Source organism: Triplophysa dalaica, chromosome 10 (assembly GCF_015846415.1).
Source record: "Triplophysa dalaica isolate WHDGS20190420 chromosome 10, ASM1584641v1, whole genome shotgun sequence".
Lineage (NCBI taxonomy): Eukaryota > Metazoa > Chordata > Actinopteri > Cypriniformes > Nemacheilidae > Triplophysa > Triplophysa dalaica.
Window position 1 is genome coordinate 7868304 of NC_079551.1, and position 140192 is coordinate 8008495.

Sequence of the window (140192 nt, forward strand, 5' to 3'; positions counted from 1 at the left end):
AAAAACTTTTGGATATATTGAGACAGAACTGGTTATTTCACATTTAACATGCATTATAGAAAAGAACATTTCACAATATTAGCTGTAAAGAATTGCAACAATCATATGAACCGCCTTTTATATTAAGCTGATGCCATCCACCATGTTAATAAAGAAATGAATGATGCCTCCCTTCTGTATCATCCACCAGTTGTAAAAAGAAGAGTGATATCTAGTGGATAATATTTGCAATAACATTCACGTTAATCAATGTTCAGTGCTTGCATAAATATGAAAGAAAAAAAATATATTGTTATCTTTTGAGAATATATAATGAGTTGATCCGTTTAAAACAATGATTAATCCATTTTTAGTTTTTTTTTGTCTAGCCCTACATAGGACCTGCCTCCTTAAATTGTCCCAATCAAAGTAAAGGCTGGTTTCATGATTGACTAGTATATGCTTAAAAAAGTGATTAAAAACCAGCATAGGCACTATCTCTATTATCTTTTTTGTATGACTATGATATCATAAGTGGCTCGGTCTGAACAGCGCATGCATGAACTTAAAACATACCTAAGAAGCCACAAACTGAACCTTATGCTGAGAGAGATCAGACTGCTTAAGTTTGATTCAAAGCAGTCACATCACACTGTGCTTTTGTGCATATTGTAAAGTACAGTATGAGCACACAGGATAGCGGAACACTGAGTATAATAGAAGTTACAGTGTTTTCTTGACAAATGAAGCCACTTCAGAATAGTGATCAACCTCATGTGAAAGCGAGACACATATCTTCTCTTTAAAGGGAGTACATTTTAAAATGCCCCCAACCTAATAACAAAAGCATGTAAAACAAATCAACCAATCATTATTAAGGACGGGAAGTCTATTTTATTTATTTTTAAGAAATAAGCTTCAGTAATTATTTACATTCCAATTTAATGTCTAAATATTCTATTAAAACAACTTCGCTCTTTTAAAGAGTGTAGATTCATTATAATATAATCATTACAACCGCCAGTGGCAGCACAACTAATTTGTTTCAGCATTTGCGACAGAGACATCAGGCTGAATGAACAAAATTAAGAGATGAAAACAACACAGTCAGACATCCGAAGACGACAGATCCACCTCGAAATGCACAACGTCAGGTTTCATTAGCGGCATCATTTTCCAACGCTAAAAAGTCCCACCGATGGCAAGAAATAACAAATGCTGTGGCTTTTCATATCGCAAAGGACATGTTTCCCATCCACACCGTGGAAAAACAAGGGTTCATAAAGATACTACACGCCGTTGATCCAACACTCTAAAAAATGCTGGGTTATTTCTGTAAACACATTTTTGGGTTATTTGTGCTGGGTCATAATTTTGGGTTGTTTGAGGTACTGTAAACACACAGTTGGGTTGCTCATGCTGGGTCAAATGGACTGTAGGGGTTATTTCACCACTGAACAGCTGGGTTGGGTTATTTTGACCCAACCGGTTTGTTCATTTTTCCACTTCATCGAACCTTCTGGATCCTTCGTCTCATTGTCAGACGGAAACGCACATCACAGCAAGCTGATTTTATAAGGTAAATTAATATGATAATATGATTATTTTTAATAACTTGTGGTAAGTGCACACTGATTTTACTGTTTAATGCAGTACTTGATCTGTCTCTGTGCGGAGGAAGTGTTTTATTCTGTGATTGATTAACGTTAAGTAATTTAGCAGTTTAGCATGCTTATTGTTATACAAAAAAGTCCTTAACAATCGCTTTATCGTTATGTTATATATATATGTGTGTACGTGTGCATATTTTTACTTTAAAAGGTTTTTATCCTTCACGTTAAATCCTCATGGAAATGTATGAACTAGCCTTAGGTCAGAAATACATGGTATAGTTCGGTTACTGTTTGCCTACTGTATGGCTTTGTAATGTTTAGTCAGAATTAGATAATTTCATACAAAACTTAATCTAAGGGGATATTTTTTCAAGTGTCTGTGACGTGCCGGATCCAACCAACTAGCATTAATTTAAAATTTAGCATTTTCACGCTTTTTTTTCCTCAGGTAACGTTACCGTTAGCTGCATTAGCTAAAAGCTCAGCCTCTTAATCTCACTAATTAAAACAACAAATGACAAGAATAATGTTTGGAAAATTAAACAGAAATTTCCTTCTGACACACGACAGCAAACGATAGAAATAACTGACTTTTAGACCATTTTCCTGCTGGTAAAAATACTAGTGTTCTAATAGTTTTGGCCATCACTGTGTGATATATGTTTATCCTCAGAAGTAAATGATATACTGTATGAATGTAGTGAATGAAGTAAATTACTAAAAGTGAAGTTTGAAGTTTTCTTCTAAAATTAGCATTTTTATAAGGCCTCTGTGTTTGATCATTAAATGCATTTTAACTTAAATTTTAGTTATGTTTTAAGAATAACTGTCATATATTTAACAGGCGGGGACTGTCATGGTGGAATACTTGCAAAACGCTGAGACCAGTGATGTAATCTGCACATTTTGTGCCTTTGGGACGAGGCAGCAACGACATCCCAGACCTTCACCATTGTTTCGGGACACGCCATTGAAACTGACTTGTTGCTAAGTTGATCTGTTTCAAGTCCTTTTCTGTGCTTGATGTTAACTAAGCAGTCTCTTCCTACTTAGGAATTTCTCCAGCATGCAGTTTATCGTATTGATGGACATGAGTCTTAATGTGGGAAGTTTTTGAGGACAACAGTTTTTTCTGGACACATGTAACATGCTTTAAGTTGTCACATGTATTGTCTGTTGTTTGGAGTCTTTGTTTGGCTTAGTTTTAATGGCACACTGTTTGGACTGATTCGCATGTGCCAATAATATATTTTTGAGTGTTCTAATGCTGCAATGTTGACATATAGTATAGGAATCTACAGTGCCTAATTCACCTAGTTTTGTGTTTTTAAAGAAACTGATCTACAAAAACTTGTTTTTATGTGTCTGTAGCAGGTGTTGGATGAAATGTATGACAATTGCACCCATTCAATAAATGTAAAGAAATAAATTTAATAAAAATGCATATTTACAATTGCATTTGTTTTGTGTAATTGTATTACAGAAAAATTATAATAATTTTACATTCCCTTGAGAATATTTATTTTTATTGGTAAATATAAAAGTAGCAAGGCAATGAGACAACATATAACCCAATGTTTAGGTTATGTTAACCCAGAAACACAGTTAACCCGACCCCCTAGTTGGGTCAAACAAACAACCCAGCATTTTGGGTCAAATGGTTCAACCCAGCACTTGGGTCAAAATAACCCAGCGCGTGTTCTGTCCCATAGTTACCCAGCAGCTGGGTTAAGGTTGGGTTATTTTCTAACCCAGCAATTCTTAGTGTGAAGATACAAGTTACCAAGCCGAAAACATTTTACAGAAGCCGCAAATCTCAAGAAAGGCTGTATTTGAGCATGTATAAACCTCAGCCCATTAAAGCAGATTAAAAAAAACCTCATCTGTGTCGACTTCTCGTTTTAATAAATTAAAATTACCGTTCACTACACTGTTACTGTCATACACTTAAGATCTATTGACGTCATTCGCGCATTGAATTTCGTCTCAGATACAAATTCAGACGTTACAGCGGTACACTACAAAGTCACATGTATATAATTAATTTTCTAATATAGAAAATATATCACCCTAATATAAATAACGGTGAATTCATTACAATTTACTTTGTGAACTATTTTTTAAAACGTGAATGTGATATTAACAATAGAGGAGAAAAACACGTGACGCAGTCCACCATTACTATACCTTCTGAGCATCTGCGAAAACTTGAACTACTAACATTAACATGCCGTAAAGAAAAAAACTGCAAATTTCGTTCCTAAACTGCAAATCACGACTATAACAATCCAACACAATCCTGAAAGACAATCGTACGAGCAGTTTTGCTGCTATGCTATATTTAGGCCTACTTTTTGTCAGCGTGATAAATTTGAGCAGCGCTTGTGAACACGTGCGTCAGGTCTTGTGAACACGTGCGTCTCACGATTGCTAGTTGGAAACTTCTCTTTATCACCAGCACTTCTGTAATCATTTAACGGAGAAATAAGGCAAAAGTACTCTGTAAAGAGTGCTTGTGACGCTGTTTCATATCTTCTGATGATAACCGATTAATCAGATGAACAAGACAATCAAACATGTAGATCGATAGAAACATTATTTTCAAAAGTCATCCCCAATACATACAAACACTTAACAACTTACAATGTACTAAAACCATTCTAAATTACTAACATGAAACCATCGATATTTAATATTATAACACAGCTACTTAATCGCGTGGCTTACCTTGAAAGGAAGTACAGAAAATGAACTTCTGTTCCGGGCGAAACCGGAAGACGTTCTCTGTTACAACAAAAGAAACGCCACCTAGTGCTTAAAACCTGAAAATATTGCACCAATAATAAGGTTTATTACGAATCACATGTAAGCTGTATTATTTAAAACGTATAAGTTATTATTATAGTTTGTATAATAGTGAGCGTGAAATATTGAGTGGACATGTAAAGAACGTCTACGAATTGCACATCCACAAGGTGTTAATTTACTTTTTAATATTATATTTGTTTTCCCCTTTTCACACATGAGTATTAAAACATTTCTCAACTCCCTTCTTTTAATGAAATAAGCAGACAGCGAAAATAGGATGGATGAAAAAAGGAAACGTTTATTGAACAATTTTTTAAAACTATGTACAAGGGAAAAACATTAATCAAGCAAACGGCAACATATCAGCTGTTCACATTAACGCATGAACGACCCTTCTTCAAGCCAACGGACCAGCAGCCGCCGTGCCGCCTTGCCCCGCCTGGTCTTCCTTTAACGGCAGCGCGTCCTCTGCCTCGTCGACGTCCCACAGCTCTGCCGTGCCTGAACCGCCACTCTCGTCCGCAGGATGGATGGATACAAGAAAGCCGTCGACACTGACCTTCAGGTCAAACGCCGACTGGAGAAAGTGGTCCTCTATTGCGTCCGCGCGTTGAAGATGCCGCCGAGTCCGGCGGCGCGCAGGTACGAGGACAGCACCGAGCTGGTCAGCGTCACGCTGTGTTCCGCGCCGGCAGTCGATAAGACGGCCTTTCCCGCAAAAGACGGGCAAAACGACAGGGCCCCCTGCTTGAGCCTGCAACCCTCGCACCTGTGCGTCACGGACCGCTCCACGAACTGCCTCTGAACGAAGCGGCAGCTCGAGCACTTCCGAACGATCCTGACCTCGATGCCCTTTACGGTGGCGCTGAAAAGCGCCGTTGAGGTGTCGCTCTTGTCGCCCCCTCCTTCCTCCGGGACGGCCAAGTTTGCGATTTCCTCGATGGAGCTCGTCGGACCGGTGCATAAGCTAATGAAGCCCTCTCTGTCCCGTGTAGAAAGGTTCGTGAATGCGTAGGACAAGCCTTCCTCGACCTGGCCGACGAAGCTGTCCCAGAGCGTCACCTTGACCTCACCCGTCCCGTCGGAGATCCTCACCTCCCTCAGCTCGCAGTCTGCCTGGTTGACCTGAACCACTCTGCTGGCGGCGCCGCCGAGACGCACTTGTCCGCGAACCTCTCCCACCTACGGAAAACAAGCACACAAGTCAGTTCTCCGTTCACCGCAAGCACACAGGAAAATCGTCCGCAACGAGTGAGCCGCGACTCGCACCTTCTGCTTGGGACCTAGCGCCTTCACCTCCGCAACGGTCATTCGTCGGCAGCTCGCCGGCGTGCTCCGCAAAAACGGCAGCGTGGTCACGTCCACCTTAGTCCCCCGAGAGCAGAGCACGTCGAAGCCGTCGGGATCGGCAAAGCCTAAAAGAACACGCAGACGTCCGTCATTCAGGACGGTGCCACCTGAGATCAGCAATTATGAGAAAATCAGTTGGCTGCCATACTTATGCTCCGCCGGACGTTCCGCAGCCGGACCGCGTTGCCGTTCTTCTCGGCCTGGGTGAACGTCGCTTGCTGATCCATCGAGAATACGACAACTCGGTGGAAGGACTGCCGGTCGCTCTGCAGGACCGCCGTGAAATACGGCGAGTTGTTCTTGGACTGCCTTCTGGGCGACACGTTGTGGATAAACCCCTCGACAGCGTCTTCCCCCTCTTTCCGCATTTTCGCTGGACTGGCCATGTCTTCTTCTTGGTGAACTCGGACGAGTAAACCGTATATGCGACCTCGGGGCCATACTTATACCCCCCATATGCAAATCAGGTGTAGGCGGGCAACTGTGCATTTGCGCGGGCACTTTGAAAAAAAAAAAACATCTCGGCCAATCACAAAAATCAAACAACTTCCGAGTTTAAAAATACCAAGTAGGAGATGGACGGAACGTGAACAAAGTGTCGGAAAAGCATGTACCCTGGCCCTTGTCTGGACTTTCCGAGATTTCTGTGCTGCGCAAAAAATCCTTTAAAAGAGTATTTTAAACAGTTTTAAGCGCCGTCTTAAACACAGTGCAAAAAGACAAAAGAATCTGTAGACAAACATGCCTCACATGCGTTTTTAAGGAGGTGTCTTGTGTGCTTATGTGCCGAAATGGTACAAAAATGGTACAAAAAAAATATGAAGGCTTTAAACGGGCAAAGCTCTGTGGTTTCTGTGTTCCGCAACAATTCTTTGTGCTTGAGAAGCCTATTTTAAACCGTCTCAAACGCCGTCTTAAACTTGACAAAAGAATCCGTTGACAAATATGATTCACATTTTTAAGAAGGCGTATAGGGCATTTGCAGTGATACAGCCTATTGTAGGCTATTTTAATGAATAACACAATAGTTTTCTTTACTGCTAATACAATGTTAGCTTTTTTACTTGAGAAACCTTTACATACGGTAAACTCAATTATTCAATAACAGTTTGTCTTTTCTAAACGTTTGTCTAAAAGAGAGAAACATAAGCCTATGCTACCGTCTAGTGGTCATTTCACAAAACAGCAACATACATAAAGCTATCCGCTCACGATTTTTCGAACTGCTTACACACGTTATTAAAACTACACCTTTTATCAAAACTCTACACACAATTCCCAAAACTGTTCACACAAAATGCAAAATAACTCTCCTTGAAAATGTAACACTGTATTCAAAATGCCATAAATATATGTCGTTATGAAGCATTTGCATCAAATGGCAAACACTTCTTTCATAATAGTAAATGTTTGGATATACCATGTAGACCCTGTTGTTCTAAATCTAAAGCTCTTTTAGTCTTTCATAGGCTTATATCTGCATTTCAATACAATGTTCTATAGTGAAAGTAATCTGCTGAGAGTGGTATAAAGTACACTGTAAACACCAATGCAATGTAGAAACAGAAGATATTTATTAGACCAAACATTACTGTTGCATACAGTAGCAAACAAAAACAACAATAAACATTTGTTGCCGTTGGAAAAAACTGTAAATAAAGACATCAGAATATGTAGATCAATTTATGGACAATCTAATAGCCTGACTAGTTGAAAATTTAATATATTGTAGAAATGCATAAATTCAATCATGACATGTTGAAGGTTCTTCACTCTGTCACAGTTCCTTTCACACTGTGTATAGTTGAGGGACTGACTGCATTTATATTTGCAAAATTATTGCATCATTTGGTCGCGTATTTCACGAATTACGAAATGCTATTTTGAAAGCATTGTTGGCCAAAACCAAATTCACAATAGCCGTCTTTTGCTCTTCTGTGAACATGTGACCCTGCCAGCCATGAAACCTTCACCTTTCCACTCTGTAGAAGATTCAGGAACAGTGTCTGTGTGTACCATAAACTGTAAAATAATATAATTTTTACGCATACAATATGGTCACAATTTCTTACAGTTTGATGTACTTTTGTACTGTTTGATACCTCACCAGACTGTGACCAATGTGTACCAAACATATTTGTTATAGCCTACTGTTTGAATTATACATGCCACTGTAAATTTACTCAAATTAGGCTGGACTCTCTGCCAAGCCTCTCTCTTTGTTAAACCGTGGTTTATCACACGATCAATTAGTGTAGACAAAAAAATTTCATTCAAGACCACTCTTATTGTTCCTCTTCTGACTCGTCCTCTTCCAACTAGTCCTCTTCCTCTGCCTCCTACTCCCCTTACTCTGTTTGCATTGTTCCCATCCATTGTTCAAAACCAATTACTTGACATTTGACCTATTTATAGGCCTCCTCTAAAATCATGATTTGGTTGGGGTTGAGTAAATTCAATTCAATTCAAGTTTATTTATATAGCGCTTTTCACAATGTGTATTGTTTCAAAGCAGCTTTACAGGCGTAAACAGGAAAAACTAGAAAAAGTAAAACACAGCACAGTGCATGGTATTATACAACGAGTAAGATCATTCTAATAAATAATATCTAATTTCTAAATAAATGAACAAATGCAGTCTCCCGGTGACCAGGCCAACACTGGCCTGCGGAGCAGATCCCCTCTGATGTGTCATAGCTGCACTCAAACTGCTGACATGTGATTTAATTTTAGCATTTAATACCAAATATTGTAACTTCAGCATTAATAAGACAAATAGTCCATCTTTGCTCTTGGTTGGGGATGTAGTGGTCTGAGCTGGGATGGTCCGATGGTCATATTTCTCTTGGCTGGTGGTGGAATTGCCTTAGATGGAGCTGGGATGGTCAGTCAGTCTGCAGCTGTAGCTGGTGTAATCTCTAGGTGGAGATGGGCATCTGTCCGTCGTCTGCACATGGTGGAACTTCTTCCTACCTCGGGATGGACTAACTAACGTTAGTGTGATGTACTGATGACTTAGTGCAGCATTTTGATAAGTTATGTTTGAAAAAGGAAATCAATATAGTCAAAAGTCGAAAATTACTGTTTTTCTCGATTGCTTAAACACATTTGCCCACTCTGACATCACATTTTCAAAACAGTTAACACACAAGATAAAACTGAAGCTCAATGGCCAAAATGACTCATTTTGTTAGCAAAATGCTCTAACACTCACAAAACATTAAAAACATGTAACAGAAGCAAATATTTCCGTCAAACACCATAACTTGGTCAAATGCATTTATTCTTTCAATCAAGCATTACACGATGGACAACAAAATACAGCCATCAATATGACATATGATACTTCAAAAACTCAAATGGAAAAAAAAAGCTACCAAAGGCAACTTATGGGTGGAAATACCTTTAAAAAAAAAAATGTATATATATAAATTTTATCTTTCACATTTAGTCCATTCGTTCTTGACGATTATGCCACAGGTTCTCATCAACATCGCATTGAATGTTTTCCCTTGCAATGCACCAAGGGAAATACCTCCTTGCATGGCGTATCCATCCCTGGCAGTCCTCTGCACCCACTGCCAGGCAACCAGCATTCATTGCCTCCAGGAGGGGCATCTGCTCATATGGCCGGTGATCATACACCTTCCACCTCCAAGATTTCACGCAGTCTGATTGCATTGTTTGCCACTACCATATCTACAATGGCAGACTCCTGTTCAATATCAAATATCCTTCCTCTGCCACCAGTGTGTGGATTCTATAAAGTGAAAGCAAAAAGCTTGTCAAAATTGACTTTACTGTATGACATTCACATAAATGGGATGGATAAAACATCTGCATTACTGTAGACACGGTTTGTTCTGCTAACAGGGCAATGCAGTAAAGCTGAAATACACAGTGGTATACATTACAGTAACACTGTGAATTACCTGTTCTCATTCCGAAAAAGCCTGACAATAGATGCCACAGTGCTCCGACTCAGAATGGGCTGGACCCTTTGTCCAGCCTCTCTAAAGGACAAGCCATGATTGATGACATGGTCAATAATTGTTGCCCGAATTTCATTTGAAACTTGAGCTCGATTTTGTCCTCTTGCTGCTGCAGCTCCCCACCGCGCACACGAGCTTCTCTTCCTTCAGCCCCTCTGCCATGGCCTCTTACTCTCTTTCCGTGCCTATGGCCTCTTTGATCCATGCTTGAAAATAGCAATACAGAGGTGGCATCTTTTGTAGAGGGATGAGGATTGATTGATGATTGAAGAGTTGTGCAAACAAGTTTCACACAGGTGCATTGGAGATTCATAATTATGCAAGTAACTTCTATCAGCTGTGAATGGATGTTTTCCTTTTGTTCAACACAGTGAATCAAGTGGAGTTTGGGATCTTTCAATGAGATCTGTGGTGACTGTTTTGACAAAGGGTGTGAAAAATGTGTGAAACAAATGAAAAAGTGTTAAGGCATTTGAAAGAGAAGACTTCTGCTGTGCTAAGAATGTGATGATGAAGATCAAGTGGATCCCAGTTTCACTGAGCGTGTCTTAGCAAATGAGAAAAACTCTAGCGTATGGTTTTGCCGATTGGGTGTGTGGTACTGGTATTTGAATGTCAGGTTTCAGAAATTGTGTGACAAGTAAACATTTTGTGTTTAGCAATTGAAAAAACTGTAAACTAAAACAGAAGGTTAACATCAATAATCATTTTAGTAAACAGTGTTTCCTTTTTTTTACCAACATAGCCTACTCAGGCGCATATGCAAAAAGAAACATATATGAAGCTAATCTACAATGCTTGATAAATAAAGAGCATCATCTATTTTTCTCCACAATATTAATTTACTGTTTAGGCATTCAATCGCGAACCAACCTTAGAATCTGATTTACAATGTTCTTACTATTATCCAAATTATTTTCATCTTTATTATAAGAAGGTGGTTGCACTGTGTACTTTTGAGTATCATGTGTGAATGGCTTCTTCAAGCAAACATGAATGTGAATCAATGTATCCATTCAAAATTGATTCTTCAGAACACAAAAAAGCTATTTTAAAGAATGTGCATTGTATTAACTAAAAAAACTCACTGCAATAGAATGTATTAATAAAATAATATCTCTGCAATAGAATGTGATAAAGACACAGGACTTGCTTTTTTACTAATGGCTTCGTTTATTATCATTAACAGCTGCCAAGCCACGCCCATAGCAACCAAACAGATTATTTTAGCAACCTTCAAACAAACCAACGCTGATGAATTCTATGGAGTGTGAATGTGAATAATTATCGAACAAAAGTTGAAATTTCGATTCATGGTTGCAAGGAGGCGCAAATACATCAACCCGGAAGTAGCATTTTTTTATGAAATAGCCATATCTCGAGAACCATTTGAAATATGTTCGTGGGGCGTGGAATATATGTGTAGAACATAACACCGAGATCACATTTAAAAGTTGGCGGCGTTTGGACACTAGGTGCCGCTATAACAGTAAAAATGGCGAATTGACATGTTTTGGCAATTGACAAAATTTTGTATCACGTGACATTTGACATTTACGCAAACTATTGATATCGTATGATAGCTCTCCTCATTTCAAACAACTTTGTTCCTACAAACAATGCTTTCAATAAAATAAATAAAAAAACGGAGTTTTCTCATTTTGGAATTAAACTCTTCATACATACAATTGTAAATCATTGTATTGTCACTAAACACATATACGCAACAATAGCTGTAAACTCAATCATTGTTCATCATGGATTATTTAATAATTCAAAATAACTCAAGTTTGACTTTTATTTTAAAACTGGCGCTTGTTTGACGTCACTGATTTGAGATGGACGTTTGCCGGGAAGCAGGTGATTTCGTTCAGCAAAGCGGATTAAAAGGCAAATATAACTACCATCCTTGTTTAAAGTGCATGAATGATGTATAATCTAAAGTTGTAACACTTGTGTAAAAGTTATCTGGATAATTTTATCGTGATGGTTGATGATATTGAAGCGGGTGATGTGTGTTTGACGTTGTGAAATCTGACGTGCTGGATTGATTCTGTGTTGAAACTCCTCGGGTTTGCTCAGTTTATTACTTTCATCTTTTTGATGATTAAGTATTAACACATTGTATTGATGTTCGAGTTGTTTTATATAAATTGCATGTGTTTAGTGTTCAGAAGAAATGTGCAATGTATGGAAACTGTGAGCATAGTTTTCTGAAGATGCCTGTCATCAATTATGTAAATGCTTCTTAATATATTGAGTTACAAAACTGATCAAAGTAGTATTTTCGTTCCGTTTAAGTTGATGTAAAAATATTTGTCCTGCTTGATTGTGATTAAATGTCTTTTTTCTGTTGAACGCAAAATAAAAAAATTTGAGGAATGTAGGAAAGTAAACAGCTCTGGGGCACTTTTGAGTACCATTGTCATTTTTCTTCTATGGTCAATTGTGGCCAACAACTGTTTGGTTACAAGCATTCTTGCAAATATATTTCCTTGTGTTTATAAGATTAAAGAAATGTAGACGGACTTTAAACAACTCTAAGGTGAGTAATTGATGTCAGAATTTACATTTTTGGGTGAACTTTTCCATTAAAGCTATTGATTTTAAGTATATACTGTATAGCAAAAGTGCAACATAGAAACATTTCTCACCTTGATCATCTCTTCTTAAGTCAGGATCAGGATGTTGTATTTGTCCAGAGATCCATCCTTTGATGTGATCAAACCAACATCCACCGACCGCTACAAACCAAACAGAACATAACTTATGCTGCTTGTGTTTTAGTTTGCGAATGCTTTCACCCCATAGTATACATTTATTTCCCCAGATTTGTGTTGTAATGACATTTACATCTGAAATTAGAGGTTATTGGTTTAGTAATGTTCTCTCACTCCATCCTGTGAGAAACTTTTCCAGCATCTCGTCTAAGTTCTGGGAAGAATCCAGGGTCTTCATGTTTTTGGAAAAATGAAAATAGGACACCATGACATCCTTAGGGTTTCTCATAACGTAGATGATCTTAAATGAAGAAAAGGAAGTAAATTATGACAGAGATTTCATTGGTGAATTATATCTGTAACGCATACACACTTTTCATTTTTGTTGCAGTCCATTAGGCACCAAGTGCTCTTGTAAATGGGAGGAGAAGAGTCTCGGTGATGGACGTGCATTGTAATCTTTCCCCTTTTGGAGAAGCTCCAGCCAGGGCATCTGCTCGTACGTGGTTTCGCCTTCTTTTCCAGACAAATCATTCTCATACGATAAAGTATGAGATTCTATGGCTCCATATTGTTTCTGAAAGAGCATAATACAGGCAAACACAACATACATTTGGGACAGAACTACTCTTTAAAGAAAGTATGGATCACATAGAAATTAAAATATAGTCGTCATTAAATTAGAATGCAAGAATGTTTTATTAGGACTAAAGTTTAACATTTTTAAAAGTATGATAAAGAGATTTGCGAGTGGGACTAAAGCAAGTTTAAAATGACTGTTTTTTGTGGAAAAGGGAAAGAGTGAGATTTGGAGGCACTGATCCTTCTAAACACATTTATTGTCTGAAATTTTATCGATTCAGTCAAATTAGATTTTTGCTATAAGTAAAACGAAACAAAACATTTAAAGATTGCTACATCAAACAACATCTTAAAGACATTTTTCTTTTGCCTGTTTTGTCTTGCGTTCTTTGTTTTATTTTGTAAGGTTATTTTGTAGAGTTTAAAATTAACAAAATTTATTTGAGATTTCCTAAGACCATTGTGCATATTTGGCCTATTCTTGAACCTAATCTTTTGACTTCTAAGTAAAGCCTACATGGCCTGTACTTGTGTCAATTTTTTTAGGTTGAGTAGCCTATTAAATACATTTTTCTCAAAGTTAGTAGTGCTCTTCTTATTATTCACTTGTTTTTCTGGACAAAACTTTGGTGCATATGTCAGCGGCCGATAGCTATTAATACAATCTATATTTCAATAAAACTTTTGTTGTAGCCGACTACGCCACCTAGAGTTGAAACGGAGACCCCAGGAACTCACTATCAAAAACAGGTTCTTTATCGGGGAATGGAACAGTGGAAAACAACACCCAGAAATAGCAGTAGGAACTATTTTATTTCAATAAAATTGTTGGAGGTAAGCGATTTAAAAAATATATAAAATAAAAGGCAAAAACAAGTCCAAAGTCCAAAAATCCGAGTTCAGGGGACAGTCAAAGTTCAACTCAGTCTCTGCTGGGCATCTGAATTGCAGCTGACGTCCATATACTCTCAGTCCTGCAGAGAGGCGAATATCCACTCGAGACTCCTTATGTTGGCTGATTCAAAGTCACTCATCAAGTAGAATTATTGCAAAGCAAGCTCGATCTCCTCCGTTACCGGCAATAACTAGATTTAAAAGGCACACACGTGTTTCGTCTCGCTCTTGCTGTGTTGATTTCAGTTACAGACACACAGCGCTGCCACCCCGTCTCTCAGTCACAGTTGTTGCACTTTTATAGGGAAACATTCACAGCTGATCAACCACAAAGTTGATCGCTTATTAGTTAATTGAATGATAGGAGATAGAGGCGTGGCTTGGGAATACTGCTTGCAACAAAAAACACAGCAATCAATACAAAGCAAAACACAGCAATTCACACAAGAGAAAACACAGCAATAAAATGTGAACATGCATATATATAAAATACATTGTGCAACACCTTTGATCCACAACACATAACTTGTCTCGCCTTTGCAACATCATGGCAACCACCTAAAAACAGTTAAGCAAATGTGTGCCAAGTTTTGTCACAGAGAGTTAAGTTTATTTTCTTCAGAGTTTTACAGACTTCATAGTCTTCTCATGTCTTATAATTAATTTACAGTTGAAAGAAAAAGTATGTGAACCCTTTGGGCTTACTTGGATTTCTTCATAAATTGGTCTTAAAATGTGTTCTGATCTTCATCTAAGTCACAACAATAGAGAAACACAGTCTGCTTAAACTAATACTGCACAAACATTATACGTTTTCATGTTTTTATTGAACACAACATGTAAACATTCATAGTGCAGGGTGGAAAAAGTACGTGAACCTTTGGGTTTAATAACTGGTTGACCCTCCTTTGGCAGCAATAACCTCAACCAAACGTTTCCTATAGTTGCAGATCATACCTGCACAACGGTCAGGAGAAATTTTGGACCATTCCTCTTTACAAAAGTGTTTCAGTTCAGCAATATTCTTGGGATGTCTGTTGTGAATCGCTCTCTTGAGGTCATGCCACAGCATCTCAATCGGGGTGAGGTCAAGACTCTGACTGGGCCACTCCAGAAGGCGTATTTTCTTCTGTTGAAGCCATTCTGTTGTTGATTTACTTCTATGCTTTGGGTCGTTGTCCTGTTGCATCGTCCATCCTCTGTTAAGCTTCAGTTGGCGGACAGATGGTCTTAAGTTTTCCTGCAAAATGTCTTGATAAACTTTGGAATTCATTTTTCCATCGATGACAGTAATCCGTCCAGGGCCTGAGGCAGCAAAGCAGCCCCAAACCATGATGCCCCCTCCACCATATTTCACAGTTGGGATGAGGTTTTGATGTTGGTGTGCTGTGCCTTTTGTTCTCCACACATAGCGTTGTGTGTTCTTTCCAAACAACTCAATTTTGGTTTCATCTGTCCACAGAATGTTTTGCCAGTAGTGCTGTGGAACATCCAAACTTCAAACGTGCTGCAATGTTTTTTTTGGACAGCAGTGGCTTCCTTTGTGGTGTCCTCCCATGAAGTCCATTCTTGTTTAATGTTTTCCTTATTGTAGATTTGTCAACAAAAATGTTAGCATGTGCCAGAGATTTCTGTAAGTGTTTAGCTGACACTCTAGGATTCTTCTTCACCTCATTGAGCATTCTGCGCTGTGGTCTTGCAGTCATCTTTACAGGACGACCACGCCTAGGGAGTGTAGCAACAGTGCTGAACTTTCTCCATTTGTAGACAATCTGTCTTACCGTGGACACATGGACATCAAGGCTTTTAGATATACTTTTGTAGCCCTTTCCAGCTTTATGTAAGTCAACAATTCTTGATCGTAGGTCTTCTGAGAGCTCTTTTGTGCGAGGCATGGTTCACATCAGACAACGCTTCTTCAGAACAGCAAACTCAAAACTGGTGTGTGTTTTTTATTGGACAGGCCAGCTTTAATCAACACATGCAATCTCATCACATTGATTGAACCCCAGGTTGGCTGACTCCTGGCTCCAATTAGCTCTTGGAGAAGTCATTAGCCTAGGGTTTCACATACTTTTGCCACCCTGCACTATGAATGTTTACATGTTGTGTTCAATAAAAACATGAAAACGTATAATGTTTGTGCGGTATTAGTTTAAGCAGACTGTGTTTCTCAATTGTTGTGACTTAGATGAAGATCAGAACACATTTTATGACCAATTTATGAAGAAATCCAAGTAAACCCAAAGGGTTCACATACTTTTTCTTTCAACTGTATATGAATATTTCTCTTTGTATTCACTATATGGCATTAATAAAAGCAACAACAACAACAACAACAACAACAAAAAAACATTCATTGGCTTCTGTTCTTTCCAAGTTTGCAGCTGTTTAGCAGTAATTTCTGACGCGACAACAGTTTGCATCATGTTTATAAGACATGTTTCTTAACTGGATTAAAGGTTTATTTCATCAGGTAAGTTAGGTTAAGATATTTGTTTTTACAGCCAAGCTATAGTTTACCTCACACAGATCGTGAGCTTTCTGTTTACAATGCAGGCTACATTACGATGGACAATTTGTCGTGCAGTATGATGTGCTGTATTCATCCAAAACTACTGAAAATGAAAAAAAGAAAAATGTTTGTGACAATATATGACAACAATATATATTCGTAGATGTAAGTTTTAAAACCATTCCAAAAGACGTACGCATATCTGATCTGATCATCCGGTCTTGAAAAGTTTATGCAATGAATGTCAAGGGAAGACATCTTTAATTCACAATGTGTTTGTTTGTTGAGTAAATGCTTGTTTTCTGTCCACGTCACAGTTTTTATAATGCAGACACTTACATTAGATGATTTACACTTTGAAGATAAACCTCAGTAGAATGGTGAAGTCATCTGGCTTTATGTCAATAACAGATCTGCCTACATCAATATACATAATCAAAAGAAAAAAAATCAAACAATGTTGTTAGACACAGTATACATTGGACATTTTCCAGATAATACAAGATCACAATCTATCATGTATTTCTATTATTAAAGCAGATATTTTTAAACCTTTCTTGTTTTTAGTGTTTGTGGCAAGTGACTCAAAGCTTGACATTTATGCAAAAATAAAAAGCTAAAAGGGGGTGTCATAGATATTATCTTAGCTTTATGCAGATGACATTTCACAAGAAGTATCATTTATTACAGTGTTTTGTCGTGAAGATCCAGTGTTAAAGTCCAAGACAATAATCATAGGATCATCTTTGACCATGAAATCTTGTGAAAACTACAACTGCAGAAGAAATGTGTAAGTGTTTCAGGTTTAAGTTTAAAATTAACTTAATGGTCAGACGTCCTTTTTAAACTTATTAATGAAAGCATTACATGGATAATATCTGTGCAATGTCTTAAAATTAATTTCCTTTACCTTATTGGGCAATACGAAACTATTACATTCTCACCATATTTTCTCAATAAAAGAGATGTGAAAAAATGGGCTTCCGTTTCACAAGTGCATTTGGACAGAAACAAACATTTTGGATGAGACACTTTCTAATAGGAAAATTGTTACATTTTCTATCCATAATATGTTCACCTCCAATAACAATATTTGCGATCTCTTTGCCAATCGCGTCATAAAGATGTGTTTTTAACAAGATGAAGCAATCTTATACTCTCCGTTTAGCTATCCATCACCGTTCCACACTCCAGCCCAGTATGTGAAGGGAATGCACCAAATATCTGTTTGCAAACCACCATAAATCTCTAAAAGAAGAAGCCGCTGTTATCGCGATATCTTGTTGTGAAGAAAAGGCGGATACGTTGAGAGGCAGGTTACCCAGGCAACAACCGCACGAACTGTAAACATTCATCAGCTTCTGTTCTTGTTCAATTTGAAGCAGGTTAGCAGATATTTCCAGACACAACTTTTAAGGTTTGTTTCATCTGGTAGCTTTTGGTATGTAATAGTTTACCTCACACAGATCGTAAACCGCCTTGAAGCTTTCCGTGTACGATCACGATTCTGGCTGCATTACGATGGTAAATTGGTCGTGCAGTACGAGGGGCTGTATTCATCCAAAACTGAAGAAAGAACTTTAAAAAATGCAGGACAATTTATCACTACAATATACACTGTATATATATATATACATATTAGATGAACATTTTATAACCATCCCTAGAAACGTATGTAAAAAATGTTCCGTGAACTGTTAGACGTGTGAATGTGTAATATCGCAGTTATCCACTGGGAGGCGTCATAGGTCTCGGCTGAAGAAAAGGGGAAATCTGATCTGGGCTTGAAAGGTTTATGGAGTAAATTTTAAGGGAAGACATCTTTTATTCACATTTCTTTTGGTTTGTTGAGTGTATGCTCCTTTTGTGTGCAGGTCACAGATTTATCATGCAGACACCAGATTATTTGGAGATAGACCTCAGTAGATTGGTGATCCACAACGAGAAGTTCCTGAATATTCTGGAAGAAGTGATGAAACTCAACTGGCTTCATGAAAGAACCCAGCCGGTATGTTTAGTTGTACAGTAATTGTGAGCTCTGTCAGTGCTGTACATGCACATTTTTTATATAGTCTGCCCTACACTTTACAATCAAATTTGTAGTTTTTTCGACGCAGATTTTCACATTTTAATTTCAGTTTACAAATACATTTTTGAGAGTTAGATCAGCACTGTGATCGACAGTTATTTTTTTATTAAATCTTTTTCAAATATTTCTTAGGGGAAGTTACAATTGATGGCAAAGACTCTTAGTTCCCTTGCCTCTCGTGCTGTGGAGAACAATCATTTCATCGATCTTCAAGTCCTCCTAGAACATGTAATCAACTAACTGTTACAATGTTTATGTAAAAATATGCTGTAACCAACACAGCAAACAGTGAAATTCATAATTGGAAAATCTTTTTCATTTTTGATAATCACTTGAAGGTGGATGTCAATTCTGAAGACTATATGGGATATACACCTCTCCATACAGCCTGTCAGTTGGGAAATGGAGAAATGGTTATGTTCCTACTGGACAATGGTGCAGTGAACCGCTCTAAACATTGCCCATTACACTTGGCCATTAAGAACAGGTAATCTCAAGCATGTATGTAATTTAATCAGGCTGTGAACTCAATGAGCTCCAATGATTTGTTTGTTAAGCTGCATTGATATTCAACTACTAAAGAGCCATTCATTAATTTATGTTGCCCCATCTTACCTTGGAAGAATCCCATAGTTTCAGGCCAAATTAATAGTTCAGTTTCTTGACAAGCATCAGGCGTAACACCAGACCTATTGAATGGGGGTGTTTCCATCTCTTCATGAACAAAAACTATTCAACTGTTCATTGTCAATTTCAAAAACAGTTTTCAAAGGTGGCTTATCACAATTTCACATGTTGAATTAGAGATGCTCAGTTGCACATACATGTAACTGTGATGGACTGGCAACCTGAAAGTGTGTATGGAAATAAATCTTTAAATTGCTCAAATAGTTCTTCTAGTATGAACTGCTCCCATATTTTTAGCATATAGACTGCTGTGTCTTGTAGGAATTTTCTAGTTATCGAGCTCCTGAGGTGGAAAGGGTTCACTGTTAAACTACACCCAGTGAGAATTGGCGTGGAATTGATCCAGTAAGCACTAATTTAGTCAATTCTTTCATTTTTACTAATAGAGTGGATCTAAAAAGTCTACACACCCTTGATCAGATTGCAAGGTTAAAACCTGGTTATTGCAAAAACATTATTTTCATTTAAATGATTTTTTTTGTTATTCACTTAAATATATAGGTTGCAATTTTACAGTTAAGGTGGAACATGTTCCGACATGATTCTTCTTGATTTCCTTTTTTACATGACAAAAAAACAGCAATTTTAACAAAAGTGTGTAGACTTTTTAGATCCACATATAACTGTATATAGGAAACAAGAAGCATTTTTTCTTAGATTACACACATTTTCTAAAATATATTATTTAACATATCTTTATGCCACAAATGGTTTTGTTTCAACTGTCCCTCTACAGAACAGTACGAAAGAGAGATCATGCGCTACTGCATGCCTGGTTTCTCTCAGGGGTGGACATGGACACCTCTGACTACAATGGGTGGACAGCAATGAAGGAGGCTGTTCGCTTGGGGGAAAACACCATGATAACCAAGCTAGTGCACTACAGAAGCACGCCACTGGTATAAAAAAACTTTCTTATTGAACAATATTAGAAGTGGACATTATAAAATGATCTTCATGCTATTTTCTATAGTACAAATAAAAAAGCTGTTCAATCTTTTTTCTCTGATAATTACAACTGTATTCTTTTCTTATGTGATAATTACTGCAGAGCCTCGGCAGTTTGTTATGTATATGTTACTTTGTGCAAAATATTTATATTTTAAAACTGTTTGTGTTTAATTAAAGAAAGAAAGTTATAAGGATGTGTAAATGAGGAAAGACATTTTGTTTCATTTTGTTGTGAACTTTTTCTTAACTCATTCACACTTTTCCTTTCTCTTGCAGTCCTCTGTGCCCGTGTACAGGAGGAGAAGAGTCTCGCTTTAATCTTTCCCCTTCTGCAGACTCTCTGCCCTGTACTGTAGATAAACTTGTAAATAGTTCTGTTCTTTTTCTTTTTGTGTTCTTTTGTCAATAAGATTGGTGTTTTATCTGCGTTATAAATGTGTTTGAATAAACTTTATAAACTAACATGCAATATCATTTTGTCTTGCATTCTCATCATCGTTTTATACTTCATAGTTTTATTGCTTACTGTCGACTACAGCAGGAGTCATTATGCTTGTAAAAAAAGACTTTGTAAGTTATAAACTTACCAGACGTCAGCAAGGTAATGAAAAATCAACAAAGACGTGTCATCATCCCTTATTTCAAAATCCCTCAAACTATTCTTTGGAAACGATGTGTTTGGTATTTTTCACAGAGCACCTTTTATATTGAGTTCTGACTAAACTTGATTGACATGAAATGGTTTTTTATCGTATGCTTGTTAATAAGATGGGAGTTAATAGATCAACAAGAATCCTTCTCATGATCAAAATAAAACCAGGCAATATGCAAGACGTGGAAAAGGGCTTTTTATTGCTATAAATATGGAAGGCCATGATACAACACGGACAACCATAAGGTGATTAAACCAAAACGGACTGACACAGGACAAGAGAAACACGGGTTTATAAGGGAATTCAAACAGTGAGATAACGAGGAACAGCCAAAGAAAAGAGCTGAAAATCAGAAACCCCAGGTGAAACATGGAAACTGTACTGAAAGAATTAACAAGGTAACAAGAGGGGCGGGTTCAACACGGACTCCAGACACATGGCGAGCTGTCACAACAAAGCCATGTGCCCGACACAAACTGAGGACAGAGACAAAAAACCCATAGGTGCTAGACCAGACAGAAGCTTTATGTTATTATTGTCTTAGAATGAGCAATTTCTATCTACATACACCGCAGGTCCCCTCACATAGAATTCGTCATGCTCATTTCTTTTGGACTTCAGTGTTTGGAGACGTGAATTGACGTAAAGCTTGGCGAACAGTGGATAGTTTTTTATTGATAATAAAGTAAAAGAAGTGTCCATTAAAATTATGCATAGGATATAAACAGCTAAACATGTGCTGGAAAGTTTAAAACTGAATATTTACTACCATTGTTGTTCTTGTCATATTGAAAAAGAAACCATTTATTTTTTATTTTTCCATTGCATTCACACAAAATTGCTTTGGGTTGATATGAAACGGTTTATTATGAAGAGTTAAACTTTGCTTTACAGCTGACGGGATTGGACATATTACTATACTTCAATGATCAAGGATTGGATAAAGATGTAATATATCTTATACATTTGTTAATTTCACTGTGAGATTTTGCATTCATTAAATGAAACGGTCTGACTCCAAACCAACATGTTCTCATCCAAAACTGAAGAAAGAACTTAAAAAAATGCAGGACAATTTATCACTACAATATACACTGTATATATATATATATATATGTAACAGAGTTTAAATAATGTTGTTAAATTCATGCATTAATTGGGAAAACTCGACGTTGGCTGTTGCGTAACCTGCATTAGCATGCGTGATATTAAGGGCGGAGCTACGTCAACACCAGCAGAGTTTCACATCTCTGGCAGTTGCGTTTTCTCTCTTAATATCTCACTTATACAAAATATGTAAAAGATGGTTACTTAAGTTTATAATTTCTCTGCATTTATGTGATTTGATGAGAACAGAGAAAGTGATTTTATATTTTATTTCTTTAATGTATGTTTTATCCACTATATGTTATGTATATTCAGCAGAGTTTCACATCTCTCGCTGTTGACTTTATGCAACGTTGATGCGCTGTCCTTTAACCAGCTTTTGGTCGTGTTTGTCCCAGATTCCAATAAAGAGATCTTGAGTGACCATCCACCTGCTCTCAGTGTGATTCCATCCACGCAAAAGAAGACCGTCACATTGGTGCCGTGACCCGGATTTGGAGTGAGGTTTAGAGGGGTGAATGTAACAGAGTCAAGCCGGTGAAGTGCTGAGCAAGTATGTAAACCTCACTCATCTGCCTCAACGACTCTCTAGCGACAGACGCTAGAGGCTGCGGTCGTTAGCCTCCTCGCTAGTTCGCGTGACTCCCATGCAGAACCGACCCGGTTCGAAGCCCGCCTGGAGCAGGTGTGGTCCGTTCCGTCACATATATACATATGTAACCCCAACATCTAATTAGGGATTAGGAGTACTCAACAAAGCACAAACCACAGTCTGTTTCTCTGCACAAATGTATTTATTCAACAATAATAAGAATAACTCAAGGATAAATGTAATGGGCAAAGAAACTGAGTTAAACAAAAACGACAAGACACTTTTGAACACCTACAGAGCATGGGGCCCACCAGTTATATCACATAGAGAATACTCCACCAATAAGTGCACACTCACACTACATCACAAGAGAAAGCAAAGGTTCACTTCAAATTCCAGACAACGGTAATCACCCAAAATCAAAATCACAACACCTATATACCTTCACCTTGGCGGAGTAATTCACATGGCATACACAAGCGAGAACCCCACAGTTCGTGGGTCCACAATGGATAGAAAACAAACAAACAAAACAAAACAAACAAAGTAAGAAAGTAAAGATACAAAAATAACTCAAATCACGTTGCCATAAAGGACCCGGTTTAACATTTGGATCATACCAAGATAACCATTAAGCCATCATAATTTCTGGTAAAGAAAACAAGAAAAGTAAAAGTAAACGGCAATCATGCATTCTCTGCAAAAGAAGAAACACAAAGTATAATTGCCATATAAAAAGTTACTATAATTAAAAGCATTTACAATCAAGTATAAAACAAATTAAACTATCAAACGTTTAAACTTAATCCACGAATTTAGTACGGATTAATACCTGCATTTACATGCTTAAATCTCTGAGGCACCCAAAGTATGCTGATCCAAACAGGCACTAAAACAAGAGGCAGATATAAATATTAAAACCAAGCAAACTCGCAATAGCAAAAAGGATTGGACTAAAATTACCATTGATGCTCTAAAATAGGTCTGCTTTATTCTTTGAAGCAACAAACAACATTTTCTGATGGGGCACTCACCAATTCAGTTCTGTTAATCAATGATTTTATCATCAGCTCTTACACAGCCTTAAGTACCCACACCACATGGTGCTTCAAAGAGGAAGTCCCTAAAATTGGACTTCCTTTTATAATAATCTGACCTGTGGGATTTGTAGTTCATCTCATTTGTAGTCCCTATATCTTTTACCCCATTACACATATTAGATGAACATTTTATAACCATCCCTAAAAACGAATGCAAAAAATGTTCCGTAAACCTTTTAGACGTGTGAATGTGTAATACTGCAGTTATCCACTGGGGCGTCATAGGTCTCGGCTGAAGAAAAGTTGAAGGCTACAGAACATAGACATCTGATCAGGTGCCAGTTGCATAATCTGCTTGACTAGTCGTCTGTTTTTTTTCTTCAAGACTGGTCATAACTTCAAGTCAGTTACATAAAAATGCAAATTGGTCTCATTGAAATATGAAACACAAGACCGATTAGTCCTAACTAATTGCTAGTCCGTGAGAATAGTTGTTGAGACTTTTTAGCTATACAACTGGTCCCGATCATCACTCGGGCTTGAAACGTTTTTAGAGTGAATTTAAAGGGAATATTACTTTCATTCAAATTTGTGTTTTTGTTTGTTGAGTGTATTCTTCTTTTCTGTCCACTTCACAGTTTTATAATGCAGACACCAGGTGCTTTAAAGATAGACCTCCATAAGAGTGTTGTGTTGTGTGATGGACCACCCCTGCACATGTTGGAGGAAGTGATGCAACTCAACTGGCTTGATATCAGAAGCCAGCAGGTATGTTTAGTTGTGAGCCGTGTCAGATGTGCTTTACGTTCACATTTTTTATATATTCACTATACAATTCAATTTGTATTGTTTTTAGACGCAGCCTTACACATTTAAGTCTAGTTTGTGAATTCATTTTTGAGAGTTATATCAATGCTTTGGTCGTCTGTTAATTTGATTAAAACATCTATTTCCCAGGGGAAGCATATATTGATTGAAAGAACCCTTCCCTCGCTTTCGTCTAATGCTGTGAAGAACAATGATTTCAACTCTCTTCTAGTCCTCCTAGAACACGTAATCTAACTCATTGTTACAATTTTTCATGTGAGAATATATCTGAACCAACACAGCAAATAGTGAAATGTGTAATTGGCAAAATTTTGCCTTTTCTTCTACATTTCTGACAATCGTTTGAAGGTGGATGTCAATTCAGGAGACTATAATGGACATACACCTCTCCATACAGCCTGTGAATTGGGCAACTTGGACATGGCAATGTTCCTGCTGGGAAAAGGGGCTTCACCTGAATTCACCAACAGCTTTGGACAACGGCCATTCCACTTGGCTATTAAGAACAGGTAAAAAAAGCCTTTTTGGAATTTAAACAGGCTGTGAACTCAATGGGGTGGTTTCCCGGACAGGGTTTAAGTCTAGACTTAAAAAAAATGTAAGAGCTGTCTAAACTAAAATTGCACTGACATATGTTAAAATACATCAGTGGAGTTGTTTTGTTTTAAAAAGCACACAAGTCATGTTTTTAAAAACTACCTTAATGTCCTAAATTACCTAAGGCCTATAGTCCCGGTTTAAAATAACCCCTATCTGGGAAACCAGCCCAAGAAGTTTTTTTAGCTAAATTGACATTCACTAGCCATTCATTCATTTATTGCCATGTTCAAATAGAGATGCTCAATTGACCTTATATGTAACTGTGATGGACTGGCAACCTGAACAGGTGCATGGAGATAAAAAGTTAAACTACTAAAAATAGTTCTTCTATGACATGCTCCCGGATTTATCACGTATAGACTGCTGTGTCTTGTAGGCATTTTAGAGTTATCAAGCTTCTGCGGTTGAGAGGGTTCACTTTGAAACTACACCCAGTGAGAATTGACATTGAAATGATCCAGTAAGCAGTAATTTTGTCAATTCTTTCATTTTTTTCACTTACATATGTATATAAGCAATAAGCATTTTTCCCCAAATTGCACACATTTTCTATAACACATACATATCTATGAGTCATAAATGGTTTTGTTTCAACTGTCCCTCTACAGAACAGTACGAAAGAGAGATCATGCGCTACTGCATGCCTGGTTTCTGTCAGGGGTGGACATGGACACCACTGACTACAATGGGTGGACAGCAATGGAGGCGGCTGTTCATTTGGGGGACAAAACCATGATCACCAAGCTAGTGCACTACAGAACCACGCCACTGGTATAAAAAAAACTTTCTTATTGAACAATATTAGAAGTGGACATTTAAAAAAATCTTCATGCTATTTTCTATAGTACAAATAAAGAAGCTGTTCAATCTTTTTTCTCTGATAATTACAACTGTATTCTTTTCTTATGTGATAATTACTGCAGAGCCTCGGCAGTTTGTTATGTATATGTTACTTTGTGCAAAAAATATATATATATTAAACTGTTTGTGTTCAATTTTCTTGTGTTCAAGAAAGTTCTAAGGATGTGTAAATGATGAAAGGCATTTTGTTGTGAACTTTTTCTTAACTCATTCACACTTTTCCTTTCTCTTGCAGTCCTCTGTGCCCGTGTAAAGGAGGAGAAGAGTCTCGCTGTAATCTTTCCCCTTCTGCAGACTCTCTGCCCTGTACTGTATATAAACATGTAAATAGTTCTGTTCTGTTCTTTTTTCTTTTGTCAATAAGATTTGTGTTTTATCAGCGTTATAAATGTGTTTTAATAAACTAACATTGAATATAATTTTGTCTTGCACTTCATCATCATTTTATACTTCATAGTTGTATTGCTTACTGTCGACTACTGCAAGACTCATTATGCACGTAAAAAACGACTTTGTAAGATATATACTTACCAGACATCAGCAAGGTAATGACAAATCAACAAAGAAATGTCGTCATCCCTTATTTCAAAATCCCTCAAACTGTCTTAAACATGGTAACACCATTCCTTTGTGTGTGAGGAGTTTTTCACCGAGCACCTTGTATTCTTGTCGAGCGATGTCTGAGCTCTGACTAAACTAGATTCACATGAAATGGGATTGTATCGTATATGCTTGTTAATGTCTAAAATTGAGAGAAAATAGATCAACATGAATCCTTCTCATGATCAATATAAAACCAGGCAAATATGCAAGAAGTGGAAAAGTGCATGTTATTGCTATGAATATGGAAGGCCATTATAATATACAGATTCATATTTATTTATACTTTAACCTGTATATGCAGAGAAGAGCTCAAATGTGTATCTTAGATTTTGAAGCAAAATGCTTTATTATTAAGTGGTGTAACTAATGTCCCAGATGAAGTTAAGAGGAAGGCCCTTCTAACTTCCGGGTAGACGCGGTCAAATCCTTCATTCAACGCTACAGTCAGAGTTCTTCCAATCTCCAACTGTTCCTGTATGTTAAGAGGGTTACGTTAATACAACATTACACATTTAAACCTAAATACGTCTTAAAGACGAACTTGTTAATAATCAAACTACTTTTGTTATCTCTTCATTTATTTCTTTAACTGAAAAACAGTTGAATGAGTCGCAAATTGCAAGTCGCAAACTCACCCCTAGATGCCGCTAAATGTCATACACTGGACTTTAAAATCTTTTAACTTGCAATGGATGAGAATGATTATACGATTTTGTCTGACTTTAGCGAACAAATAGTCCTTTTGAAAAGACTGTGACCACATCAGGAAGGAATTCGTAGTTGGCTTTGGGGTCTTTCTTCATGTTGCTGAAAGTGGCTGTTTCCACAACTTCATCAATCGTATGACAAATTCATACGACAAATTCTCCACCACAAACTCACAGATTTTCACAACGACGGCAAAAGAATCAGTAGATGTAGCTGAAAACGTTACATGTAAATTTGTTGTGTTAAAGGGACCGTTTAGGGAAAAAAATAATTTTGTCTTCATTTCCTCACGCTTGAATTGTTTCAAATCTGTATTCATTTCTTTGCTCTGTTGAACACAAAATAAAATATTTTGAAGAATGAAGAAAAGCAAACAGATCTGAGGGAAATTTATTGTAATTCTTCCTACGGTAGTAAATGGTGGCCAACAACTTTTTGGTTACAAGTAGTCTTCCAAATATTATGTATACAGGCTTTAAACAACTCGAGGGTGAGTACATGATGACAGAATGTTCTTTTTGGGTGAACTGCTCCATTAAAGCCATTGATTTGAAGTATATATAGCAAAAGTGCCATACAACTACAAAAGAAATTACCTAGAACATATCTTTGTAAGTCAGGATGTTGTATTTGTCTTTATTTGAGATCCATGTGATGAGATTTTTATGCTTTATAATCTTTCCCCATCTGCAGAAATCCAGGGCATCTGCTCGTCCTTGATAGTCCAATGATAAATTAACAATAATTAATACAGCTGTATTAATACTTCGTGTATTTACCACTTAACATTTTATTTAAACAACGAAACAAATAGTTTTTAATTTCCTGTCATGTCACGTACTATCACCAGGGGTCTCTTAAAGTAGGCTACCACAGCGGTACGAGCACCAAAGTTTGAGTACCACTGTCCTACAGTATCACAAATGCTGACACTGCGATTTTTGTTACATGTCATGTGAATGGGAACTGTGGCGTATGGGATTGCAATCACATGAGGGTAATTATAATGATGACAGTATTTTAACATTTAGGTAAACCATCCCTGTAAATATTGATCTTCTGAATATCATATACCAAAAATCAATGCTCTGTTCTTCTCATTGCTTCACTTTCAAACTTCTTCCAATGCTAAACTGTATGTGTGTGTGTGTGTGTATGTTCGATTAGTAAGTGTCTAGTCAAGCTAATAAAGTCCTGTTTTATTTTACACGTGATGTTATTTGTAGTTCATGTTTATAATCTGAAGTCTGTAAACATGCAGATTCTTGCTACCTGCTCAAAATGCTAAGTGATTTCCCCACATCATGAACTTTTATCCAGATAAGTATAATTGATCATATTCAACTGAATTCATCCCAATTTGGGCTGATCTTTGTTTCCCTTACAGAGGGTGGTGGAAAATATATTGCTTATAATTGTGATCAAAGCTCATGATAATTCTTATAAATTTGGTGAAGAATAGTGTTTAAATAATACTGTTCTTCATTGATCACTCTACACCTTCATCATTACCCTTCAGCTTCAACTTTATTTTACTGTATTTCATATACAGTTTAAGGATCTCTCCTCTTGTTACCTTACTGTAGGATGTTACATATACCATCATGTATTGTGAATCGATGAATGTTAGGGGATATGAAGTCAATGTACAACAGCTTTTTCCCCCAGGCTGTGAGAGCCCTGAACTCACATCACACCGCCCCTCCTTGAAACCCCTAACAACCCCCCCCACATACACCTTACCACATCTCAGGAAAAACGCTTAACTTTTATTTCTGTGCAATTCAGGTGAGCGGGCCTGCACAAGCCACCTGTAGCAACACACTCTCCTCTGCATGCACTAGACACTTTCACACACCATTGTGTTTCCAAATCCCACAAAAAACTGATTGTAATATATGACTGTACTGTAGGTATGCTTACTGGCTCATGCACCACAAACCACCTTACACTGTTCCCCAGCCAGCTGCTTGAATGTCTCTCTCTCTTTGCACATGTACAGTATTTGAAGCCATTTGCACAGATGTACAGTTTGTATTTTATATTTTATTTTTATTTGTTAGTTTATGTATATATAACCACTTTTATATATAGCATATGTATAGTCAAAGCTGACAGTAGGCCAGTTGTGTATAGGTTTATACTGTTTTACTTCGTGTTGTATATCTGTATTTATGTAGCACCGTGGTCCTGTGAGGCCCGACATCTCGTCCTGCTATATGTCCAACATGTAGTGCAATGACAATAAAGCTCAACTTGAACTTGAATGTAGCAATTTGAACTCATGCTCCTTTTTCAACAATAGTTTGATGTTTAACGTTCAAGAAACTGTCACATCGAAATGTGTGTCCAGTGGCATAGCACGGGAGCTTTTAAAATGTGCCCACATTAACAGTCTGTTTGTCTGTTAGTACATGACATCTCCTAAACACCTCCAGTTTCTTTGAGGGTGCTGCTTTGCAATCTAATGTCATTGCTTTAAAAAGATAATGAAAATATGTGATTACATATGTTCACAATATTCAAATTTGCTGTAGGAAATGATATTGACATATTCTTTCTATTCTGATTCTGCACTCTGACACAAATATAATGGAATGGTAATGTTCTGTGATGGCGAAGTTATGGCCTTTTTTTGTGTGGGTGTGTGATTTTTCATAGAAAGAGTTTTAATAAATTGTAGATTTGAGAAATTGTTCACAGACTAATGATTTCATAGGTAAATAGAATACTAAGATATGCGATGCTGCACAGACAACCATATAATCTCTGCATGGTTAAACTCTTTGCTGTTCTGTGTTAGAGCCAGAATAATCTTTTAGGATTTATGATCCTTTAGACAAGTCAAACATTGAATCGGTGGGTGATGGAGCCTGTTTCTCAAGCCTGGTCACAGTTTTAAGCCCCAGTGTTTGCTACACTTTTGCTACAATTTGGTCAAACTCTTCCTGTGATACTTATAACAAACACAACTATTATCAGAAGGGTTTAATAAGTATATTTAATGGACTGCTGAGGACTGGGGCAAAGTCATATTCTCCGATGAAGCCCCTTTCCGATTGTTTGGGGCATCTGGAAAAGGCTTGTCCGGAGAAGAAAAGGTCATCGCTACCATCAGTCCTGTGTCATGCCAACAGTAAAGCATCCTAACTCCAAACATGTGTGGGGTTGCTTCTCATCCAAGGGAGTGGGCTCACTCACAATTCTGCCCAAAAACACAGCCATGAATAAAGAATGGTACCAAAACACCCTCCAACAGCAACTTCTTCCAACAATCCAACAACAGTTTGGTGAAGAACAATGCATTTTCTAGCACGATGGAGCACCGTGCCATAAGGCAAAAGTGATAACTAAGTGGCTCTGGGACCAGAATGTTGAAATTTTGGGTCCATGGCCTGGAAACTCCCCAGATCTTAATCCCATTGAGAACTTGTGGTCAATCCTCAAGAGGCGGGTGGACAAACAAAAACCCACTAATTCTGACAAACTCCAAGAAGTTATTATGAAAGAATGGGTTGCTATCAGTCAAGATTTGGCCCAGAAGTTGATTGAGAGCAGGCCCAGTCGAATTGCAGAGGTCCCGAAAAAGAAGGGCCAACACTGCAAATACTGACTCTTTGCATAAATGACATGTAATTGTCGATAAAAGCCTTTGAAACGTACGAAGTGCTTGTAATTATATTTCAGTACATCACAGAAACAACTGAAACAAAGATCTAAAAGCAGTTTAGCAGCAAACTTTTTGAAAACTAATATTTATGTAATTCTCAAAACTTTTGGCCATGACTGTATATAGTGTATGCGCTTTCTTTACTTTTCTTTCTTTCAGATAAAACGTTTTATCAGGCCATTTATTTTTTATTCAGATACCCACAATTTGTAGCCACTCGTGCTAAAGCGAAGTCCTACAGTAAAAGTGTCCATTAATTTACCTGATCTTGGTGTCTGCAGGTCTCTATATCCGACGCGTGTGCAGCATTTACGGAGCAGAAAGGGTTAAAATGAAATGCGTTTGGCACTAAATGAAGATATTAAAGATATCGGCGAAATATAGTTAACATAAATTTCCCTGAGTGCGTGTGATGTGTACAGCTCATGTATGTAGACGCGCTGCTCAATTTAAACTACAAAAATTGTCTGATGATGTAAATGGTTCATTATGTCCCGCGGTCCGAATGGAACGAAGCCAAGATGGACGAAAACCTGTCATCCAGTGATGACTGGACTGTTGCTGCTTGTCAGGGGCAGGGCGTGCGTCCTTCCTTTACTTTTTCACCACCCTGGGAGCGTTTTAAAACGCAAATATTTTTATCTGCTTGCTTTTCCGGCGTGTGACTCGAAATATTGTCGGACACACGCTCTCTGTCCACTGGTCGGAGTGTGCTTACCTGTGTTTGAGCGGAGCGCACGTGTCTGTGTGTGCGCACGCATCGGACTGGAACTCGATACGGAGAACAAAGGAGAATTGTAAACGTAGAGACTGAAATGACATGCCGCCGTATAAATAAGATAAAGACCATAATGCTATTTAGTTTGTTTAATAAAATAAGAAGGTATAGACATGTTCTGTAGGAAAGGTAACCTTAAACGCTCTTCTCTACTCCTGTGATATCCTCAACCCCGTGATGTTACCCCTACAATATTATGATTTGTCACTGGTACAGAGTTCTTTCTGTAAGAACCAACACCAAAAACCTAACTATTTACTCTAAACTATTCTAACACAACAATTTTGACTAGTGAATTTGCAGTGTACAGTGTACATTTCAACTCCTTCAAGATTGGAGTTGAAATGCTGACCTGAAATGGGCTGTATACAGCAAAACCCTGAGTCAGTATCTTATCTCTTTAGTAACCACTGTGATTTGATTTTGGAACCCATAAAGAACATTGAGTTTGAAAGGTCTGTGTCTAAAATGGGATGTTTTCTTAAGGCCCTGTGGAGTATTTTGGTTGCACCCTACTGGCCATAGTTGTAAATTAAACTCCACATTTATAAGTTTACATTTTTCATCAAAACAGGTATGTATCATAAATTTGGAGAACCACTATCTGTAAACTTTTTATTAAACAAATTTTAGTGTTTTTTAGTATAAGAAAACTAAAGTGTGATAAATGGTTTTACAGTCAGAATGTTTACTTATGTGCAAAATTGGCTTTTTATCTTAAGAAATATAACTTTCACTAATAAATAACTACACAATAAAAGGACAAATAAACAGGAGGATCTTTAATGGTGGAAGCATGTTGCCTATGAGCGCCAGGCAACCCCCCAGGTTTACAGAAATGGTTTGACCCAATTCTTATGCAGACAAACATGCGTCGTTTAAAACCTGTGCATTGACTAATATTTTTCTGATGTTGAAACTCTATTAACTAGCGTTTACCGAAATAAGGTTCAGTAAAATGGTAGCAAATACATTCTCTGAGCATTTTAATGTCATATCCATGTGAGATGTTCTGACAGATAGGCTACAAGAGATTTGAATAGATTATGACATTATCTGTGGGAAAAATATATATACTTTTGACCCTAAATGTTCTTGTACTCCATTTGAAGCACTGGCTAGAGGGCAACAGTTCACAAGGATTGTGGCCTAACTCTTATGGTTATAGAGTTTGGAGTGGGTGCAGACTTTTTTTTATGCATTTTTTTGTCAAAATCTGTTCAAGTGAGATGATGGAACCCAGTGACCCGAAGGACTTCAAAGCAAACAATTACAAAATAATATGTGTCTTGGGCCATATAATAGGGATAAGATATGCATTGTCTCTTCTTCTTCTCACTGGAAGCTGCTCTCTCTCTGTGAGCTCTTCTCTTGAGTTCTGCCCTTACTTCATTCTCATCTTTTTTACTTCAGCGTTGGGGTTGGGGTAAAAATAACGATATTGCTAAGACAACGCGGTTATGCCGTTTATATGCAGTTATATGGCTTATTTAGCATTAGAAAGGTTAGACCATATCTCACTGAGAATCCAGCACAACTACCAGGCCCTGGTAATCTCAGAGCCATCAGACTTTCACACCCTCATACACTTCTACACCCCATCAAGATCTCTGCGTTCAGCAAACCACCAGCATCTTGTATTGCCTTCCCATAAGATAGTAAATCGCTTTCCTGCTCAGTCTCCTTCATGGTGGAACATTCTTCCTAACTCGGTCCGGTCAACCACATCTCTCACAACATTCAAGAAACTACTTAAAACCCATCTCTTCTGTGAACACTTGACAGACAACTGAAAAATAAAAAAACGTACTCTTTCTCTCAACAGGCAGTGGTCTAGCTTTTGTTGAAACCAGTAACTTTGTATTAGCACCTATTGTATTATTGCTCCTGTATGAAATTTCGTTTATGGCTCCCTGAACTCTTTGTAAGTCGCTTTGGAAAAAAGCGTCTGCTGAATGACTATATGTAAATACTTTTTCTCCCTTACGAAAATTATCCTTGGTAAAATTTCAAAACGTCAAATTAATGGAGAACAATACTTTAATAACCAAAATATTTAATATATTACCAACTCGCTGGGAATAGGCTATTTAGCACAGTGGGTGAGCACATGCCCTTCCGGTCCGTCCATTGGCTACTGCGCTGCAGTTTTCAGATACAACTCTCGAGGTTCCCAAACTGCGCACTGCGCTGCGGTACATTTCACTTAAGAAGGATTTTTTATTTTGAATGTGTAAAAAGTTGATCTGTTGAGACTATACAACAGTAATCAAGTATTTCAGGAGCAGAATGTTTATATGAAGAATAAAGATCGCATTTGCCTGACAGACAGTTAAATTTTTTAAACCATAAGCCTATTTAAAATGTAAATTTAATCAGTAATATTATCGCAATTACAATATCACGGGGAATGATATAAACAATAATGATGCCTTAATCGTGCAGCCCTAACATAAGGTATATTAATATAGCAAGAAAACGTATTTGGAACGTAAGGGAACGTGATAAAAAAATATTTTGAGACAGATTGCCTATTGGTGGGTCCTGAACTGAAAACATTTGAAGCCCATGTTTAGATTTATAAAGTATGTAGGGGAAACAGATTTAAAAGAAAAAAATCCTATTTTCACTTTTTATTACTTCAGTCATCTATATTGCCAGATAATGTCTTTTTTTCCAGCTACGCTAAACACTAAAAACCAGCAACGCTTAACACTAAAAACCAGCAACGCTTAAAACTAAAAACCAGCAACGCTTAACACTATAAACCAGCTACGCTAAACACTAAAAACCAGCAACGCTTAACACTAAAAACCAGCAACGCTTAACACTAAAAACCAGCAACGCTTAACACTAAAAACCAACAACGCTTAACACTAAAAACCAGCAACGCTTAACACTAAAAACCAGCAACGCTTAACACTAAAAACCAGCAACGCTTAACACTAAAAACCAGCAACGCTTAACACTATAAACCAGCTACGCTAAACACTAAAAACCAGCAACGCTTAACACTAAAAACCAGCTACGCTAAACACTAAAAACCAGCAACGCTTAACACTAAAAACCAGCAACGCTTAACACTATAAACCAGCTACGCTAAACACTAAAAACCAGCAATGCTTAACACTAAAAACCAGCAACGCTTAACACTATAAACCAGCTACGCTAAACACTAAAAACCAGCAACGCTTAACACTAAAAACCAGCTACGCTAAACACTAAAAACCAGCAACGCTTAACACTAAAAACCAGCAACGCTTAACACTAAAAACCAGCAACGCTTAACACTATAAACCAGCTACGCTAAACACTAAAAACCAGCAACTCTTAACACTAAAAACCAGCAACGCTTAAAACTAAAAACCAGCAACGCTTAACACTATAAACCAGCTACGCTAAACACTAAAAACCAGCAACGCTTAACACTAAAAACCAGCAACGCTTAACACTAAAAACCAGCAACGCTTAACACTAAAAACCAGCAACGCTTAACACTATAAACCAGCTACGCTAAACACTAAAAACCAGCAACGCTTAACACTAAAAACCAGCAACGCTTAACACTAAAAACCAGCAACGCTTAAAACTAAAAACCAGCAACGCTTAACACTATAAACCAGCTACGCTAAACACTAAAAACCAGCAACGCTTAACACTAAAAACCAGCAACGCTTAACACTAAAAACCAGCAACGCTTAACACTAAAAACCAACAACGCTTAACACTAAAAACCAGCAACGCTTAACACTAAAAACCAGCAACGCTTAACACTAAAAACCAGCAACGCTTAACACTAAAAACCAGCAACGCTTAACACTATAAACCAGCTACGCTAAACACTAAAAACCAGCAACGCTTAACACTAAAAACCAGCTACGCTAAACAGTAAAAACCAGCAACGCTTAACACTAAAAACCAGCAACGCTTAACACTATAAACCAGCTACGCTAAACACTAAAAACCAGCAATGCTTAACACTAAAAACCAGCAACGCTTAACACTATAAACCAGCTACGCTAAACACTAAAAACCAGCAACGCTTAACACTAAAAACCAGCTACGCTAAACACTAAAAACCAGCAACGCTTAACACTAAAAACCAGCAACGCTTAACACTAAAAACCAGCAACGCTTAACACTATAAACCAGCTACGCTAAACACTAAAAACCAGCAACTCTTAACACTAAAAACCAGCAACGCTTAAAACTAAAAACCAGCAACGCTTAACACTATAAACCAGCTACGCTAAACACTAAAAACCAGCAACGCTTAACACTAAAAACCAGCAACGCTTAACACTAAAAACCAGCAACGCTTAACACTAAAAACCAGCAACGCTTAACACTATAAACCAGCTACGCTAAACACTAAAAACCAGCAACGCTTAACACTAAAAACCAGCAACGCTTAACACTAAAAACCAGCAACGCTTAACACTAAAAACCAGCAACGCTTAACACTATAAACCAGCTACGCTAAACACTAAAAACCAGCAACGCTTAACACTAAAAACCAGCAACGCTTAACACTAAAAACCAGCAACGCTTAACACTAAAAACCAGCAACGCTTAACACTATAAACCAGCTACGCTAAACACTAAAAACCAGCAACGCTTAACACTAAAAACCAGCAACGCTTAACACTAAAAACCAGCAACGCTTAACACTAAAAACCAGCTACGCTAAACACAAAAAACCAGCTACACTAAACAGTAAAAACCAGCAACGCAAAACAGTAAAAATGTCTTTGTTACGTATGTAACCTCGGCTCCATGATGGAGGGAACGAGACGTTGTGTCGAGAACGACAGATGGGGTTGCCCCTGGAAAACGCCACAACGCTGTATCGCGTCACAATCTCTAGCGAAGCAACGGTAAAAGGCCTGGGCGTGTCAGCTTGAAGCTTTCGCGAAACTGTAACCTTCCAGTGTGGTGGTCAGGGGTTCCAGAGCTTTCTTGGAGAAAGATGGGAACAGCCCTGACCGGTAACCTTTCACGGACGGAGGCCTTAGCTCTCTACTGGCGAGAGGCCGTCCGGCTCGGGTTTACACCGGGTAAGCGCAACTTCCTTAATTAGGGATGCGCTGCAGAGGCCACCTCCTACCCGTGGGGAGGAAAAATGGTGGATATAGGTATGGTCTCGACCTTGGAGGAGAACGCATGGAACGTGCGGACTGAGTAGTTAACCGCGAGGTGGAGGTCCACCTGGGGAAGTTCATGGGTTACCAGGAGTGGGAACCATTCTCATGAGGATACATCAGACGGAACAACCCACGGAGGGGGTGTTACAGACGTCCGGTAGCACTAGGTCCGGTTAGAGCTATCTGTGATAGTTCATATGGTATCCCGGCCTAAGGGGGAAGGCTGCTCTGTCCAGCCAACCCCCAGGGGGTGCTTGCTTAGTGATGGATGGAATGCCTGTTCCTAACCAGTATCTGGGTAAGAAGGGAGGTTGGTAGTAACGGCATCCACGACCCAGTGCGCCAGCCTCGGCTTGGAGACAGCCTTCCCCTTCTGCTGTCCTCCAATACAGACACGGAGCTGGTCAGAGCTTAGAGCTCTGCGTGCGGTCCGGGTAAAGGTGCAATACATGCGCTGGACACAACACAAATCGGATTGGGTCTTCCTCCCCAGGAGCGCCGTCCTACTCAGGCGAGGAAGATCGGAACCTCCGAGGGGCTCATGAGGGACCCAGAAGCCCCCCAGTACCACTTTAGGGTCCCAAGAGAGTATTGGGCGGAGATGAGGCGGATTCAGCGCTCTCACGCCCCTTAGGAACCTGATGATAAGGTCATGTTGCCCTAGAAACTTCCCATCAACTGAGACGTGATGAGTGGCGATAGCGACTACATACACTTTCAGCGGGGAGGGGAGATGCTAGTCTCCAGTCTCATAAGGACAACACAATCCTGATCGAGCACCTCAGTGGGTCTTTCTCGTTGAGAGAGAGACACCAGGACGGGAAGAGGCGCCATCTAGAGGCGTGTAACCGCCTAGTAGACGGGGCCCTAGCCTGGGTGATGGTCTCATCCGTAAATGCGGAGTAGCCATCTCAGGATCTTCTCGTCCCGTCCAGAGACCAGACATGGGAATTCCAGAGTTCCAGAACGTGTCCTTTCACTGAGAGAACAGGTCTTCTGTCAGGGGAATGGGTTAGGGGGATCGCGGGATCCCCGGCCGGATGGTTGGTTCCTCCCTTATACCTGCCTGGCGGGACAATGGCACACACTGTCAGTTGAGAGTGGTGACAGCTGTCGTATATATACATTCGCTGACCAGTGGAGTGTGCAATCGGCTGCAAGTACACCCGGGGAGAACGGAAAAACTCTGGGAGTAAGTGGGCGCCAGGCCATGAAAAGGTAACGAGGCAGGAATCGTCCCGTACCGACCGGTCAGAGCCGTGGCTGTGAAGGTCGGGCCCGATATCGTTCTCCCTGGGGTCTTCCCATCAGTGTCACCTCCCTCGAGAAGATTGCTGACGGGGTGGAGGTTTCCACTTCGACCTCCGTGCCTGGGGTGCTGTCTGTGGGGACAAAGGAACCGGAGCCGATGTCGAAGGGGTCCTGTGCTGCCGGGAAGCATACATCACGCAAGATCTCTGAGGCCTCTGGGCGGTTGAGTCGCAGCGTGGTAAAATGTGGCTATCCACCACTGTCTGCTTCTTTACCGTCAAAAAAGACAGTCCATGACGATGTTACCAACAACCCCACTGCGAGACAGACGCACCAAGAAAGTTGACTTTCTCGGTGTCATACGTCTACACAAGGTTCAGCCAGGGGTGTCTCTCCTGGACCACTACCGTGGACATCGTCCGACCCAGAGCCCGTGCCGCCACATTGGTCGCCCGTAGAGCGCCATCAGTGGTAGCACGGAGATCCTGCATTATACCCAGGTCGGCCTTACCCCCGTGGAGCTCTCCTAACGCCCTGGCCTGCAGGATGGCCATGGCATAGAGAGAGGAGGCAGCCTGGCCCGCGGCAGCGCAAGGCCTCGGCACCAGTGATGCCGAAGTCCTACATGCCTTGGATGGTAGGCGTGGCCAATTCCCCACAGGAGGTAGCCGCCCGCGGCACAGGTGCAGCGCAGGCGCCGTTCCCCCCGGGTAATCTCGACGTAGCCTCCGGCTGCCCCCACCAACGAGGGAAGTAAGGGAGCCGGAGCTGGTTTCACTGGAACGGTCCGTGAGTGGAGCATTCCAAGTTTTACACAGCTCCTCATGCACCTCCGGGGAAAAACATGGCACCTGGGGTTGGCGCGGTCTTCACCGCGCTCCGACCCCAGGAACCACGCTTTCCCGGGTTAGCATGGTTGACATCACTTCTGCTTCATCCTGAGCTCGACCCCACGGGGGGGAGCTCGGATTCGCCAGAGTTGGATGCCAGTCTCCCTCCGATGCTGCGAGCGACATCTCATCTACGTCACGCATCGTTTCCGAGTGCGTGCCTGAGGGTCCGGACGGTATGCCACCGCCGGTTGGGGAATGTTCAAAAGAGCGAACATCACTAACGCTGCTAACACAGGCGGACTTCGGGGCCATAGCCACCGTTGTCACGGCCCGGGTAGCAAACGAAATGGTGGCTGTTTCCCGTAGGAAGACAGCCACCCGTGACCGCAACTTCTGAAAGACAATCTGCCCGCAGTGCGGGTAAGATGTGTCAGCGAACGCTGCTTCAGCGTGCTGGACGCCCAGACGCCTAATGCAGCGATCGTGTCCATCCCCCTCCTCGATGAGGGTGCCTCACCCAAGAGAACAGCGGGACATGCCGCGCTGGAGAATGCTCAGTCAGTCCTGAGAACTTGAAGGTGCTTTGTTCAGGGCACGCAGACCTATGGTGCGACCCGCCGTCTTTCTTGGGAACGATGAAGTGCGAGTCGTGACCCACAAAACATCTTGGTTTTAAGGGACGAACTCGATACCTATTTTGACAGAAAGGTGGCGACCTCTTCCCGTCAGTGTCACCTCCCTCGAGAAGATTGCTGACGGGGTGGAGGTTTCCCCTTCGACCTCCGCGCCCGGTGTGCCGTCTGTGGGGTCAAAGGAACTGGAGCCGATGTCGAAGGGGTCCTGTGCTGCCGGGAAGCATACATCGCGCAAGATCTCTGAGGCCTCTGGGCGGTTGAGTCGCAGCGTGGTAAAATGTGGCTATCCACCACTGTCTGCTTCTTTACCGTCAAAAAAGACAGTCCATGACGATGTTACCAACAACCCCACTGCGAGACAGACGCACCAAGAAAGTTGACTTTCTCGGTGTCATACGTCTACACAAGGTTCAGCCGGGGGTGTCTCTCCTGGACCACTACCGTGGACATCGTCCGACCCAGAGCCCGTGCCGCCACATTGGTCGCCCGTAGAGCGCCATCAGTGGTAGCACGGAGATCCTGCATTATACCCAGGTCGGCCTTACCCCCGTGGAGCTCTCCTAACGCCCTGGCCTGCAGGATGGCCATGGCATAGAGAGAGGAGGCAGCCTGGCCCGCGGCAGCGCAAGGCCTCGGCACCAGTGATGCCGAAGTCCTACATGCCTTGGACGGTAGGCGTGGCCAATTCCCCACAGGAGGTAGCCGCCCGCGGCACAGGTGCAGCGCAGGCGCCGTTCCCCCCCGGGTAATCTCGACGTAGCCTCCGGCTGCCCCCACCAACGAGGGAAGTAAGGGAGCCGGAGCTGGTTTCACTGGAACGGTCCGTGAGTGGAGCGTTCCAAGTTTTACACAGCTCCTCATGCACCTCCGGGGAAAAAACATGGCACCTGGGGTTGGCGCGGTCTTCACCGCGCTCCGACCCCAGGAACCACGCTTTCCCGGGTTAGCATGGTTGACATCACTTCTGCTTCATCCTGAGCTCGACCCCACGGGGGGGAGCTCGGATTCGCCAGAGTTGGATGCCAGTCTCCCTCCGATGCTGCGAGCGACATCTCATCTACGTCACGCATCGTTTCCGAGTGCGTGCCTGAGGGTCCGGACGGTATGCCACCGCCGGTTGGGGAATGTTCAAAAGAGCGAACATCACTAACGCTGCTAACACAGGCGGACTTCGGGGCCATAGCCACCGTTGTCACGGCCCGGGTAGCAAACGAAATGGTGGCTGTTTCCCGTAGGAAGACAGCCACCCGTGACCGCAACTTCTGAATGACAATCTGCCCGCAGTGCGGGTAAGATGCGTCAACGAACGCTGCTTCAGCGTGCTGAACGCCCAGACGCCTAACGCAGCGATCGTGTCCATCCCCCTCCTCGATGAGGGTGCCGCACCCAAGAGAACAGCGGGACATGCCGCGCTGGAGAATGCTCAGTCAGTCCTGAAAAGGACTTTTAGAAAAATCTCTAACACCTCCGGAACTGCCAAGACGCCCAGGGGAAAGTTGCTGCAGGTAGGGACGATCCGCTGCTCATCGTCGTAGATCCTGCTTTGTTTTTCTTTTCTGTGTTTTACAAACAAATTCAATAAAGTAAATTTCCATCTATGAATCGGAGTCCCCTGGGCACCGTGTGAATGTGCGTTTTAACGCCTTCCACTTTTTTTTGAAGAAGGCCTTGATGGCCTTTCTTCTCCTTTTCTTTTTCGGCTCTTCACTGATATGAAGCTGACACTCGCTTGTTTGGGTACTCCGAGAGATCATCTTGGACAAGAATACAAGAGAATATTGAATATGAGAATATTGTAGAAAGGAAATACTCTTGTACACCTGCATTGATTCATGTAACGTGTTACAGTTACTTAGCGTCTGAGATCATGCATATAATACAATACAAAGTATGATTTATACAGTGAGTGCCAGAACACGTTTCCAAAGTCAATAAATGTAAATTAAAATGCTTTCTGTTCAGATGCAAGCTATACATTTGAAGTATCCATATTTTTAAATGAATTAGAAATATAAAACATGTCTTACCCTGGGAGGGTCTAAATTAATGTATACTGGTGGGCGGATGTAACATCCTGGCCACTAATCCATAAAGAAAACCAAATTGTTAATACAATGAACAATGACTGTGCAGTACATATAAAAATTATTCACATCTCACATTCCTGATGTTATTACTTTTGCAATAATCTATTCATCTGACTTGGGTGGGTAAGATTGTTGTGACTGTTTTGATTTTTTTCAAATCATTTTACTAAAGTCTTTATGTATAGTGATAAAACTGAAAATTCTTAAATGTTGGCATGAGTAAAAATACAATAACATTTAAGCGTTAATTTTAAAATTTAGGAAATTAAATACACGTACCTCCACAGCACATTGTCTGTTCGGTTCCCGGCTTATTTTTTCTATAAATGTAATAATAAAAATCAAAGATGATTAAGGGACAAAGTTCTTACTGTTTATATATTATACATTACTATGCAGAATTGACATTTGCCACATGTAAAGATGATTCTCACCTGTTGCAAACACCTCATCTATTGACCCCGACTCATTTTTCAGCGATTCGATGTTTTGATGTGCTATAGATATGAAAAAGAAACATGGCTTATGTATATTGGTCTGTATCGGACAGTGCCACAGTGAAAATTTTTTTACCTGTGTCAAATACGTCACAGTCTAAAGACACCTTCTCGATGTCTGCTAATCATTGTTGTGCAAAATTGACATTAGACACATATTGAAAAACGTCTCTGTTTAAATATATTATACATTTCTCTGCAGAATTGACATTAGCCATTTATAAAGATTAGCCTCACCTGCTACAAAAATATCATCTGGAGAAACATCCTGGTCGAACAAAGATTCAAGGCTTTCGCGTGCTACAGATTTGAAAAAAGAGACCCTTATACATTGCAGAATGACTGACATTAGCCACATATTGAAAAACGTCTCTGTTTAAATATATCATACATTTCTCTGCAGAATTGACATAATCCATATATAAAGATTAGCCTCACCTGTTACAAAAATATCATCTGGAGAAACATCCTGGTCGAACAAAGATTCAAGGCTTTCGCGTGCTACAGATTTGAAAAAAGAGACCCTTATACATTGCTGTATGACTGACATTAGCCACATATTGAAAAACATCTCTGTTTAAATATATCATACATTTCTCTGCAGAATTGACATAATCCATATATAAAGATTAGCCTCACCTGTTACAAAAATATCATCTGAAGAAATCTCCTGGTCGAACAAAGATTCAACGCTTTCGTGTGCTACAGATTTGAAAAAAGAGACCATTATGCATTTGGTATACATAATACATAATATTGATGAAAATATTAACTGAAAAAAAGGATAAACACACATCGTTGTTAAGATGCATTATACATAGCCGTGCAGAGCTGGCATTTGCCACATACAGTATAACGTATAAATTGTGTTTATTTACCTTTGACGAAGACGTCATCGTTTGAAGACACATTCTTGATGTTTTTGTGGGGTCCCCAAACTTCAGCTATAGAAATATTAAGGCAAGTAGAAAACATACTAATTGGACGCCGTTGTTTATATTTATTATACGATACATTGCAGTGTATAACTGAAATTAACCAACAACAAAACTTCACCGCAAAAACGTAATTTTACGAGGTGGCTTATTTTCTTTAACCCTCCTGTTACCCTAAAATCTGTTAACATATTTTACCCACTGGGGTCAATTTGACCCCAGCAATTTAAACCTACAGAATGGGACTTTTTTCTAAAAGGTTTGTGTCAGGTAATATATATCTTTGGTGAGTCCTTAAAAAGACCTTTAAATAAACCCGCAACACCTCACCGCCACCACTCCGCACCCCTTGTACATCCAAAATACCTATTGCAAGTAGTGTAACATGCATTATGTTTGTGGTCAATTTATTATTTCTAAAACAGAACATCATTAATATTATCACATAATTAAGGAACACATAATAATTCATTAACAAGGGAGAATGAATGAACATATAAAACACATAAAAAAAAAGTACATTTGAGCATTGTGTCAGTAATTGTTTTATGCAAACGTATTTGCTTTTTGGTATGAATATATGAGTTTGACAGCATACAAAAATCTTATGCACAGCATTTGAACACCAATATGGACAGCCCACCCGCCGGAACATTTTAGCCATTTATCATTTGCACATGATGTGCATAAAGTTTGTCCTTGCAGACGTATTTTTTGCATTTCTCACAAGTGTTGCTGGTCTTGGAATCATTTCTGTTAGGACAGAAATGAACCAGAGATGAACCAGACATTCATCCACAGTGATGTGGGGGCCTGGATTATAAAGAAAGGGTAATCGATTGACCCACTTGCCCCATACATCCCGTATTGCTGCGAGTTTGTCACGCTCTCATCGGCCTTGTCTTGTTTCTTTGTCATCAAAGCGTATAACACGGGAGAACGCATGGAATGTATTTAGGGACATTGTGGTTGGAAATATTGACCTTCCAGTGTCGGCGTTCCAAAGGCTTGTTGTTGATACTCCTTTTGAATTGTACACTCCTGCCAAAATGAGCAACCCAATGTAGGCTTGCAAGTCAGTCACATCAAGCTCTTTCCAGCTGTCCCCATACACCTTCCTTCTCTCCAAGTTTGTCATTTCAAGTATATCCCTTTCATTTGATGGTGTAATGAACAGCTCAAATGCTGATTTTATATCTTGTATATGGCTGACAGCCTATCTGGTGGGCCCTGAAACCATATTGATGAGTCTACACTGACGTCCAAGTGGGGAGCGGGATCATAATAACTTTCCATTTTTGGAAGGTAATGTGTCTGAAGGTGGTTCAGAGACAACTGGAGGGTCAACACTAGGAGTCTCATTCTCATCTAAGGAGGATGACTCATGATCAGGGTCCTCCTCAACATTATCATCAATCTCAGACACATTCTCCTCTATGTCACTTTCACTGCCAAAAACCTGTGACCAAACCTCATTGACAGAATACCTTTGCTTAGAGGCCATATTTGAATTGAGTGCATAAAGAGAGTATCCACAGAGCACAAAAACAAATGGTTTAGAAGTCTTCTGTCCAAGCTTTTATATGTATTCCCCTGCCCCATACCACAGGAAATGTAAACGTTCTCGCAATAATTTAGTTTTTCACCCACTCATGGCACAGGAAATATCATAGTTCTCGCAATAATTTAGTTTTCCCTCGCCCATGGCACGCAAAATATCAAAGTTCTCGCGAAAATTCAGATTCCACTAGGAAAAGTCATTAATTCTCAAGCAAAAAAAAAGAGATTTCAACTATGTGTTTAGAAACGTTAAACATTGAATGGGGTCAAATTGACCCCTAGGATAATAGGAGGGTTAACGTTATAACTATATCAACTAAATATGTTTTACCTGCTCGTTGCAAAAACAAGGAGTCGTCTGGAATGTGTGGATATTCCCTTTGCGATATAATTGGGACTTGAAGCGAGCAACACTTGGATAGTGCCCGTGTCGTTTCCAAGAACTCGTTTAAGAAACGATGATCTTTCTTTTTTCGCCAACGACTCATTGCTTTAAAGTAAATCTTCTATCACAGGGTAAAGTAAATCTTCTATCACAGGGTAAAGTAAATCTTCTATCACAGGGTAAAGTAAATCTTCTATCACAGGGCAAAGCAAACTGAAAATGAAATGCCTGCAGACAAACAAAAGAGGCTTCAAAAGGCTTCCGGCGAATTACGTCACAATCACATGCAACGAAATAGGACGCCTGACCTTCAAGCTAAATTTAAAGGGACAGTTCACTCAAAAATAAAATACTATTATCTGAACACATCAGGTCGCTTAACTAACAGTTTATGTCTGTAATTTGTTTCTGTACACGATTTCCTCATAAAAAATAACCAGATTTCTGCAATAAATAAAAACAAACACGACTTCTTTAGTTAATGGTAACCTTGATAACCAGGTGTTAGGCTAAACGTTATAACGTTACTTGCGTCTGAAAATTTTTAAGTTTTATTATTTTTATGCAATTACAGTTTTAAACAATCAAGTTGAAAATTTTTAGTCATTGGTAAAACATTTTTTTGCATTATTAAAACATCACTGAAACACTATAAACTAAGTGAATAAAATACACAAACAACAGATGACAACTAAAACTTTAACATCCGCAACATTTTATTTCTATTTATCTCAACAATCATAAGTATTGACCATGTAAATATTAAAAAAAATTGTAAAGTATACAGACTTACATAGACACTCTTTTACCCAGCAGGTCTTAATTTCACACGACATTCTTTACATTAGCCTATCTAAGATGATCTATGTAAAAAAACTATAGACAACAGACCATTATCTAAAGAGTTGCAAACACCACAAAGGTTTGTTTTAAGTTCGTGTTACATTAAAATAACACTGTTGCATTCAGCATCCCTCACTAAACATGTGTGGGTGGGATGTTAGTCCCTGTAATGACTTGTTAGACTTACACGCAGACTCCTCCAATTGCAAATGAACCGTCACAGAGATACTACAGAGATGGATCAGTTCTTAAAAACAAAGAAACATTTATCTTAAGCATCATCTGAATTTTTCTAACATCTCTTATTTGTCCTTGATGCCCCATCTGCAGGTCACAGAGTCGTTAACCTGCACCATTTCTTGAGACCTCTGTTGAAGAACTTATTTTCTTAAAATGTAAATAAGGGCGGGACATATTCATTTTGAAATGTTGACGTAAACATAAAAAATGGTAAACACATTTCAAACATACAATAAATACTGTATGATACTGCTATGTGTAATTTATTTTAGTGGTTGTTTAACACTTACATTTGTTCTCCATCTTGGGCCGAGCCTGTAATTGTTTCTCCAGATCTTGGATCTTGTCATCCTGCAGTTCTTCTGCGGCTTTCAGAACCCCTACTTCTGCAGTGAATGATCGAGCTTCCACCTCTCTACAAAATACAGCTTACATAGCCTAAAGAAAATCTACAGATGTCATTATAGTCAAAATATGTGTGCTGAAGAGATCGCACTGTTTCTAAAGCACTGAAGGCTTCCTGGGCATTCTCGGTGTGAGGAGACACAACAAGCTCATCTGTAAATTGCTGTAATTAAACGTATCACCTGAGAACAGACTTGTGGTTTGATCTTTGTCGGCACTGAACTAATAGCATCATGAGACTAAAAGACTATAACCCAAAGCTACAATTTTAAGGAAAGTGTTTGCAAAAGTGCAACTGGTCATAAATCTTGCCTTTCTTTGTTTTTTTAAACATTAAAACTTAAAAAGAAGTTTCACTCAAGCCATTGATTTCAAGGGTCCTTACAGCATATGAACTAAAATTCAACCAAATTAAATACAAACGTATTGAAATATTACATTGTATGATTAAAAAGAGATTTGTAATAAATTAAATATATATAATAAATAAACAAATACATTTGGGGTTTGAACAGCATGACATTTAGTAAAAACTAATATTTAGGATGTCAAACCATGAACTGCAATTTAAAGATGACCAGAATCCTCAGCTTATGTTGGGTTTGGAAATGTTACCTTGTGATGTATTTGGAAAGTTTCTCGGAGATGATTCTGGCATCTTTATCCAGCTTCCCAGCAGACATGTCGACTATGATGTTCAATTCAGGCGATGGAAGAGATGCCTGGTCATCCGAATCTACCAGTGGCACCATAACAAGCAGAAGGTCCACCATCCAGCGAATCAGTTTGGAGTTAATTGAATTTACCTGGCAACCTAAGGTCATCTAATGAAATGAATGGCTCATTACGTAATGCAGGTAAGGCCAGTCTCAAACATCCTCCTGAAGCCTCATGTCTTCAACGTCAAATATGTTTTCTTGGGAGCACAAGTGTTGTTCAATGTATTCAGGACATCAGCGATTTCCATCCATTCACAGACCCAGAAGGACAAAAGAAACATAATAGTTCAATGAGGAACATCCATTTCAAATAGAAGCTCTACAAACCATAAAAAAACTATGGATTATTTCAACACATGATTTAGTCAAATATGTACAATACTTGTATGGACTTAAAATTTTGTATTTCAACTGTCTTGTTTTTCTATTTTCTTGGCCCTGGACTGTTCAAGTTATGTACTGTCCACCAGCAAAACGGCATCTTCAAACAGATTTATCAAGCTACCAAGAGCTTCCTCCATCTTCACCCAATCTCTTGAAGGATGCCGTTCAGGTCCACTCTGGGATTTTAGTCTTCTGGACCAGAACTCCGTATTCCCACTAAGTGACATTACTGTTGCATGCATACCTGCATGAAGAACCAAAACACAGTCATTAATTTAAGAATCAAGACTTGACTATATGTGGAAAGTCCTGCATATTACCACTTTCACTATTGATGCGGATTCTCAGCTGCTTGTGAAGCTCAGTGATGGTTTTAGACAGCTCTCCCATGGCCTCTTGACCTTTAGGTTGGCCTCCATCTAAAGCCGGGTCTCTCCTAAAGAAAACCGAAGACAAACCTCAATCCAGGACTCTTGTAGGTTTGTTTGCATTTTTGTTGCATTGTTTGCACATTGTTGTGTTAACACCTAGGGTTTAACAGAGATAGGGATTAACTTATTTTTACTTACTTAAAGTGGAAAGTACTAGAATTAATAGAAACCCAGAAAATAAAACAATTAGCATTGTTATCTAACTGTTGACCATTGTTTCAGGTCATAAGACAGTTTCTCCTCTGAAGATCTAACGGTTTCCATATCAGGGCTCCTTTTCTATGATAAAAAACAGAGTGAATAAAACATTGAAGAATGTAAAAAAATAAAACAGGAATTCGTTCACTGATCTGGTCGTCACAGAACTTCTGCCACTTGACAACATGAGCTCGAACAGATTGGATGGTCTCGGGTTGACTGCTTTCAGTCTTTCGGAGGTTCTCCATGAAGGTGGTTAGGTTCTCTTTCCATTGGTCGGTCAACTCAATCATATGCGATACATCCTCTGAATCCTGTGAGGAAATGTGATTATGGGTATAAGCACATACACGGTCAAATCCTGACAGATCTGTTAAGAAGTGAGAGAGTTGTGTTTATACCTTTGTTGTGAGGACGGGAGTGAAGTGCTCGGCAGTCTTGGCCCAGGTTTAATCGCTAACATTTAGCCGTTTGACCAGCTGGAGTTTATTTATCTTTATTATCTGAAGGAAAAATGACAGACAGTTAGTTTCATTCATAATTTATTCACCTTCAGGTCATTCCAAACCTGTTTGACTTTCTTTCTACTGCATAACACAAAAGAAGATCCCTGAAGATAATAAAAACAGAACATTTGGAGATTGCAATTGCCAACATTTTTATGCCATTTTTCTTTTGCCTGTTTTGTCTTCAGTTTATTCTTAAATGGTTTAGTTTGACAACAGCAAGAGTTGTGACTTGTGAAACAATTAGCGACAGATTTAGTAGATTTCAGGACGATAATGAGAAAGAAGTCGGCATCCCTTCTTTCAAAATCCCTTCAACTGTCCATATATTCTGCAATAATTATATGAATGCCTTTCAAAGGCAAGTCCATTCGTTATAGGTGAAGAGTTTATCACAGAGAACCTTGTATTCTTCCTGTGCCATTTCTGAGTTCCGACTGAACCAGATCAATGCTGAATCATGGGGGAAAATTGGGCTACCATTGTCTGTTATGTAATGGCTTTCGATCCTCAGGTCCGGAGGGTAACGATTGAGGTGCCCTTGAGCAAGGCACCTAACCCCTACTTGCTCCCCGGGCGCTGCAGCAATAGCTGCCCACTTCTCTGGGTGTATGTGTGTTCACCACTTGCTGTGCGTGTGTTCACTACTCTCTGGATGGGTTAAAAGCAGAGGTATATTTCGGATATGGGTCACCATATCTGACAAATAGATCACATTCACTTTTCACTTTCACTTAACTTTGTTGAGTTAAAAATGAACAAGAATTGTTTTGAGATTTCCTAGGCCCATGCTGGTGATGAAAAACGCTGGGCTTAAATGTTTGTCCTGTGCTTCTAGTAATGCTAGTTAAATACAGCTTTCTGATTGGTCAACTTGATTGTCTCTGCTCAAGTTCTTGCTTTTACACTTTCCTTATATTCTTTACCTGTCATACAGAATGGCTCCATGTAATTATATTTCAATTTTTTTATCATTTGACTTTGTCTGGATTGCGTGTGTGCATTTGTTTTTTGTCGAGCACATGTGCACGTTGTTTTGACAGCTCGCCATTTGCTCGGTGTCATCATCATCATTCACCTGCCCTCGTGTTTCCCAGTCAGGCTTTCCCTCTCACCGGTTCTTATTCACATCACTCATTCACCTATAGATTATTTCCCGGTCATTATCGCATTTATTCTCCAATTATCCTGTGTCTGACTTAAACTGAAAGCCTAGAATCGGTCCTGGACGGAGTTCTCACTTTGGATCCAAACTCTTCATAGGTTAAAAAACATGAAAAGGATGGACCTTGTCGATATCTACTGGTCATTCTAGTGAACTGCATCGTCTCCTATACCAAACTGGCCTAAAACCTCATATTGTAGGCCAATAGATAAAGTTTGACACATATTGATGTTTAAAAGATATCATTCGTAAATAGATTAGCATTTTACAATATGAATGCATGGGTTGTCTGTAAAGATATACACATCTACATTATTAAAAGCTAAGTTTAAGAAGGGCATTGTCAAGGTTAAGCCAAACTCGAGCTCTGTAGCAAAGATGGGATCTCCGTGACTTTTTTCCGACACACGGGTCACTCAATCTTTCATCTGGAGCAGTGGCTGGTGATAAAAAATTTTGAGGGGGCGCAAACATACTGAAAATCAAACTTTCAGACTATAAAGCCATCATTATATATATATATATATATATATATATGTATGTATAGCCATTAATCAGGCGATGTATCATTATTACAGTCAATGCATCTAAATAAATGTACTACGAATCAGTGAATTTGATTGAATGTGGGTTTATTATCAGTAATGAAGTAATCAAGGTAATCATTAAAAAAAACTTTTACCTAATCATTATAGCAGTAACACGATTTGGAAAGAGATTTTGCTCTCCTTTCTTTCAGACTTGCACATTTCTCAATGACCTTCTGGTTAAAGTCAATTATCTCAGTCACCACTCTCCTCTCCATTGACAGCATGGCCAATGCATTTAGCCTCTCCTGGGTCATGCTATTTCTAAGAAAAGTCTTAAGTCTTTTCAAACAACTCTCAGACTCTGGCTGTGGTCATGGGTGTGGTGATGAGGATCTTTAGGAGAGTGACAGTCTCTGAAAAGACTTCTTCAAGATTGTTCTCCTTAAGCAGCTGGAATAGGTCCACAGCACGACAACAGGTTCTGAAATCTTCCTTGCCGTGGATGAGACTAAGCTCTGTCTTGAGCTTACTCCCATTGAACACTGGATAGGCCTTCAAAGTCCTACTCAGTGCATCTTCAGGAAACGCCACGGTGTACGGTTCAAACCTGTCTGCTTGCAGCAAGGTGGCACTGATGAGGTGGCTTGTGAAGCAGAACCGTTCCATGGTGTGTTGGAGTATGGTGCCACAAACCTACAGAGTGAGGGACAAAAACAAAAATGATGTAGTGATGACAAAATGTCAATTTCAACTGCAACATTTAAAATGATCAGTTTTATGTTATAGAGAGACGGAGACCAATTTCAGTGTTTGAATCCCTAATTTATCCAAACTTCATACATTTGGACTAGACATTCTGAGACAACATGTCAAGTTTCATGAACTTCTGATGTTTAGGGCGCTAATAGCAATTTTTAAAATATCAGCCATTTTCATGTCAATCAGATTCAGCGAATATGAAGGCCGTAATACTAACTTTTCCCACTAGAGGAAACCTAAGAATAACAAATCTATTTAGATCACAATTTAAAGACTATGGAAATGGTTAAATAGATCGACTTGTAGTAAAATATGCATTGCAAATAAATGTAGTATAGTTTCATAAAGTTGAATAAAGCCCAATATCAAAGGATCTACTCTTTGCTACAGTACTTAAGCAAAAATGTATAAACTCAAAGACATGAGAACACATTCAGTACCCAAAGAAGGTAAATGAAACAATGCCATTTAACTTGATGTTAATATTTTTTACTTTCTTTTTGATGGCTTCCTTTGATATATTTTTCAAGAAACACTGCAGAGTAACAAGGACTGCAATAAACTCACTTCTGATGCAATCCGTTCATGGACTTCTGGACTGGTCGACCGCCGCCTCTTCGGTTGAGAAGCTGCTTCACTGCTTTGGTTAACCAGAGAAGGATTGACAAAGGATTAAGAATTGTATGACTAATAACAATAATAATGATAACAAATACAAAAGGAGGAACACAGCTGCTACCTGATCTTCTGTATGTCCTGCTGGAACTGCTGGATGCTCCCCTTAATGTGAACTGAATCTATAACCTTCTGCTGGAGTTTGGCATAGAGATGTCCACATGTGGCATGATGTTGTGGAAACGGTGCAGATATTTTTTAAATCCTGATCATCCAGCAGCATGGCAAAGCCTCCTGCCTCTCTGGTGGAAACAGGGTCAAAGTTACCCGAGTCTCAAATAGTTTCAAAACAGCGAATGAGGCCCTCTCTGTGCTCAAACACTGTATTGATGGCACAGCTGTGAAGGTTCCATCTAACACTGCTCGATGCTGGTAGTCTATGGGCAACAACTTTATCAAGTACATTTGTGCGCTTGGAGGATTTGCCAGCCTTTTTTCCAGATCACCCAAGGTCAGAAAAAAAAAATCTAACTTTGGGTATGTGAGAAGTGGCCTTTTGCATTATTAAATTGAGTTGATTCGAATAGCAGTGGATGTAATGGACATTTGGGTACACATCTTGAATCTTCCTTTGAACACCTGCATTGGCACCCCTCATCACGCTGGCTCCATCATACGCTTGGGAGATGAGTTTACTCGTCTGATACTCCGGAAGGATGACAGCAAGATGCTCTTTTAGTCCTGTAGCGACGGAATCAGCTGTAGTTGAATGCAGATGAATAAAAGCAAAAAATCGTTGCTTTTGGTATCAATGTAGCACAAGCACAAGTTGGCACTGTGGCAATATCGCTGGTCTTGTCGGCCTGGATTGATAGAAAATCGCTGCCTTGTGCTTCTTGGATGACGTGTTCCCTCATAACAGCCAACATACAGTCCAACAGCTCGTTCTGCACGGTTTTCGAAGTTCCCTTAAACACAGTGGCATTCTCGAGGTGCTCTTTCAAAACTCCATCAAGACAAGCAACAAAGTCTGAGCTCTTGCTATCGTTACTGCGGTCAAGCCAGCCCTCACATGGGTATTCTGCGCGCATATATAAAGATTGCGGTAGGAGCACGGGATGACAAATTTCAAAATTAAAGTGGTTTCGCACTCTTTCAATCGTATGTGTTTTACAATTGCAAGTGATGTTGATAGGAAAATGAGAGACGACGTTAAAAGGTTACTATGCAGTTTCTATAATGTTTTGGGTGATTTCCAGGCCGTTTGTGTGGCGTTCTGGGTGGTTGCTAGGACGTCGCTAAGGCATTCTGGTGCTTGGTTTTGACCAAGTGGGCCAGTTGTGGCCTAGTGGTTAAAGAGACAGACTCCTAACCAAAAAGTTATGGCTGCCCACTGCTCTGGGTGTCTGTGTTCACGACTTGCAGTGTGTTTGTTTACTACTTACACGATGGGATTAATGCACAGGTCAAATTCCTTTTATTGGTGACCACAACTGACAAATAGGTAACTTTTCATACACCATATCAGGACTGTTTGATGTGATGTTTTTCAATAAAAGTCCCCTCAATATCCTATATAGACTGTTTTTTTTTCTCTATGTTCAGATAGGGATTGAAAATAAAGTACCTGTTTCTTGAAAGTGATTTCACCTTAGAATCATAGTACACCATCTCCACATCAGATTGGCACTCAAACAATAGCAGCACTTTCTGATGTGGAGTTCTTTAACAAAATTCCCCTCGATATCCTATATAGACTGTTTTTTCTCTATGTTCACATAAAAATAATCTACCTGTTTTTTTAAAGTGATTTCACCTCAAGAATCATTGTACACCATCTCAGATTGGTACTCAAACAATATCAGGACTTTCTGATGTTAATACTTCCCATGTCCACTGGAAGTTTCTGGTGAGTAGATGATTCTTTTTTATATTAGCTGTATTATTAAATTATATTAAAGAAACATTTTTTTGTATCAAATACATTTTTTTTTGTTTCAATGTTTGATTTCAGTTCATAAATGCTTTGAACCATACCGTTTACGTGGTCAACCCATCAAAGAGAAAGCTGAATCCAGGTGTGCTGCAAAAAACTTTTTGTTTAACAGAAGTATTGACAGTCAAAATGTGTCAGGACTGTGCATACTTGATGTACCATGCTCCACACCTCTTCAGATGGTTTAATGCTGATCCAGAATATTTTTTTATATTATTTAGCATATTTAATGAAACTTATATTGACAAATATCAAACATTTATACAAGCTATGAAATATTGTCTGTCCACGATTTTGCACCCAACACATTTTTGGGGGAAATTAATTACCCAATAAAATAATTGTATTAATACATAACTATTTATGTTTAATCTAAAAAAGGATGTGAAATTTTGTCTGCTTATCATTCACCTTTTACACCCCGATACTTTATAATTTGTATAATATGTGTTGTAAAAATATCAATTTCAATAACTAACGTAAATCACATTCAGCAAGTACCTAACAATAAGAAGAGAGTGCCATGGGAAAACAGAGTGGCAGAACATAAAATGGAAAAGGAGGAGAGCTGACCCATCCAACCCAACAAGATGGCAGTAGCTGTCCCATCATTGTCACCATGGTGTTGAAGTAATGCAGAGTAATATGTGAAATATAATTTTCTTTTTAAGTTGTTTGCTAATAGATGTTGTCTCTACATTACGTGTATTTTTTTTTCTTAACTTTGTTTTGCCTGTGGATTTTTTCGACATTATACAAATGACCATTTGGAATTGTCTCTTAGTTTTTTCCACAGCTGTATCTAATGAATTGAATGATGGTGCTTGTTTAGATTGCAACGGATGTGATGAAGGCCTTTCCAGCTGTCTCAGTTATAAGCTTTAGGACTTCAAAAAAAGAAATGGCAATTGAAAGAGGAGTAATGGCTGCCCAGACACTGGAATCATCAGGTTTATTAAGGAAGTGATTGTATGTGCTATGGTGCAATGATAACCAAATGTAGCTTTGTCAGCAATACACTCATAAAAAAAAAGTGCTTTAAAGGTTGTTCACAGCGATACAACAGAAGAACCATTTGTTGTTCCCCAAAGAACCATTCAGTTAATGGTTCTTCAAGAACAATCTGTTTCTTACTTTTTATAATCTGAGGAACCTAGTTTCGTCACAAAGAACCTTTTGCGAAACAGAAAGATTTTTGTGGAACCAAAAGGTTGTTCTATGACATTTAATTAACTTTTGAAGCACCTGTTTTTTAAAGAGTATATCCTAACGTAGTTTAAACAAAACTTGTTGAAGAAAATTTCAATGAACTTGATTGTTGAAGAAAATCATTTTTAACTAATCTTCATACAACACAACTATTCATTATGATCACCTTGCTGTCTAGTAAAATTAATTTAAATAAGAAAGATTTCAAGAAGGTCAAAATTTAGAGCAAATTACATATCAGACAACACAATAAGTTGTGGGCTGGGCTAATCAATATGTCCAGGTTAGCAAAGGCAATTAAACATTAAATATAGAGGTGCTCCTATCAGGATTTTTGGAGCCGATCACCGTTCCACGATCACTGAAAGCTGTATCAGCCAATACTGTTATAATTTAGATAATTGTTTTTACAGTTAATACATTATAAAAAGACATTACAATGCATTCAAATGTGCATTACAATGATTTAAAACTACTTTTATAATGCATTAAACATACATGCTTCAAGGAAAGTGTTCCCACATATGTTCATAAAACATGTAAACAATAGCTTTAATGGAACAGTTCACCAGAAAATGTAAATTCTGTCATCAATTACTCACCTTAGAGTTGTTTAAAGTCTGTCTACATTTCTTTAATCTTATAAACACAAGGAAATATATTTGCTAGAATGCTTGTAAACAAACAGTTGTTGGCCACCATTGACCATAGAAGAAAAATGACAATGGTACTCAAAAGTGCCCCAGGGCTGTTTACTTTCCTACATTCCTCAAAAAATCTTATTTTGTGTTCAACAGAAAAAAGACATTCAAAACAGATTTGAAACAAGGAAAGGGTGAGTAAATAAAGACAGAATATTCAATTTTGGGTGAACTGTCCATTTAAGACAACAAATTTACATCTATTGATTTTTGACAGGACCTCAGATCCGTCGTTGTGAAAATCTGTGAGTTTGTGGGGAAGAATGTGTCTGATGGAGCGATTGATAAAGTTGTAAAAAGCCACTTTCAGCAACATGAAGAAAGACCCCAAAGTCAATTATGAGTTCTTTCCTGAGGAGGTCACAGACCGTCCAAAAGGACTATTTGTGCGCAAAGGTCAGACAAAAGCGTGTAATCATTTTGTGAAGAATTTTCGTCCATTGCAAGTTAAATATTTAAAGGTCCAGTGTTTGAAATGTGGCGGCATCTAGGGGTGAGGTTGCAAATTGCAAAACAAGTGACTCACTCCACCCCTCCTGCCTCCCTTTCTTAGCACTACTGTGGCTCTCACAGGGCTAAGATGGCTGTGACGTTTTTGCTTCTTTGCCGAATAAGATGACGTAGCCTATTTATGGAGCTCTGCAGTCTGTCCGTAAAGGGTTACTGTAGAAACAACATGACAAATTCCATGTAAGGGGACCTGCAGTTTATGGAGATAGAAAAAGCTCATTATGTAAGCTCTTTATAAATCTCTGAAGGTATAGTTATGTATATTATATTGCATTCCTGTCAATAGATCCTCCACAAACTACAAACGACCTTTAAATGACATAGCTTGTCCTTTTAAATGCACAAGACATAAATGCTACAAAGATGCAGGTGTTTTCAGTTAAAGGAATAAATGAATAAATAACAAAAGTAGTTTGTGTATTAACAAGTTTTTCTTTAAATGTTATTGTAGTAAGTGTAAATGTGTAATGTTGTGTTAACGTAACCTTCTTAACATACTGTGTTACAGGAACAGTTGGAGATTGGAAGAACTCATTGACTGTATCTCAGAATGAAGGATTTGACCGCGTCTTCCAGGAAAAAATGAAGGGCCTTCCACTTAACTTCATCTGGGACATCAATGAGTTACACAATAATGAATAATAATGCATTGTGAGCTTTTCTCTGCATACTCTGTATGAATGCATATTCAGTAATAAAAAATATAAATCTGTATATCATAATGGCCTCATATGAGAAGGATTAATGCAAGCAGACGATATAAATTCATTTCATCTCAATGATTCGGCATCGATCTAGTTTAGTCAGAATTCAAAAGTGAATCAAGAAGAATGCAAGGTGCTCGGTGAGAAACTTTTCACAAGGAATGGTGTTACATGCGAAAGACACTCACATCATTTCCAAAGAATATATTGACCGTTTGAGTGATTTCGAAATAAGAGATGAAGATGTCTTTGTCTTTAGAAGAAATTAAAAAATATATATTTTTTACGTGCACAATGACTCTTGCTCTAATTGATAACAAGCCTACGTTAATTGATAACAAGCAATAAAACTATGAAGTATAAAATGATGATGAGAATGCAAGACAAAAAATGATATTGCATGTAAGTTTATGAAGTTTATTCAAACATATATATAAAGCTGATAAAATACAAAACTTATTCAGTACATGATAAAAGAACACAAAAAAGAACTGAACTATTTTCAAATTTATATACAGAACAGGGCAGAGAGTCTGCAGAAGGGGAAAGATTACAGTGAGACTCTTCTCCTCCTGTTTACACGGGCACAGACGACTGCAAGAGAAAGGAAAAGTGTGCATGAGATAAATTTTACACAAACAATTTGATATATTTAGTTTTAACCAATCGAGCTGTCTTGATGTCATGCTTGCTATTTAATGCATTTTTGTGTCCTTGGGGTTGAATAAATGTTCTGTTTGGTTCTTAGTGCTTGATGGATGTTGGTTCCACCACATCATAGGATGTATCTCATACAAAGACAAATACATCTTGTTCCTGACTTACAAAGAGATGATCAAGGTGAGAATGTGTGAGCGGATTCTGAGTAAAATTCAATGTGTATATAATTGTTTGTGTTCAATTTAAGAAAGAAAGTTATGAGGATTACTAGATGATGAAAGACTTTTTCTTATCTCATACACACTTTTTCTCTCTCTTGCAGTCCTCTGTGCCTGTGTAAAGGAGGAGAAGAGTCTCGCTGTGATCTTTTCCCTTCTGCAGACTCTCTGCCCTGTACTGTAGATAAACATGTAAATAGTTCTGTTCTTTTTTCTGTTCTTTTTTCATATACTAAAAAATATATTTTTTTTGTTACCTTTATATATGTGTTTGAATAAACTTTATAAACTAACATGCGATATCATTGTGCGATATCATTCTCATCATTGTTTTATACTTCATAGTTTTATTGCTTACTGTCCACTACAGCAGGAGTCATTTTGCACTTAAAAAAAAGACTTTGTAAGTTATAAACTTACCAGACATCAGCAAGGTAATGACAAATCCACAAAGACACATGTCCAATCCTTCATTGTGAATGACAGTCAATGAGTTCTTCCAATCTCTAACAGTTCCAGTAACACAGTATGTTGTGAAAGTTACGTTAACACAACATTACACATTTACACTTGAATAGAATTTAAAGTCGAACTTGTAAATACACAAACTACTTTTGTTATCTCTTCATTTATTCCTTTAACTGAAAAACAGCTGCATCTTTGTAACATTTATGTCTTTTGCATTAAAAAGGATAAGCAATCTCATTTAAATGTCCAGTGTGTAGATTGTGGAGGATCTATTGACCGGAATCTAATATAATATACATAACTACAGTATGTCTTAAGAGGTTTGTAAAGACCTTACATAATGAAGCGTTATGTTTTTATCGTCTTAGAATGAGCTTATCTACATACACTACTGTCCCCTCATATGGAATTCGTCATGCTCGTTTCTTTTGGACTTCAGTGTTTGGAGACGTGAATTGGCGTAAAGCTTGGCGAACAGTGGATACTTTTTTATTGATAATAAAGTAAAAGAAGTGTCCATTAAAATAGTGCATTGGATGTATACAGCTAAACATGTACGGGAAAGTTTTAAACTGAATATTCACTACTCTTGTTGTTTTTGTCATATTGAATAAGAAACCATATAGTTTTCCATGGCATTCACACAAAATGTTTTGGGTTAATGTGGAACGTTTTATTATGAAGAGTTAAACATTGCTTTACAGCTGACGGGATTTGACATATTGCTGTACTTTAATGATCAAGGTTTGGATAAAGATGAAATATATCTAAACAATCGTTAATTTTACAGGGAAATTTTAACATTCCTGAAATGAAATGATTGTTTATTTTAATATTTCACAAAATTGTACAACTAGAAAAGCAATCAGAGCTTTTAAAATTACGAACAAATATGCTATTGTTGATTAACCCTATTCTTTTATTATTTATTTTATTTTTCTCTCTCTTTTTTGCTCCAAGTAATCAGACTCCGGCTTATATAATGTGAATGTTTCTCTTTGTATTCACGATATGGCATTAATAAAAGCAACAACGACATCAAAAATACATTCATTGGCTTCTGTTCTTCCTAAATTCGCAGCTGTTTAGCAGTAATTTCTGACACGACAACAGTTTGCATCATGTTTATAAGACATGTTTCTGAACTGGATTAAAGGTATATTTCATGAGGTAAGTTAGGTTAAGATATTTGTTTTTACAGCCAAGCTATAGTTTACGTCACACAGAACGTGAGCTTTCTGTTCACAATGCAGGTTACATTACGATGGACAATTGGTTGTGTGCTGTATTCATCCAAAACTACTGAAAATGACAAAAAGAGAAATGTTTGTGACAACGCAGGACATTATATGACAACAATATATATTTGAAGATGTAAGTGTTAAAACCATTCCAAAAAACGTACATCTGATCTGATCATCCGGGCTTGAAAAGTTTATGCAATGAATGTCAAGGGAAGACATCTTTAATTCACCATTTGTTTGTTTCTTGAGTGTATGCTTGTTTTCTGTCCACGTCACAGTTTTTATAATGCAGTCACTAACATTAGATGATTTACACTGTGAAGATAAACCTCAGTAGAACTGTGGTCCGTGAAAAGGAGTTCCTGGAAAGGCTGGACAAAGTGCTGAAAGTCAACTGGCTTTATGTCAATAACACATCCTCCTACATCAATATACATAATCAAAAGAAAAAAATTCAAACAATGTTGTTAGACACAGTATACATTGGACATTTTCCAGATAATACAAGAACACAATCTATCATGTATTTCTATTATTAGAGCAGATATTTCTAAAACCTTTCTTGTATTAAGTGTTTGTGGCAAGTGACTCAAAGCTTGAAATGTAAGCAAAAATAAAAGGTAAAAGGGGGTGTCATAGATATTTTCTTAGCTTTATACAGGTGAAATTTCACAAGAAGTATCATTTATTTCAGTGTTTTGTCGAGAAGAGCCAGTGTTGAAGTCCAAGACAATAATCATAGGATTATCTTTGACAATGAACTTATGAAATCAAAAATCAGCATAAACACTTTCAAAAATCTTGTGAAAACTACCACTGCAGAAGAAATGTGTAAATGTTTCTGGTTTAAGTTTAAAATTAACTTAATGGTCAGACGTCCTTATTAAACTTATTAATGAAAGCATTACATGGATAATATCTGTGCAATGTCTTAAAATTAATTTCCTTTACCTTATTGGGCAATACGAAACTATTACATTCTCACCATATTTTCTCAATAAAAGAGATGTGAAAAAATGGGCTTCCGTTTCACAAGTGCATTTGGACAGAAACAAACATTTTGGATGAGACACTTTCTAATAGGAAAATTGTTACATTTTCTATCCATAATATGTTCACCTCTAATAACAATATTTGCGATCTCATTTCCAATCGCGTCATAAAGATGTGTTTTTAACAAGATGAAGCAATCTTATACTCTCCGTTTAGCTATCCATCACCGTTCCACACTCCAGCCCAGTATGTGAAGGGAATGCACCAAATATCTGTTTGCAAACCACCATAAATCTCTAAAAGAAGAAGCCGCTGTTATCGCGATATCTTGTTGTGAAGAAAAGGCGGATACGTTGAGAGGCAGGTTACCCAGGCAACAACCGCACGAACTGTAAACATTCATCAGCTTCTGTTCTTGTTCAATTTGAAGCAGGTTAGCAGATATTTCCAGACACAACTTTTAAGGTTTGTTTCATCTGGTAGCTTTTGGTATGTAATAGTTTACCTCACACAGATCGTAAACCGCCTTGAAGCTTTCCGTGTACGATCACGATTCTGGCTGCATTACGATGGTAAATTGGTCGTGCAGTACGAGGGGCTGTATTCATCCAAAACTGAAGAAAGAACTTTAAAAAATGCAGGACAATTTATCACTACAATATACACTGTATATATATATACATATTAGATGAACATTTTATAACCATCCCTAGAAACGTATGTAAAAAATGTTCCGTGAACTGTTAGACGTGTGAATGTGTAATATCGCAGTTATCCACTGGGAGGCGTCATAGGTCTCGGCTGAAGAAAAGGGGAAATCTGATCTGGGCTTGAAAGGTTTATGGAGTAAATTTTAAGGGAAGACATCTTTTATTCACATTTCTTTTGGTTTGTTGAGTGTATGCTCCTTTTGTGTGCAGGTCACAGATTTATCATGCAGACACCAGATTATTTGGAGATAGACCTCAGTAGATTGGTGATCCACAACGAGAAGTTCCTGAATATTCTGGAAGAAGTGATGAAACTCAACTGGCTTCATGAAAGAACCCAGCCGGTATGTTTAGTTGTACAGTAATTGTGAGCTCTGTCAGTGCTGTACATGCACATTTTTTATATAGTCTGCCCTACACTTTACAATCAAATTTGTAGTTTTTTCGACGCAGATTTTCACATTTTAATTTCAGTTTACAAATACATTTTTGAGAGTTAGATCAGCACTGTGATCGACAGTTATTTTTTTATTAAATCTTTTTCAAATATTTCTTAGGGGAAGTTACAATTGATGGCAAAGACTCTTAGTTCCCTTGCCTCTCGTGCTGTGGAGAACAATCATTTCATCGATCTTCAAGTCCTCCTAGAACATGTAATCAACTAACTGTTACAATGTTTATGTAAAAATATGCTGTAACCAACACAGCAAACAGTGAAATTCATAATTGGAAAATCTTTTTCATTTTTGATAATCACTTGAAGGTGGATGTCAATTCTGAAGACTATATGGGATATACACCTCTCCATACAGCCTGTCAGTTGGGAAATGGAGAAATGGTTATGTTCCTACTGGACAATGGTGCAGTGAACCGCTCTAAACATTGCCCATTACACTTGGCCATTAAGAACAGGTAATCTCAAGCATTTATGTAATTTAATCAGGCTGTGAACTCAATGAGCTCCAATGATTTGTTTGTTAAGCTGCATTGATATTCAACTACTAAAGAGCCATTCATTCATTTATGTTGCCCCATCTTACCTTGGAAGAATCCCATAGTTTCAGGCCAAATTAATAGTTCAGTTTCTTGACAAGCATCAGGCGTAACACCAGACCTATTGAATGGGGGTGTTTCCATCTCTTCATGAACAAAAACTATTCAACTGTTCATTGTCAATTTCAAAAACAGTTTTCAAAGGTGGCTTATCACAATTTCACATGTTGAATTAGAGATGCTCAGTTGCACATACATGTAACTGTGATGGACTGGCAACCTGAAAGTGTGTATGGAAATAAATCTTTAAATTGCTCAAATAGTTCTTCTAGTATGAACTGCTCCCATATTTTTAGCATATAGACTGCTGTGTCTTGTAGGAATTTTCTAGTTATCGAGCTCCTGAGGTGGAAAGGGTTCACTGTTAAACTACACCCAGTGAGAATTGGCGTGGAATTGATCCAGTAAGCACTAATTTAGTCAATTCTTTCATTTTTACTAATAGAGTGGATCTAAAAAGTCTACACACCCTTGATCAGATTGCAAGGTTAAAACCTGGTTATTGCAAAAACATTATTTTCATTTAAATGATTCTTTTTGTTATTCACTTAAATATATAGGTTGCAATTTTACAGTTAAGGTGGAACATGTTCCGACATGATTCTTCTTGATTTCCTTTTTTACATGACAAAAAAACAGCAATTTTAACAAAAGTGTGTAGACTTTTTAGATCCACATATAACTGTATATAGGAAACAAGAAGCATTTTTTCTTAGATTACACACATTTTCTAAAATATATTATTTAACATATCTTTATGCCACAAATGGTTTTGTTTCAACTGTCCCTCTACAGAACAGTACGAAAGAGAGATCATGCGCTACTGCATGCCTGGTTTCTCTCAGGGGTGGACATGGACACCTCTGACTACAATGGGTGGACAGCAATGAAGGAGGCTGTTCGCTTGGGGGAAAACACCATGATAACCAAGCTAGTGCACTACAGAAGCACGCCACTGGTATAAAAAACTTTCTTATTGAACAATATTAGAAGTGGACATTATAAAATGATCTTCATGCTATTTTCTATAGTACAAATAAAGAAGCTGTTCAATCTTTTTTCTCTGATAATTACAACTGTATTCTTTTCTTATGTGATAATTACTGCAGAACCTCGGCAGTTTGTTATGTATATGTTACTTTGTGCAAAATATTTATATTTTAAAACTGTTTGTGTTCAATTAAAGAAAGAAAGTTATAAGGATGTGTAAATGAGGAAAGACATTTTGTTTCATTTTGTTGTGAACTTTTTCTTAACTCATTCACACTTTTCCTTTCTCTTGCAGTCCGCTGTGCCCGTGTACAGGAGGAGAAGAGTCTCGCTTTAATCTTTCCCCTTCTGCAGACTCTCTGCCCTGTACTGTAGATAAACTTGTAAATAGTTCTGTTCTTTTTTCTTTTTGTGTTCTTTTGTCAATAAGATTGGTGTTTTATCTGCGTTATAAATGTGTTTGAATAAACTTTATAAACTAACATGCAATATCATTTTGTCTTGCATTCTCATCATCGTTTTATACTTCATAGTTTTATTGCTTACTGTCGACTACAGCAGGAGTCATTATGCTTGTAAAAAAAGACTTTGTAAGTTATAAACTTACCAGACGTCAGCAAGGTAATGAAAAATCAACAAAGACGTGTCATCATCCCTTATTTCAAAATCCCTCAAACTATTCTTTGGAAACGATGTGTTTGGTATTTTTCACAGAGCACCTTTTATATTGAGTTCTGACTAAACTTGATTGACATGAAATGGTTTTTTATCGTATGCTTGTTAATAAGATGGGAGTTAATAGATCAACAAGAATCCTTCTCATGATCAAAGTTAAACCAGGCAATATGCAAGACGTGGAAAAGGGCTTTTTATTGCTATAAATATGGAAGGCCATGATACAACACGGACAACCATAAGGTGATTAAACCAAAACGGACTGACACAGGACAAGAGAAACACGGGTTTATAAGGGAATTCAAACAGTGAGATAACGAGGAACAGCCAAAGAAAAGAGCTGAAAATCAGAAACCCCAGGTGAAACATGGAAACTGTACTGAAAGAATTAACAAGGTAACAAGAGGGGCGGGTTCAACACGGACTCCAGACACATGGCGAGCTGTCACAACAAAGCCATGTGCCCGACACAAACTGAGGACAGAGACAAAAAACCCATAGGTGCTAGACCAGACAGAAGCTTTATGTTATTATTGTCTTAGAATGAGCTATTTCTATCTACATACACCGCAGGTCCCCTCACATAGAATTCGTCATGCTCATTTCTTTTGGACTTCAGTGTTTGGAGACGTGAATTGGCGTAAAGCTTGGCGAACAGTGGATAGTTTTTTATTGATAATAAAGTAAAAGAAGTGTCCATTAAAATTATGCATAGGATATAAACAGCTAAACATGTGCTGGAAAGTTTAAAACTGAATATTTACTACCATTGTTGTTCTTGTCATATTGAAAAAGAAACCATTTATTTTTTATTTTTCCATTGCATTCACACAAAATTGCTTTGGGTTGATATGAAACGGTTTATTATGAAGAGTTAAACATTGCTTTACAGCTGACGGGATTGGACATATTACTATACTTCAATGATCAAGGATTGGATAAAGATGTTATATATCTTATACATTTGTTAATTTCACTGTGAGATTTTGCATTCATTAAATGAAACGGTCTGACTCCAAACCAACATGTTCTCATCCAAAACTGAAGAAAGAACTTAAAAAAATGCAGGACAATTTATCACTACAATATACACTGTATATATATATATATACATATTAGATGTACATTTTAAAACCATCCCTAAAAACGTAATACTGCAGTTATCCACTTGGGCGCGTCATAGGTCTCTGCTGAAGAAAAGTTGAAGGCTACAGAACATAGACATCTGATCTGGTGCCAGTTGCATAAACTGCTTGACTAGTCGTCTGTTTTTTCTTCAAGACTGGTCATAACTTCTTCAAGTCAGTTACTGTAAGAATGTAAACTTCTTATGTCCCCTTGTCTAAATAATAATCTACGGTTGAATAGTCTAATCGACGGAACACACAGAGTTTCAGGATCCTGGAGACAAAGTTTGACACAGACACAAGTGCTTGTTCAATCAGAGTCCCATGTTTATTGTTTTCGGACTAATATTTATAAGTTTGAACCAGGAGGTGTCATATAAAACCACCAAAACAGTGGAAAATCACCAGACTTTCTGTTTAGTCTATTCCTCATGAACAATCAGATATGATTACATATTTAATATTACAATAACACAACAATCGTCCATAGGCATCATTAGGAACCTTGAGATGGAGAACAACAGCTACTTATATCAACATAAGAGAGCATAAGACATGATACAACTGTCAACGAGGTTAAACAACAAGACAGTAAGGAGCAAATATTATGAATAGAAGTGAATAATAAAATAAAGGAATGAATACATATGATGAATATTGGTATAAACACAGATCCAGTATTTGTGGAGGACAGGACGAAATCCAGATTCTCACAGTTACATAAAAAAGCAGATTGGTCTCTTTGAAATATGAAACACAAGACCGATTAGTCCTAACTAATTGCTAGTCCGTGAGAATAGTTGTTGAGACTTTTTAGCTATACAACTGGCCCCCGATCATCACTCGGGCTTGAAACGTTTTTAGAGTGAATTTAAAGGGAATATTACTTTCATTCAAATTTGTGTTTTTGTTTGTTGAGTGTATTCTTCTTTTCTGTCCACTTCACAGTTTTATAATGCAGACACCAGGTGCTTTAAAGATAGACCTCAATAGAGTGTTGTGTGATGGACCACCCCTGAACATGTTGGAGGAAGTGATGGAACTCAACTGGGTTGATATCAGAAGCCAGCAGGTATGTTTAGTTGTGAGCCGTGTCAGATGTGCTTTACGTTCACATTTTTTATATATTCACTATACAATTCAATTTGTATTGTTTTTAGACGCAGCCTTACACATTTAAAGTTCAGTTTGTGAATTCATTTTTGAGAGTTAGATCAATGCTTTGGTTGTCCGTTTATTTGATTAAAACATCTATTTCCCAGGGGAAGCATATATTGATTGAAAGAACCCTTCCCTCGCTTGCGTCTAATGCTGTGAAGAACAATGATTTCAACGCTCTTCTTGTCCTCCTAGAACACGTAATCTAACTCATTGTTAGATGAGTTAGAATATATAAGACATAAGAATATATAATATATATATATATATAATACATAACAATATATCTGAACCAACACAGCAAATAATGAAATGTGTAATTGGCAACATTTTGCCTTTTCTTCTACATTTCTGACAATCGTTTGAAGGTGGATGTCAATTCAGGAGACTATAATGGACAAACACCTCTCCATACAGCCTGTGAATTGGGCAACTTGGACATGGCAATGTTCCTGCTGGGAAAAGGGGCTTCACCTGACTCTGTGAACAGCTCTGGAAAATGCCCATTACACTTGAATATTAAGAACAGGTAAATAAAAGCCTTTTTGGAATTTAAACAGGCTGTGAACTCAATGGGGCGGTTGCCCGGACAGGGTTTAAGTCTAGACTTAAAAAAAAAAATGTAAGAGCTGTCTAAAATAAAATTGCACTGACATATGTTAAAATACATCAGTGGAGTTGTTTTGTTTTAAAAAGCACACAAGTCATGTTTTTAAAAACTACCTTAATGTCCTAAATTACCTAAGGCCTATAGTCCCGGTTTAAAATAACCCCTATCTGGGAAACCAGCCCAAGAAGTTTTTTTAGCTAAATTGACATTCACTAGCCATTCATTCATTTATTGCCATGTTCAAATAGAGATGCTCAATTGACCTTATATGTAACTGTGATGGACTGGCAACCTAAACAGGTGCATGGAGATAAAAAGTTAAATTACTAAAAATAGTTCTTCTGTGACATGCTCCCGGATTTATCAGGTATAGACTGCTGTGTCTTGTAGGCATTTTAGAGTTATCAAGCTTCTGCGGTTGAGAGGGTTCACTTTGAAACTACACCAAGTGAGAATTGCCATTGAAATGATCCAGTAAGCAGTAATTTGGTCAATTCTTTCATTTTTTCCACTTACATATGTATATAAGCAACAAGCATTTTTCCCCAAATTGCACACATTTTCTATAACACATACATATCTATGAGTCATAAATGGTTTTGTTTCAACTGTCCCTCTACAGAACAGTACGCAAGAGAGATCATGCGCTACTTCATGCCTGGTTTCTGTCAGGGGTGGACATGGACACCACTGACTACAATGGGTGGACAGCAATGAAGGAGGCTGTTCAGTTGGGGAACAAAACCATGATCTCCAAACTAGTGGACTACAGAACCACGCCATTGGTATAAAAAACTTTCTTATTGAACAATATTAGAAGTGGACATTTAAAATGATCTTCATGCTATTTTCTATAGTACAAATAAAGAAGCTGTTTTACCGTTTTCTCTGAAAATTACAACTGTATTCTTTTCTTGTGTGATAATTACTGCAGAGCCTCGGCAGTTTGTTATGTATATGTTACTTCGTGCAAAAAATATATATATATAAAACTGTTTGTGTTCAATTTTCTTGTGTTCAAGAAAGAAAGTTCTAAGGATGTGTAAATGATGAAAGACATTTTGTTTCATTTTGTTGTGAACTTTTTCTTAACTCATGCACACTTTTCCTTTCTCTTGCAGTCCTCTGTGCCCGTGTAAAGGAGGAGAAGAGTCTCGCTGTAATCTTTCCCATTCTGCAGACTCTCTGCCCTGTACTGTAGATAAACATGTAAATATTTCTGTTCTGTTATTTTTTCTTTTGTCAATAATATTTGTGTTTTATCAGCGTTATAAATGTGTTTTAATAAACTAACATTATATATCATTTTGTCTTGCATTTCATCATTGTTTTATACTTCATAGTTGTATTGCTTACTGTCGACTACTGCAAGACTCATTATGCACGTAAAAAAAGACTTTGTAAGATATATACTTACCAGACATCAGCAAGGTAATGACAAATCAACAAAGAAATGTCATCATCCCTTATTTCAAAATCCCTCAAACTGTTGCTCATGATTCCCGTTTAAGTATCCGGCTTCTCTAAGGTCTGCAAATAACTCCATCCAGAACTGAGACCTATAGAAATTGACACAAATTGTAGTTATACTTTTAAGCATATACACATATGTTTGAATAATAAAATCAAAGGTTAGTCGTAATGAAATTTATGGTCTGCATCTTTTGGTCATTTTCTTTTCTTTTCTTTTCAGGAATAACTACTTTTCCTGGCGGGCTGTATTTGTTTTACATTTTGTATTGATCTTTATTGTGTTTGAGCTTATCATAACCATCTGCGTGCCACATATAGTTAGGTCCCATGGAGTGGTACGTTCTTCTTGTAAACCTTCTGCGTGTTCTGCTCTCACACCCTCGAGGATTAAGCTCCGGGTGCAAATTCATCACATCATCTCTCTTCACTCGAAAATTGTACTTCTGTTTAAGTACCTGCCACATCGTGCGGTAGCCAAATAGTTGTCCAGGTCCACGAAGTTCCAATCTGATGGCGTTACTCACGGAGTTTGGAGAGGAATAATCCTTTCTGCGGTACAACCCGGCTTCGTTCAGTTTACTTTTAAGAGTCCTCAAGCTGATGTTTACACCGTGTAGACTTGACATCATGTCCACGATTACAGCGTACGAGTGGCCCTCGTTAATATATTGAGCACATTGATGCAGTGTGTCTGGTGTTTCCGTCTGGTCCGCGTTCTTTAGAAACTCCAAACACCGACCACACGTAAAGCAAAACCGCGTTAAGCTGCTCACGTGTTTGCCACAAAACGGGCAAAACATCCCTCGGCCGCAGTCCATGTTCTGTCACCATAAAGTTTATTTACGCCATTTACTCCACAACCACAACACGAATTTACCGCGCTCACCAAAAACAACACCTTTTACCGCGTCACTTCCGGTGTGTGGTACATTCCCTTTCCGTGAAGAATCTGTCATTGTAAATTTGTTTGCGGACTGGTGAAAGTGTTTTGCGTCTTCTTAATTTGTTTTCTAAAATGTAAATTTGTTTCGTACTTGGTAAAAGTGTTTTTCCCATGTAATTGTGTTTTATGATAGGTAAAAATGTTTTCCAAAATGTAAATTTGTCTCGAGCTTCGTAAAAGTGTTTCACACTTCGTAATGTTGTTTTGCACTTTCCGGCCACCGTAAATATAGCAACCAATATGCTTCCACACTTAAGATGCTAAATGAAACAATTAATTGATTCAAAACGTTTTGTCAGTATTTGCAATATACGTCCTTCAACGTTAGCACGTTTAGCGTTATTGTCATTGTTCATGTGTAAACTGAATGCTGGTCATAATATAAATCGTGCTATAAAATCTGTATTTTTAAATCACAAATGTACATTTTAAATTCATAATTTTCAACCCGACAATTTTAGTCAGGAAACGAACACAAATACCCGAAGAACTACAAGACATGTCAAATCTTACATGTATGTGATGATCCCCCTCAGGTTTTTTGGCGGGTTTGCTCGATGTGTCCTTGTGTAACGTGATTCGTATTTCGCTGTTTTATGAGTGCGTTACCGCCACTTACTGGTCAAATTAAAACAATGTAATCGTTCAAATATTTAGACAAATTTCTGTTTAAATTCGAATTACATTTGACTCTATTCTCTAGTCTTGTATTTTGATGCAGGATCTAAAGCAAAGTGTCGAAACAAGAGGTCGAATCTCAGGTTGGCTCCGTCTACTCGACAAATCTCTCGACCAATCAGAGAAATGTGTTCTTAGTGCTGTCATTCAGAACCGTAGCCAATGGACTGGCCTGACGGCGTAGCTCCGCCCACCGTGATAAATAGACTCGACGGGTTAATTGTTATACAAATATTTTATTTATTAAAGTGTTGTTGTTTTATAGCTTTTAATGTCAGTACAAACAATATTATAATAACAAAAATCCTGGAAAAAATAAGTTCATGATACTTGACAAGCTTAATTGATAGTTGTGTTAGCCAATTAGAAGTTCTCGGCTATTCTTTCGACGGTTTGTTTGTGTTAAATCCAGCCTGAAAATCTGCTAAAAATTCTCAATTAAATCTCAGCACGTCTTCTGTACATCTAAAACGAAAACAATTTCCTTTAGATGGATACAAATTAAAGTCGATATACGGTGACTTTGTCAATTCAATTCAATTCAGTATAAATCAGGATAACAAGTGTTTAAAAAGTGACTCATTGTTAACACGTAGTACCATGGGTAGTGTGTGTTTATAATTGTTTCCTGTCTTCACAACAGAGACAAAAAATATATAAATGGAAAAAAGCTTTAGTGTTCACTTGTATTACAGTATGTGACTGTTCAGCTCAGTTATAATATGACTGCAAGTCTGAATGATAAACCTATGAACCTAATGCATATTGTTGCTTCGTGTGGTATTATTTGTGTCCCCTTCAAAAATTGCTCCTGAGAAATTTCATGTGTATTGCCCCTACTGTTAAATGAGATTTACGCCCATGGGTACATCCTTTGTATAAAGTTTTGACAGATTTAAAAAAATCTTCTATCATCTAAAATATACTCCTTATAGTCTACCATATCAAGTATCAATCTAATATTATTACTGATGTGCAGACTGTTCCTCGTCAATAATGCTTTTTGGCATGTGGCCTCTACTTTGTCCACTAGATGGTGCCATTACATCGCAATGACTGGGTTTTCCCTCACAAAACATGACGCCCTCATGTCTTTCCAAACCAGTTTGCCTTTCTTTCTATGGAAGCATATGTGGTGCAAAATTCAATTTGTAATGTAATATGCAAAATGGCAATGCAGTATGTAAATTGACAATGCAATTGTGTATCTAAATACATATTTCAAATAACGTATGTGCAACATTAGGTGCAAAATGAAAATAAAAATTCAATTATATAAATTACATTTGTCAGTTCCTACAGTAGTTTTAATAAGTTATTTAAATGGATATTTTCAAAGCTCTTGAAGTTGCAAAATTAAAATGAAAATGCATTCCCGGATTGATTATACATATTTAAGATAGTCAAGCAAAATTGTAGCAAAAAGTAAATTCTAATATCATTTTCCCTTAATGCATTTTCATTAACAGGTTGAACATTTGGGACTGCATTTTCATTTACACACAGCGCGTTGAGTGGTGCAAAATTCAATGTGGACTTGAAAAGGAATTTCGAGCTGACCACGCCCCCACAATGTTATGTTGAGGAAACAATAGCACATGTGATTCTTGAGTACAGTAAGCATGAAAAAGAAAGGATTAATATGATGAAGAAATGAGGAAAGTAGAAATCATGAAGCACATTAATAAAATGCTCAAGTGAGGTAAACAATAAAGCTTTCTTTGAATTTATTAGGGAGGCAGATAGGGTTAATAAACAAAATATAGAACTCTGTTCAACACTCCGGAGCAGGAGGTGGCGGTAATGCGCCTATTACGAGGTAACGCTTACATTTTTAAAAATATGATTATTTTATATGCTTTTAGTCAAGTTAAAGACTTGATAGTGTTTAATGTTCACTTCTCTTAGATATTTAGAAGAGTTTGACATATTTTTCAGATTTGTGGTAACCACTGTTTAGAAGATAGGTGCATGTGATTAGTGTCTGCGAAGCTCATGTGTTTTTTACCAATGAGCGTAGTCTGTGCATACAGTTCTGAGATCAGTCTCCTCTTACTCATTTTGTGTTGCACACGTCAAGGTGTTTGATTTATGCATTTTTAGAATAATATTTATGTGAACTATACTAAAATTTAATTTAGCTATATAGTATTCAAAATTTAGTATTGCAAACTTGTCCGGGTTTACAGTGCAATAAATCCAATGGAAATTCTTAAGTTGGTAATAATAGTTAATTCTGAGTACTCCACACTAAGTCAAGAGTAGATCTGAACAATTTTTTTAGTTACTTGAACTCAACAATACCATTTCACTTTTCATAGTTCTTTTAAGTCAATCGGTTTGCATGCTTTTTTTTAAGTAAGATCAACTAAATAGATTTTACAGTGTACTTTGAGAAATGCTTAAATTTGATGTGCCTTGTGATACAACTCATTACGTATACTGTATTTTTATGCAAATGATAGGGTAAAACCAGGGAAACACTTTTGACAGGATAAAGGCCCTCATGTATTAAAGGTTCCTTGAATTGAATTTGTCCTCCCACTACATTTATAAAACCATTTGTTACTACTTGCCGTAATGTTTGTCTGTTTGTCATTTTTTGACATCTGCTGGTCAAGGTAGTGAACAATATAAATATATTTGTTGAGCGGTGATGTGACGTGTACACACGGGCTGGGTTCAGCCATGTTTTTTAAACGGAAACAGTGGTGCGATCGAACACCCTGTTTTGATGACTTTTATAAATAAAACCCATAGATATAATTAACTAGATGCCGCATTAACATCTTTTTAGATTGGCAGTAGATCGTCCGCCGTATTGGAATGGTGCAAGCCGAGTCTCTCGAAATCGGTCCCGGCCGCATCACCGGCCGACAGCTCATCCCCCCTTGGCCGGCCCCCTCCCATTCCACGGACTTCTTAACTGTTGTTTCCCGCTACCAGCTCTCCACACCTCACCAGGTTCCAGCACACATGGGAGTAAAGGGAAATAAGGTTGTGGATAAAATAGCAAAACAAGCTTTACAAAGAGAAACAATATTCACGTTCAATTAAGTATATCAGAAATGAAGATTTGAATTTGAAATAAAGCAACAGAAGAATGGCAAGTAAGTGGAATATTGAAAAAATAGGTAGATCTAAGTAACGTAAAGTAAAGAAGAGGAAATACATAATAGAGCCAATTTAAATAGGACAAATAATAGGGATATATCCAAACGGATTATGTTAGAAAACAATAACACGTGATTCTTGAGTGCAGTAAGAATGAACAAGAAAGGAATAATACGAAAGAAGAAGTGAGGAAAAGGGAAATTATACAATTTTTATAAAATGGTCAACCCTTATCAAAAAGAAGTATACTGGAAGTCATTTATTTTAAGTATGCTTGTAAGCTTTCTTTAGGTAACCTTGCGTATATACTGATAGGTAACTATCAATACTGGTAGTACACTTCCAAGTACACTTCAAGGTGTATTGTTTGTAAACTACTAGTTGAAGTATTTTTATGAACGTACTATTTAGATATTATTTTGCACTTGAAATACTTGTAGCATACCTCTAACCGTAGTGTTCATGTTCAGATGACTCAAAATCATACAACTGAAATTTAGCTCTTTCTTCTAAAGAACAATTCACAAAGCAGCGTTTGTGAGTCTTTAAGCACTTGATAGGCATTACATTTCAGAATAAATAAAATTGTGCCCTCACTTAGAATCTGATTGTCCGAGCTGCACTTTTTAAAGAACTGATAAACAGACCAGGAGTGCTTTTTTATGTTCTATACATCCATTACTTGAATTAAACAAACTGACACAACTTTGAGAGGGTCTGGTAGATTTTATGTTATAAGCCAGTATGCAACACACAATACTTACCATCTATCCTTCCACTTGTTTCAGAACCCAACTTCTGCAAATGAAAGAGAAAAGGAGTCTATATAATCCATAAAGTATGGAGTAATACTAAAAGCTATCTATAAATCACACATTTTCAAAAGACAAAATTTACATTACCATTACATATCACTAGTTCAGGAATTCATGTGTTAATCTCCATACTAGTCTATATTATACTCATAACAACATTAAATCTTCTACAAATAATATAAACAATAAATAGTTGCTTGTTTGCTAATCAGAATTCAACACGTAGAGAAATTAAAATAGAGAACTAACACAAAATGTTAACTTAGAACTCACTTAACATGACTGTTATGTCATTGAACAATGAAATAAAGCAATTCAGCAATAACAATATGCTAGAAAAGCATCAACATACCTCACCATTCTTCTTCACTTTCATTCCCTTCGGTAATGTTCAGATGGACTCTACCTACAAGCTGAACTGTGTAACTGCGCACGTGCACCAATATACACAAGGAACTTACACTTGTAAGTACATTTAATAAATTAGCATGTTGATTTTAATCGCATTCTATAATTCAGAGTTGTCATTGCTTAGTTAAACTAAATAAAGAAAAAAATTAAATGCAGTTAATTTTTTTAAGAAAGCATTGAAGTTGCAGACATTTGTTTTTATTTTATTCCAAACCAAGTAATACTTGGTACTGTGTAAACTATATGTAAATTATTTATAAGACATCAGAAGATTATGAAGTATGTAAAACTCTGAAGTAAATAAACTTAACTTACTGTGAAAATAATTGGCACACATTTGCTTAAGTGTTTTTAGTTGGTTGCCATGGTGTTGCAAAGGCGAGACAAGTTATGCACCAAAGTTTTGTCCAGAAAAACAACTGAATAATAAGAAGAGCACTACTAACTTTGAGAAAAATGTATTTGATAGGCTACTCAAGCAAAAAAATTGACACAAGTACAAGCCATGTAGGCTTTACTTAGAAGATAAAAGATTAGGTACAAGAATAGGCCAAATATATAACAATGGTCTTAGGAAATCTCAAATAAATTCTTGTTAATTTTTAACTCTACGATGTCCGAAGTTTAGCCAGTAGATAATAGGTAATGGTAACTCTATTTTTCTTCATGAGTCGCCATTGATCTGGTTTAGTCAGTACTCACAGAAATGGCACAAGAAGAATACAAGGTGCTTGGTGATAAACTCTTCACATACAAAAAAATGGTTTTACCTTTGAAAGGCTTTCATATCAATTCGGTAGAATATGTGGACAGTTTGAGGGATTTTGAAATAAGGGATGATGACGTCTTTCTCATTACCTTCCCGAAATCTGGTAAGTCTATCATTTACTTGTTTCACAAGCAAAAGTGACTCTTAGTAGTTGTCCTTACAAAATAAACCAAAGAACGCAAGAAAAAGCAGGCAAAAGGAAAATGTCTTTAAAATGTTGTTTGATGTAGCAATCTCTAAATGTTCTGTTTCGTTTTACTTCTAGCAAAAATCTAATTTGACTGAATCGATAAAATTTCAGACAATAAGTGTGTTTAGAAGGAACAGTGCATCCAAATCTCACACTTTCCTTTTTCCACAAAAACAGTCATTTTAAACTTGCTTTAGTCCCACTCGCAAATCTCTTTTGCATACTTTTAAAAATGTTCAACTTTAGTCCTAATAAAACATTCTTGCATTGCAACTTAATGACGACTATATTTTAATTTCTATGTGATCCATACTTTCTTTAAAGAGTAGTTCTGTCCCAAATGTATGTTATGTTTGCCTGTATTACGCTCTTTCGGGAACAATATGGAGCCAGAGAATCATGACTTTATGTATGAGAATGGTTTGTTGGGAAAAGAAGGCGAAACCACGTACGAGCAGATGACCTGGCTGGAGCTTCTCCAAAAGGGGAAAGATTACAACGCACGTCCATCCCCGAGACTCATCTCCTCCCATTTACATGAGCACTTGGTGCCTAATGGACTGCAACAAAAATGAAAAGTGTGTATGCGTTACAGATATAATTCACCAATGAAATGTCTTTCATGATTTACTTCCTTTTCTTCATTTAAGATCATCTACATTATAAGAAACCCGAAGGATGTCATGGTGTCCTATATTCATTTTTCCAAAAACATGAAGACCCTGGATTCTTCCAAGAACTTAGACGAGATGCTGGAAAAGTTTTTCACAGGATGGAGTGAGAAAACATTACTAAACCAATAACCTTTCATATGTAAAATGTCATTTCAACACAAATCTGGGCAAATAAATGAATACTATGGGGTGAAAGCGTACGCAAACTAAAACACAAGCAGTATAAATTATGTTCTGTTTGGTTTGTAGCGGTCGGTGGATGTTGGTTTGATCACATCAAAGGATGGATCTCAAATAAAGACAAATACAACATCCTGATCCTGACTTAAGAAGAGATGATCAAGGTGAGAAATGTTTCTTTTGCACTCACTGTGATCTTTTCCCTTCTGCAGACTCTCTGCCCTGTACTGTAGATAAACATGTAAATAGTTCTGTTCTTTTTTCTGTTCTTTTTTCATATACTAAAAAATACATTTTTTTTGTTACCTTTATATATGTGTTTCAATAAACTTTATAAACTAACATGCGATGTCATTGTGCGATATCATTCTCATCATTGTTTTATACTTCATAGTTTTATTGCTTACTGTCGACTACAGCAGGAGTCATTTTGCACTTAAAAAAAAGACTTTGTAAGTTATAAACTTACCAGACATCAGCAAGGTAATGACAAATCAACAAAGACACATGTCAAATCCTTCATTGTGAATGACGGTCAATGAGTTCTTCCAATCTCTAACAGTTCCAGTAACACAGTATGTTGTGAAAGTTACGTTAACACAACATCACACATTTACACTTGAATAGAATTTAAAGTCGAACTTGTAAATACACAAACTACTTTTGTTATCTCTTCATTTATTCCTTTAACTGAAAAACAGCTGCATCTTTGTAACATTTATGTCTTTTGCATTAAAAAGGATAAGCAATCTCATTTAAATGTCCAGTGTGTAGATTGTGGAGGATCTATTGACCGGAATGCAATATAATATACATAACTACAGTATGTCTTAAGAGGTTTGTAAAGACCTTACATAATGAAGCGTTATGTTTTTATCGTCTTAGAATGAGCTTAATCTATCTACATACACTACTGTCCCCTCACATGGAATTCGTCATGCTCGTTTCTTTTGGACTTCAGTGTTTGGAGACGTGAATTGACGTAAAGCTTGGCGAACAGTGGATACTTTTTTATTGATAATAAAGTAAAAGAAGTGTCCATTAAAATAGTGCATTGGATGTATACAGCTAAACATGTGCTGGAAAGTTTTAAACTGAATATTCACTACTCTTGTTGTTTTTGTCATATTGAATAAGAAACCATATAGTTTTCCATGGCATTCACACAAAATGTTTTGGGTTAATGTGGAACGTTTTATTATGAAGAGTTAAACATTGCTTTACAGCTGACGGGATTTGACATATTGCTGTACTTTAATGATCAAGGTTTGGATAAAGATGAAATATATCTAAACAATCGTTAATTTTACAGGGAAATTTTAACATTCCTGAAATGAAATGATTGTTTATTTTAATATTTCACAAAATTGTACAACTAGAAAAGCAATCAGAGCTTTTAAAATTACGAACAAATATGCTATTGTTGATTAACCCTATTCTTTTATTATTTATTTTATTTTTCTCTCTCTTTTTTGCTCCAAGTAATCAGACTCCGGCTTATATAATGTGAATGTTTCTCTTTGTATTCACGATATGGCATTAATAAAAGCAACAACGACATCAAAAATACATTCATTGGCTTCTGTTCTTCCTAAATTCGCAGCTGTTTAGCAGTAATTTCTGACACGACAACAGTTTGCATCATGTTTATAAGACATGTTTCTGAACTGGATTAAAGGTATATTTCATGAGGTAAGTTAGGTTAAGATATTTGTTTTTACAGCCAAGCTATAGTTTACGTCACACAGAACGTGAGCTTTCTGTTCACAATGCAGGTTACATTACGATAAACAATTGGTTGTGTGCTGTATTCATCCAAAACTACTGAAAATGACAAAAAGAGAAATGTTTGTGACAACGCAGGACATTATATGACAACAATATATATTTGAAGATGTAAGTGTTAAAACCATTCCAAAAAACGTACATCTGATCTGATCATCCGGGCTTGAAAAGTTTATGCAATGAATGTCAAGGGAAGACATCTTTAATTCACAATGTGTTGTTTGTTGAGTGTATGCTTGTTTTCTGTCCACGTCACAGTTTTTATAATGCAGTCACTAACATTAGATGATTTACACTGTGAAGATAAACCTCAGTAGAACTGTGGTCCGTGAAAAGGAGTTCCTGGAAAGGCTGGACAAAGTGCTGAAAGTCAACTGGCTTTATGTCAATAACACATCCTCCTACATCAATATACATAATCAAAAGAAAAAAAAATCAAACAATGTTGTTAGACACAGTATACATTGGACATTTTCCAGATAATACAAGAACACAATCTATCATGTATTTCTATTATTAGAGCAGATATTTCTAAAACCTTTCTTGTATTAAGTGTTTGTGGCAAGTGACTCAAAGCTTGAAATGTAAGCAAAAATAAAAAGCTAAAAGGGGGTGTCATAGATATTTTCTTAGCTTTATACAGGTGAAATTTCACAAGAAGTATCATTTATTTCAGTGTTTTGTCGAGAAGAGCCAGTGTTGAAGTCCAAGACAATAATCATAGGATTATCTTTGACAATGAACTTATGAAATCAAAAATCAGCATAAACACTTTCAAAAATCTTGTGAAAACTACCACTGCAGAAGAAATGTGTAAGTGTTTCTGGTTTAAGTTTAAAATTAACTTAATGGTCAGACGTCCTTATTAAACTTATTAATGAAAGCATTACATGGATAATATCTGTGCAATGTCTTAAAATTAATTTCCTTTACCTTATTGGGCAATACGAAACTATTACATTCTCACCATATTTTCTCAATAAAAGAGATGTGAAAAAATGGGCTTCCGTTTCACAAGTGCATTTGGACAGAAACAAACATTTTGGATGAGACACTTTCTAATAGGAAAATTGTTACATTTTCTATCCATAATATGTTCACCTCTAATAACAATATTTGCGATCTCATTTCCAATCGCGTCATAAAGATGTGTTTTTAACAAGATGAAGCAATCTTATACTCTCCGTTTAGCTATCCATCACCGTTCCACACTCCAGCCCAGTATGTGAAGGGAATGCACCAAATATCTGTTTGCAAACCACCATAAATCTCTAAAAGAAGAAGCCGCTGTTATCGCGATATCTTGTTGTGAAGAAAAGGCGGATACGTTGAGAGGCAGGTTACCCAGGCAACAACCGCACGAACTGTAAACATTCATCAGCTTCTGTTCTTGTTCAATTTGAAGCAGGTTAGCAGATATTTCCAGACACAACTTTTAAGGTTTGTTTCATCTGGTAGCTTTTGGTATGTAATAGTTTACCTCACACAGATCGTAAACCGCCTTGAAGCTTTCCGTGTACGATCACGATTCTGGCTGCATTACGATGGTAAATTGGTCGTGCAGTACGAGGGGCTGTATTCATCCAAAACTGAAGAAAGAACTTTAAAAATGCAGGACAATTTATCACTACAATATACACTGTATATATATACATATTAGATGAACATTTTATAACCATCCCTAGAAACGTATGTAAAAAATGTTCCGTGAACTGTTAGACGTGTGAATGTGTAATATCGCAGTTATCCACTGGGAGGCGTCATAGGTCTCGGCTGAAGAAAAGGGGAAATCTGATCTGGGCTTGAAAGGTTTATGGAGTAAATTTTAAGGGAAGACATCTTTTATTCACATTTCTTTTGGTTTGTTGAGTGTATGCTCCTTTTGTGTGCAGGTCACAGATTTATCATGCAGACACCAGATTATTTGGAGATAGACCTCAGTAGATTGGTGATCCACAACGAGAAGTTCCTGAATATTCTGGAAGAAGTGATGAAACTCAACTGGCTTCATGAAAGAACCCAGCCGGTATGTTTAGTTGTACAGTAATTGTGAGCTCTGTCAGTGCTGTACATGCACATTTTTTATATAGTCTGCCCTACACTTTACAATTAAATTTGTAGTTTTTTCGACGCAGATTTTCACATTTTAATTTCAGTTTACAAATACATTTTTGAGAGTTAGATCAGCACTGTGATCGACAGTTATTTTTTTATTAAATCTTTTTCAAATATTTCTTAGGGGAAGTTACAATTGATGGCAAAGACTCTTAGTTCCCTTGCCTCTCGTGCTGTGGAGAACAATCATTTCATCGATCTTCAAGTCCTCCTAGAACATGTAATCAACTAACTGTTACAATGTTTATGTAAAAATATGCTGTAACCAACACAGCAAACAGTGAAATTCATAATTGGAAAATCTTTTTCATTTTTGATAATCACTTGAAGGTGGATGTCAATTCTGAAGACTATATGGGATATACACCTCTCCATACAGCCTGTCAGTTGGGAAATGGAGAAATGGTTATGTTCCTACTGGACAATGGTGCAGTGAACCGCTCTAAACATTGCCCATTACACTTGGCCATTAAGAACAGGTAATCTCAAGCATTTATGTAATTTAATCAGGCTGTGAACTCAATGAGCTCCAATGATTTGTTTGTTAAGCTGCATTGATATTCAACTACTAAAGAGCCATTCATTCATTTATGTTGCCCCATCTTACCTTGGAAGAATCCCATAGTTTCAGGCCAAATTAATAGTTCAGTTTCTTGACAAGCATCAGGCGTAACACCAGACCTATTGAATGGGGGTGTTTCCATCTCTTCATGAACAAAAACTATTCAACTGTTCATTGTCAATTTCAAAAACAGTTTTCAAAGGTGGCTTATCACAATTTCACATGTTGAATTAGAGATGCTCAGTTGCACATACATGTAACTGTGATGGACTGGCAACCTGAAAGTGTGTATGGAAATAAATCTTTAAATTGCTCAAATAGTTCTTCTAGTATGAACTGCTCCCATATTTTTAGCATATAGACTGCTGTGTCTTGTAGGAATTTTCTAGTTATCGAGCTCCTGAGGTGGAAAGGGTTCACTGTTAAACTACACCCAGTGAGAATTGGCGTGGAATTGATCCAGTAAGCACTAATTTAGTCAATTCTTTCATTTTTACTAATAGAGTGGATCTAAAAAGTCTACACACCCTTGATCAGATTGCAAGGTTAAAACCTGGTTATTGCAAAAACATTATTTTCATTTAAATGATTCTTTTTGTTATTCACTTAAATATATAGGTTGCAATTTTACAGTTAAGGTGGAACATGTTCCGACATGATTCTTCTTGATTTCCTTTTTTACATGACAAAAAAACAGCAATTTTAACAAAAGTGTGTAGACTTTTTAGATCCACATATAACTGTATATAGGAAACAAGAAGCATTTTTTCTTAGATTACACACATTTTCTAAAATATATTATTTAACATATCTTTATGCCACAAATGGTTTTGTTTCAACTGTCCCTCTACAGAACAGTACGAAAGAGAGATCATGCGCTACTGCATGCCTGGTTTCTCTCAGGGGTGGACATGGACACCTCTGACTACAATGGGTGGACAGCAATGAAGGAGGCTGTTCGCTTGGGGGAAAACACCATGATAACCAAGCTAGTGCACTACAGAAGCACGCCACTGGTATAAAAAAACTTTCTTATTGAACAATATTAGAAGTGGACATTATAAAATGATCTTCATGCTATTTTCTATAGTACAAATAAAGAAGCTGTTCAATCTTTTTTCTCTGATAATTACAACTGTATTCTTTTCTTATGTGATAATTACTGCAGAGCCTCGGCAGTTTGTTATGTATATGTTACTTTGTGCAAAATATTTATATTTTAAAACTGTTTGTGTTTAATTAAAGAAAGAAAGTTATAAGGATGTGTAAATGAGGAAAGACATTTTGTTTCATTTTGTTGTGAACTTTTTCTTAACTCATGCACACTTTTCCTTTCTCTTGCAGTCCTCTGTGCCCGTGTACAGGAGGAGAAGAGTCTCGCTTTAATCTTTCCCCTTCTGCAGACTCTCTACCCTGTACTGTAGATAAACTTGTAAATAGTTCTGTTCTTTTTCTTTTTGTGTTCTTTTGTCAATAAGATTGGTGTTTTATCTGCGTTATAAATGTGTTTGAATAAACTTTATAAACTAACATGCAATATCATTTTGTCTTGCATTCTCATCATCGTTTTATACTTCATAGTTTTATTGCTTACTGTCGACTACAGCAGGAGTCATTATGCTTGTAAAAAAAGACTTTGTAAGTTATAAACTTACCAGACGTCAGCAAGGTAATGAAAAATCAACAAAGACATGTCATCATCCCTTATTTCAAAATCCCTCAAACTATTCTTTGGAAACGATGTGTTTGGTATTTTTCACAGAGCACCTTTTATATTGAGTTCTGACTAAACTTGATTGACATGAAATGGTTTTTTATCGTATGCTTGTTAATAAGATGGGAGTTAATAGATCAACAAGAATCCTTCTCATGATCAAAATAAAACCAGGCAATATGCAAGACGTGGAAAAGGGCTTTTTATTGCTATAAATATGGAAGGCCATGATACAACACGGACAACCATAAGGTGATTAAACCAAAACGGACTGACACAGGACAAGAGAAACACGGGTTTATAAGGGAATTCAAACAGTGAGATAACGAGGAACAGCCAAAGAAAAGAGCTGAAAATCAGAAACCCCAGGTGAAACATGGAAACTGTACTGAAAGAATTAACAAGGTAACAAGAGGGGCGGGTTCAACACGGACTCCAGACACATGGCGAGCTGTCACAACAAAGCCATGTGCCCGACACAAACTGAGGACAGAGACAAAAAACCCATAGGTGCTAGACCAGACAGAAGCTTTATGTTATTATTGTCTTAGAATGAGCTATTTCTATCTACATACACCGCAGGTCCCCTCACATAGAATTCGTCATGCTCATTTCTTTTGGACTTCAGTGTTTGGAGACGTGAATTGACGTAAAGCTTGGCGAACAGTGGATAGTTTTTTATTGATAATAAAGTAAAAGAAGTGTCCATTAAAATTATGCATAGGATATAAACAGCTAAACATGTGCTGGAAAGTTTAAAACTGAATATTTACTACCATTGTTGTTCTTGTCATATTGAAAAAGAAACCATTTATTTTTTATTTTTCCATTGCATTCACACAAAATTGCTTTGGGTTGATATGAAACGGTTTATTATGAAGAGTTAAACTTTGCTTTACAGCTGACGGGATTGGACATATTACTATACTTCAATGATCAAGGATTGGATAAAGATGTAATATATCTTATACATTTGTTAATTTCACTGTGAGATTTTGCATTCATTAAATGAAACGGTCTGACTCCAAACCAACATGTTCTCATCCAAAACTGAAGAAAGAACTTAAAAAAATGCAGGACAATTTATCACTACAATATACACTGTATATATATATATATATATATGTAACAGAGTTTAAATAATGTTGTTAAATTCATGCATTAATTGGGAAAACTCGACGTTGGCTGTTGCGTAACCTGCATTAGCATGCGTGATATTAAGGGCGGAGCTACGTCAACACCAGCAGAGTTTCACATCTCTGGCAGTTGCGTTTTCTCTCTTAATATCTCACTTATACAAAATATGTAAAAGATCGTTACTTAAGTTTATAATTTCTCTGCATTTATGTGATTTGATGAGAACAGAGAAAGTGATTTTATATTTTATTTCTTTAATGTATGTTTTATCCACTATATGTTATGTATATTCAGCAGAGTTTCACATCTCTCGCTGTTGACTTTATGCAACGTTGATGCGCTGTCCTTTAACCAGCTTTTGGTCGTGTTTGTCCCAGATTCCAATAAAGAGATCTTGAGTGACCATCCACCTGCTCTCAGTGTGATTCCATCCACGCAAAAGAAGACCGTCACATTGGTGCCGTGACCCGGATTTGGAGTGAGGTTTAGAGGGGTGAATGTAACAGAGTCAAGCCGGTGAAGTGCTGAGCAAGTATGTAAACCTCACTCATCTGCCTCAACGACTCTCTAGCGACAGACGCTAGAGGCTGCGGTCGTTAGCCTCCTCGCTAGTTCGCGTGACTCCCATGCAGAACCGACCCGGTTCGAAGCCCGCCTGGAGCAGGTGTGGTCCGTTCCGTCACATATATACATATGTAACCCCAACATCTAATTAGGGATTAGGAGTACTCAACAAAGCACAAACCACAGTCTGTTTCTCTGCACAAATGTATTTATTCAACAATAATAAGAATAACTCAAGGATAAATGTAATAGTTTCTTTGCCCGAGTTAAACAAAAACGACAAGACACTTTTGAACACCTACAGAGCATGGGGCCCACCAGTTATATCACATAGAGAATACTCCACCAATAAGTGCACACTCACACTACATCACAAGAGAAAGCAAAGGTTCACTTCAAATTCCAGACAACGGTAATCACCCAAAATCAAAATCACAACACCTATATACCTTCACCTTGGCGGAGTAATTCACATGGCATACACAAGCGAGAACCCCACAGTTCGTGGGTCCACAATGGATAGAAAACAAACAAACAAAACAAAACAAACAAAGTAAGAAAGTAAAGATACAAAAATAACTCAAATCACGTTGCCATAAAGGACCCGGTTTAACATTTGGATCATACCAAGATACCCATTAAGCCATCATAATTTCTGGTAAAGAAAACAAGAAAAGTAAAAGTAAACGGCAATCATGCATTCTCTGCAAAAGAAGAAACACAAAGTATAATTGCCATATAAAAAGTTACTATAATTAAAAGCATTTACAATCAAGTATAAAACAAATTAAACTATCAAACGTTTAAACTTAATCCACGAATTTAGTACGGATTAATACCTGCATTTACATGCTTAAATCTCTGAGGCACCCAAAGTATGCTGATCCAAACAGGCACTAAAACAAGAGGCAGATATAAATATTAAAACCAAGCAAACTCGCAATAGCAAAAAGGATTGGACTAAAATTACCATTGATGCTCTAAAATAGGTCTGCTTTATTCTTTGAAGCAACAAACAACATTTTCTGATGGGGCACTCACCAATTCAGTTCTGTTAATCAATGATTTTATCATCAGCTCTTACACAGCCTTAAGTACCCACACCACATGGTGCTTCAAAGAGGAAGTCCCTAAAATTGGACTTCCTTTTATAATAATCTGACCTGTGGGATTTGTAGTTCATCTCATTTGTAGTCCCTATATCTTTTACCCCATTACACATATTAGATGAACATTTTATAACCATCCCTAAAAACGAATGCCAAAAATGTTCCGTAAACCTTTTAGATGTGTGAATGTGTAATACTGCAGTTATCCACTGGGGCGTCATAGGTCTCGGCTGAAGAAAAGTTGAAGGCTACAGAACATAGACATCTGATCAGGTGCCAGTTGCATAATCTGCTTGACTAGTCGTCTGTTTTTTTCTTCAAGACTGGTCATAACTTCAAGTCAGTTACATAAAAATGCAAATTGGTCTCATTGAAATATGAAACACAAGACCGATTAGTCCTAACTAATTGCTAGTCCGTGAGAATAGTTGTTGAGACTTTTTAGCTATACAACTGGCCCCCGATCATCACTCGGGCTTGAAACGTTTTTAGAGTGAATTTAAAGGGAATATTACTTTCATTCAAATTTGTGTTTTTGTTTGTTGAGTGTATTCTTCTTTTCTGTCCACTTCACAGTTTTATAATGCAGACACCAGGTGCTTTAAAGATAGACCTCCATAAGAGTGTTGTGTTGTGTGATGGACCACCCCTGCACATGTTGGAGGAAGTGATGCAACTCAACTGGCTTGATATCAGAAGCCAGCAGGTATGTTTAGTTGTGAGCCGTGTCAGATGTGCTTTACGTTCACATTTTTTATATATTCACTATACAATTCAATTTGTATTGTTTTTAGACGCAGCCTTACACATTTAAGTCTAGTTTGTGAATTCATTTTTGAGAGTTATATCAATGCTTTGGTCGTCTGTTAATTTGATTAAAACATCTATTTCCCAGGGGAAGCATATATTGATTGAAAAAACCCTTCCCTCGTTTGCGTCTAATGCTGTGAAGAACAATGATTTCAACTCTCTTCTAGTCCTCCTAGAACACGTGATCTAACTCATTGTTACAATTTTTCATGTGAGAATATATCTGAACCAACACAGCAAATAGTGAAATGTGTAATTGGCAAAATTTTGCCTTTTCTTCTACATTTCTGACAATCGTTTGAAGGTGGATGTCAATTCAGGAGACTATAATGGACATACACCTCTCCATACAGCCTGTGAATTGGGCAACTTGGACATGGCAATGTTCCTGCTGGGAAAAGGGGCTTCACCTGAATTCACCAACAGCTTTGGACAACGGCCATTCCACTTGGCTATTAAGAACAGGTAAAAAAAGCCTTTTTGGAATTTAAACAGGCTGTGAACTCAATGGGGTGGTTTCCCGGACAGGGTTTAAGTCTAGACTTAAAAAAAATGTAAGAGCTGTCTAAACTAAAATTGCACTGACATATGTTAAAATACATCAGTGGAGTTGTTTTGTTTTAAAAAGCACACAAGTCATGTTTTTAAAAACTACCTTAATGTCCTAAATTACCTAAGGCCTATAGTCCCGGTTTAAAATAACCCCTATCTGGGAAACCAGCCCAAGAAGTTTTTTTGTATAGCTAAATTGACATTCACTAGCCATTCATTCATTTATTGCCATGTTCAAATAGAGATGCTCAATTGACCTTATATGTAACTGTGATGGACTGGCAACCTGAACAGGTGCATGGAGATAAAAAGTTAAACTACTAAAAATAGTTCTTCTATGACATGCTCCTGGATTTATCACGTATACACTGTAAAACCAAACAGTAAAACTTAGATAAATAAAATGGGTTGTAATTACTCAAAAAAATAAAAACGTTCATTCGCCTTTAATTTTCTGTGTAATTAAAACGAAAGTGAAGTTCTAAGTGTACAGCACTCAAATGCTTTAATTTGTTTTTGTCAGTGCACTCAAATAGTTTTACTATACTCCCGTCTGACGTCACCCACGTGCGTACGTGCTCCTCCCTCTAGTAGCAGTTGCAAGTTCGCGAAAACACGCCATGTTTTTGTTGCTTCCCTGACTCGCTTCTGATGACAATTTGATAAATCTAAGTTTGCAACACGTGAATAACTCGATCTTATTTTATAAAAATAGCATAGGAGGAGATCTTTTTCGATCGGGAATTTGCTGCGGTGTTGTCTGTGAGGACCTTTGATGAGAAAAGTGCCATGCAATTTTCTGAACCAGCTGGTGACAAGATTTTCTTCGTTGTGCTGCCATCCATTTTATTCCTCTTCTTTTTGGGCACGCTAATCTGGTAAGTTCCTGGTTTTATTTTCTGCAAAGTTTTAGTGTCTTAGCAGTTAATGTAATTTATGCATTTTCAAAGCGAGTAACAATGTCTCGAGACATTTTATCCTGCCTCACTAAAAGTAAAATGGATTGAATTGTATTTCGTGTTTAAAAATATATAAATCTATCAAAGTCTGTCTTTTTGCATCCGTTAATGCATCGGTTTTCACATTAAAACATTTTCGGGCAACACATTTTAATGACCTCAAAATGGCGGGCTGTGAATTGGCACGCATGAATAGACAACTAACGTTAGTGGTTTTCATAGAGGTTTGACAATAATTTGATGCACTGTGTTCCATGTGTTGGAAAAAAAATTGTAAGGAAAGGTATTTATAAATTCTATTTAAATAGTTTGGCCAAGCCACACCAGTAGCTTGTGTTATTTAGCAGAGACATTTTTGTTCTTGCTTAAAATTTGACATTTCAAAAAGCAAATTTTAAGTTCCTGCTGCAAAGTTTTAGTGTCTTAGCAGTTAATGTATTTTATGCATTTGAGTAAGAATGTCTCGAGACATTTTATCCTGCCTCACTAAAGGTAAAATGGATTGAATTGTATTTCGTGTTTAAAAATATATCAAAGTCTGTCTTTTTGCATCAGCATCGGTTTTCACATTAAATCGTTTTCGGGCAACACATTTTAACGACCTCAAAATGGCGGGCTGTGAATTGGCACGCATGAATAGACAACTAGTGGTTTTCATAGAGGTTTGACAATAATTTGATGCACTTTGTTCCATGTGTTGTAAAAAATTTTTGTAAGGAAAGGTATTTATTGCCCAAGCCACACCAGTAGCTTGTGTTATTTAGCGGAGACATTTTTGTTCTTGCTTAAAATTTGACATTTCAAAAAGCAAATTGTGCAGTTTAAAAAAAATATTTAAAGGTTTGTTTGACTGAGCATAATGCCTAATAAGTTACATAACTGATTTAGCATTGTGTGTATTCACATATTTTTCCTAGTATTTTGGCAAATATTACAACCTAACTAAGTTCTCAATCTCTCTGAGCTTGTTCAGAAAGAAAGCTGCTCGCACAGGGAAAGTGTCTGAAGTACTGAGTCAGCTCTTCAGGATATATGACCTCCAGGTCAGTTGGTTACACTTCTTGATGCCTGATAAAGAAACTGCAGTGGGTTTTTAAATATTTTGGTTGTACTTACAGACATTTGAGAGGTAGATGCATAGTATTGTGTTGCTGTGCAGATTTTATTCCATGTTAAATCAAGATTCTCAAACTCCAGTCTCTAATTCTCTCTCTGAAGGAAAACGTGGACGTCCATGTACGACAAGCTGCCGTCCTCCGTGCTCTCCCCACCTATCTACAAGAGGACGACTCCAACTTTCTCAAGACGTGGGATGTAAGCGTTGCACTGTTTGATTACCAATAATCTCCCTTACCATTCAGATGTCATCCTGGTTCTAGTTCCATGTTTTTAATATATTAATTAGAATTGTAGTTACTGTATGGGATAGAATGGTTTGAAATAGATGTAAATATATGTCACTTATTAGCAATCATCCTTTGGAAGTTTAGAGTAACAGTTCTCTGTTCTTGTCTTCAGGTTGAGCAATCTGATGAACCAGACATTGATGCAGTACCACTTGGTCTCCTCTCCATTAGTGGCAATTCATCAGATGCCACGTTCTTCTGCCCAGAGAAGATTGCAGTTGTACTTGAGGGTACCATGGTTATTGATTTTTCCACATTGGCTGATGCATTTGCCATGCTTTTTGGGCTAACTTACGCCATGGACCTAAGTTACCCAAAAGAACTGGTGAACACATTTAACTTCACCCAGAAAGTCCTGATGGGTCTGGAGGATGGGAAGCTAAGGCGCAGAGCTGGGTGATATCCAGATATCCATATTGTCCACTTCTAAAAGTGATTGTTATCTCAGCCCATTTCTCAAGGGCCTTGCACTGTATAGAAGTATTTCCATTTGACAGACATGTTTTGATGTTGATGCTTTGTGATTACTTAATAAAAGAGTAACTCGCATTTAAATTGTCTGTTAACCGTTATTTTTCTTTCTGAATGTGTTATAGTTAGCAATTTAATTACTTGATAATGTAAATCTAAAAAGGTACAAAAATGAATAAAGTGAGTAATTTGTTACTGAGATATTAAAACTAAAATCATTTTATGAAGGTAAAATAAAAACTAAAATGTTTTTATGATGGTAAAATAAATTGTATTGTAACATAAACATTTAAGTTATCTTTAATTAATTTTAATAGGTAATGTGAACCCATAAACACCTTATAAAATTACTTAACTAATAGTGTTAAATTAACTTGTAATAGTAAGTAAGTGCCCGTTAAAATTACCTAGTACCATTTACTTAAAAAAATTATGTTTCTTTAACTTATACAATTTAGTTAATATAACTTACAATTATCTAGTACCATTTACTTAAAAAAATTATGTTTCTTTAACTTATAAAATTTAGTTAGTATCACTTAAAATTTTCGATGTAATCAGTTTCAACAATTTTTTTGAGTTATATTAACTTATCCGGTTTTACAGTGTAGACTGCTGTGTCTTGTAGGCATTTTAGAGTTATCAAGCTTCTGCGGTTGAGAGGGTTCACTTTGAAACTACACCCAGTGAGAATTGCCATTGAAATGATCCAGTAAGCAGTAATTTTGTCAATTCTTTCATTTTTTTCACTTACATATGTATATAAGCAACAAGCATTTTTCCCCAAATTGCACACATTTTCTATAACACATACATATCTATGAGTCATAAATGGTTTTGTTTCAACTGTCCCTCTACAGAACAGTACGAAAGAGAGATCATGCGCTACTTCATGCCTGGTTTCTGTCAGGGGTGGACATGGACACCACTGACTACAATGGGTGGACAGCAATGGAGGCGGCTGTTCATTTGGGGGACAAAACCATGATCTCCAAACTAGTGGACTACAGAACCACGCCATTGGTATAAAAAAAACTTTCTTATTGAACAATATTAGAAGTGGACATTTAAAATGATCTTCATGCTATTTTCTATAGTACAAATAAAGAAGCTGTTCAATCTTTTTTCTCTGATAATTACAACTGTATTCTTTTCTTATGTGATAAATACTGCAGAGCCTCGGCAGTTTGTTATGTATATGTTACTTCGTGCAAAAAATATATATATATTAAACTGTTTGTGTTCAATTTTCTTGTGTTCAAGAAAGTTCTAAGGATGTGTAAATGATGAAAGGCATTTTGTTTCATTTTGTTGTGAACTTTTCTTAACTCATTCACACTTTTCCTTTCTCTTGCAGTCCTCTGTGCCCGTGTAAAGGAGGAGAAGAGTCTCGCTTTAATCTTTCCCCTTCTGCAGACTCTCTGCCCTGTACTGTATATAAACATGTAAATAGTTCTGTTCTGTTCTTTTTTCTTTTGTGTTCTTTTGTCAATAAGATTTGTGTTTTATCAGCGTTATAAATGTGTTTTAATAAACTAACATTGAATATAATTTTGTCTTGCACTTCATCATCGTTTTATACTTCATAGTTGTATTGCTTACTGTCGACTACTGCAAGACTCATTATGCACTTAAAAAACGACTTTGTAAGATATATACTTACCAGACATCAGCAAGGTAATGACAAATCAACAAAGAAATGTCGTCATCCCTTATTTCAAAATCCCTCAAACTGTCTTAAACATGGTAACACCATTCCTTTGTGTGTGAGGAGTTTTTCACCGAGCACCTTGTATTCTTGTCGAGCGATGTCTGAGCTCTGACTAAACTAGATTCACATGAAATGGGATTGTATCGTATATGCTTGTTAATGTCTAAAATTGAGAGAAAATAGATCAACATGAATCCTTCTCATGATCAATATAAAACCAGGCAAATATGCAAGAAGTGGAAAAGTGCATGTTATTGCTATGAATATGGAAGGCCATTATAATATACAGATTCATATTTATTTATACTTTAACCTGTATATGCAGAGAAGAGCTCAAATGTGTATCTTAGATTTTGAAGCAAAATGCATTATTATTAAGTGGTGTAACTAATGTCCCAGATGAAGTTAAGAGGAAGGCCCTTCTAACTTCCGGGTAGACGCGGTCAAATCCTTCATTCAACGCTACAGTCAGAGTTCTTCCAATCTCCAACTGTTCCTGTATGTTAAGAGGGTTACGTTAATACAACATTACACATTTAAACCTAAATACGTCTTAAAGACGAACTTGTTAATAATCAAACTACTTTTGTTATCTCTTCATTTATTTCTTTAACTGAAAAACAGTTGAATGAGTCGCAAATTGCAAGTCGCAAACTCACCCCTAGATGCCGCTAAATGTCATACACTGGACTTTAAAATCTTTTAACTTGCAATGGATGAGAATGATTATACGATTTTGTCTGACTTTAGCGAACAAATAGTCCTTTTGGACAGACTGTGACCACATCAGGAAGGAATTCGTAGTTGGCTTTGGGGTCTTTCTTCATGTTGCTGAAAGTGGCTGTTTCCACAACTTCATCAATCGTATGACAAATTCATACGACAAATTCTCCACCACAAACTCACAGATTTTCACAACGACGGCAAAAGAATCAGTAGATGTAGCTGAAAACGTTACATGTAAATTTGTTGTGTTAAAGGGACCGTTTAGGGAAAAAAATAATTTTGTCTTCATTTCCTCACGCTTGAATTGTTTCAAATCTGTATTCATTTCTTTGCTCTGTTGAACACAAAATAAAATATTTTGAAGAATGAAGAAAAGCAAACAGATCTGAGGGAAATTTATTGTAATTCTTCCTACGGTAGTAAATGGTGGCCCACAACTTTTTGGTTACAAGTAGTCTTCCAAATATTATGTATACAGGCTTTAAACAACTCGAGGGTGAGTACATGATGACAGAATTTTCTTTTTGGGTGAACTGCTCCATTAAAGCCATTGATTTGAAGTATATATAGCAAAAGTGCCATACAACTACAAAAGAAATTACCTAGAACATATCTTTGTAAGTCAGGATGTTGTATTTGTCTTTATTTGAGATCCATGTGATGAGATTTTTATGCTTTATAATCTTTCCCCATCTGCAGAAATCCAGGGCATCTGCTCGTCCTTGATAGTCCAATGATAAATTAACAATAATTAATACAGCTGTATTAATACTTCGTGTATTTACCACTTAACATTTTATTTAAACAACGAAACAAATAGTTTTTAATTACCTGTCATGTCACGTACTATCACCAGGGGTCTCTTAAAGTAGGCTACCACAGCGGTACAAGCACCAAAGTTTGAGTACCACTGTCCTACAGTATCACAAATGCTGACACTGCGATTTTTGTTACATGTCAAGTGAATGGGAACTGTGGCGTATGGGATTGCAATCACATGAGGGTAATTATAATGATGACAGTATTTTAACATTTAGGTAAACCATCCCTGTAAATATTGATCTTCTGAATATCATATACCAAAAATCAATGCTCTGTTCTTCTCATTGCTTCACTTTCAAACTTCTTCCAATGCTAAACTGTATGTGTGTGTGTGTATGTTCGATTAGTAAGTGTCTAGTCAAGCTAGTAAAGTCCTGTTTTATTTCACACGTGATGTTATTTGTAGTTCATGTTTATAATCTGAAGTCTGTAAACATGCAGATTCTTGCTACCTGCTCAAAATGCTAAGTGATTTCCCCACATCATGAACTTTTATCCAGATAAGTATAATTGATCATATTCAACTGAATTCATCCCAATTTGGGCTGATCTTTGTTTCCCTTACAGTGGGTGGTGGAGAATATATTGCTTATAATTGTGATCAAAGCTCATGATAATTCTTATAAATTTGGTGAAGAATAGTGTTTAAATAATACTGTTCTTCATTGATTACTCTACACCTTCATCATTACCCTTCAGCTTCAACTTTATTTTACTGTATTTCATATACAGTTTAAGGATCTCTCCTCTTGTTACCTTACTGTAGGATGTTACATATACCATCATGTATTGTGAATCAATGAATGTTAGGGGATATGAAGTCAATGTACAACAGCTTTTTCCCCCAGGCTGTGAGAGCCCTGAACTCACATCACACCGCCCCTCCCTGAAACCCCTAACAACCCCCCCCCCCACATACACCTTACCACATCTCAGGAAAAACCGTTAACTTTTATTTCTGTGCAATTCAGGTGAGCGGGCCTGCACAAGCCACCTGTAGCAACACACTCTCCTCTGCATGCACTAGACACTTTCACACACCATTGTGTTTCCAAATCCCACAAAAAACTGATTGTAATATATGACTGTACTGTAGGTATGCTTACTGGCTCATGCACCACAAACCACCTTACACTGTTCCCCAGCCAGCTGCTTGAATGTCTCTCTCTCTTTGCACATGTACAGTATTTGAAGCCATTTGCACAGATGTACAGTTTGTATTTTATATTTTATTTTTATTTGTTAGTTTATGTATATATAACCACTTTTATATATAGCATATGTATAGTCAAAGCTGACAGTAGGCCAGTTGTGTATAGGTTTATACTGTTTTACTTCGTGTTGTATATCTGTATTTATGTAGCACCGTAGTCCTGTGAGGCACGACATCTCGTCCTGCTATATGTCCAACATGTAGTGGAATGACAATAAAGCTCAACTTGAACTTGAATGTAGCAATTTGAACTCATGCTCCTTTTTCAACAATAGTTTGATGTTTAACGTTCAAGAAACTGTCACATCGAAATGTGTGTCCAGTGGCATAGCACGGGAGCTTTTAAAATGTGCCCACATTAACAGTCTGTTTGTCTGTTAGTACATGACATCTCCTAAACACCTCCAGTTTCTTTGAGGGTGCTGCTTTGCGATCTAATGTCATTGCTTTAAAAAGATAATGAAAATATGTGATTACATATGTTCACAATATTCAAATTTGCTGTAGGAAATGATATTGACATATTCTTTCTATTCTGATTCTGCACTCTGACACAAATATAATGGAATGGTAATGTTCTGTGATGGCGAAGTTATGGCCTTTTTTTGTGTGGGTGTGTGATTTTTCATAGAAAGAGTTTTAATAAATTGTAGATTTGAGAAATTGTTCACAGACTAATGATTTCATAGTTAAATAGAATACTAAGATATGCGATGCTGCACAGACAACCATATAATCTCTGCATGGTTAAACTCTTTGCTGTTCTGTGTTAGAGCCAGAATAATCTTTTAGGATTTATGATCCTTTAGACAAGTCAAGCATTGAATCGGTGGGTGATGGAGCCTGTTTCTCAAGCCTGGTCACAGTTTTAAGCCCCGTCAGTGTTTGCTAAATCCAGAAATGAAATGGGTTCAAACCAAGCCGTCTGTTTTATGTGCACAAAATATGCAGGTAGGTTTCTGTTCATACTGTATATCTTAAATTACTTTTAGATTAAATCACTTGAATGTGATAGTAGAAATACTGTTTTGTATTGATTTAAGCACAAATGAACTTTAAAGTAGTGAAGTAATATGTGAAATTTGAAATTGATCAAAGCAATGTTAAAGTTTTGTAAGCCATCCCAGTATCAGGTTATTTATTACTTTCTTTTTTAAGGGCTTAATATGTATTCATGTTTTACAACAAAAAACTAAACATAATTTCTTTCTTTTTAAACAAGCAACCAGGGAAACAGCAGAAACGTAAAGAAACAAGCATCAACAGAAGAACCATGCGCAGAGCAGCACCCTCACATCCTCCCTAGTCCACATCCACAGGAGTCATTTCAAAGGAGCTGACCTATAGCATTATGAAGTCACATTAGTGAGAGAAAGGGAAGCTCTGAACATCTTTATCAAACACAAACAATATTTTGCTACACAGCACGTAGTCTTTCGTCATAAAGCATCCATTTGAGAAAAGGTTACATTCTTTAAATGCTTTGTTTTACATTCTACAAATATTTTCTATATGTAATATTGTTCAATGAGAAAGTCATTCCTACAAGTGGCATGGCTCCATACTTCAATAGCTTGGAGATCATGGCTTTATCTTGGAGGCGAACAGCCGCATGCATGACTGTGCGACAACTATAGTCTTTTAAGTTCATGTCAAGCCCTGATATAGACCAGGATTGCAGTTGTGGTTAATCTCTCTTCTGCACTGCTCTGTCGAGTGACACTTGAAACACAACCGTTTGTGGCTCATAAATATGCGTATATTTTAGGAAATATGTGCGATGTGTGAAAAATGCTTGTTGTTTCTCATAATCATATATTAGTGAAAAATGAAAGAATTGATGGAATTACTGCTTACTGGATCATTTCTATGGCATATTCCACTGGGTGTTGATTCAAAGGGAATCCTTTTAACCGCAGGAGCTCTATAACTGTAAAATGCATACAAGACACTGCAGTCTATTCAGTACGTGTACAGTACAGAACTTGTGTGCATTTTGAAGGAATCAGTCTTTGCTGTTTTTGTGGCTTTGATTATGTTTTTGGGGTTTTAAACAGTGGATGTTCATGTTTCTAATAAAAAAATGCTTTATGTTTTACATATTTCAAGTCTATTGTTCACCGCTGTCCCTCTTCTCACTAAACGACCAGACTTCTTCCGGGCTATATACAGTATTGTTCAAAATAATAGCAGTACAATGTGACTAACCAGAATAATCAAGGTTTTTAGTATATTTTTTATTGCTACGTGGCAAACAAGTTACCAGTAGGTTCAGTAGATTCTCAGAAAACAAATGAGACCCAGCATTCATGATATGCACGCTCTTAAGGCTGTGCAATTGGGCAATTAGTTGAATTAGTTGAAAGGGGTGTGTTCAAAAAAATAGCAGTGTGGCATTCAATCACTGAGGTCATCCATTTTTTGAAGAAACAGGTGTGAATCAGGTGGCCCCTATTTAAGGATGAAGCCAACACTTGTTGAACATGCATTTGAAAGCTGAGGAAAATGGGTCGTTCAAGACATTGTTCAGAAGAACAGCGTACTTTGATTAAAAAGTTGATTGGAGATGAGAAAACCTATAAAGAGGTGCAAAAAATGATAGGCTGTTCAGCTAAAATGATCTCCAGTGCCTTAAAATGGAGAGCAAAATCAGAGAGACGTGGAAGAAAACGGAAGACAACCATCAAAATGGATAGAAGAATAACCAGAATGGCAAAGGCTCAGCCAATGATCACCTCAATGATGATCAAAGACAGTCTGGAGTTACCTGTAAGTACTGTGACAGTTAGAGGACGTCTGTGTGAAGCTAATCTATTTTCAAGAATCCCCCGCAAAGTCCCTCTGTTAAAAAAAAGGCATGTGCAGAAGAGGTTACAATTTGCCAAAGAACACATCAACTGGCCTAAAGAGAAATGGAGGAACATTTTGTGGACTGATGAGAGTAAAATTGTTCTTTTTGGGTCCAAGGGCCACAGGCAGTTTGTGAGACGACCCCCAAACTCTGAATTCAAGCCACAGTACACAGTGAAGACAGTGAAGCATGGAGGTGCAAGCATCATGATATGGGCATGTTTCTCCTACTATGGTGTTGGGCCTATTTATCACATACCAGGGATCATGGATCAGTTTGCATATGTTAAAATACTTGAAGAGGTCATGTTGCCCTATGCTGAAGAGGACATGCCCTTGAAATGGTTGTTTCAACAAGACAATGACCCAAAACACACTAGTAAACGGGCAAAGTCTTGGTTCCAAACCAACAAAATTAATGTTATGGAGTGCCCAGCCCAATCTCCAGACCTTAATCCAATTGAGAACTTGTGAGGTGATATCAAAAATGCTGTTTCTGAAGCAAAACCAAGAAATGTGAATGAATTGTGGAATGTTGTTAAAGAATCATGGAGTGGAATAACAGCTGAGAGGTGCCACAAGTTGGTTGACTCCATGCCACACAGATGTCAAGCAGTTTTAAAAAACTGTGGTCATAAAACTAAATATTAGTTAAGTGATTCACAGGATTGCTAAATCCCAGAAGAAAAAAATGTTTGTACAAAATAGTTTTGAGTTTGTACAGTCAAAGGTAGACACTGCTATTTTTTTGAACACACCCCTTTCAACTAATTGCCCAATTGCACAGCCTTAAGAGCGTGCATATCATGAATGCTGGGTCTTGTTTGTTTTCTGAGAATCTACTGAACCTACTGGTAACTTGTTTGCCACGTTGCAATAAAAAATATACTAAAAACCATGATTATTCTGGTTAGTCACATTGTACTGCTATTATTTTGAACAATACTGTATAGTCCCTCCCTCCGAAATGATCTGATCTTGGAAAAGTGACATCACGTATCCGGGAAGTAGAAGGCTGTAGTCCGATCCAGCCGTTCTCTGTAGTCCTTGAAAAGCGAATTCTGTTACTGAACTTTGAGCTTCATCATTTACATTTATGCATTTGGCAGACGCTTTTATCCAAAGCGACTTACATTGCTTTATCCTATACATTTTACATAAGTATTTGCAATCCCCTGAGTTCTAACCCACAACGTTGCCACTGAGCTACAGGAAAGCTTTATCATTTTGCAGCTTTTATTTACACTCTATCAGCAACATTACTCAATAACTAAAGGTTGAAAAATTGGATCGCTGGGAACGTGGTCTTTAAAGGAGGCGAACTGTGATAGGACAACTGTTTTTTATGTACAAATTTCTCAAGTAAAACGGCTAACTTGTTTTGGCATTAAGAAAAAGTCTAGCGTTTTTATAAAAATACAACAGGTTATGGCCCCAGAATGCGACGGAGAAGCTACAACAGGAATGTTTTGAAGATATTGAAAACTCGAAGAAAAATGATCTCTGAATCTAAAAAAGTGGCGATGGTTCCCTTAAATGGATCGAATTATCCTACATGGAGAGTGCAATGTCAGATGGCATTGTTGAGAGATGGAGTATGGGCCTTAGTGAATGGTTTAGAAAATGCTGCAAAAGAAGATGCGAGTAAGTGGGCAAATTACTTATAGGATCGAGCATTGTCTACCATTGTAATGTCAACACAACCATCTCTGCTCTATTTAACTTATTTAATTCTATATTATTTAATCGGAGAGCCTGAAGATCCCATTTGTCGTCTGGAAAAAAAACGTCGGATCAGTTTCAGAAGAAAACATGGACAAACAAGCTAGCACGGAGACGTAAACTTTATTCCTTACAGTTAAAAGATAGAGATACGGTCCAGGAGCATATTAAAATTACGATTGAAACTTTTGATGTGCTATCAGTTTTAGGCGAAACAATAGAAGAGAAGGTAGCGTGCACACCTGCTCGCCAGTAAACACCCCAAAAACATAATCAAAGCCACAAAAACAGCAAAGACTGATTCCTTCAAAATGCACACAAGTTCTGTACTGTACACGTACTGAATAGACTGCAGTGTCTTGTATGCATTTTACAGTTATAGATCTCCTGCGGTTAAAATAATTCCCTTTGAATTTACACCCAGTGGAATAGTCCATAGAAATGATCCAGTAAGCAGAAATTCAATAAATTCTTTCGTTTTTCACAAATATGTGTACAATCGTGGCCAAAAGTTTTGAGAATTACATAAATATTGGAAATTGGAAAAGTTGCTGCTTAAGTTTTTATAATAGCAATTTGCATATACTCAAGAATGTTATGAAGAGTGATCAGATGAATTGCATAGTCCTTCTTTGCAATGAAAATTAACTTAATCCCCAAAAAACCTTTCCACTGCATTTCATTGCTGTCATTAAAGGACCTGCGGAGATCATTTCAGTAATCGGAAGATGGCCTGGTGTCAAGAAGGGCAGCAAAGAAGCCACTTCTCTCCCAAAAAACCATCAGGGACAGATTGATCTTCTGCAGAAAGTATGTGACGCTGTCCCAGCAAAGTCTGCAGGAGAGTAATTTACAATGGGTAAAGATGTGAAAGATTAATTATGTATGAATGTCTCCCAAAAATAAAATGTTTGTTAATTATTTTCATTGACAAAGATATGTTGGCGTTTAAACATTCTTTTTGGCATTGTGGGTAAGAAAAAAGTATGAAGGCTTTTGTTGGCTGCCAAGGACTTTTATTATATCGGGCCTGCCAATAAGAGGGTAAGGCGGCCATTTTGGGGAGAGTTCTTTTTGTTTGGTGACGTGGCATGTTTTGGTTAGCATCAGCTCTGGATCAAATGGCGCGTCTCTGAGGAACATGAGCTGGGGAATAACTTGTTTTTGAGGGGCCAAAAATCCAGTGGATTCCACTTTTTCACCTTTGGGGACATTGGAACTATTTTTGCCTTAAACTGGATTTTTGTTACCTGCTTTCCATGTCTTATCAGAAAAGGACTGCGACGACCTACTGATAAGTACTTCGATTATTTTTTCCTCTTCTTTTTTCTTGCCTGTGGATTAATTTACTGGGAGCGGCATCCAACGCAACAACGCAACGGGGGCAGTCGTGGCCTAATGGTCAGAGGGTTGGACTCGTGACCAGAAGGTCAGGCGGGTAACAACTGAGGTGCCCTTGGGCAAGGCACCTAACCCCTACTTGCTCCCCGGGCGCTGCAGCGATAGCTGGGTGTATTTGTGTTCACCACTTGCTGTGCGTGTGTTCACTACTCTCTGGATGGGTTAAAAGCAGAGGTATATCTCGGATATGGGTCACCATAACTGACAAATTAGTCACTTTCACATTTTTTTTTCACTTTTTCACAATTGAAGAACTGTCACGCATGGGACTATTTTTGTTTTTTGGCCCAGATTTGGCCCAGAAGTTGATTGAGAGCAGGCCCAGTCGAATTGCAGAGGTCCTGAAAAAGAAGGGCCAACACTGCAAATACTGACTCTTTGCATAAATGACATGTAATTGTCGATAAAAGCCTTTGAAACGTACGAAGTGCTTGTAATTATATTTCAGTACATAACAGAAACAACTGAAACAAAGATCTAAAAGCAGTTTAGCAGCAAACTTTTGGAAAACTAATATTTATGTCATTCTCAAAACTTTTGGCCACGACTGTATATAGTGTATGGGCTTTCTTCTTTTTCTTTCTTTCTTTCTTTCTTTCTTTCTTTCTTTCTTTCTGATAAAACGTTTTATCAGGCCATTTATTTTTTATTCAGATACCCACAATTTGTAGCCACTCGTGCTAAAGCGAAGTCCTAGTGGACTATTTTAATAAAACTACTGACAACTAAATGTCACAACTGAAAATAATTTATTAAAACATGATTCATTATGAAATGCTCTTAACATGCTTATTATCAATGCTATTGATATTATTAATGGTAAATGTAGATACAAGACGTTATAGTTTATAATGCAACAAACTTATATAGCAAACAGTAAACTGACTGACAGCCTAACATACTTCATTACTGCTGCATTTCGTTTACAGTTACAGTAAAAGTGTCCATTAATTTACCTGATCTTGGTGTCTGCAGGTCTCTATATCCGACGCGTGTGCAGCATTTACGGAGCAGAAAGGGTTAAAATGAAATGCGTTTGGCACTAAATGAAGATATTAAAGATATCGGCCAAATATAGTTAACATAAATTTCCCTGAGTGCGTGTGATGTGTACAGCTCATGTATGTAGACGCGCTGCTCAATTTAAACTACAAAAATTGTCTGATGATGTAAATGGTTCATTATGTCCCGCGGTCCGAATGGAACGAAGCCAAGATGGACGAAAACCTGTCATCCAGTGGTGACTGGACTGTTGCTGCTTGTCAGGGGCAGGGCGTGCGTCCTTCCTTTACTTTTTCACCACCCTGGGAGCGTTTTAAAACGCAAATATTTTTATCTGCTTGCTTTTCCGGCGTGTGACTCGAAATATTGTCGGACACACGCTCTCTGTCCACTGGTCGGAGTGTGCTTACCTGTGTTTGAGCGGAGCGCACGTGTCTGTGTGTGCGCACGCATCGGACTGGAACTCGATACGGAGAACAAAGGAGAATTGTAAACGTAGAGACTGAAATGACATGCCGCCGTATAAATAAGATAAAGACCATAATGCTATTTAGTTTGTTTAATAAAATAAGAAGGTATAGACATGTTCTGTAGGAAAGGTAACCTTAAACGCTCTTCTCTACTCCTGTGATATCCTCAACCCAGTGATGTTACCCCTACAATATTATGATTTGTCACTGGTACAGAGTTCTTTCTGTAAGAACCAACACCAAAAACCTAACTATTTACTCTAAACTATTCTAACACAACAATTTTGACTAGTGAATTTGCAGTGTACAGTGTACATTTCAACTCCTTCAAGATTGGAGTTGAAATGCTGACCTTAAATGGGCTGTATACAGCAAAACCCTGAGTCAGTATCTTATCTCTTTAGTAACCACTGTGATTTGATTTTGGAACCCATAAAGAACATTGAGTTTGAAAGGTCTGCGTCTAAAATGGGATGTTTTCCTAATAAGGCCCTGTGGAGTATTTTAGTTGCACCCTACTGGCCATAGTTGTAAATTAAACTCCACATTTATAAGTTTACATTTTTCATCAAAACAGGTATGTATCATAAATTTGGAGAACCACTATCTGTAAACTTTTTATTAAACAAATTTTAGTGTTTTTTAATATAAGAAAACTAAAGTGTGATAAATGGTTTTACAGTCAGAATGTTTACTTATGTGAAAAATTGGCTTTGTATCTTAAGAAATATAACTTTCACTAATAAATAACTACACAATAAAAGGACAAATAAACAGGAGGATCTTTAATGGTTGAAGCATGTTGCCTATGAGCGCCAGGCAACCCCCCAGGTTTACAGAAATGGTTTGACCCAATTCTTATGCAGACAAACACGCGTCGTTTAAAACCTGTGCATTGACTAATATTTTTCTGATGTTGAAACTCTATTAACTAGCGTTTACCGAAATAAGGTTCAGTAAAATGGTAGCAAATACATTCTCTGAGCATTTTAATGTCATATCCATGTGAGATGTGCTGACAGACACGCTACAAGAGATTTGAATAGATTATGACATTATCTGTGGGAAAAATATATATACTTTTGACCCTAAATGTTCTTGTACTCCATTTGAAGCACTGGCTAGAGGGCAACAGTTCACAAGGATTGTGGCCTAACTCTTATGGTTATAGAGTTTGGAGTGGGTGCAGACTTTTTTTTATGCATTTTTTTGTCAAAATCTGTTCAAGTGAGATGATGGAACCCAGTGACCCGAAGGACTTCAAAGCAAACAATTACAAAATAATATGTGTCTTGGGCCATATAATAGGGATAAGATATGCATTGTCTCTTCTTCTTCTCACTGGAAGCTGCTCTCTCTCTGTGAGCTCTTCTCTTGAGTTCTGCCCTTACTTCATTCTCGTCTTTTTTACTTCAGCGTTGGGGTTGGGGTAAAAATAACGATATTGCTAAGACAACGCGGTTATGCCGTTTATATGCAGTTATATGGCTTATTTAGCATTAGTAAGGTTAGACCATATCTCACTGAGAATCCAGCACAACTACCAGGCCCTGGTAATCTCAGAGCCATCAGACTTTCACACCCTCATACACTTCTACACCCCATCAAGATCTCTGCGTTCAGCAAACCACCAGCATCTTGTATTGCCTTCCCATAAGATAGTATATCGCTTTCCTGCTCAGTCTCCTTCATGGTGGAACATTCTTCCTAACTCGGTCCGGTCAACCACATCTCTCACAACATTCAAGAAACTACTTAAAACCCATCTCTTCTGTGAACACTTGACAGACAACTGAAAAATAAAAAAACGTACTCTTTCTCTCAACAGGCAGTGGTCTAGCTTTTGTTGAAACCAGTAACTTTGTATTAGCACCTATTGTATTATTGCTCCTGTATGAAATTTCGTTTATGGCTCCCTGAACTCTTTGTAAGTCGCTTTGGAAAAAAGCGTCTGCTGAATGACTATATGTAAATACTTTTTCTCCCTTACGAAAATTATCCTTGGTAAAATTTCAAAACGTCAAATTAATGGAGAACAATACTTTAATAACCAAAATATTTAATATATTACCAACTCGCTGGGAATAGGCTATTTAGCACAGTGGGTGAGCACATGCCCTTCCGGTCCGTCCATTGGCTACTGCGCTGCAGTTTTCAGATACAACTCTCGAGGTTCCCAAACTGCGCACTGCGCTGCGGTACATTTCACTTAAGAAGGATTTTTTATTTTGAATGTGTAAAAAGTTGATCTGTTGAGACTATACAACAGTAATCAAGTATTTCAGGAGCAGAATGTTTATATGAAGAATAAAGATCGCATTTGCCTGACAGACAGTTAAATTTTTTAAACCATAAGCCTATTTAAAATGTAAATTTAATCAGTAATATTATCGCAATTACAATATCACGGGGAATGATATAAACAATAATGATGCCTTAATCGTGCAGCCCTAACATAAGGTATATTAATATAGCAAGAAAACGTATTTGGAACTTAAGGGAATGTGATAAAAAATATTTGGAGACAGATTGCCTATTGGTGGGTCCTGAACTGAAAACATTTGAAGCCCATGTTTAGATTTATAAAGTATGTAGGGGAAACAGATTTAAAAGAAAAAAATCGTATTTTCACTTTTTATTACTTCAGTCATCTATATTGCCAAATAATGTAGTCTTTCTTTCCAGCTACGCTAAACACTAAAAACCAGCAACGCTTAACACTAAAAACCAGCAACGCTTAAAACTAAAAACCAGCAACACTTAACACTATAAACCAGCTACGCTAAACACTAAAAACCAGCAACGCTAAACACTAAAAACCAGCAACGCTTAACACTAAAAACCAGCAACGTTTAACACTAAAAACCAGCAACGCTTAACAATAAAAACCAGCAACGCTTAACACTATAAACCAGCTACGCTAAACACTAAAAACCAGCAACGCTTAACACTAAAAACCAGCTACGCTAAACACTAAAAACCAGCAACGCTTAACACTAAAAACCAGCAACGCTTAACACTATAAACCAGCTACGCTAAACACTAAAAACCAGCAACGCTTAACACTAAAAACCAGCAACGCTTAACACTATAAACCAGCTACGCTAAACACTAAAAACCAGCAACGCTTAACACTAAAAACCAGCTACGCTAAACACTAAAAACCAGCAACGCTTAACACTAAAAACCAGCAACGCTTAACACTAAAAACCAGCAACGCTTAACACTAAAAACCAGCTACGCTAAACACTAAAAACCAGCTACACTAAACAGTAAAAACCAGCAACGCTAAACAGTAAAAACGTCTTGGTTACGTATGTAACCTCGGCTCCCTGATGGAGGGAACGAGACGTTGTGTCGAGAACGACAGATGGGGTTGCCCCTGGAAAACGCCACAACGCTGTATCGCGTCACAATCTCTAGCGAAGCAACGGTAAAAGGCCTGGGCGTGTCAGCTTGAAGCTTTCGCGAAACTGTAACCTTCCAGTGTGGTGGTCAGGGGTTCCAGAGCTTTCTTGGAGAAAGATGGGAACAGCCCTGACCGGTAACCTTTCACGGACGGAGGCCTTAGCTCTCTACTGGCGAGAGGCCGTCCGGCTCGGGTTTACACCGGGTAAGCGCAACTTCCTTAATTAGGGATGCGCTGCAGAGGCCACCTCCTACCCGTGGGGAGGAAAAATGGTGGATATAGGTATGGTCTCGACCTTGGAGGAGAACGCATGGAACGTGCGGACTGAGTAGTTAACCGCGAGGTGGAGGTCCACCTGGGGAAGTTCATGGGTTACCAGGAGTGGGAACCATTCTCATGAGGATACATCAGACGGAACAACCCACGGAGGGGGTGTTACAGACGTCCGGTAGCACTAGGTCCGGTTAGAGCTATCTGTGATAGTTCATATGGTATCCCGGCCTAAGGGGGAAGGCTGCTCTGCCCAGCCAACCCCCAGGGGGTGCTTGCTTAGTGATGGATGGAATGCCTGTTCCTAACCAGTATCTGGGTAAGAAGGGAGGTTGGTAGTAACGGCATCCACGACCCAGTGCGCCAGCCTCGGCTTGGAGACAGCCTTCCCCTTCTGCTGTCCTCCAATACAGACACGGAGCTGGTCAGAGCTTAGAGCTCTGCGTGCGGTCCGGGTAAAGGCGCAATACATGCGCTGGACACAACACAAATCGGGTTGGGTCTTCCTCCCCAGGAGCGCCGTCCTACTCAGGCGAGGAAGATTGGAACCTCCGAGGGGCTCATGGGGGACCCAGAAGCCCCCCAGTACCACTATAGGGTCCCAAGAGAGTATTGGGCGGAGATGAGGCGGATTCAGCGCTCTCACGCCCCTTAGGAACCTGATGATAAGGTCATGTTGCCCTAGAAACTTCCCATCAACTGAGACGTGATGAGTGGCGATAGCGACTACATACACTTTCAGCGGGGAGGGGAGATGCTAGTCTCCAGTCTCATAAGGACAACACAATCCTGATCGAGCACCTCAGTGGGTCTTTCTCGTTGAGAGAGAGACACCAGGACGGGAAGAGGCGCCATCTAGAGGCGTGTAACCGCCTAGTAGACGGGGCCCTAGCCTGGGTGATGGTCTCATCCGTAAATGCGGAGTATCCATCTCAGGATCTTCTCGTCCCGTCCAGAGACCAGACATGGGAATTCCAGAGTTCCAGAACGTGTCCTTTCACTGAGAGAACAGGTCTTCTGTCAGGGGAATGGGTTAGGGGGATCGCGGGATCCCCGGCCGGATGGTTGGTTCCTCCCTTATACCTGCCTGGCGGGACAATGGCACACACTGTCAGTTGAGAGTGGTGACAGCTGTCGTATATATACATTCGCTGACCAGTGGAGTGTGCAATCGGCTGCAAGTACACCCGGGGAGAACGGAAAAACTCTGGGAGTAAGTGGGCGCCAGGCCATGAAAAGGTAACGAGGCAGGAATCGTCCCGTACCGACCGGTCAGAGCCGTGGCTGTGAAGGTCGGGCCCGATATCGTTCTCCCTGGGGTCTTCCCGTCAGTGTCACCTCCCTCGAGAAGATTGCTGACGGGGTGGAGGTTTCCACTTCGACCTCCGTGCCTGGGGTGCTGTCTGTGGGGACAAAGGAACCGGAGCCGATGTCGAAGGGGTCCTGTGCTGCCGGGAAGCATACATCACGCAAGATCTCTGAGGCCTCTGGGCGGTTGAGTCGCAGCGTGGTAAAATGTGGCTATCCACCACTGTCTGCTTCTTTACCGTCGAAGAAATACAGTCCATGACGATGTTACCAACAACCCACCCTGCGAGACGGACGCACCAAGAAAGTGGACTTTCTCGTTGTCATACGTCTACACAAGGTTCAGCCGGGGGTGTCTCTCCTCGACCACTACCGTGGACAGCGTCCGACCCAGAGCCCGTGTCGCCACCTTGGTCGCCCGTAGAGCGCCTTCTGTGGTAGCACGGAGATCCTGCATTATACCCAGGTCGTCCTTACCCCCGTGGAGCTCTCCTAACGCCCTGGCCTGCAGGATGGCCATGGCATAGAGAGAGGAGGCAGTCTGGCCCGCGGCAGTGCAAGGCCTCGGCACCAGTGATGCCGAAGTCCAACATGCCTTGCACGGTAGGCGTGGCCAATTCCCCCCAGGAGGTAGCCGCCCGCGGCACAGGTGCAGCGCAGGCGCCGTTCCCCCCGGATAATCTCGACATAGCCTCCAGCTGCCCCACCAACGTGGGAAGTAAGGGAGCCGGAGCTGGTTTCACTGGAACGGTCCGTGAGTGGAGCGTTCCAAGTTTTACACAGCTCCTCATGCACCTCCAGGAAAAAACATGGCACCTGGGGTTGGCGCGGTCTTCACCGCGCTCCGACCCCAGGAACCACGCTTTCCCGGGTTAGCATGGTTGACATCACTTCTGCTTCATCCTGAGCTCGACCCCCCGGGGGGGAGCTCGGATTCGCCAGAGTCGGATGCCAGTCTCCCTCCGATGCTGCGAGCGACATCTCATCTACGTCACGCATCGTTTCCGAGTGCGTGCCTGAGGGTCCGGACGGTATGCCACCGCCGGTTGGGGAATGTTCAAAAGAGCGAACATCACTAACGCTGCTAACACAGGCGGACTTCGGGGCCATAGCCACCGTTGTCACGGCCTGGGTAGCAAACGAAATGGTGGCTGTTTCCCGTAGGAAGACAGCCACCCGTGACCGCAACTTCTGAATGACAATCTGCCCGCAGTGCGGGTAAGATGCGTCAACGAACGCTGCTTCAGCGTGCTGAACGCCCAGACGCCTAACGCAGCGATCGTGTCCATCCCCCTCCTCGATGAGGGTGCCGCACCCAAGAGAACAGCGGGACATGCCGCGCTGGAGAATGCTCAGTCAGTCCTGAAAAGGACTTTTAGAAAAATCTCTAACACCTCCGGAACTGCCGAGACGCCCAGGGGAAAGTTGCTGCAGGTAGGGACGATCCGCTGCTCATCGTCGTAGATCCTGCTTTGTTTTTCTTTTCTGTGTTTTACAAACGAATTCAATAAAGTAAATTTCCATCTATGAATCGGAGTCCCCTGTGCACCGTGTGAATGTGCGTTTTAACGCCTTCCACTTTTTTTTGAAGAAGGCCTTGATGGCCTTTCTTCTCCTTTTCTTTTTCGGCTCTTCACTGATATGAAGCTGACACTCGCTTGATTGGGTACTCCGAGAGATCATCTTAGACAAGAATACAAGAGAATATTGAATATGAGAATATTGTAGAAAGAAAATACTCTTGTACACCTGCAGTGATTCATGTAACGTGTTACAGTTACTTAGCATCTGAGATCATGCATATAATACAATACAAAGTATGATTTATACAGTGAGTGCCAGAACACGTTTCCAAAGTAAATAAATGTAAATTAAAATGCTTTCTGTTCAGATGCAAGCTATACATTTGAAGTATCCATATTTTTTAATGAATTAGAAATATAAAACATGTCTTACCCTGGGAGGGTCTAAATTAATGTATACTGGTGGGCGGATGTAACATCCTGGCCACTAATCCATAAAGAAAACCAAATTGTTAATACAATGAACAATGACTGTGCAGTACATATTAAAATTATTCACATCTCACATTCCTGATGTTATTACTTTTGCAATAATCTATTCATCTGACTTGGGTGGGTAAGATTGTTGTGACTGTTTTGATTTTTTTCAAATCATTTTACTAAAGTCTTTATGTATAGTGATAAAACTGAAAATTCTTAAATGTTGGCATGAGTAAAAATACAATAACATTTAAGCGTTAATTTTAAAATTTAGGAAATTAAATACACGTACCTCCACAGCACATTGTCTGTTCGGTTCCCGGCTTATTTTTTCTATAAATGTAATAATAAAAATCAAAGATGATTAAGGGACAAAGTTCTTACTGTTTATATATTATACATTACTATGCAGAATTGACATTTGCCACATGTAAAGATGATTCTCACCTGTTGCAAACACCTCATCTATTGACCCCGACTCATTTTTCAGCGATTCGATGTTTTGATGTGCTATAGATATGAAAAAGAAACATGGCTTATGTATATTGGTCTGTATCGGACAGTGCCACAGTGAAATTTTTTTTACCTGTGTCAAATACGTCACAGTCTAAAGACACCTTCTCGATGTCTGCTAATCATTGTTGTGCAAAATTGACATTAGACACATATTGAAAAACGTCTCTGTTTAAATATATTATACATTTCTCTGCAGAATTGACATTAGCCATATATAAAGATTAGCCTCACCTGCTACAAAAATATCATCTGGAGAAACATCCTGGTCGAACAAAGATTCAAGGCTTTCGCGTGCTACAGATTTGAAAAAAGAGACCCTTATACATTGCTGTATGACTGACATTAGCCACATATTGAAAAACGTCTCTGTTTAAATATATCATACATTTCTCTGCAGAATTGACATAATCCATATATAAAGATTAGCCTCACCTGTTACAAAAATATCATCTGGAGAAACATCCTGGTCGAACAAAGATCAAGGCTTTCGCGTGCTACAGATTTGAAAAAAGAGACCCTTATACATTGCTGTATGACTGACATTAGCCACATATTGAAAAACATCTCTGTTTAAATATATTATACATTTCTCTGCAGAATTGACATAATCCATATATAAAGATTAGCCTCACCTGTTACAAAAATATCATCTGAAGAAATCTCCTGGTCGAACAAAGATTCAACGCTTTCGTGTGCTACAGATTTGAAAAAAGAGACCATTATGCATTTGGTATACATAATACATAATATTGATGAAAATATTAACTGAAAAAAAGGATAAACACACATCGTTGTTAAGATGCATTATACATAGCCGTGCAGAGCTGGCATTTGCCACATACAGTATAACGTATAAATTGTGTTTATTTACCTTTGACGAAGACGTCATCGTTTGAAGACACATTCTTGATGTTTTCGTGGGGTCCCCAAACTTCAGCTATAGAAATATTAAGGCAAGTAGAAAACATACTAATTGGACGCCGTTGTTTATATTTATTATACGATACATTGCAGTGTATAACTGAAATTAACCAACAACAAAACTTCACCGCAAAAACGTAATTTTACGAGGTGGCTTATTTTCTTTAACCCTCCTGTTACCCTAAAATCTGTTAACATATTTTACCCACTGGGGTCAATTTGACCCCAGCAATTTAAACCTACAGAATGGGACTTTTTTCTAAAAGGTTTGTGTCAGGTAATATATATCTTTGGTGAGTCCTTAAAAAGACCTTTAAATAAACCCGCAACACCTCACCGCCACCACTCCGCACCCCTTGTACATCCAAAATACCTATTGCAAGTAGTGTAAAATGCATTATGTTTGTGGTCAATTTATTATTTCTAAAACAGAACATCATTAATATTATCACATAATTAAGGAACACATAATAATTCATTAACAAGGGAGAATGAATGAACATATAAAACACATAAAAAAAAAAAAGTACATTTGAGCATTGTGTCAGTAATTGTTTTATGCAAACGTATTTGCTTTTTGGTATGAATATATGAGTTTGACAGCATACAAAAATCTTATGAACAGCATTTGAACACCAATATGAACAGCCCACCCGCCGGAACATTTTAGCCTTTTATCATTTGCACATGATGTGCATAAAGTTTGTCCTTGCAGACGTATTTTTTGCATTTCTCACAAGTTGCTGGTCTTGGAATCATTTCTGTTAGGACAGAAATGAACCAGAGATGAACCAGACATTCATCCACAGTGATGTGGGGGCCTGGATTATAAAGAAAGGGTAATCGCTTGACCCACTTGCCCCATACATCCCGTATTGCTGCGAGTTTGTCACGCTCTCATCGGCCTTGTCTTGTTTCTTTGTCATCAAAGCGTATAACACGGGAGAACGCATGGAATGTATTTAGGGACATTGTGGTTGGAAATATTGACCTTCCAGTGTCGGCGTTCCAAAGGCTTGTTGTTGATACTCCTTTTGAATTGTACACTCCTGCCAAAATGAGCAACCCAATGTAGGCTTGCAAGTCAGTCACATCAAGCTCTTTCCAGCTGTCCCCATACACCTTCCTTCTCTCCAAGTTTGTCATTTCAAGTATATCCCTTTCATTTGATGGTGTAATGAACAGCTCAAATGCTGATTTTATATCTTGTATATGGCTGACAGCCTATCTGGTGGGCCCTGAAACCATTTTGATGAGTCTACACTGACGTCCAAGTGGGGAGCGGGATCATAATAACTTTCCATTTTTGGAAGGTAATATGTCTGAAGGTGGTTCAGAGACAACTGGAGGGTCAACACTAGGAGTCTCATTCTCATCTAAGGAGGATGACTCATGATCAGGGTCCTCCTCAACATTATCATCAATCTCATACACATTCTCCTCTATGTCACTTTCACTGCCAAAAACCTGTGACCAAACCTCATTGACAGAATACCTTTGCTTAGAGGCCATATTTGAATTGAGTGCATAAAGAGAGTATCCACAGAGCACAAAAACAAATGGTTTAGAAGTCTTCTGTCCAAGCATTTATATGTATTCCCTTGCCCCATACCACAGGAAATGTAAACGTTCTCGCAATAATTTAGTTTTTCACCTACTCATGGCACAGGAAATATCATAGTTCTCGCAATAATTTAATTTTCCCTCGCCCATGGCACGCAAAATATCAAAGTTCTCGCGAAAATTCAGATTCCACTAGGAAAAGTCATTAATTCTCAAGCAAAAAAAAAGAGATTTCAACTATGTGTTTAGAAACGTTAAACATTGAATGGGGTCAAATTGACCCCTAGGATAATAGGAGGGTTAACGTTATAACTATATCAACTAAATATGTTTTACCTGCTCGTTGCAAAAACAAGGAGTCGTCTGGAATGTGTGGATATTCCCTTTGCGATATAATTGGGACTTGAAGCGAGCAACACTTGGCTAGTGCCCGTGTCGTTTCCAAGAACTCGTTTATGAAACGATGATCTTTCTTTTTTCGCCAACGACTCATTGCTTTAAAGTAAATCTTCTATCACAGGGTAAAGTAAATCTTATCTTCTATCACAGGGTAAAGTAAATCTTCTATCACAGGGTAAAGTAAATCTTCTATCACAGGGTAAAGTAAATCTTCTATCACAGGGTAAAGTAAATCTTCTATCACAGGGTAAAGTAAATCTTCTATCACAGGGTAAAGTAAATCTTCTATCACAGGGTAAAGTAAATCTTCTATCACAGGGTAAAGTAAATCTTCTATCACAGGGCAAAGCAAACTGAAAATGAAATGCCTGCAGACAAACAAAAGAGGCTTCAAAAGGCTTCCGGCGAATTACGTCACAATCACATGCAACGAAATAGGACGCCTGACCTTCAAGCTAAATTTAAAGGGACAGTTCACTCAAAAATAAAATACTATCATCTGAACACATCAGGTCGCTTAACTAACAGTTTATGTCTGTAATTTGTTTCTGTACACTATTTCCTTATAAAAAATAACCAGATTTCTGCAATAAATAAAAACAAACACGACTTCTTTGGTTAATGGTAACCTTGATAACCAGGTGTTAGGCTAAACGTTATAACGTTACTTGCGTCTGAAAATTTTTAAGTTTTATTATTTTTATGCAATTACAGTTTTAAACAATCAAGTTGAAAATTTTTAGTCATTGGTAAAACATTTTTTGCATTATTAAAACATCACTGAAACACTATAAACTAAGTGAATAAAATACACAAACAACAGATGACAACTAAAACTTTAACATCCGCAACATTTTATTTCTATTTATCTCAACAATCATAAGTATTGACCATGTAAATATAAAAAAAAATTGTAAAGTATACAGACTTACATAGACACTCTTTTACCCAGCAGGTCTTAATTTCACACGACATTCTTTACATTAGCCTATCTAAGATGATCTATGTAAAAAAACTATAGACAATAGACCATTATCTAAAGAGTTGCAAACACCACAAAGGTTTGTTTTAAGTTCGTGTTACATTAAAATAACACTGTTGCATTCAGCATCCCTCACTAAACATGTGTGGGTGGGATGTTAGTCCCTGTAATGACTTGTTAGACTTACACGCAGACTCCTCCAATTGCAAATGAACCGTCACAGAGATACTACAGAGATGGATCAGTTCTTAAAAACAAAGAAACATTTATCTTAAGCATCATCTGAATTTTTCTAACATCTCTTATTTGTCCTTGATGCCCCATCTGCAGGTCACAGAGTCGTTAACCTGCACCATTTCTTGAGACCTCTGTTGAAGAACTTATTTTCTTAAAATGTAAATAAGGGCGGGACATATTCATTTTGAAATGTTGACGTAAACATAAAAAATGGTAAACACATTTCAAACATACAATAAATACTGTATGATACTGCTATGTGTAATTTATTTTAGTGGTTGTTTAACACTTACATTTGTTCTCCATCTTGGGCCGAGCCTGTAATTGTTTCTCCAGATCTTGGATCTTGTCATCCTGCAGTTCTTCTGCGGCTTTCAGAACCCCTACTTCTGCAGTGAATGATCGAGCTTCCACCTCTCTACAAAATACAGCTTAAATAGCCTAAAGAAAATCTACAGATGTCATTATAGTCAAAATATGTGTGCTGAAGAGATCGCACTGTTTCTAAAGCACTGAAGGCTTCCTGGGCATTCTCGGTGTGAGGAGACACAACAAGCTCATCTGTAAATTGCTGTAATTAAACGTATCACCTGAGAACAGACTTGTGGTTTGATCTTTGTCGGCACTGAACTAATAGCATCATGAGACTAAAAGACTATAACCCAAAGCTACAATTTTAAGGAAAGTGTTTGCAAAAGTGCAACTGGTCATAAATCTTGCCTTTCTTTGTTTTTTTAGACATTAAAACTTAAAAAGAAGTTTCACTCAAGCCATTGATTTCAAGGGTCCTTACAGCATATGAATTAAAATTCAACCAAATTAAATACAAACGTATTGAAATATTACATTGTATGATTAAAAAGAGATTTGTAATAAATTAAATATATATAATAAATAAACAAATACATTTGGGGTTTGAACAGCATGACATTTAGTAAAAACTAATATTTAGGATGTCAAACCATGAACTGCAATTTAAAGATGACCAGAATCCTCAGCTTATGTTGGGTTTGGAAATGTTACCTTGTGATGTATTTGGAAAGGTCATCCAGTTTCTCGGAGATGATTCTGGCATCTTTATCCAGCTTCCCAGCAGACATGTCGACTATGATGTTCAATTCAGGCGATGGAAGAGATGCCTGGTCATCCGAATCTACCAGTGGCACCATAACAAGCAGAAGGTCCACCATCCAGCGAATCAGTTTGGAGTTAATTGAATTTACCTGGCAACCTAAGGTCATCTAATGAAATGAATGGCTCATTACGTAATGCAGGTAAGGCCAGTCTCAAACATCCTCCTGAAGCCTCATGTCTTCAACGTCAAATATGTTTTCTTGGGAGCACAAGTGTTGTTCAATGTATTCAGGACATCAGCGATTTCCATCCATTCACAGACCCAGAAGGACAAAAGAAACATAATAGTTCAATGAGGAACATCCATTTCAAATAGAAGCTCTACAAACCATAAAAAAACTATGGATTATTTCAACACATGATTTAGTCAAATATGTACAATACTTGTATGGACTTAAAATTTTGTATTTCAACTGTCTTGTTTTTCTATTTTCTTGGCCCTGGACTGTTCAAGTTATGTACTGTCCACCAGCAAAACGGCATCTTCAAACAGATTTATCAAGCTACCAAGAGCTTCCTCCATCTTCACCCAATCTCTTGAAGGATGCCGTTCAGGTCCACTCTGGGATTTTAGTCTTCTGGACCAGAACTCCGTATTCCCACTAAGTGACATTACTGTTGCATGCATACCTGCATGAAGAACCAAAACACAGTCATTAATTTAAGAATCAAGACTTGACTATATGTCGAAAGTCCTGCATATTACCACTTTCACTATTGATGCGGATTCTCAGCTGCTTGTGAAGCTCAGTGATGGTTTTAGACAGCTCTCCCATGGCCTCTTGACCTTTAGGTGGGGCCTCCATCTAAAGCCGGGTCTCTCCTAAAGAAAACCGAAGACAAACCTCAATCCAGGACTCTTGTAGGTTTGTTTACATTTTTGTTGCATTGTTTGCACATTGTTGTGTTAACACCTAGGGTTTAACAGAGATAGGGATTAACTTATTTTTACTTACTTAAAGTGGAAAGTAATAGAATTAATAGAAACCCAGAAAATAAAACAATTAGCATTGCTAACTAACTGTTGACCATTGTTCCAGGTCATAAGACAGTTTCTCCTCTGAAGATCTAACGGTTTCCATATCAGGGCTCCTTTTCTATAATAAAAAACAGAGTGAATAAAACATTGAAGAATGTAAAAAAATAAAACAGGAATTCGTTCACTGATCTGGTCGTCACAGAACTTCTGCCACTTGACAACATGAGCTCGAACAGATTGGATGGTCTCGGGTTGACTGCTTTCAGTCTTTCGGAGGTTCTCCATGAAGGTGGTTAGGTTCTCTTTCCATTGGTCGGTCAACTCAATCATATGCGATACATCCTCTGAATCCTGTGAGGAAATGTGATTATGGGTATAAGCACATACACGGTCAAATCCTGACAGATCTGTTAAGAAGTGAGAGAGTTGTGTTTATACCTTTGTTGTGAGGACGGGAGTGAAGTGCTCGGCAGTCTTGGCCCAGGTTTAATCGCTAACACTTAGCCGTTTGACCAGCTGGAGTTTATTTATCTTTATTATCTGAAGGAAAAATGACAGACAGTTAGTTTCATTCATAATTTATTCACCTTCAGGTCATTCCAAACCTGTTTGACTTTCTTTCTACTGCATAACACAAAAGAAGATCCCTGAAGATAATAAAAACAGAACATTTGGAGATTGCAATTGCCAACATTTTTATGCCATTTTTCTTTTGCCTGTTTTGTCTTCAGTTTATTCTTAAATGGTTTAGTTTGACAACAGCAAGAGTTGTGACTTGTGAAACAATTAGCGACAGATTTAGTAGATTTCAGGACGATAATGAGAAAGAAGTCGGCATCCCTTCTTTCAAAATCCCTTCAACTGTCCATATATTCTGCAATAATTATATGAATGCCCTTCAAAGGCAAGTCCATTCGTTATAGGTGAAGAGTTTATCACAGAGAACCTTGTATTCTTCCTGTGCCATTTCTGAGTTCCGACTGAACCAGATCAATGCTGAATCATGGGGGAAAATTGGGCTACCATTGTCTGTTATGTAATGGCTTTCGATCCTCAGGTCCGGAGGGTAACGATTGAGGTGCCCTTGAGCAAGGCACCTAACCCCTACTTGCTCCCCGGGCGCTGCAGCAATAGCTGCCCACTTCTCTGGGTGTATGTGTGTTCACCACTTGCTGTGCGTGTGTTCACTACTCTCTGGATGGGTTAAAAGCAGAGGTATATTTCGGATATGGGTCACCATATCTGACAAATAGATCACATTCACTTTTCACTTTCACTTAACTTTGTTGTGTTAAAAATGAACAAGAATTGTTTTGAGATTTCCTAGGCCCATGCTGGTGATGAAAAACGCTGGGCTTAAATGTTTGTCCTGTGCTTCTAGTAATGCTAGTTAAATACAGCTTTCTGATTGGTCAACTTGATTGTCTCTGCTCAAGTTCTTGCTTTTACACTTTCCTTATATTCTTTACCTGTCATACAGACTGGCTCCATGTAATTATATTTCAATTTTTTTATCATTTGACTTTGTCTGGATTGCGTGTGTGCATTTGTTTTTTGTCGAGCACATGTGCACGTTGTTTTGACAGCTCGCCATTTGCTCGGTGTCATCATCATCATTCACCCGCCCTCGTGTTTCCCAGTCAGGCTTTTCCTCTCACCGGTTCTTATTCACATCACTCATTCACCTATAGATTATTTCCTGGTCATTATCGCATTTATTCTCCAATTATCCTGTGTCTGACTTAAACTGAAAGCCTAGAATCGGTCCTGGACGGAGTTCTCACTTTGGATCCAAACTCTTCATAGGTTAAAAAACATGTAAAGGATGGACCTTGTCGATATCTACTGGTCATTCTAGTGAACTGCATCGTCTCCTATACCAAACTGGCCTAAAACCTTATATTGTAGGCCAATAGATAAAGTTTGACACATATTGATGTTTAAAAGATATCATTCGTAAATAGATTAGCATTTTGCAATATGAATGCATGGGTTGTCTGTAAAGATATACACATCTACATTATTAAAAGCTAAGTTTAAGAAGGGCATTGTCAAGGTTAAGCCAAACTCGAGCTCTGCAGCAAAGATGGGATCTCCGTGACTTTTTTCCGACACACGGGTCACTCAATCTTTCATCTGGAGCAGTGGCTGGTGATAAAAAATTTTGAGGGGGCGCAAACATACTGAAAATCAAACTTTCAGACTATAAAGCCATCATTATATATATATATATGTATGTATAGCCATTAATCAGGCGATGTATCATTATTACAGTCAATGCATGCAAATAAATGTACTATGAATCAGTGAATTTGATTGAATGTGGGTTTATTATCAGTAATGAAGTAATCAAGGTAATCATTAAAAAAAACTTTTACCTAATCATTATAGCAGTAACACGATTTGGAAAGAGATTTTGCTCTCCTTTCTTTCAGACTTGCACATTTCTCAATGACCTTCTGGTTAAAGTCAATTATCTCAGTCACCACTCTCCTCTCCATCGACAGCATGGCCAATGCATTTAGCCTCTCCTGGGTCATGCTATTTCTAAGAAAAGTCTTAAGTCTTTTCAAACAACTCTCAGACTCTGCTGTGGTCATGGGTGTGGTGATGAGGATCTTTAGGAGAGTGACAGTCTCTGAAAAGACTTCTTCAAGATTGTTCTCCTTAAGCAGCTGGAATAGGTCCACAGCACGACAACAGGTTCTGAAATCTTCCTTGCCGTGGATGAGACTAAGCTCTGTCTTGAGCTTACTCCCATTGAACACTGGATAGGCCTTCAAAGTCCTACTCAGTGCATCTTCAGGAAACGCCACGGTGTACGGTTCAAACCTGTCTGCTTGCAGCAAGGTGGCACTGATGAGGTGGCTTGTGAAGCAGAACCGTTCCATGGTGTGTTGGAGTATGGTGCCACAAACCTACAGAGTGAGGGACAAAAACAAAAATGATGTAGTGATGACAAAATGTCAATTTCAACTGCAACATTTAAAATGATCAGTTTTATGTTATAGAGAGACGGAGACCAATTTCAGTGTTTGAATCCCTGATTTATCCAAACTTCATACATATGGACTAGACATTCTGAGACAACATGTCAAGTTTCATGAACTTCTGATGCTTAGGGCGCTAATAGCAATTTTTAAAATATCAGCCATTTTCATGTCAATCAGATTCAGCGAATATGAAGGCCGTCATACTAACTTTTCCCACTAGAGGAAACCTAAGAATAACAAATCTATTTAGATCACAATTTAAAGACTATGGAAATGGTTAAATAGATCGACTTGTAGTAAAATATGCATTGCAAATAAATGTAGTATAGTTTCATTAAGTTTAATAAAGCCCAATATCAAAGGATCTACTCTTTGCTACAGTACTTAAGCAAAAATGTATAAACTCAAAGACATGAGAACACATTCAGTACCCAAAGAAGGTAAATGAAACAATGCCATTTAACTTGATGTTAATATTTTTTACTTTCTTTTTGATGGCTTCCTTTGATATATTTTTCAAGAAACACTGCAGAGTAACAAGGACTGCAATAAACTCACTTCTGATGCAATCCGTTCATGGACTTCTGGACTGGTCGACCGCCGCCTCTTCGGTTGAGAAGCTCCTTCACTGCTTTGGTTAACCAGAGAAGGATTGACAAAGGATTAAGAATTGTATGACTAATAACAATAATAATGATAACAAATACAAAAGGAGGAACGCAGCTGCTACCTGATCTTCTGTATGTCCTGCTGGAACTGCTGGATGCTCCCCTTAATGTGAACTGAATCTATAACCTTCTGCTGGAGTTTGGCATAGAGATGTCCACATGTGGCATGATGATGTGGAAACGGTGCAGATATTTTTTAAATCCTGATCATCCAGCAGCATGGCAAAGCCTCCTGCCTCTCTGGTGGAAACAGGGTCAAAGTTACCCGAGTCTCAAATAGTTTCAAAACAGCGAATGAGGCCCTCTCTGTGCTCAAACACTGTATTGATGGCACAGCTGTGAAGGTTCCATCTAACACTGCTCGATGCTGGTAGTCTATGGGCAACAACTTTATCAAGTACATTTGTGCGCTTGGAGGATTTGCCAGCCTTTTTTCCAGATCACCCAAGGTCAGAAAAAAAAAATCTAACTTTGGGTATGTGAGAAGTGGCCTTTTGCATTATTAAATTGAGTTGATTCGAATAGCAGTGGATGTAATGGACATTTGGGTACACATCTTGAATCTTCCTTTGAACACCTGCATTGGCACCCCTCATCACGCTGGCTCCATCATACGCTTGGGAGATGAGTTTACTCTTCTGATACTCCGGAAGGATGACAGCAAGATGCTCTTTGTGTCCTGTAGCGACGGAATCAGCTGTAAAAGCAAAATCGTTGCTTTTGGTATCAATGTAGCACAAGCACAAGTTGGCACTGTGGCAATATCGCTGGTCTTGTCGGCCTGGATTGATAGAAAATCGCTGCCTTGTGCTTCTTGGATGACGTGTTCCCTCATAACAGCCAACATACAGTCCAACAGCTCGTTCTGCACGGTTTTCGAAGTTCCCTTAAACACAGTGGCATTCTCGAGGTGCTCTTTCAAAACTCCATGAAGACAAGCAACAAAGTCGACCAAGCCACGGAATATCCCGGGGTTATCTGAGCTCTTGCTATCGTTACTGCGGTCAAGCCAGCCCTCACATGGGTATTCTGCGCGCATATATAAAGATTGTGGTAGGAGCACGGGATGACAAATTTCAAAATTAAAGTGGTTTCGCACTCTTTCAATCGCATGTGTTTTACAATTGCAAGTGACGTTGATAGGAAAATGAGAGACGACGTTAAAGGGTTACTATGCAGTTTCTATAATGTTTTGGGTGATTTCTAGGCCGTTTGTGTCATGGTTCCACCTCTCCTTGTCAGGTATTTCTTGGTTTAGAGGTGGAATCATACAGAATCCTCTGTTTCATGTGAGGAGAGATATTTTTGACCCTTGCGGTCTTCCATACTCTCCTCAAGTCGCGTCATTGCCCAACCCTCCTGTTTCCTAGTTTGTGTTAATTACCTTCCCTATAAAGAGTCCTCATGTTTCTTTGTCTCGTTGCTCGTGCATTGTTTGAGGTACATGTTCTTGTAATCGTTCCTGTTAATGTTATGCCAAGTTGTTGTTCCTGTTTCCTGTTTCCAACGTGTCTTAGTAAGTGTTAGTTTATTGTGTCAAGTCTTTCTTTTCTTAGTTGAGTCCGTGTTCTTGTGTTGTTTTAGTTTACCCAGTCTTGTTTTCCCCATAGTGGGTTTTGTTTTGCCTTTTTGTCTTTGTTGAATAAATACCCCCTTCTTCCGCCTTGTCGTCTGCCTGCACTTGGGTTCTCACGCCATGTCTCACACCAGAGTCCATGACAGAATGCACGAGCCAGACAGAACCCAGCAGGCAGAGAGTTCCACCTCCTTGGCGGCTCTACGTTGCCGCCAAGCGCACGTACTATACGGCCTCCGGCAGAAGGGGTCCGACATAAGGGACTTTGCCTGGGAGTTCCTAGCCTCTGCGGGCAATTCAGGGTTCACCGAGGCGGAACTCAAAGTCATTTTCAACAGCTGCCTCGATGAACCCCTCAAGCCCTCAGAGGTAAGGATGCTGCGGCCCTTGGGTTTCACTGACCTTCTCCGGTACGCGATGCACCGTGAGGAGAGCCGGGACCCTATCTCGCCGAGCACTTCACCACCCCTGGTTTTACCCCGGAGGACCAGGTCCTGCGGATGGGGTTCGTGGGTCTCTCCTTGCCTCCGTTAGCCACTCCACCGCCCAACAGCCCTGCTGGCAAGCGGGGGAGAAAGAAGAGGCGACGTGTGGTCCCGAGTCCGGTGGTCCCGAGTCCGGTGGTCCCGAGTCCGGTGGTCCCGAATCCAGAGGTGTCAAACCCCAAATATTTTTTGGGGGGGCGCCGTGGGGAGGTGACGGTCCAAGCGTCCAGCTCGGCCGCAGATTCCTCCCAGGAGCCGGAACCAAGCCCGGTCCAGGAGCCAGAACCAAGCCCGGTCCAGGAGCCGGAACCAAGCCCGGTCCAGGAGCCGGAACCAAGCCCGGTCCAGGAGCCGGAACCAAGCCCGGCCGCCCAGCCGCCGCCGTCAAGCCCGGCCGCCCAGCCATGGTCCAGCCCAGCAGTCCTGCAGGGGACAAGAACAGTTCCCCCCAGGACTACCCCTTTCAAGCCCCCAGGGGCTCCGCGCCCTGGCGCGTCCGCAAGGGCTGGAACTTCCCCACCCAGCCCTCCCCCTTCTGGACTTCCCATGTTTTCTTGTTTACCCCCAACCCCCCTCCCTTGTTTGTTATTTTTATTGAGTCACCCTAATCCCCTGATTGTTCTTGCCTGTCTGCCCCTAGTCTTGTTCTCCATGTTTTGTTTGGTCTTGTCTTTGTCCCAGTCTGCCTTGTCTTGTTCGTGCCTTTGAGGAGCATCAGGGTGCTGCTCCTTAAGGCGGGGGTTCTGTCATGGTTCCACCTCTCCTTGTCAGGTATTTCTTGGTTTAGAGGTGGAATCATACAGAATCCTCTGTTTCATGTGAGGAGAGATATTTTTGACCCTTGCGGTCTTCCATACTCTCCTCAAGTCGCGTCATTGCCCAACCCTCCTGTTTCCTAGTTTGTGTTAATTACCTTCCCTATAAAGAGTCCTCATGTTTCTTTGTCTCGTTGCTCGTGCATTGTTTGAGGTACATGTTCTTGTACTCGTTCCTGTTAATGTTAATGTTATGCCAAGTTGTTGTTCCTGTTTCCTGTTTCCAACGTGTCTTAGTAAGTGTTAGTTTATTGTGTCAAGTCTTTCTTTTCTTAGTTGAGTCCGTGTTCTTGTGTTGTTTTAGTTTACCCAGTCTTGTTTTCCCCATAGTGGGTTTTGTTTTGCCTTTTTGTCTTTGTTGAATAAATACATTTGTTAACCCCTTCATCCGCCTTGTCATCTGCCTGCACTTGGGTTCTCACGCCATGTCTCACACCAGAGTCCATGACAGTTTGTGTGGCGTTCTGGGTGGTTGCTAGGACGTCGCTAAGGCATTCTGGTGCTTGGTTTTGACCAAGTGGGCCAGTTGTGGCCTAGTGGTTAAAGAGACAGACTCCTAACCAAAAAGTTATGGCTGCCCACTGCTCTGGGTGTCTGTGTTCACAACTTGCAGTGTGTTTGTTTACTACTTACACGATGGGATTAATGCACAGGTCAAATTCCTTTTATTGGTGACCACAACTGACAATAGGTAACTTTTCATACACCATATCAGGACTGTTTGATGTGATGTTTTTCAATAAAAGTCCCCTCAATATCCTATATAGACTGTTTTTTTTTCTCTGTTCAGATAGGGATTGAAAATAAAGTACCTGTTTCTTGAAAGTGATTTCACCTTAGAATCATAGTACACCATCTCCACATCAGAAAGTGCTGCTATTGTTTGAGTGCCAATCTGATTCGGAGTTCTTTAACAAAAGTCCCCTCAATATCCTATATAGACTGTGTTTTCTCTATGTTCACATAAAAATAATCTACCTGTTTTTTTAAAGTGATTTCACCTCAAGAATCATTGTACATCATCTCAGATTGGTACTCAAACAATATCAGGACTTTCTGATGTTAATACTTCCCATGTCCACTGGAAGTTTCTGGTGAGTAGATGATTCTTTTTTATATTAGCTGTATTATTAAATTATATTAAAGAAACTTTTTTTTGTATCAAATACATTTTTTTTTGTTTCAATGTTTGATTTCAGTTCATAAATGCTTTGAACCATACCGTTTACGTGGTCAACCCATCAAAGAGAAAGCTGAATCCAGGTGTGCTGCAAAAAACTTTTTGTTTAACAGAAGTATTGACAGTCAAAATGTGTCAGGACTGTGCATACTTGATGTACCATGCTCCACACCTCTTCAGATGGTTTAATGCTGATCCAGAATATTTTTTTATATTATTTAGCATATTTAATGAAACTTATATTGACAAATATCAAACATTTATACAAGCTATGAAATATTGTCTGTCCACGATTTTGCACCCAACACATTTTTGGGGGAAATTAATTACCCAATAAAATAATTGTATTAATACATAACTATTTATGTTTAATCTAAAAAAGGATGTGAAATTTTGTCTGCTTATCATTCACCTTTTACACCCCGATACTTTATAATTTGTATAATATGTGTTGTAAAAATATCAATTTCAATAACTAACGTAAATCACATTCAGCAAGTACCTAACAATAAGAAGAGAGTGCCATGGGAAAACAGAGTGGCAGAACATAAAATGGAAAAGGAGGAGAGCTGACCCATCCAACCCAACAAGATGGCAGTAGCTGTCCCATCATTGTCACCATGGTGTTGAAGTAATGCAGAGTAATATGTGAAATATAATTTTCTTTTTAAGTTGTTTGCTAATAGATGTTGTCTCTACATTACCTGTATTTTTTTTTTCTTAACTTTGTTTTGCCTGTGGATTTTTTCGACATTATACAAATGACCATTTGGAATTGTCTCTTAGTTTTTTCCACAGCTGTATCTAATGAATTGAATGTTGGTGCTTGTTTAGATTGCAACGGAAGTGATGAAGGCCTTTCCAGCTGTCTCAGTTATAAGCTTTAGGACTTCAAAAAAAGAAATGGCAATTGAAAGAGGAGTAATGGCTGCCCAGACACTGGAATCATCAGGTTTATTAAGGAAGTGATTGTATGTGCTATGGTGCAATGATAACCAAATGTAGCTTTGTCAGCAATACACTCATAAAAAAAAAGTGCTTTAAAGGTTGTTCACAGCGATACAACAGAAGAACCATTTGTTGTTCCCCAAAGAACCATTCAGTTAAAGGTTCTTCAAGAACAATCTGTTTCTTACTTTTTATAATCTGAGGAACCTAGTTTCGTCACAAAGAACCTTTTGCGAAACAGAAAGATTTTTGTGGAACCAAAAGGTTGTTCTATGACATTTAATTAACTTTTGAAGCACCTGTTTTTTAAAGAGTATATCCTAACGTAGTTTAAACAAAACTTGTTGAAGAAAATTTCAATGAACTTGATGTCACGGTACGCAAAAGGACTCAGATGCAGGTAAGTCAAAACCAGTTTATTTGCACAACGTCAACCATACAACAGTAAGTCGGCAGGGCACTCCTGACGAGAACAAAGTAGACACGGCCGGCAATAACCTCCGTGAGAGAAGACAGGCAGGAAAATCCAAACCGAAACACAGGTAGGCTACTCCGTAGTAAAAAGACTCCGTGAGTGAAAATCCAACTGAATCCAAAAAAGGAACACGAGAACCAAAAGAGAGCCGTAAGGGAAAAAATAAAATCCAAAACCGGCTCACAGGCTGACTCGATCCTATGTAGGAACAGAAGAACTACGGGTAAACTCCAGGAAAAAACAGCAAGACCACGGTACAAACAATTTACATCGCCACACGGAGAGAATGGCAAAACGAGCTGAAATAGAGGGAACACAAATGAGGAGCAGGTGAGGGAAATCAACAGCAGTAAGAGCCTTAATGGGTTACCAGACGTGAGACAAAGGCAAACGACAAAACACAGCAAACTGGATAAGAATGAACCCAAAATAAAATAAAACGACAGGCAAAGCCTGACACTTGATTGTTGAAGAAAATCATTTTTAACTAATCTTCATACAACACAACTATTCATTATGATCACCTTGCTGTCTAGTAAAATTAATTTAAATAAGAAAGATTTCAAGAAGGTCAAAATTTAGAGCAAATTACATACCAGACAACACAATAAGTTGTGGGCTGGGCTAATCAATATGTCCAGGTTAGCAAAGGCAATTAAACATTAAATATAGGGGTGCTCCTATCAGGATTTTTGGAGCCGATCACCGTTCCACGATCACTGAAAGCTGTATCAGCCAATACTGTTATAATATAGATAATTGTTTTTTAATACATTATAACAAGACATTACAATGCATTCAAATGTGCATTACAATGATTTAAAACTACTTTTATAATGTATTAAACATACATGCTTCAAGGAAAGTGTTCCCACATATGTTCATAAAACATGTAAACAATAGCTTTAATGGAACAGTTCACCAGAAAATGTAAATTCTGTCATCAATTACTCACCTTAGAGTTGTTTAAAGTCTGTCTACATTTCTTTAATCTTATAAACACAAGGAAATATATTTGCTAGAATGCTTGTAAACAAACAGTTGTTGGCCACCATTGACCATAGAAGAAAAATGACAATGGTACTCAAAAGTGCCCCAGGGCTGTTTACTTTCCTACATTCCTCAAAAAATCTTATTTTGTGTTCAACAGAAAAAAGACATTCAAAACAGATTTGAAACAAGTAAAGGGTGAGTAAATAAAGACAGAATATTCAATTTTGGGTGAACTGTCCATTTAAGACAACAAATTTACATCTATTGATTTTTGACAGGACCTCAGATCCGTCGTTGTGAAAATCTGTGAGTTTGTGGGGAAGAATGTGTCAGATAGAGCGATTGATAAAGTTGTAAAAAGCCACTTTCAGCAACATGAAGAAAGACCCTAAAGTCAATTATGAGTTCTTTCCTGCATCTAGGGGTGAGGTTGCAAATTGCAAAACAAGTGACTCACTCCACCCCTCCTGCCTCCCTTTCTTAGCACTACTGTGGCTCTCACAGGGCTAAGATGGCTGTGCATTTTTGCTTCTTTGCCGAATAAGATGACGTAGCCTATTTATGGAGCTCTGTAGTCTGTCCGTAAAGGGTTACTGTAGAAACAACATGACAAATTCCATGTAAGGGGACCTGCAGTTTATGGAGATAGAAAAAGCTCATTATGTAAGGTCTTTATAAATCTCTGAAGGTATAGTTATGTATATTATATAGGAACAGTTGGAGATTGGAAAAACTCATTGACTGTATCTCAGAATGAAGGATTTGACCGCGTCTTCCAGGAAAAAATGAAGGGCCTTCCACTTAACTTCATCTGGGACATCAATGAGTTACACAATAATGAATAATAATGCATTGTGAGCTTTTCTCTGCATACTCTGTATGAATGCATATTCAGTAATAAAAAATATAAATCTGTATATCATAATGGCCTCATATGAGAAGGATTAATGCAAGCAGACGATATAAATTCATTTCATCTCAATGATTCGGCATCGATCTAGTTTAGTCAGAATTCAAAAGTGAATCAAGAAGAATGCAAGGTGCTCGGTGAGAAACTTTTCACAAGGAATGGTGTTACATGCGAAAGACACTCACATCATTTCCAAAGAATATATTGACCGTTTGAGTGATTTCGAAATAAGAGATGAAGATGTCTTTGTCTTTAGAAGAAATTAAAAAATATATATTTTTTACGTGCACAATGACTCTTGCTCTAATTGATAACAAGCCTACGTTAATTGATAACAAGCAATAAAACTATGAAGTATAAAATGATGATGAGAATGCAAGACAAAAAATGATATTGCATGTAAGTTTATGAAGTTTATTCAAACATATATATAAAGCTGATAAAATACAAAACTTATTCAGTACATGATAAAAGAACACAAAAAAGAACTGAACTATTTTCATATTTATATACAGAACACGGCAGAGAGTCTGCAGAAGGGGAAAGATTACAGTGAGACTCTTCTCCTCCTGTTTACACGGGCACAGACGACTGCAAGAGAAAGGAAAAGTGTGCATGAGATAAATTTTACACAAACAATTTGATATATTTAGTTTTAACCAATCGAGCTGTCTTGATGTCATGCTTGCTATTTAATGCATTTTTGTGTCCTTGGGGTCGAATAAATGTTCTGTTTGGTTCTTAGTGCTTGATGGATGTTGGTTCCACCACATCATAGGATGTATCTCATACAAAGACAAATACATCTTGTTCCTGACTTACAAAGAGATGATCAAGGTGAGAATGTGTGAGCGGATTCTGAGTAAAATTCAATGTGTATATAATTGTTTGTGTTCAATTTAAGAAAGAAAGCTATGAGGATTACTAAATGATAAAAGACTTTTTCTTATCTCATACACACTTTTTCTCTCTCTTGCAGTCCTCTGTGCCTGTGTAAAGGAGGAGAAGAGTCTCGCTGTGATCTTTTCCCTTCTGCAGACTCTCTGCCCTGTACTGTAGATAAACATGTAAATAGTTCTGTTCTTTTTTCTGTTCTTTTTTCATATACTAAAAAATATATTTTTTTTGTTACCTTTATATATGTGTTTGAATAAACTTTATAAACTAACATGCGATATCATTGTGCGATATCATTCTCATCATTGTTTTATACTTCATAGTTTTATTGCTTACTGTCGACTACAGCAGGAGTCATTTTGCACTTAAAAAAAAGACTTTGTAAGTTATAAACTTACCAGACATCAGCAAGGTAATGACAAATCAACAAAGACACATGTCAAATCCTTCATTGTGAATGACAGTCAATGAGTTCTTCCAATCTCTAACAGTTCCAGTAACACAGTATGTTGTGAAAGTTACGTTAACACAACATCACACATTTACACTTGAATAGAATTTAAAGTCGAACTTGTAAATACACAAACTACTTTTGTTATCTCTTCATTTATTCCTTTAACTGAAAAACAGCTGCATCTTTGTAACATTTATGTCTTTTGCATTAAAAAGGATAAGCAATCTCATTTAATGTCCAGTTCGTAGATTGTGGAGGATCTATTGACCGGAATGCAATATAATATACATAACTACAGTATGTCTTAAGAGGTTTGTAAAGACCTTACATAATGAAGCGTTATGTTTTTATCGTCTTAGAATGAGCTTAATCTATCTACATACACTACTGTCCCCTCACATGGAATTCGTCATGCTCGTTTCTTTTGGACTTCAGTGTTTGGAGACGTGAATTGACGTAAAGCTTGGCGAACAGTGGATACTTTTTTATTGATAATAAAGTAAAAGAAGTGTCCATTAAAATAGTGCATTGGATGTATACAGCTAAACATGTGCTGGAAAGTTTTAAACTGAATATTCACTACTCTTGTTGTTTTTGTCATATTGAATAAGAAACCATATAGTTTTCAATGGCATTCACACAAAATGTTTTGGGTTAATGTGGAACGTTTTATTATGAAGAGTTAAACATTGCTTTACAGCTGACGGGATTTGACATATTGCTGTACTTTAATGATCAAGGTTTGGATAAAGATGAAATATATCTAAACAATCGTTAATTTTACAGGGAAATTTTAACATTCCTGAAATGAAATGATTGTTTATTTTAATATTTCACAAGATTGTACAACTAGAAAAGCAATCAGAGCTTTTAAAATTACGAACAAATATGCTATTGTTGATTAACCCTATACTTTTATTATTTATTTTATTTTTCTCTCTCTTTTTTGCTCCAAGTAATCAGACTCCGGCTTATATAATGTGAATGTTTCTCTTTGTATTCACGATATGGCATTAATAAAAGCAACAACGACATCAAAAATACATTCATTGGCTTCTGTTCTTCCTAAATTCGCAGCTGTTTAGCAGTAATTTCTGACACGACAACAGTTTGCATCATGTTTATAAGACATGTTTCTGAACTGGATTAAAGGTATATTTCATGAGGTAAGTTAGGTTAAGATATTTGTTTTTACAGCCAAGCTATAGTTTACGTCACACAGAACGTGAGCTTTCTGTTCACAATGCAGGTTACATTACGATAAACAATTGGTTGTGTGCTGTATTCATCCAAAACTACTGAAAATGACAAAAAGAGAAATGTTTGTGACAACGCAGGACATTATATGACAACAATATATATTTGAAGATGTAAGTGTTAAAACCATTCCAAAAAACGTACATCTGATCTGATCATCCGGGCTTGAAAAGTTTATGCAATGAATGTCAAGGGAAGACATCTTTAATTCACAATGTGTTGTTTGTTGAGTGTATGCTTGTTTTCTGTCCACGTCACAGTTTTTATAATGCAGTCACTAACATTAGATGATTTACACTGTGAAGATAAACCTCAGTAGAACTGTGGTCCGTGAAAAGGAGTTCCTGGAAAGGCTGGACAAAGTGCTGAAAGTCAACTGGCTTTATGTCAATAACACATCCTCCTACATCAATATACATAATCAAAAGAAAAAAAATCAAACAATGTTGTTAGACACAGTATACATTGGACATTTTGCAGATAATACAAGAACACAATCTATCATGTATTTCTATTATTAGAGCAGATATTTCTAAAACCTTTCTTGTTTTAAGTGTTTGTGGCAAGTGACTCTGTCATGGTTCCACTACCATGTCATGTTTAATTCCTGTCTCAAGTGGAGCCATGGCATTGCCTGATGGTTTTATGTGGGAAAGACCTAGTTCTTTCTCGTGTCTTGTCATTGTTCCCTACATCTCGTTCCTCGTCAGCCTCTCCTTAGTGCTAATCCCCAGCACCTGTTGCTCGTTACCATCCTCTGTTTGTTTCCCCTGTAAAGAGTCCTCATGTTTCTTTGTCTCGTTGCTCGTGCATTGTATGCAGTACCTGTTCATGTTCCTGTTTCCAGTCGTCTTACCTTGTTCCTGTTTCCCGTGTCTAAGTGAGTTTAGTCTAGTGTTTGTTACCAGTGTTTGTCTTATAGTTTAGTCAGTCAGTGTTCTTGTTTAAGTTATATATATTCCTGTCCTGTTTTCCCCCTCGTGGGTTTTTGTTTTGCCTGTCTTGTTTTGTTGTGTTTATTTGTTAATAAACATCCCTGTCACATCTACCGTCCGTGTCTGCCTGCAATTGGGTTCTCACGCCATGTCTCACATTGAGAATCATGACAGACTCAAAGCTTGAAATGTAAGCAAAAATAAAAAGCTAAAAGGGGGTGTCATAGATATTTTCTTAGCTTTATACAGGTGAAATTTCACAAGAAGTATCATTTATTTCAGTGTTTTGTCGAGAAGAGCCAGTGTTGAAGTCCAAGACAATAATCATAGGATTATCTTTGACAATGAACTTATGAAATCAAAAATCAGCATAACCCCTTTCAAAAATCTTGTGAAAACTACCACTGCAGAAGAAATGTGTAAGTGTTTCTGGTTTAAGTTTAAAATTAACTTAATGGTCAGACGTCCTTATTAAACTTATTAATGAAAGCATTACATGGATAATATCTGTGCAATGTCTTAAAATTAATTTCCTTTACCTTATTGGGCAATACGAAACTATTACATTCTCACCATATTTTCTCAATAAAAGAGATGTGAAAAAATGGGCTTCCGTTTCACAAGTGCATTTGGACAGAAACAAACATTTTGGATGAGACACTTTCTAATAGGAAAATTGTTACATTTTCTATCCATAATATGTTCACCTCTAATAACAATATTTGCGATCTCATTTCCAATCGCGTCATAAAGATGTGTTTTTAACAAGATGAAGCAATCTTATACTCTCCGTTTAGCTATCCATCACCGTTCCACACTCCAGCCCAGTATGTGAAGGGAATGCACCAAATATCTGTTTGCAAACCACCATAAATCTCTAAAAGAAGAAGCCGCTGTTATCGCGATATCTTGTTGTGAAGAAAAGGCGGATACGTTGAGAGGCAGGTTACCCAGGCAACAACCGCACGAACTGTAAACATTCATCAGCTTCTGTTCTTGTTCAATTTGAAGCAGGTTAGCAGATATTTCCAGACACAACTTTTAAGGTTTGTTTCATCTGGTAGCTTTTGGTATGTAATAGTTTACCTCACACAGATCGTAAACCGCCTTGAAGCTTTCCGTGTACGATCACGATTCTGGCTGCATTACGATGGTAAATTGGTCGTGCAGTACGAGGGGCTGTATTCATCCAAAACTGAAGAAAGAACTTTAAAAAATGCAGGACAATTTATCACTACAATATACACTGTATATATATATATACATATTAGATGAACATTTTATAACCATCCCTAGAAACGTATGTAAAAAATGTTCCGTGAACTGTTAGACGTGTGAATGTGTAATATCGCAGTTATCCACTGGGAGGCGTCATAGGTCTCGGCTGAAGAAAAGGGGAAATCTGATCTGGGCTTGAAAGGTTTATGGAGTAAATTTTAAGGGAAGACATCTTTTATTCACATTTCTTTTGGTTTGTTGAGTGTATGCTCCTTTTGTGTGCAGGTCACAGATTTATCATGCAGACACCAGATTATTTGGAGATAGACCTCAGTAGATTGGTGATCCACAACGAGAAGTTCCTGAATATTCTGGAAGAAGTGATGAAACTCAACTGGCTTCATGAAAGAACCCAGCCGGTATGTTTAGTTGTACAGTAATTGTGAGCTCTGTCAGTGCTGTACATGCACATTTTTTATATAGTCTGCCCTACACTTTACAATTAAATTTGTAGTTTTTTCGACGCAGATTTTCACATTTTAATTTCAGTTTACAAATACATTTTTGAGAGTTAGATCAGCACTGTGATCGACAGTTATTTTTTTATTAAATCTTTTTCAAATATTTCTTAGGGGAAGTTACAATTGATGGCAAAGACTCTTAGTTCCCTTGCCTCTCGTGCTGTGGAGAACAATCATTTCATCGATCTTCAAGTCCTCCTAGAACATGTAATCAACTAACTGTTACAATGTTTATGTAAAAATATGCTGTAACCAACACAGCAAACAGTGAAATTCATAATTGGAAAATCTTTTTCATTTTTGATAATCACTTGAAGGTGGATGTCAATTCTGAAGACTATATGGGATATACACCTCTCCATACAGCCTGTCAGTTGGGAAATGGAGAAATGGTTATGTTCCTACTGGACAATGGTGCAGTGAACCGCTCTAAACATTGCCCATTACACTTGGCCATTAAGAACAGGTAATCTCAAGCATTTATGTAATTTAATCAGGCTGTGAACTCAATGAGCTCCAATGATTTGTTTGTTAAGCTGCATTGATATTCAACTACTAAAGAGCCATTCATTCATTTATGTTGCCCCATCTTACCTTGGAAGAATCCCATAGTTTCAGGCCAAATTAATAGTTCAGTTTCTTGACAAGCATCAGGCGTAACACCAGACCTATTGAATGGGGGTGTTTCCATCTCTTCATGAACAAAAACTATTCAACTGTTCATTGTCAATTTCAAAAACAGTTTTCAAAGGTGGCTTATCACAATTTCACATGTTGAATTAGAGATGCTCAGTTGCACATACATGTAACTGTGATGGACTGGCAACCTGAAAGTGTGTATGGAAATAAATCTTTAAATTGCTCAAATAGTTCTTCTAGTATGAACTGCTCCCATATTTTTAGCATATAGACTGCTGTGTCTTGTAGGAATTTTCTAGTTATCGAGCTCCTGAGGTGGAAAGGGTTCACTGTTAAACTACACCCAGTGAGAATTGGCGTGGAATTGATCCAGTAAGCACTAATTTAGTCAATTCTTTCATTTTTACTAATAGAGTGGATCTAAAAAGTCTACACACCCTTGATCAGATTGCAAGGTTAAAACCTGGTTATTGCAAAAACATTATTTTCATTTAAATGATTCTTTTTGTTATTCACTTAAATATATAGGTTGCAATTTTACAGTTAAGGTGGAACATGTTCCGACATGATTCTTCTTGATTTCCTTTTTTACATGACAAAAAAACAGCAATTTTAACAAAAGTGTGTAGACTTTTTAGATCCACATATAACTGTATATAGGAAACAAGAAGCATTTTTTCTTAGATTACACACATTTTCTAAAATATATTATTTAACATATCTTTATGCCACAAATGGTTTTGTTTCAACTGTCCCTCTACAGAACAGTACGAAAGAGAGATCATGCGCTACTGCATGCCTGGTTTCTCTCAGGGGTGGACATGGACACCTCTGACTACAATGGGTGGACAGCAATGAAGGAGGCTGTTCGCTTGGGGGAAAACACCATGATAACCAAGCTAGTGCACTACAGAAGCACGCCACTGGTATAAAAAAACTTTCTTATTGAACAATATTAGAAGTGGACATTATAAAATGATCTTCATGCTATTTTCTATAGTACAAATAAAAAAGCTGTTCAATCTTTTTTCTCTGATAATTACAACTGTATTCTTTTCTTATGTGATAATTACTGCAGAGCCTCGGCAGTTTGTTATGTATATGTTACTTTGTGCAAAATATTTATATTTTAAAACTGTTTGTGTTTAATTAAAGAAAGAAAGTTATAAGGATGTGTAAATGAGGAAAGACATTTTGTTTCATTTTGTTGTGAACTTTTTCTTAACTCATGCACACTTTTCCTTTCTCTTGCAGTCCTCTGTGCCCGTGTACAGGAGGAGAAGAGTCTCGCTTTAATCTTTCCCCTTCTGCAGACTCTCTACCCTGTACTGTAGATAAACTTGTAAATAGTTCTGTTCTTTTTCTTTTTGTGTTCTTTTGTCAATAAGATTGGTGTTTTATCTGCGTTATAAATGTGTTTGAATAAACTTTATAAACTAACATGCAATATCATTTTGTCTTGCATTCTCATCATCGTTTTATACTTCATAGTTTTATTGCTTACTGTCGACTACAGCAGGAGTCATTATGCTTGTAAAAAAAGACTTTGTAAGTTATAAACTTACCAGACGTCAGCAAGGTAATGAAAAATCAACAAAGACATGTCATCATCCCTTATTTCAAAATCCCTCAAACTATTCTTTGGAAACGATGTGTTTGGTATTTTTCACAGAGCACCTTTTATATTGAGTTCTGACTAAACTTGATTGACATGAAATGGTTTTTTATCGTATGCTTGTTAATAAGATGGGAGTTAATAGATCAACAAGAATCCTTCTCATGATCAAAATAAAACCAGGCAATATGCAAGACGTGGAAAAGGGCTTTTTATTGCTATAAATATGGAAGGCCATGATACAACACGGACAACCATAAGGTGATTAAACCAAAACGGACTGACACAGGACAAGAGAAACACGGGTTTATAAGGGAATTCAAACAGTGAGATAACGAGGAACAGCCAAAGAAAAGAGCTGAAAATCAGAAACCCCAGGTGAAACATGGAAACTGTACTGAAAGAATTAACAAGGTAACAAGAGGGGCGGGTTCAACACGGACTCCAGACACATGGCGAGCTGTCACAACAAAGCCATGTGCCCGACACAAACTGAGGACAGAGACAAAAAACCCATAGGTGCTAGACCAGACAGAAGCTTTATGTTATTATTGTCTTAGAATGAGCTATTTCTATCTACATACACCGCAGGTCCCCTCACATAGAATTCGTCATGCTCATTTCTTTTGGACTTCAGTGTTTGGAGACGTGAATTGACGTAAAGCTTGGCGAACAGTGGATAGTTTTTTATTGATAATAAAGTAAAAGAAGTGTCCATTAAAATTATGCATAGGATATAAACAGCTAAACATGTGCTGGAAAGTTTAAAACTGAATATTTACTACCATTGTTGTTCTTGTCATATTGAAAAAGAAACCATTTATTTTTTATTTTTCCATTGCATTCACACAAAATTGCTTTGGGTTGATATGAAACGGTTTATTATGAAGAGTTAAACTTTGCTTTACAGCTGACGGGATTGGACATATTACTATACTTCAATGATCAAGGATTGGATAAAGATGTAATATATCTTATACATTTGTTAATTTCACTGTGAGATTTTGCATTCATTAAATGAAACGGTCTGACTCCAAACCAACATGTTCTCATCCAAAACTGAAGAAAGAACTTAAAAAAATGCAGGACAATTTATCACTACAATATACACTGTATATATATATATATATATATATATATATGTAACAGAGTTTAAATAATGTTGTTAAATTCATGCATTAATTGGGAAAACTCGACGTTGGCTGTTGCGTAACCTGCATTAGCATGCGTGATATTAAGGGCGGAGCTACGTCAACACCAGCAGAGTTTCACATCTCTGGCAGTTGCGTTTTCTCTCTTAATATCTCACTTATACAAAATATGTAAAAGATGGTTACTTAAGTTTATAATTTCTCTGCATTTATGTGATTTGATGAGAACAGAGAAAGTGATTTTATATTTTATTTCTTTAATGTATGTTTTATCCACTATATGTTATGTATATTCAGCAGAGTTTCACATCTCTCGCTGTTGACTTTATGCAACGTTGATGCGCTGTCCTTTAACCAGCTTTTGGTCGTGTTTGTCCCAGATTCCAATAAAGAGATCTTGAGTGACCATCCACCTGCTCTCAGTGTGATTCCATCCACGCAAAAGAAGACCGTCACATTGGTGCCGTGACCCGGATTTGGAGTGAGGTTTAGAGGGGTGAATGTAACAGAGTCAAGCCGGTGAAGTGCTGAGCAAGTATGTAAACCTCACTCATCTGCCTCAACGACTCTCTAGCGACAGACGCTAGAGGCTGCGGTCGTTAGCCTCCTCGCTAGTTCGCGTGACTCCCATGCAGAACCGACCCGGTTCGAAGCCCGCCTGGAGCAGGTGTGGTCCGTTCCGTCACATATATACATATGTAACCCCAACATCTAATTAGGGATTAGGAGTACTCAACAAAGCACAAACCACAGTCTGTTTCTCTGCACAAATGTATTTATTCAACAATAATAAGAATAACTCAAGGATAAATGTAATAGTTTCTTTGCCCGAGTTAAACAAAAACGACAAGACACTTTTGAACACCTACAGAGCATGGGGCCCACCAGTTATATCACATAGAGAATACTCCACCAATAAGTGCACACTCACACTACATCACAAGAGAAAGCAAAGGTTCACTTCAAATTCCAGACAACGGTAATCACCCAAAATCAAAATCACAACACCTATATACCTTCACCTTGGCGGAGTAATTCACATGGCATACACAAGCGAGAACCCCACAGTTCGTGGGTCCACAATGGATAGAAAACAAACAAACAAAACAAAACAAACAAAGTAAGAAAGTAAAGATACAAAAATAACTCAAATCACGTTGCCATAAAGGACCCGGTTTAACATTTGGATCATACCAAGATACCCATTAAGCCATCATAATTTCTGGTAAAGAAAACAAGAAAAGTAAAAGTAAACGGCAATCATGCATTCTCTGCAAAAGAAGAAACACAAAGTATAATTGCCATATAAAAAGTTACTATAATTAAAAGCATTTACAATCAAGTATAAAACAAATTAAACTATCAAACGTTTAAACTTAATCCACGAATTTAGTACGGATTAATACCTGCATTTACATGCTTAAATCTCTGAGGCACCCAAAGTATGCTGATCCAAACAGGCACTAAAACAAGAGGCAGATATAAATATTAAAACCAAGCAAACTCGCAATAGCAAAAAGGATTGGACTAAAATTACCATTGATGCTCTAAAATAGGTCTGCTTTATTCTTTGAAGCAACAAACAACATTTTCTGATGGGGCACTCACCAATTCAGTTCTGTTAATCAATGATTTTATCATCAGCTCTTACACAGCCTTAAGTACCCACACCACATGGTGCTTCAAAGAGGAAGTCCCTAAAATTGGACTTCCTTTTATAATAATCTGACCTGTGGGATTTGTAGTTCATCTCATTTGTAGTCCCTATATCTTTTACCCCATTACACATATTAGATGAACATTTTATAACCATCCCTAAAAACGAATGCAAAAAATGTTCCGTAAACCTTTTAGATGTGTGAATGTGTAATACTGCAGTTATCCACTGGGGCGTCATAGGTCTCGGCTGAAGAAAAGTTGAAGGCTACAGAACATAGACATCTGATCAGGTGCCAGTTGCATAATCTGCTTGACTAGTCGTCTGTTTTTTTCTTCAAGACTGGTCATAACTTCAAGTCAGTTACATAAAAATGCAAATTGGTCTCATTGAAATATGAAACACAAGACCGATTAGTCCTAACTAATTGCTAGTCCGTGAGAATAGTTGTTGAGACTTTTTAGCTATACAACTGGCCCCCGATCATCACTCGGGCTTGAAACGTTTTTAGAGTGAATTTAAAGGGAATATTACTTTCATTCAAATTTGTGTTTTTGTTTGTTGAGTGTATTCTTCTTTTCTGTCCACTTCACAGTTTTATAATGCAGACACCAGGTGCTTTAAAGATAGACCTCCATAAGAGTGTTGTGTTGTGTGATGGACCACCCCTGCACATGTTGGAGGAAGTGATGCAACTCAACTGGCTTGATATCAGAAGCCAGCAGGTATGTTTAGTTGTGAGCCGTGTCAGATGTGCTTTACGTTCACATTTTTTATATATTCACTATACAATTCAATTTGTATTGTTTTTAGACGCAGCCTTACACATTTAAGTCTAGTTTGTGAATTCATTTTTGAGAGTTATATCAATGCTTTGGTCGTCTGTTAATTTGATTAAAACATCTATTTCCCAGGGGAAGCATATATTGATTGAAAAAACCCTTCCCTCGTTTGCGTCTAATGCTGTGAAGAACAATGATTTCAACTCTCTTCTAGTCCTCCTAGAACACGTAATCTAACTCATTGTTACAATTTTTCATGTGAGAATATATCTGAACCAACACAGCAAATAGTGAAATGTGTAATTGGCAAAATTTTGCCTTTTCTTCTACATTTCTGACAATCGTTTGAAGGTGGATGTCAATTCAGGAGACTATAATGGACATACACCTCTCCATACAGCCTGTGAATTGGGCAACTTGGACATGGCAATGTTCCTGCTGGGAAAAGGGGCTTCACCTGAATTCACCAACAGCTTTGGACAACGGCCATTCCACTTGGCTATTAAGAACAGGTAAAAAAAGCCTTTTTGGAATTTAAACAGGCTGTGAACTCAATGGGGTGGTTTCCCGGACAGGGTTTAAGTCTAGACTTAAAAAAAATGTAAGAGCTGTCTAAACTAAAATTGCACTGACATATGTTAAAATACATCAGTGGAGTTGTTTTGTTTTAAAAAGCACACAAGTCATGTTTTTAAAAACTACCTTAATGTCCTAAATTACCTAAGGCCTATAGTCCCGGTTTAAAATAACCCCTATCTGGGAAACCAGCCCAAGAAGTTTTTTTGTATAGCTAAATTGACATTCACTAGCCATTCATTCATTTATTGCCATGTTCAAATAGAGATGCTCAATTGACCTTATATGTAACTGTGATGGACTGGCAACCTGAACAGGTGCATGGAGATAAAAAGTTAAACTACTAAAAATAGTTCTTCTATGACATGCTCCCGGATTTATCACGTATAGACTGCTGTGTCTTGTAGGCATTTTAGAGTTATCAAGCTTCTGCGGTTGAGAGGGTTCACTTTGAAACTACACCCAGTGAGAATTGCCATTGAAATGATCCAGTAAGCAGTAATTTTGTCAATTCTTTCATTTTTTTCACTTACATATGTATATAAGCAACAAGCATTTTTCCCCAAATTGCACACATTTTCTATAACACATACATATCTATGAGTCATAAATGGTTTTGTTTCAACTGTCCCTCTACAGAACAGTACGAAAGAGAGATCATGCGCTACTTCATGCCTGGTTTCTGTCAGGGGTGGACATGGACACCACTGACTACAATGGGTGGACAGCAATGGAGGCGGCTGTTCATTTGGGGGACAAAACCATGATCACCAAGCTAGTGCACTACAGAACCACGCCACTGGTATAAAAAAAACTTTCTTATTGAACAATATTAGAAGTGGACATTTAAAATGATCTTCATGCTATTTTCTATAGTACAAATAAAGAAGCTGTTCAATCTTTTTTCTCTGATAATTACAACTGTATTCTTTTCTTATGTGATAATTACTGCAGAGCCTCGGCAGTTTGTTATGTATATGTTACTTCGTGCAAAAAATATATATATATTAAACTGTTTGTGTTCAATTTTCTTGTGTTCAAGAAAGTTCTAAGGATGTGTAAATGATGAAAGGCATTTTGTTTCATTTTGCTGTGAACTTTTCTTAACTCATTCACACTTTTCCTTTCTCTTGCAGTCCTCTGTGCCCGTGTAAAGGAGGAGAAGAGTCTCGCTTTAATCTTTCCCCTTCTGCAGACTCTCTGCCCTGTACTGTATATAAACATGTAAATAGTTCTGTTCTGTTCTTTTTTCTTTTGTGTTCTTTTGTCAATAAGATTTGTGTTTTATCAGCGTTATAAATGTGTTTTAATAAACTAACATTGAATATAATTTTGTCTTGCACTTCATCATCGTTTTATACTTCATAGTTGTATTGCTTACTGTCGACTACTGCAAGACTCATTATGCACTTAAAAAACGACTTTGTAAGATATATACTTACCAGACATCAGCAAGGTAATGACAAATCAACAAAGAAATGTCGTCATCCCTTATCTCAAAATCCCTCAAACTGTCTTAAACATGGTAACACCATTCCTTTGTGTGTGAGGAGTTTTTCACCGAGCACCTTGTATTCTTGTCGAGCGATGTCTGAGCTCTGACTAAACTAGATTCACATGAAATGGGATTGTATCGTATATGCTTGTTAATGTCTAAAATTGAGAGAAAATAGATCAACATGAATCCTTCTCATGATCAATATAAAACCAGGCAAATATGCAAGAAGTGGAAAAGTGCATGTTATTGCTATGAATATGGAAGGCCATTATAATATACAGATTCATATTTATTTATACTTTAACTTGTATATGCAGAGAAAAGCTCAAATTTGTATCTTAGATTTTGAAGCAAAATGCATTATTATTAAGTGGTGTAACTAATGTCCCAGATGAAGTTAAGAGGAAGGCCCTTCTAACTTCCGGGTAGACGCGGTCAAATCCTTCATTCAACGCTACAGTCAGAGTTCTTCCAATCTCCAACTGTTCCTGTATGTTAAGAGGGTTACGTTAATACAACATTACACATTTAAACCTAAATACGTCTTAAAGACGAACTTGTTAATAATCAAACTACTTTTGTTATCTCTTCATTTATTTCTTTAACTGAAAAACAGTTGAATGAGTCGCAAATTGCAAGTCGCACACTCACCCCTAGATGCCGCTAAATGTCATACACTGGACTTTAAAATCTTTTAACTTGCAATGGATGAGAATGATTATACGATTTTGTCTGACTTTAGCGAACAAATAGTCCTTTTGGACAGACTGTGACCACATCAGGAAGGAATTCGTAGTTGGCTTTGGGGTCTTTCTTCATGTTGCTGAAAGTGGCTGTTTCCACAACTTCATCAATCGTATGACAAATTCATACGACAAATTCTCCACCACAAACTCACAGATTTTCACAACGACGGCAAAAGAATCAGTAGATGTAGCTGAAAACGTTACATGTAAATTTGTTGTGTTAAAGGGACCGTTTAGGGAAAAAAATAATTTTGTCTTCATTTCCTCACGCTTGAATTGTTTCAAATCTGTATTCATTTCTTTGCTCTGTTGAACACAAAATAAAATATTTTGAAGAATGAAGAAAAGCAAACAGATCTGAGGGAA

General features: G+C 37.9%; 7 protein-coding genes, 7 long non-coding RNA genes and 1 pseudogene across 46 annotated transcripts; 9 read left to right on the plus strand and 6 right to left on the minus strand.

Moving 5' to 3' along the window:
• Positions 1 to 4804: 4804 nt before the first annotated feature.
• Positions 4805 to 5759, minus strand: LOC130429360 (uncharacterized). The gene is made up of 2 exons (XM_056757891.1): positions 5670 to 5759; positions 4805 to 5582 (listed from the first exon to the last, which is right to left on the minus strand). Exons 1-2 carry the CDS (start codon positions 5709 to 5711, stop codon positions 4995 to 4997), a joined length of 630 nt encoding a protein of 209 aa, XP_056613869.1. The 5' UTR covers positions 5712 to 5759; the 3' UTR covers positions 4805 to 4994.
• Positions 5760 to 17424: 11665 nt separating this feature from the next.
• Positions 17425 to 26280, plus strand: LOC130429356 (60 kDa lysophospholipase-like). Of its 7 annotated transcripts, XM_056757873.1 has the most exons (8): positions 22056 to 22089; positions 22339 to 22493; positions 24211 to 24340; positions 24530 to 24625; positions 24749 to 24909; positions 25377 to 25460; positions 25609 to 25771; positions 26097 to 26280. In XM_056757873.1, exons 3-8 carry the CDS (start codon positions 24218 to 24220, stop codon positions 26112 to 26114), a joined length of 645 nt encoding a protein of 214 aa, XP_056613851.1. In that variant the 5' UTR covers positions 22056 to 22089; positions 22339 to 22493; positions 24211 to 24217; the 3' UTR covers positions 26115 to 26280. The 7 variants fall into 7 exon arrangements, with proteins under 7 accessions (XP_056613846.1, XP_056613847.1, XP_056613849.1 ...); XM_056757868.1 differs by lacking the exons at positions 22056 to 22089; positions 22339 to 22493; positions 24211 to 24340; ... (3 more) ...; positions 25609 to 25771; positions 26097 to 26280 and adding exons at positions 17425 to 17870; positions 18328 to 18461; positions 18675 to 18770; ... (2 more) ...; positions 19966 to 20128; positions 20457 to 20642; XM_056757869.1 differs by lacking the exons at positions 22056 to 22089; positions 22339 to 22493; positions 24211 to 24340; ... (3 more) ...; positions 25609 to 25771; positions 26097 to 26280 and adding exons at positions 17425 to 17838; positions 18328 to 18461; positions 18675 to 18770; ... (2 more) ...; positions 19966 to 20128; positions 20457 to 20642.
• A 9867-nt stretch (positions 26281 to 36147) lies between these two features.
• Positions 36148 to 112015, minus strand: LOC130429353 (uncharacterized). 5 transcript variants are annotated; one of them, XM_056757853.1, is made up of 10 exons: positions 111443 to 112013; positions 109494 to 109559; positions 109255 to 109317; positions 108854 to 108916; positions 42506 to 42568; positions 42305 to 42367; positions 42005 to 42067; positions 41850 to 41890; positions 41511 to 41564; positions 36148 to 41237 (listed from the first exon to the last, which is right to left on the minus strand). In XM_056757853.1, the coding sequence occupies exons 1-10, from the start codon at positions 111597 to 111599 to the stop codon at positions 41079 to 41081; spliced, it is 792 nt and encodes a 263-aa protein (XP_056613831.1). In that variant the 5' UTR covers positions 111600 to 112013; the 3' UTR covers positions 36148 to 41078. The 5 variants fall into 5 exon arrangements, with proteins under 5 accessions (XP_056613831.1, XP_056613832.1, XP_056613835.1 ...); XM_056757854.1 differs by lacking the exons at positions 108854 to 108916; positions 109255 to 109317; positions 109494 to 109559; positions 111443 to 112013 and adding exons at positions 42707 to 42769; positions 42946 to 43011; positions 44894 to 45302; XM_056757857.1 differs by lacking the exons at positions 42506 to 42568; positions 108854 to 108916; positions 109255 to 109317; positions 109494 to 109559; positions 111443 to 112013 and adding exons at positions 42707 to 42769; positions 42946 to 43011; positions 44894 to 45302.
• LOC130429370 (uncharacterized) lies at positions 50857 to 52675 on the minus strand. The gene is made up of 3 exons (XR_008907589.1): positions 51867 to 52675; positions 51695 to 51767; positions 50857 to 51061 (listed from the first exon to the last, which is right to left on the minus strand). It is a non-coding gene; the product is annotated as an uncharacterized LOC130429370 (long non-coding RNA).
• Positions 57407 to 57931, plus strand: LOC130429369 (uncharacterized). The gene is made up of 3 exons (XR_008907588.1): positions 57407 to 57474; positions 57611 to 57702; positions 57845 to 57931. It is a non-coding gene; the product is annotated as an uncharacterized LOC130429369 (long non-coding RNA).
• On the plus strand, positions 58085 to 59257 carry LOC130429371 (uncharacterized). Its single transcript, XR_008907590.1, has 2 exons — positions 58085 to 58174; positions 58577 to 59257. It is a non-coding gene; the product is annotated as an uncharacterized LOC130429371 (long non-coding RNA).
• Positions 60094 to 67925, plus strand: LOC130429357 (L-asparaginase-like). Of its 4 annotated transcripts, none has more exons than XM_056757878.1 (7): positions 60094 to 60878; positions 61366 to 61499; positions 61713 to 61808; positions 61919 to 62067; positions 62529 to 62612; positions 63004 to 63166; positions 63494 to 63680. In XM_056757878.1, exons 2-7 carry the CDS (start codon positions 61380 to 61382, stop codon positions 63533 to 63535), a joined length of 654 nt encoding a protein of 217 aa, XP_056613856.1. In that variant the 5' UTR covers positions 60094 to 60878; positions 61366 to 61379; the 3' UTR covers positions 63536 to 63680. The 4 variants fall into 4 exon arrangements, with proteins under 4 accessions (XP_056613856.1, XP_056613855.1, XP_056613858.1 ...); XM_056757877.1 differs by having other exon boundaries at positions 60095 to 60910; XM_056757880.1 differs by lacking the exon at positions 63494 to 63680 and adding an exon at positions 67890 to 67925 and having other exon boundaries at positions 60096 to 60910.
• On the minus strand, positions 65315 to 71484 carry LOC130429364 (uncharacterized). Its single transcript, XR_008907582.1, has 3 exons — positions 68697 to 71484; positions 68186 to 68327; positions 65315 to 67963 (listed from the first exon to the last, which is right to left on the minus strand). It is a non-coding gene; the product is annotated as an uncharacterized LOC130429364 (long non-coding RNA).
• On the plus strand, positions 74848 to 82014 carry LOC130429358 (L-asparaginase-like). Of its 4 annotated transcripts, none has more exons than XM_056757882.1 (8): positions 74848 to 75938; positions 76085 to 76179; positions 79693 to 79826; positions 80040 to 80135; positions 80246 to 80394; positions 80856 to 80939; positions 81331 to 81493; positions 81822 to 82014. In XM_056757882.1, exons 3-8 carry the CDS (start codon positions 79707 to 79709, stop codon positions 81861 to 81863), a joined length of 654 nt encoding a protein of 217 aa, XP_056613860.1. In that variant the 5' UTR covers positions 74848 to 75938; positions 76085 to 76179; positions 79693 to 79706; the 3' UTR covers positions 81864 to 82014. The 4 variants fall into 4 exon arrangements, with proteins under 4 accessions (XP_056613860.1, XP_056613859.1, XP_056613861.1 ...); XM_056757881.1 differs by having other exon boundaries at positions 74848 to 75739; positions 75812 to 76179; XM_056757883.1 differs by lacking the exons at positions 74848 to 75938; positions 76085 to 76179 and adding an exon at positions 79096 to 79208.
• Positions 79163 to 90750, plus strand: LOC130429355 (60 kDa lysophospholipase-like). 7 transcript variants are annotated; one of them, XM_056757863.1, is made up of 7 exons: positions 79163 to 79240; positions 85578 to 85707; positions 85897 to 85992; positions 86116 to 86276; positions 89828 to 89911; positions 90060 to 90222; positions 90557 to 90750. In XM_056757863.1, exons 2-7 carry the CDS (start codon positions 85585 to 85587, stop codon positions 90572 to 90574), a joined length of 645 nt encoding a protein of 214 aa, XP_056613841.1. In that variant the 5' UTR covers positions 79163 to 79240; positions 85578 to 85584; the 3' UTR covers positions 90575 to 90750. The 7 variants fall into 7 exon arrangements, with proteins under 7 accessions (XP_056613841.1, XP_056613844.1, XP_056613838.1 ...); XM_056757860.1 differs by lacking the exon at positions 79163 to 79240 and adding an exon at positions 83460 to 83992; XM_056757862.1 differs by lacking the exon at positions 79163 to 79240 and adding an exon at positions 83464 to 83860.
• On the plus strand, positions 86790 to 89263 carry LOC130429363 (uncharacterized). Of its 2 annotated transcripts, XR_008907581.1 has the most exons (4): positions 86790 to 87241; positions 88296 to 88365; positions 88541 to 88636; positions 88841 to 89263. It is a non-coding gene; the product is annotated as an uncharacterized LOC130429363 (long non-coding RNA). The 2 variants fall into 2 exon arrangements; XR_008907580.1 differs by having other exon boundaries at positions 86800 to 88365; positions 88841 to 89260.
• Positions 112016 to 117369: 5354 nt separating the features above from the next.
• Positions 117370 to 119091, minus strand: LOC130429366 (uncharacterized). The gene is made up of 3 exons (XR_008907585.1): positions 118561 to 119091; positions 118389 to 118461; positions 117370 to 117755 (listed from the first exon to the last, which is right to left on the minus strand). It is a non-coding gene; the product is annotated as an uncharacterized LOC130429366 (long non-coding RNA).
• Positions 119092 to 126421: 7330 nt separating this feature from the next.
• LOC130430740 (uncharacterized) lies at positions 126422 to 127220 on the plus strand. The gene is made up of 3 exons (XR_008907905.1): positions 126422 to 126489; positions 126626 to 126717; positions 126860 to 127220. It is a non-coding gene; the product is annotated as an uncharacterized LOC130430740 (long non-coding RNA).
• A 1680-nt stretch (positions 127221 to 128900) lies between these two features.
• LOC130429776 (60 kDa lysophospholipase-like) lies at positions 128901 to 138912 on the plus strand. Of its 10 annotated transcripts, none has more exons than XM_056758546.1 (7): positions 128901 to 130469; positions 136820 to 136949; positions 137139 to 137234; positions 137358 to 137518; positions 137990 to 138073; positions 138222 to 138384; positions 138719 to 138912. In XM_056758546.1, the coding sequence occupies exons 2-7, from the start codon at positions 136827 to 136829 to the stop codon at positions 138734 to 138736; spliced, it is 645 nt and encodes a 214-aa protein (XP_056614524.1). In that variant the 5' UTR covers positions 128901 to 130469; positions 136820 to 136826; the 3' UTR covers positions 138737 to 138912. The 10 variants fall into 10 exon arrangements, with proteins under 10 accessions (XP_056614524.1, XP_056614521.1, XP_056614520.1 ...); XM_056758543.1 differs by lacking the exons at positions 136820 to 136949; positions 137139 to 137234; positions 137358 to 137518; ... (1 more) ...; positions 138222 to 138384; positions 138719 to 138912 and adding exons at positions 130927 to 131060; positions 131274 to 131369; positions 131480 to 131628; ... (1 more) ...; positions 132565 to 132727; positions 133056 to 133248 and having other exon boundaries at positions 128926 to 130437; XM_056758542.1 differs by lacking the exons at positions 136820 to 136949; positions 137139 to 137234; positions 137358 to 137518; ... (1 more) ...; positions 138222 to 138384; positions 138719 to 138912 and adding exons at positions 130927 to 131060; positions 131274 to 131369; positions 131480 to 131628; ... (1 more) ...; positions 132565 to 132727; positions 133056 to 133248 and having other exon boundaries at positions 128927 to 130469.
• Positions 138913 to 139818: 906 nt separating this feature from the next.
• The window catches only part of LOC130429774 (amine sulfotransferase-like), a 3988-nt pseudogene continuing 3614 nt past the window's right edge, over positions 139819 to 140192 (minus strand).

Excerpts from the sequence above, each read along its gene's own strand:
- LOC130429360 (XM_056757891.1), bottom strand. The coding sequence starts at position 5,711 with ATGACCGTTGCGGAGGTGAAGGCGCTAGGTCCCAAGCAGAAG. Across the intron at positions 5,583-5,669 it reads CGCTAGGTCCCAAGCAGAAG|GTGGGAGAGGTTCGCGGACA; the intron begins GTGCGAGTCGCG and ends TGTTTTCCGTAG.
- LOC130429776 (XM_056758540.1), top strand. The coding sequence starts at position 135,197 with ATGCAGAACCGACCCGGTTCGAAGCCCGCCTGGAGCAG. Across the intron at positions 136,950-137,138 it reads TTGATATCAGAAGCCAGCAG|GGGAAGCATATATTGATTGA; the intron begins GTATGTTTAGTT and ends TCTATTTCCCAG. Across the intron at positions 138,074-138,221 it reads ATTGCCATTGAAATGATCCA|AACAGTACGAAAGAGAGATC; the intron begins GTAAGCAGTAAT and ends GTCCCTCTACAG.
- LOC130429357 (XM_056757878.1), top strand. The coding sequence starts at position 61,380 with ATGCAGACACCAGATTATTTGGAGATAGACCTCAGTAGATTGGTGATC. Across the intron at positions 61,500-61,712 it reads TTCATGAAAGAACCCAGCCG|GGGAAGTTACAATTGATGGC; the intron begins GTATGTTTAGTT and ends AATATTTCTTAG. Across the intron at positions 61,809-61,918 it reads TTCAAGTCCTCCTAGAACAT|GTGGATGTCAATTCTGAAGA; the intron begins GTAATCAACTAA and ends AATCACTTGAAG.
- LOC130429358 (XM_056757882.1), top strand. The coding sequence starts at position 79,707 with ATGCAGACACCAGATTATTTGGAGATAGACCTCAGTAGATTGGTGATC. Across the intron at positions 80,395-80,855 it reads CACTTGGCCATTAAGAACAG|GAATTTTCTAGTTATCGAGC; the intron begins GTAATCTCAAGC and ends TGTGTCTTGTAG. Across the intron at positions 80,940-81,330 it reads ATTGGCGTGGAATTGATCCA|AACAGTACGAAAGAGAGATC; the intron begins GTAAGCACTAAT and ends GTCCCTCTACAG.
- LOC130429355 (XM_056757860.1), top strand. The coding sequence starts at position 83,955 with ATGCAGAACCGACCCGGTTCGAAGCCCGCCTGGAGCAG. Across the intron at positions 83,993-85,577 it reads TCGAAGCCCGCCTGGAGCAG|TTTTATAATGCAGACACCAG; the intron begins GTGTGGTCCGTT and ends TCCACTTCACAG. Across the intron at positions 85,708-85,896 it reads TTGATATCAGAAGCCAGCAG|GGGAAGCATATATTGATTGA; the intron begins GTATGTTTAGTT and ends TCTATTTCCCAG.
- LOC130429353 (XM_056757853.1), bottom strand. The coding sequence starts at position 111,599 with ATGAGTCGTTGGCGAAAAAAGAAAGATCATCGTTTCATAAACGAGTTC. Across the intron at positions 109,318-109,493 it reads CGATGACGTCTTCGTCAAAG|CACACGAAAGCGTTGAATCT; the intron begins GTAAATAAACAC and ends TCAAATCTGTAG. Across the intron at positions 41,891-42,004 it reads AGATGAGGTGTTTGCAACAG|AAAAAATAAGCCGGGAACCG; the intron begins GTGAGAATCATC and ends TTACATTTATAG.
- LOC130429356 (XM_056757868.1), top strand. The coding sequence starts at position 18,342 with ATGCAGACACCAGATTATTTGGAGATAGACCTCAGTAGATTGGTGATC. Across the intron at positions 19,030-19,490 it reads CACTTGGCCATTAAGAACAG|GAATTTTCTAGTTATCGAGC; the intron begins GTAATCTCAAGC and ends TGTGTCTTGTAG. Across the intron at positions 20,129-20,456 it reads ACTACAGAAGCACGCCACTG|TCCTCTGTGCCCGTGTACAG; the intron begins GTATAAAAAAAC and ends TTTCTCTTGCAG.